General features: G+C 34.9%; 3 protein-coding genes across 6 annotated transcripts; all 3 read left to right on the top strand.

Annotated features, from left to right (window-relative positions):
* The first annotated feature begins 47504 nt into the window (after positions 1 to 47504).
* LOC114317048 (type III polyketide synthase A) lies at positions 47505 to 50687 on the top strand. Its single transcript, XM_028263739.2, has 3 exons — positions 47505 to 47718; positions 48292 to 48528; positions 49945 to 50687. The coding sequence occupies exons 1-3, from the start codon at positions 47505 to 47507 to the stop codon at positions 50685 to 50687; spliced, it is 1194 nt and encodes a 397-aa protein (XP_028119540.2).
* A 4014-nt stretch (positions 50688 to 54701) lies between these two features.
* Positions 54702 to 71149, top strand: LOC114317057 (alpha/beta-Hydrolases superfamily protein). The gene is made up of 9 exons (XM_028263749.2): positions 54702 to 54951; positions 56819 to 56878; positions 60084 to 60216; positions 61496 to 61748; positions 63305 to 63433; positions 63524 to 63573; positions 64632 to 64729; positions 64800 to 65087; positions 70469 to 71149. The coding sequence occupies exons 2-9, from the start codon at positions 56834 to 56836 to the stop codon at positions 70955 to 70957; spliced, it is 1485 nt and encodes a 494-aa protein (XP_028119550.2). The 5' UTR covers positions 54702 to 54951; positions 56819 to 56833; the 3' UTR covers positions 70958 to 71149.
* Positions 71150 to 82537: 11388 nt separating this feature from the next.
* Positions 82538 to 103997, top strand: HUB1 (histone mono-ubiquitination 1). Of its 4 annotated transcripts, XM_082916493.1 has the most exons (21): positions 82707 to 83161; positions 83721 to 83893; positions 84014 to 84232; positions 87656 to 87817; positions 87933 to 88020; positions 89767 to 89994; positions 90104 to 90265; positions 91732 to 91925; positions 92013 to 92096; positions 92216 to 92335; positions 92439 to 92625; positions 92718 to 92878; positions 92950 to 93021; positions 94522 to 94598; positions 97810 to 98004; positions 98413 to 98485; positions 98576 to 98662; positions 100230 to 100367; positions 100447 to 100649; positions 100728 to 100893; positions 102732 to 103301. In XM_082916493.1, the coding sequence occupies exons 3-21, from the start codon at positions 84230 to 84232 to the stop codon at positions 102861 to 102863; spliced, it is 2532 nt and encodes an 843-aa protein (XP_082772619.1). In that variant the 5' UTR covers positions 82707 to 83161; positions 83721 to 83893; positions 84014 to 84229; the 3' UTR covers positions 102864 to 103301. The 4 variants fall into 4 exon arrangements, with proteins under 4 accessions (XP_082772618.1, XP_082772617.1, XP_082772619.1 ...); XM_082916494.1 differs by lacking the exon at positions 83721 to 83893 and having other exon boundaries at positions 82709 to 83161; XM_082916492.1 differs by lacking the exons at positions 83721 to 83893; positions 84014 to 84232; positions 102732 to 103301 and adding an exon at positions 103618 to 103997 and having other exon boundaries at positions 82538 to 83161.
* The last annotated feature ends 40182 nt before the right edge of the window (positions 103998 to 144179 follow it).

Raw genomic sequence — 144179 nt, 5'->3', positions numbered from 1 at the left:
TCGAGCGCGCATTGCATTGGGCCCTCTTCCCGAGGTTGTTTACTGTTTTATTAGATTAATTAATTCGGTAATTAATTAATTGGTCTGTAATATTTAACTAGCTTGTAGGTTAATTAATTTGTCTTTTAGTCCCTCCGAGTGAGGGCAAAGTTGTAATAAGTGTGGATGCGTGTGTGCATGTTTTCCAATCCCCACTTCTTTCTCCCTTTTACTTACCTGCTTTGATGGTTAGTATTAGGACATATTTGATTTAACATGCCTTATGCTATGCATGCGTGCATCATTCATCAATATTGCATGCACCGGGCTCGGCGCATCATACTAACTGCATAAGTATTTCAAATCTAACTTGAATACGTGCATCAAATGGTTGAATTTCACATGCCATCCTAGGATTAGCCGAGCCTATCCTAATTGCATTCTGTATGCGTCGCATTAGGCACTTAACATGACCTAGGATCATGCATATGATTACTAACTAGTTCATTGTTTTGACACGGAGTACTAGGTGAGCATTTATGCTTTAGCATCTCGCATGAGTGTGAATGACAACATGCTTACCATGAGGCTACTTGCTTATATGATATAACTGCTTGAGTGCCTGTGGATGGAGGTTGAATTACCTAAATTGGAATAATGCACTAAAATTGTGAGTTTTAAGCCCACTAGATAGTGGCAAAACCATCTTTTCTAAAGCTCACTTGAGGGTGGCAAAATCTGCATTTTAGCCTACTCGCGAGTAGCAAACCATTTTGAAAACAAACATGCAATGTTTTGTTCCAATTTAGGCGATTTGGTCTATACTTGTTTGCTGTGCTCATAACGTAGTAATTCTAGGCTAATAACCGGAATAGGAACACATAATTCTTTCAAAACAAGATATCACGGTTAGTAGAGGCCGATCTTTGATCGGGCGAGAGAGGGTGCTCATAGCTGACCTTCCCCAATCGTACCCAAGTTCCCGAGCCGAGGCAACTTTGGTGATGACGGACACGTGGCCTTTGGCACCGAGTCAGGGTTTCCTAAATTTCCCAAAATAAAATATTTAGGTGGCGACTTTGTATCTGGCAAAGCAGTCCATGTTTGGCACTTCTTTTCTAAAAATCTGTTTTTCTCAAAATGATTTGCCGGATTTGGACTCTTTGGTTCAGATTAAGAAGCGTGACAATTCGAGAGTCCGAACTGTAGTGAGCCCAATATGAACAGAACGGGACTCATCCTCCCGGGGCGTTCGGGGACGTCTACAGCATGTTTACATCCTTGAGTTTTGATGTTGTTCTTCATGAAAGTGTACATGCATGTTCATATTTTTACAATGGACCATGATTTGACCTTGTTTTGAAAAGAATCAGCTCATTAGAGCATGTATTGAAGTTTTGAATTGATTTAAACTCATGCATGTTTGCATGTTCATCATGTTCATGAAAATTGGTTTGAAATTGAGTGTTTGAAACACTCTTGGGCTTTGATTTTACAATTGAGCTTTGGAATCATGTTAAATTATGAGTTTTGGAATGTTTTCTGGAAAATTGGCCCAAGAGGATCAAAATTTGTGCATTTGAACTTGGTTTTGAGCTTGGAAGTTCAAATCTGGAAATTCCAGATTTTGAACTCCCGCTCGAGCGGGGAAAGTGGCGCTCAAGCAGGAAATTCGTGCTCCTAGTATTTCGCACTGTTTTGACGTCCGCTCGAGCGGAATAATTGACGCTCGAGCGGGACCTTGTGTATTATGCTCGAGCGGCTATCGAGCGCCCATCGAGCGTGATTTTTACCTATCCAGTACTTTTGCCCTGTTTTGCAGAACGCTCGAGCGGGAAAGTATACGCTCGAGCGGATACCTTTGTCTTCATGTCCGCTCGAGCAGGGAAACCTACGCTCGAGCGGGACCTCTGTTTTTTGAAAAATGTTTTAAAGTGCATCTTTGCATCCTCATTTCATCCTAGGCATTCTTAGGCCTAGTTTAAGGCATCCTAATGAGGATATAGATGTAGAACACACCGAGGCAAATTAGGGATTAAGTTATTATCTTTCCCAACTGTGCAGCTTAGTGTGTGTTCGTTCTGTAAACTGTGTAGGGTTGGCGACTGGAGACGCACTCTAGCTTAACTGTAGCCCAGAACTTTGTGAGTAACAACTGTGTAAAGATATGTTCAAAGATAAATATTTTCTGACTGTTAACTGAACTGTTACTGTCAACTGAATGAATGTATGTCCTACATTCTGAACTGTATTGTGCCATCCTTAGCAACTACTGTTTACTATTACTGCTACTGTTACAGAGATCTCTGTCGGTTCCCATGTGGAACCACTACTGTTTACTGTTGTGATGGCCATCATTGATTGCTCGGTCTTTTAAGACCTACTGTTTACTGTACTGCTATGCTAATGGATGTACCACATATGACTGTTACGACTGAACGATTGAAATACTGATTTAATGAACTGTTTTCATTACTGTAAGAACATTCATTCTTAACCTCTTTACGCATTATGTTATTCACTGGGTTTTAGCTCACTGTTTATATATATATGTAGGTGTACAGGCACCAGACCGGAGCTAGAAGCGTAGGTTAGACTCCCTTTTTGTCAAGCCAACCACTGTGCCTCACTGCGAGGTTCCGAGCCTGTCATGCTATGGCTTAGGGGTGTTTTAATTTCCCCCGTCTGTGTCTATATATGTTTTGTAATAACTGTATAGACTGATAGCACTATACTGTACTATCTAACAGGGATTAGGTCCCTGTTCTGATCGACTGTAAATGTTGTACATATTGTTCTGTATTGTTCATGTATATACGTATGAAAAATCTTTTTGCATACAGAGTCACATCTCATTGGATATTGTTTATTTACTGTTTTGGCTTCCGCTATGCCCCTGTACTCTGTATTATTGTCTGATTGTTAAGCAGGCCTTTGGTATTTCGGATTACTGGCCAGTTACGGTGCTAAACCCATAGGGGCGGGTTTGGGTCGTGACACTTACTTCTCTAGGGATGTTGAGTGTGAAATTGGGAAACCAAGCATGCCTTGCATGCAACATAGCAGCCTAGGAAAAAAGAAGTGGCAGTCAGCCACTTTTCTTGCAATTTGACACCATTTTTTTTTTTTTTTGAATTGAATTGAAATTGATGACAATACAATATTAGTATATGTATATATATATATATATATATAAATTTTTGTTTATTTATTTATTTACGTATTTAATATTATTATTTTCAACTGGATGGTTTTCTTCCTACTAAATTCTAACTAGCTTATTTACTATTAATTTGATCCATTTAGTTTTCACAACTGTATTTTGATACAAAAATAAATAATGCTATTTAAAGGAATTTTATATTAGTATTAATCATGATACTATTAACATAATAATTTAATAGTCACTATTAATTGACTTAATATTGTAATATTATTATATGTAACTAAAAGACTTGAGATTGAACCAATTAATATCGATGGGTTAATTTTCTTGTCCACAATTTATTAATGCAAAAATTTATACAGAACGATTATACAGAATAATATATATTAAGAATTAGATTTGGGTAGTCATTAAAGTGACGATGACAACGACAACAATAATAATAACATTATGAAAATAAAAATTGCACTAATTAAATAATTAAAAGTTAATTATAGAATTTCGTCACAAAATGTTGTTATGGAATTGGATTATAGATGTTGATTACAAAATTTAAGTAGCTAAATATAATTACCAAAATAATTTAATATGTAAAAATACGAGTTCTCATAGGAAGTATACAATATGACAGGAATAATAAGGCTTCGATAAAGAATAAATCAACAGTGATCCAATAAATTACGACATTATACGAACAATTCGATAATCAAGCAATATTCTAAATTGCACAAACAAATCAACTTAATATATGATGATTTGCCCTGGACCAAATACATGGCCTACTTTATACATGACTAGTGACCGATCTCACCCACTTCACCCAATCACAACCGCTTATCCAAGCATGTTGATGCAAGATATTGGTAAGATTCACTCGATATCTATGTATGGAATATTTTCATGTCATTTACTTAGACAAATCAACATTTCTAACACAGAATAACTTCACATGATTTATTAAATGACCAGAGCAATCAAACATATCAACATAGAATAATTTACAAGTATAATAAACATAGTACAAATTTAAAATAATTAAAATAATACTCTTTGCAAAGAGATTTAGAGGCCTCTTTTGCTGACCACTTTTGCTGACTAAAAAAAAAAAAAAATTGATAGCTAAAAGTTCATACTTTTATCAACTAAAGTAATTTAGTTGCAAAAAATGATTTTTCGTGACTAATTTGGAATATTAGTCACCAAAAATATAGATGGGAGGGTGAAAAATTGGCGGGAGACTAAAATCTTTTAGCGACTAATGCAATTTAGTCACAGATATCAAAACCACATCGTTTTTCTTGTTAAACACACACAGTAACAAATAGCTGATCAACACTATTGTAGGGAAAACAAATTCAAACCCTTATAATATTTCACAAAAATGTGCCTAATTGATCACACCATCTCAATCGGGTGCCACTCACTTCGCCTCTTCACCGTCAACATTGCCGTCCGCCATCCTCGCCTCTCCACCGTCAGCTCTACCGTTCGTCCTCACCTTGCCACCATCCGTCTTTGCTCGCCACCGTCATCTAGGTATAAATTAATCAATGTATTCAAATATATGCAGATAGGGTAAATTAATTATGAACTCAATTTTTGATGTTTTGGGTTTTAACTTAATAAATCAAGTCTGATATAATTATTTTTTACCAATTGACAATATATATACACTTTTGTGACAAATATTTTGAGTCCATAGCTAATATGAGCCCCCATTCCACACTCCTATAGCAAAATCTGGCTTCAAAGTCAAAGACAAATACTTGTTGGTGCTTTTCTTGAGTAGATACTACTGCTCCAGCGCCTCGTTCTCTCCTTCTAAGTCCTTTGATTAAGTTGATGACAAAAAGTACGCCTACAGCCACCAGATTATTTTTTTCTTCATACTGATAATGAATTTGTCTCTTCAACAATCTACTCTTGATGGGTGATTCATATATTGTCGTTGTGTGGGGTCATGTAATTGTTGTGAGGGTGCCATGCTCTATCTACGAGTTTTTCATCGAAACATTCACTAAAAAAAATTAAGATTTTAGATACTAAAATTTAAGGACGATATTATTTTTTTGACATCAAATATTTTTATTATGAAAAGTGTCGTTATTATATTTTTAGCAACGAAAATTAAACATTAGTGATGAATTTTATCCTTTTGGGACCAAATTTTTTGTCTAAAAAATAAACCATTTTGAAACCAAATTATTTTGTCCCTAAAAGTCTATTTATTAGTGGCATTTTTAAATTTTTGTCGCTAAAAGCCTTATTTTTTACTTTTCGGAATGATCTTTTAACAGATCTTCGCGACGATAGAAATTGGTCCCTAAATGCCTGTTGGAACAAAAATTTTACTTTTAGAGATTAAAATATTTACTTTAAAACCCTTATATGTTGTAGTGATTAGTTTAATTTGAGACTTTCATATCTTCCTCAAAAACAAGAGGAGTCCCTCCCTAATGACAGGATGGACAAGGTATCCAAACTTTTTTGGGCGTATGCACGGACAAGGTGGTGGTTGTTTTCAGTTTCTCTATAATGTTTCTAGTGCCTCACTTCAAGTCCTAAAACTTGCCATGCTTCAGATTTTAGGTTTCACAGGCAAGCTCTAATATATTATCAATTGGACTTGTAGTGAGTCACAATGCAATTAGAATTTTAAAATTCATAATAAACTTATAGAGGCATTTCTTTCATTCATAAATTTTTTAAGTTCGTAAACCTTAGAGAGCTATTTACAAAAAAATTGTGTGCTGTTAGCTATCTTGTTAGCATCTTCTTGTTTGAAGCCCGTGTTGTAATGGTTGCCTGTCGTTATTTATTTGTCACCTTTTCGGTTCAGAGGCAGTTATGCATAAAGATCGGTTAAGAGGCATTTGGGAGGTCGGTAAACAAAGATCGGAATTAAGACGTACTCAATTTTCTCCCGGATGGTAACAAGATTTACATTAATAAATATAATTAAGATGTACTCACTTCTTCAAAATATATATTTTTTTTTAAACAGATTTTTTCTTTTTAATATTCTCAATATAGAATATAAACATGGAATTAATTGCAAAATAAAACATGACCAAAATGTCATAGTTATTATGGGCAAGCATATTATATTCTTAATTTCCAAATAAAAATTTAATGTAAAAATCATATCAGTTTATTATAGGTATTTATGGGCCTATGTTCTCTCCATTACTAAATTGTAATACAAAATCTCTATTACATATGCAACGATATAAAATAAAGCGGTTTTTTTTTAAGGTCCCTACTATTAAGATTTTATAGCATAAAGGATATTTAATATTTTAATAATGTCTAAGGTCTCTCAAGTTGATCCAGAGAAAATTCACGTCACAGAGAAAATTGGTCCAGAGAAATTTTGAAAAATTCTCTGACCTTCCCTAAACTTCCCACTGTAAATTTCTCTGCCCTCCCCTTCTCCAAATTTCTCTGCCTTCCATGTACTTCCCACTCTCCCAGAGAAATTTATGTGCCTTTCCACAAAATTACATCTCCAGAGAAATTTTAAATTTCTCTGCCCTCCCTGCCTCTCCTGGACTCAACACTCCAAAGAAATTTGAAAATTTCTCTGACTTCACCAGCCTTCAATTGGTCAAAATGAATCCAAAGAAATTTGAAAACCCAGAGAAAATTGGTCAAAATGAACCCAGAGAAATTTGAATTTTCTCTGGGTTTGAGTGAAGAAGCTATAAAGGTTTGAAATTTAAAATAAAAAAGTGAAACAGTTGTAGGGGAATTTGAAATGTAAAGGTTGTGACAAAGTGTTGTAGGCATTTATGTAATAGAATAGTTAGAACAGATGTAGTATACGTATGTTATGCATTTCATGGTTGTTTCGGTGAGATTGAGATTAGTTAGTAGTAGTGGGTATTTGGTAGCTGATGTGAATGCGATTTGGGTTTTTCACAGATTATAGGCTCCATTGGAATGTAATGGTCCAGTGCTATCGAGGCGTCGACATGATCAAGTCTTCCTTTCTCTCCATAGAAATTTCCCTTCTTTGGCCTTTCCTTCAGAGAAATTTCAAATTTCTCTGGCCTTCTCCAGCCTTCCCTGGACTTTTCACAAAATTACCTCTCTAGAGAAATTTTGAAAATTCTCTGGCCTTCCCTGGACTTCCCACAAACCTCTTGAAATGTATATGTGAAACAACATCAAACAAAACACAAATCAGTTTCCATATCTTAATTGCAACAAATTGAAGTAAATCCTTAATTACAGACCTCTCAATTCCACACACACAGTGATTTCAGAGAACCAATCACACAAAACAAACACAAAATCAAAGGTTGTGAAACATCGATTAAGGAGAAAGGTGAATATGCTCCTCCGATCACCGACCTCAACGCCTTACTCGATGAGTTCTTGTTGGCTATCATGATTTTTCCGATCTCCGCCGCGCTCAGCGCCCCTCTGTCCTGAAACACCTCTTCAACTTGTGGAAACAACTTGTGATCCTTGAGCCCTAGATAGTTATTCGCTAAGCTCTTGAAGGAATAGAAATCACAAAGGGAAAGAAGAAACATGAAATTGAGGAAGATAGAGAGAGGGACCTGATCTTCAACTCTTGCTTTGGACTATTGTGATACCGAAGATCTCTGCTCCACAAAATGGCATTGTTTGGGTGTTGGAGCGTTCTGAATCTTTGCAGCATATCATTAGACCTCTCTAATCGGCCATGAAAGCATCTCTCTCTCTCTCTTCATTCCAAACTCTAGTTTTGATCATTGCTAATCAAATACGGACTTGAACATACAAATCATCATCATCACCGAGTGTTTTCAAGCCTCTTTCTCGTTAATCTGAGAGAAATCTGAAATTTGTAGTGTTACAGATCTTGCATTTCAAAGCTACTCTGTGACGAAGACACTAAATATACTTATAATTCCAGTCTCTATGCATTTGATATAACGGTGAACAGTAAATCACAAAGGTCAGGTTAGTGAATCGGAGAGAGGGAAAAAGAAATTGTTGCATACGAAAGAGGAAGAGGGAGTGAATTTTCTCTGTGATATATGTGTGTAGAGTTAAGGGACCTTAGACATCACAAAATAATATTGTGGATCTCTTCCATCACAAAAAATGAGAGATGGGCCTTAGACTAATTTTTCCTAAAATAAACTTGTATATCTCTATATATTAAGCAAAAGGGAATTTTTAGTAAGAAGAGTTTTGTGAAACTCCAAACCCTCATATTACTATTATAGAATTCTTATTTTTTAAATAATTAAAAAATGTTCTATTGGCTAGCTTATATTAAATCATTTAAAACAAAATCTTATTATGCCTTGATTTACACCTTTCAAAAGGAAAGTTAATTAATCCATTTAAAATTTTTAAATTTGAAGTTTGTAAAGGAAAGTTAACTAATCAGTTTTAAAATTTAAAAAATATATATATTCTAACTTTTATTGAATCATTTAAATAAAATTTATTATGTTTCGATTTACACATTTTGTGATATCTGGGGTCCTAGACTTGTTCGGTATTATGTAGTCAGGTGGTTTGTTTTACTCTCAGCGTTTTGATTTTTGTATTGGGTCGTTGAGATTTCAATTCCGCTCTTACTTAACTTCTCTTAATGTTTCCGGGTTAGAATTTTGAGTTTTGGACATTGGAACTTGTATCAAGGTGTGAAATTGAAGTTTTGGCCTTGGCTGGCAAAATCGCTTGTGCGAATTTGGTAACCGCTTGAGCTAAGTCACTCAGGGATTTTGGGGAATTTTGGGCTGAAAACTGCTCTTGCGGATTTGGTTGAAATTTTGGATTTTTCTCAGCCTCAAACCGCTCGTGAGAGACATGTGAATCCGCTTGTACGGATTTGGATTTCTGCTCGTGTGGAATTTGAACCGCTCATATGGTTTTCGATGCGTTTGTCTCGAATTTTGAGCTCTTTTCCTCAAATCTTATGCCAAAAACGTATTTCACACACTTTTTAATATATATATATATATTCATCTTTTTTCCTCCATCTCTCTACAAACTCATCCAAACACAAACTTCTCTCTACGATTTATCAAAAACTATCAAGATTTTGATGGGGCTTGTTACACCAATTGAAGAGGGCGACGAGGGCTACATTTTTACCGATCGAATCAAGATTTCTTCAACGTTGGATTTTAGGGTTCTTCTCTCCTTCCTTTTCCAATCTTGAGGTAGGGACTTTCTTAGAGTTATATATATATATTTGCAAGTCTATACGTGTTTGGAATCTTTCTCTCATATTTTGAACTATGATTTTGGGTTCATGAGCTCTAGATGATTTTTAAAGTAGATTTTCTCTATATATTTTCCCAAACTTTTGAGAGTATGAGCTATGTTGTTAAGTGTGAGTATTGTCTTGGAAAAATTCTTTCAAAAATAAGGAAAATCTAGTTTTGGTGGAAACCTTAGAAAATTTGGGGATTTTGAAAAAATATTGAGTTATTATGAAATTCATGCTTAATAAATTATTATGGTGAATAATTGAAAGAGGGAATTCTATAATCGTATCTAATGAGAGATTCCATGGAAAAATGAGTAATGTTTGATTTTGAAGCTTGATGAATAACTTATTGTTGGGTTGTCTTAAAAAGACCAAGTTTGAAAATAATGATTAACATGTAAAGAACGCATATAACATGTATTGTTATTGTCACGCCCCCAAAATAATTACAAGCACCCAACTCCAAACACTAATACAAGGTGATATAAATAAAATGTGAAACTTTCATTAATCAAAGTTGATATACAAAATGTGACACATGTGATATACATTCATAAATCATTCATCATGAATGTACAGCATGTGTTACAAGACAGAATAAAGAATTAAAGCTAAATAGATATTCATATGCCCTAAAGGCTTACATCTTTTCAAAACCGTGCTTAGTTATAACAAAATGAGTCATAAGCTTAGCACAGATAAAGCCCTAGGCTTGTAAAAAGTAAATATAAAATAAACAAAAGTGAGCCTTCAGCTCTACAATCCTCCCAAGCTAAGTCCTTGCCGGAGGCATATCACCAGCACCTGAAAATGGTTTTTTCCAAGTAGGGTGAGTCAAAACCCAGTAGAAACAATCTAACACAATATATGAATCTTAACAAAAATATAAGTGTAATGTGCATATACAATGCCTGTGATAAAATCATTCATATTCTACAAGACCGCAATATGCCAAGTTTTATATCTCAATCCATTTTATCTCAATTCGTTTCAAGTCAATTCATTTCATTTCAACTTGTGAGTCAAATTCATTGTTATCCAGACAACCCAACTGAGGTTACAACTCAGTAATTCTCTAATCATTTCAACCATCAACCATTACACAAACACTTCAATTTGCCAATTTACGAAAATTTCGTCCGCGAAAATCGGCACATATGTATACAGCACAGTTTTTGGGACTTTTACACTGAACACACAGGCCAACTTAATTCAATGAATTCCATCCACTTTCTTCTCCTAAACATGAAATGCATCTAATTTCTCTTCCCAAACATCATACATATACAATGTATCAAAACACAGTCATATTCAATGACAATCGATAAAAGATCAATTTCAATTCACCTAATCTTTATGCAATTTCTATAACAATTATAGTTATCCTCCACAGATAGCCCAAAATAAATATTTCTAAACAGATACACAATCTCAAAGACAGATAATTTATCCAAATTTTTCCATAGGTGAGAGATTATACATATCAAACTCTACAATTTATATAAACATCTATCCAAATTCACATTCCCAATACCAATTTCATTATCTATACAAAATAATCATTTGAATCATTTTAAGGAAAAACTCTACTTTCTTCCAAATCTAAACCATATGTCAAAATCAACATATTTAACACAACACATCCTCATATCTACACCCATAACCATTTTTAATACTTTCATTTTGAAAGCCCCTCTTTAGATTTGAAACCAAAACCTTAAATCTGTCTAAAATCCTCCAAATTCCAATATTGTTTACATAATCAACAAATAACTAAGCTAAAAATCATAGGAGAGTGTAGAAAGTCCCTACCTCAAAGCTATAAGTTGACCAAAGCAAAGAGGAAACTTCAAAGATGCTCAAACATAACTCTATTCGGATGAAAACAAAGCCCTTGAGGTGCTCTACTTTTTTAACAAAGGCACAAAGGTAGAGAACCCAAAAGATCTAGGTAAAAATGTAGAGAGAATATGAGTTTTAGAGAGAGAAAGTCAAGATCTAGAGTTTTGAAATGTTTTAGAGAGAGAAAGAGATGAAAGAGTGATGAAAAATGTGGCTGCTATGAACTGATATACGCACAGTCTGTTCAAGCACAAGAAGTGACACTCGAGCGTTAGACATAAAAAGTTGTTCCACTCGAGTGCAAGAAGTGATGCTTGAGCGCAGAATACACACATCCAGTAGTTTTGCAGAAAACAGACCAACGCTCGAACGTAAGAATCGCCGCTCGAGCGCGGAAAGAACCGCTCGAGTGTAGAATACACACTCTCAGTAGTTTTGCAGACCTATAAAAATACTGAGAGTTCACAAAGCCTGCTTGGGCGCAAGAAGTGCCGCTCGGGCGAAGGAGCAGAATTCTGAGCAACAAAAGTTTAGAAACTAAGCAATTAACCTATTCCAAACGCAACCACAACAATCCAAAATCCAAATTTAAGTAGATACAAGGGAAGCAAGATGTGAACAACAATATAAAACCATAAAACCCAAGTCCGGGATATAGCAAGGGTCGGGTCAAAACCGAAATCACTATAGTTGTTTATCTCTCGGATGATATATATTGTGAAATTACATTGAGAAGAGATGTGGAAATTTTGGTCACAATGAAAGATTGTGTGGTGAAATTAAAAATGGAACTATTATAATTGTAACGCCGTCAAAATAAACCCAAAAACAGACATCCATGATACGAGAAAGAGATATCACATTTTATAAATCAAAGTATTCTTATAGAATGTATCACATGTTGACAACAAAGGTAAATGCCCTACAGGCTTACAACTTTCCAAGTCAACACTTGGTTACAAAAAGGAGAGTACTAACTCTACACAAAATAAGCCCTTGGCTTGATATACATGTAATACAAAAAGTAATCAAAAAGGTCTCTCAGCCACTAAGCCTCTCAAGCTACGTCCTTGGAGGTAGCATGTCACCTGCACTTGAAAATGATGTCCCAAATAGGGTGAGCCAACGCCCAGTAGAGATATGCTAAACATTACATGAGCAATAACTAAAACATTAGCACTTGATAAATGTTTAACTCATATAAACCAACATACAGTACAATCCAGTTCCATAATTCTTTACTTAACAAAATCTCAACTTGTAAACACGGCTCAGAACCTGACCAAACAGCTTAAATGAGACTACATCTCATGCCAACAATACTTCAAACTGCCATTTTACGGAAATTGCGTCCGCAGGATTCGGTACCCATGCATAATTATTTTCTTGTGGCCATTTTACGGAAATTTCATCCGCGGGACTCGGCACCCATGTATAGATATTTTCGAATTGCCATCTTACAGAAATTTTATCCGCGGGATTCGGCACCCATGTATAATTATTTTCGAATTGTCATTTTACGGAAATTTCATCCGCGGGATTCGGCACCCATGTATTCAAATACTCATCATATACGATGACCAATCAATACACATATTCGTTGTATTATTCCAACCGTCATACTTAATGACATACTCAAATTGATTAGTTTTAATTCACCTAATCATCATGCAGTGTCTACAACAATCAAGACTATCCTCCACTGATAGCCCAAAGCAGTTATTTCTAAACAGATAATAAATGCATCAACAGATAAATTATCAATAATTCTCAAAGGTGAGTGATTATTAAATCCAACTCCACTATTCTACTACATTATGAGCCAATTTCATTATTCCCAACTCAATTTCATATTTCTAGAACATTCCCAAATTAATTATATAAATTAATTTATAACAAAATTAGGGCTTTCCTCCCTCTTTACTCAATATTAACCCAAGGTCCAAATATTAACAACTAACATCAGTAATCTTATTTTAAACCCAAAATACACATTTGTGGGTTAAAATAACAAAAAACCCTCTTTCTCAATATTCCAAATCTTAAACCCTAACATCCAAATCGAACCATTTATACAAAATGCTCAAAATCTATGTCAAAACTCATAAAGATAAGTAGTTATCCCTACCTCAAATTCGGAGCTCAAAGGAGGAGGTGAAGAATTTTGAAGTTGCTTCAAATCCCAAGATTTTCAGATCAAGATATAGCTCTCACTAAGCTCAACACTTTTTACAAAGGCCCAAAGGTAGGAGATCACTCAAACTAGATCAAACCCTAGAGAGAAGTTGAAGTTTTAGAGAGAGGTGCTCTCCAATGGAGGTTTTGAAAAGTTAGAGAGAGAGAAGAGGTTGAAAAGTGATCCAAAAAGTGATTTCACAGATTGATATAAAAATAGGTCCGCTCGAGCGTGGAATTCCCCGCTCAAGTGTCAGACACAGACTTACGCTCGAGCATCAAAACCCCCACTCGAGCGTCGATTGCACATTTCCAGAAGTTTTGCAGACCATGGTCCCCGCTCGAGCGGAGGAACAAAATCAAAAGGTCCCGCTCAAGCGTCGATTGATCTGCAGAGCAAAATGCTGAGAGATAAAAAAACCACGCTCGAGCGTCAAAACGCCCGCTCGAGCGGAGAAGCAAAAACGAAGTGCCCGCTCGAGTGTCAAAAGCCCCGCTCGAGCGTGAAGGCCAAAATCTGGGCATCAACTCTTGGTTTCTAAACACAACCAACCTGTTTCAAACCTGCCCAACATAACCCAAGACTCAAATACAAAGAGTAAAGGATATAAATGAGAATAAGGCAACAACACATCCACGAAACCGCATCCGGAATACAATACACAAAGAAAGAGAAAACCGGGATAGTTATAATAATGCATTGTTACATGTTGCGTTGCATTTCCATTTTATTTTTCATTATCTTTGATTTCGAATTTGCAATTGAAAATTATTGCTTAAGAAAGAAATTGTTTTTGTGAAACAAGATTATCTTAAATTGTTTTTGCAGTAAATACGTTGGTAAGTCTGGATATGGGGTGTAGTTTGATATTTGTTAAGTTGGCCTAAGTGTCTATTGTGAAAGACCAAAAACGCGCGCGGATGAGGTACCGCGTGCCCTCCAGTTAGAAATCGGTAAAGTGTTGATTGGTAGTGTTTGATATTCCCACTTGAAAACACCTACCTAGGGATTACCGAGTCGTATTTACCACCCCTTGAATTATATTGAAGTTATTGAATGGTTGTGTTTTTAAATTTGCATTGTGCACAAGATTTTCAAAAGATAAAGAAATATATTTTGAGCATGACATGACGTATGTATTTATCTCAGAAGACTACATAAGATGCATATACTTTATTAAGATCTTTCTACTAGGCTTTGTGCTCATCCTAGTGGATTTTGTGCAAGAAAAGATGTGATGATTCCGCCAAGTTAAAGGCGTGGAGTATATTTTGAGGGCGCATGGCCCTTTTCTTTTGTTGTTATTGTTGGAAAAAAATGGTTTAATATAGGCATATTTTTTAGCTCAATTTGAGTGGGTCCCAAATGTCTTTGGGGTGAGTCCGAAGAGGTGACGTGTTCCTTGCCGCGTGACAAGTCACACGGTGAAGACGGAACGTCAAAACCATTTTTGAGTGAATGGGAAGTTAACGTCGTTTTCGGATCTAACATTAATTTTTTAGATAAAATTCATTTGAATTTTTTCAATAAAAATTATTGTGGGAATTTAATTTAATTCTAAATTCAAATTTTGGATTCTTAAGTGGTTTCCTAAAGTTTGTAATTATGAGAATTTAATTTAATTCTAAATTCAAATTTTTAGTTCCTAAGTGGTTTCCTAAATATTGTACCTCTTCATTTATTTATTTATTTAACTATTTCAATAGTTTAATATTTATATATATATATATTTAATTAGTTTAATATATATATATATATATATTTGAAATAGTGTAAATAATATTTTTCCTACAGATTTGGAACATCTAACGGAACACTTCAAATATTTGAATTTGAGATCAAACTGTCAACTATTATTTGAATTGAAAATATTGCACCTTTTCACTTCTTTAAATTGATACCCGTTCGGAACTTTTGCTGCCTATATATACCATCTATTCTAGCAGGTTTGAATAAAATTTTTACATCTGAAAATCTGTCTAAATTTGATCTCTTTGTTGTCCAGATTTTTCCTTCTTTTGCATTATTCTTCATTCTAGTTTTAGAATAAATATTCAGAGAGTTAGATCACAGGTTTGGTTCGCCGAACAATTTGTTTTGGAGTGCTACTACAAATTGATTAAAGATCATTGTATCCTGAGAGATAGACGCCACTCAACCGTAAGCACCATAGCGGGGCGAATCTGTCTTAAGGACAGAGTGTCACACACTCGACTTGGTCTTTTAATTTTTGTTTGGTTCAACAAAATATTTTCTGTAAGTTTTATTTTATTTTGTTTGAATTTATTTCAGTTTATTTTATTTACGCAGAAGATTGATCCAACAATCTTAAGACAGATTCGAATTATTCTGTTTACAGAATATTTCATTTGTTTTCCTTTTCCATTCTTCGCAAATAATTTCGGAAGAAAATTATTTTCTGTGGATTTACAAAATAATATTCTGGTTGGAAAAACAAATAGTGATTATATGCTATTTGATAGATAGTAGTAATATACTATCTCTTTTCTTTGACAACAACTAGTAGTACGATACTGGTGTCATTAACAATTCAGAATATATTTTTGTAGAATTTTTTCAGAAATTAATTTTGGGTTTTAGAAATTATTTTATGAGTTTTCATTAATTAAAATTCTGTTTCAGTATTTTAATTATTGAAGTGTTACTGAAATTAATTTTCTTGTGTGGAATTAATTTGGTTAAATAAAATTTTATTTTATTTTCAAATTAATTGAAAAATAAAAGTTATAGTTTTTATTTCTTTTATTTTACAGAATTTAATTTCTTGTGTGGAATTAATTTGGTTAAATAAAATTCTATTTTATTTCCAAATTAATTGAAAAATAAAAGTTATAGTTTTTATTTCTTTTATTTTACAGAATTTAATTTTCTGTGTGGAATTAATTTGTTTAAATAAAATTTTATTTTATTTTCAAATTAATTGGAAAATAAAAGTTACATTCTTGTTTCTTTTATTTTTACAGAATTTAATTCTGTGAATTTGGTTTAATTTTCTAATTGATGGCTATTGAAACAAATGCCCAAACAAGTACTACTGTGGTGGCTGCAATGACGCCAACCCCCTCTCCTGTTGTAACAGTATCGGTAAATCACGGTGAAAAACCAGAGAAGTTCTTAGGAACTGACTTTAAAAGATGGCAACAGAAAATGTTGTTTTATCTTACAACTCTGAACCTGGCTCGTTTTCTCCGTGAAGATGCTCCTATCCTGAAAGAGGATGAAACCGACCGGCAAGTGGTTGCTGTGGTTGATGCTTGGAAACATGCCGATTTCCTTTGCCGGAATTATGTCTTGAACGGACTTGACAACACATTATACAACGTCTACAGTCCAATCAAGACAGCAAAGGAACTTTGGGAATCGTTGGAGAAAAAGTACAAAACGGAAGATGCCGGCTCAAAGAAATTTGTGATTGGCAGATTCTTGGATTTTGTAATGGTTGATTCAAAAACTGTGATCAGCCAAGCTCAAAATTTCCAACTCATCCTGCATGACATTCACGCAGAAGGTATGTCTCTCAGTGAATCCTTTCAAGTTGCAGCCTTAATTGAAAAATTACCAAAAGGTTGGAAGGAATTCAAGAACTACCTCAAACACAAGCGCAAAGAAATTTCTATGGACGAGTTAATTGTGCGTTTGAGGATTGAGGAGGACAACCGCAATTCTGAAAAGCGGGCTGGTAAGCTTCCTATGGAGTCTAAGGCAAATGTGGTGGAACATGCTTCAAAAACCAAGAAACGAAAGTCTTCTGGAGAAAGTTCATCACAAGACTCTAAAGGGAAGGAAAATAAAAAGTACAAGTTTAATGGCAAATGTTACATCTGTGACAAAGAGGGACATCGGGCCAAAGATTGCCGTAGCAAAGGCAAAAGCAAAAGAAGAACAAGCAAGAAGCCTGCTTAAGCCCATATGACCGAAGTGGACAATATTTCCAATGGTGTCGATGACATCAATCTTTCTGCAGTTGTTTCCGAGGCAAATCTTGTCGGAAATCCTAAAGAATGGTGGGTGGACACTGGTGCTACTCGCCATATCTGTGCCGACAAAAAGATGTTCACATTTTATTCTACAGTGGATAATGGTAAACAACTCTTTATGGGAACTCCTCAACTTCCAAAGTTGAAGGACAAGGAAAGATTGTACTCAAGATGACATCTGGAAAGGAACTCACTCTCAACAATGTGCTGCATGTACCGGACATTCGCAAGAATCTTGTTTCCGGATCTTTGTTGAGTAAGAATGGGTTTAGGCTAGTATTTGAGAGTGATAAATTTGTACTTACTAAGAATGAGATGTATGTAGGAAAAGGTTACATGTCTGATGGCCTTTTCAAGTTAAATGTAATGACCGTTGTACCCTCAGTTATTAATAATACTACATCTTCTTCTTACTTGCTTGAGTCTTCAAATTTATGGCATGGTAGATTAGGACATGTTAATTATGGATCTTTGCGTAGATTAATTAATATGGAATGTTTACCTAAATTTAACATTGATTCAAATCATAAATGTGAAATTTGCGTTGAGGCAAAATTATCTAAAACTCCTTTTCATTCAATTGAAAGAAGTACGGAAGCACTTGAATTAATTCATAGTGACATTTGTGATTTTAAATCAATTCAAACTAGAGGTGGGAAAAAATATTTTATCACTTTTATAGATGACTATACTAGATATAGTTATGTCTATTTAATTCGAATCAAGGATGAAGCTTTGGAAACTTTCATTCAATATAAGAATGAAGTTGAAAATCAACTTGGTAAGAAAATCAAGAAACTTAGAAGTGATAGAGGTGGTGAATATGAATCACCTTTTGGTGAGTTTTGTAAAGAACATGGAATAATTCATCAAACCACCGCTCCTTACTCACCTCAGCAAAATGAAATTGCTGAAAGGAAAAATAGGACTTTAAAAGAAATGATGAATGTCATGTTAATTAGTTCTGGATTACCTCAGAACTTGTGGGGGGAAGCAATACTTTCTGCTAATTATATTTTAAATAAAGTACCCCGAAAGAAAATAAATCAAACACCTTATGAATTGTGGCATGGAAGAGTACCATCCTACAAATACTTAAAAGTGTGGGGGTGTTTGGCTAAAGTGGCTATTCCTAGTCCTAAAAAGACTAAGATAGGTCCTAAGACCATTGATTGCATTTTCATTGGTTATGCCAAGAATAGTAGTGCATATCGATTTTTGATTCATAAATCAGAACATTCCGAAATGCATGTAAATACTATTATTGAGTCTCGGAATACATCATTCTTTGAACATGTATTTCCAAATAAAACTGGACAAGAGACTAGTAATAATAAGAGATCTTTTGATACTATTACTAGTAATGATCAAGAACATAATCAAGAGCAAGAGTTAGACCAAAATGAGGAAGAAGAACCTATGCGTAGTAAACGTGCTAGAACCTCAAAATCTTTTGGTCCAGATTTTCTAACATTTTTGTTAGAAAATGAGCCTTTAACTTTTAAAGAGGCTATGTCCAATCCTGAAGCTCCTTTATGGAAAGAAGCTGTCAACAGTGAAGTTGAATCCATCTTGCAAAATCACACTTGGGAATTAGTGGACTTGCCACCAGGTTGTAAACCTCTTGGATACAAGTGGATTTTCAAAAGAAAATTGAAAGCGGATGGATCAATAGATAAATACAAGGCAAGACTTGTAGTCAAAGGTTTTAGACAGAAAGAAGGTCTAGATTACTTTGACACATACTCACCGGTTACTAGAATCACATCCATTAGAATGCTAATTGCCATTGCATCTCTATACAATCTAGAAATTCATCAAATGAATGTTAAAACCGCTTTCTTAAATGGTGAGTTAAATGAAGAAATTTACATGGAACAACCAGAAGGGTTTTCTGTTCCAGGGAAAGAAAAGAAAGTGTGTAAATTGGTTAAATCATTATATGGTTTAAAACAAGCGCCAAAGCAATGGCATGAGAAATTTAACAAGGCAATGATGTCAAATGGATTTAAAATTAATGAGTGTGACAAATGTGTTTATATTAAAAACACAGATAAAGATTATGTCATTGTATGTCTTTATGTAGATGATATGCTCATCATAGGTAGTAATAATGATATGATTAAAACTACCAAGAAAATGTTGAATAAACATTTTGACATGAAGGACATGGGCATTGCTGATGTAATTCTTGGTATGAAAATTACCAAAACATCAGAAGGATATGCTTTGTCACAATCTCATTACATTGAGAAAATACTTGATAAATTCAGCAAAGATGATGATCATCTAGCTAGAACACCTGTAGATGTTAATTTGTATCTTTTTAAAAATGTACAGGAAAGTATTTCTCAATTAGAGTATGCCCAAATTATTGGAAGCTTAATGTACTTGATGAACTGCACTCGCCCAGATATAGCTTATGCAGTAAGTAAATTAAGTAGATATACGAGTAATCCGGGAGTAGAACACTGGAAAGCAATTATAAGGGTTCTAAGATATCTCCGATTTACTCGTAACATTGGGCTTAACTATACAAGATATCCAGCAGTACTTGAAGGATACTGTGATGCAAATTGGATATCGGATACTAAAGACTCGAAGTCCACCAGTGGGTATGTCTTTACTCTTGGTGGGGCGGCTGTATCTTGGAAATCTTCCAAACAGACTTGTATTGCTAGGTCTACTATGGAATCTGAATTCATAGCTTTAGACAAAGCTGGGGAAGAGGCAGAATGGCTTCGCCACTTCCTTGAAGATATTCCAATTTGGCCAAAACCGGTGCCTGCTATATGCATACATTGCGATAGTCAATCAGCAATACATAGAGCACAGAGTCATACGTATAACGGTAAGTCTCGACACATTCGTCGTCGACATAATACTGTAAGACAACTACTCTCTAATGGAATTATTTCCATAGAATATGTTAAGTCTAAAGACAACATAGCGGATCCACTAACCAAAGGGTTAGCAAGAGAGTTAGTTGAAAATTCATCGAGGGGAATGAGACTTAAGCCTATTAAATAAGAGTTACCACAACGGCAACCCAACCTAGTTGACTGGAGATCCCAAGATCTAGGTTCAAAGGGACAACCGAGTTGTGATTGACTCAGAATGATCACTGTGGAGTCCAACTCCTACCCATTTCTATGATGAAATAAGTGATGTCTGCGGCGATTTAGGTTAAGTAATACTTTTAATGATTCTTATATCTAGGTAAACCTAGTGAAGTATGGCAGGATACTTTTCATAAGAATCGCCTATGTGAGTGTGAACTAGGCCGGTTCTATAAGATTTGTGAAGGGCTATAAGTCTTTAGAGCACTCATGAAAGACCAGGTTGTTCAGGGCCAAAATGAACACAATAGTGAGAACTAAACTGTGTCTGGGAATATACTGTGTGAGTTCTATTGTCTAGGTTTACACAAACGGCTGAACAGTTGAAGACATCATGTTCACTGGTTAGCTAGTAAATCCGATAGTGTCTCACAAGGGAAGGTTCAAAGCCAAAAGCTACCTATCCTTTGCAGAATATTTCCAATTTCTGTACTCTCTGATTAGATCATGTTGTTGCATTTTCTCTCCGTCTAATTCCATTCATGTGGGGGATTGTTGGAAAAAAATGGTTTAATATAGGCATATTTTTTAGCTCAATTTGAGTGGGTCCCAAATGTCTTTGGGGTGAGTCCGAAGAGGTGACGTGTTCCTTGCCGCGTGGCAAGTCACACGGTGAAGACGGAACGTCAAAACCATTTTTGAGTGAATGGGAAGTTAACGTCGTTTTCGGATCTAACATTAATTTTTTAGATAAAATTCATTTGAATTTTTTCAATAAAAATTATTGTGGGAATTTAATTTAATTCTAAATTCAAATTTTGGATTCTTAAGTGGTTTCCTAAAGTTTGTAATTATGAGAATTTAATTTAATTCTAAATTCAAATTTTAGATTCTTAAGTGGTTTCCTAAAGTTTGTAATTATGAGAATTTAATTTAATTCTAAATTCAAATTTTTAGTTCCTAAGTGGTTTCCTAAATATTGTACCTCTTCATTTATTTATTTATTTAACTATTTCAATAGTTTAATATTTATATATATATTTAATTAGTTTAATATATATATATATATATTTGAAATAGTGTAAATAATATTTTTCCTACAGATTTGGAACATCTAACGGAACACTTCAAATATTTGAATTTGAGATCAAACTGTCAACTATTATTTGAATTGAAAATATTGCACCTTTTCACTTCTTTAAGTTGATACCCGTTCGGAACTTTTGCTGCCTATATATACCATCTATTCTAGCAGGTTTGAATAAAATTTTTACATCTGAAAATCTGTCTAAATTTGATCTCTTTGTTGTCCAGATTTTTCCTTCTTTTGCATTATTCTTCATTCTAGTTTTAGAATAAATATTCAGAGAGTTAGATCACAGGTTTGGTTCGCCGAACAATTTGTTTTGGAGTGCTACTACAAATTGATTAAAGATCATTGTATCCTGGGAGATAGACGCCACTCAACCGTAAGCACCATAGCGGGGCGAATCTGTCTTAAGGACAGAGTGTCACACACTCGACTTGGTCTTTTAATTTTTGTTTGGTTCAACAAAATATTTTCTGTAAGTTTTATTTTATTTTGTTTGAATTTATTTCAGCTTATTTTATTTACACAGAAGATTGATCCAACAGTTATTCTTTACATGTATGGGTTTCGATAACTATTTTGTGTAATCGGACGTAAGTCTTGGAACTTGTAACCCATTAGGACATTAAATTATATTCGACTTGCTATGCCACATGCTATATATTCATATTTTAGGAAATGTTGAATGTATAATTGCACGTGAAATACTTTTATCAATCTCTAGAGTATAACGAATACAAATGTTAGAAATTTGATGATGATGTTAATGGTGAACCATTATATCTAGTGTGCATTTTTGAAATGGAAGTTATTAAGATGGGAATAAGATCATGTTGTTAGGGTATGTTTGGGTTTTATTCTGTTAATTATTTTGGGGGTTACACATTTCAAAAGGAAAGTTAATTAATCCATTTATAAATTTAAATTTAGAAATTTGAAAGGAAAAATTAATTAATCAGTTTTAAAATTTTAAAAAAAATCTTATAGCTTTTATTGAATCATTTAAAAAAGAGTCTTATTATATCTTAATTTACACATTTGAAAAAGCAAATTAATTAATCCATTTAAAAATTTAAATTTAGAAATTTGAAAAGGATAAGTTTTAAAATTTAAATTTTTGTACCACTAATATATATGAATCAATTCACATCTTTCATAGTTTATTTCTCCTCATGTTTAATTTTTTAAATATTTAAAAAAATTATTGGGTAGCTTTTATTCCCTTATAATGTGATTGATGATCCATTTTCAGAACTTGTTTGTCCCAACAAATATTATATAGGTTTTTTTTAGATAGTGGATATCAATATAACAAAGGATCCAAAACTCCTTTCAAACATTGGTAATATATTTGGTTCACGGTTTTTGGTAGAAATTTTGAAAGAAAAAATGGAAAGGTGTATGAAATTAGATAAAATGTAATTATATTTCATTCACATTTTACTTATCTTTTTCCTTTCTCATTCTAAATTTCTATCCAAATCCATGAAATTAGGTAAAAGGTGTATGTAATTATATTTCTATCTAAATTTCTCATTCACAAAACATAAAGTTGGGGTACATATTTTCCATACCAAAAATTTTGAATTAATATTAGTTTTTAAAATTGTAAAATACAAACTCTTATCACACATGTCTCTCTATATAATAATGATTGAAATTTATTTTTGTTGCTATCTCAAAAACTAGTTATAGACAAAATGTGTAAGTCTTAAAGTTTTAAAGTAAAAATTTTATGTTAGAATTTGTTCAAATATAATTCTCTTCATATTTATAATTTTTTTATTAATTAATAAAAAGTACCGTAAACATTAAGATTATTATTATTATTATTTTATGATATTGAGTTATTAAAATATGATGTATTATAGCTTAAATCAGGAATTATTGAAGAAAAAAAATCGACTCAAACTAGATTTTCTAGGCTAAGTTTTAATATTTAATCTAATATTGAAACCCCCAAATTAGCTTGTACAGGTCACGAATTGATAAAGACAATTTTTAATAATTAGGTGAAGGTTATATTAGCAAAAATATTGAGTCGAGTAGCTTCTAGGTCACTTCTAATGTTTAATCCAACACCACAAGCCAATCATAATCCATTTTCATATAAGAGTTGTGACATACGACAATTTACAATTTTAAGTAGACAAGTTTTTAGACTTTACAAAATAAGAAGAAAAAAAATAGTATATAAACAAATGTAATTTACTACTATCATATGGTAAATTAAAATTATGAAATTTACAAAATGAAATGTATTTATATTTTATCGTAAATATAACTTTTGTAATTTATTCTTTAATTTTTACCAATTAAATTATGACATGTAACCTTTAATTAAAAACTTAGAACACATAATTAATGACATCATAATAAAGATCTTTTCTTATGTGTAACTTTGATAAAAATGAATAAAATTTAATTGATTATAAATTATTTTTACTACATTTATTATTATTTTAATTTAAAAACTAATTTTTGATTATTTATTTAAACCTGTGCATAGCACGGGTAATATACTAGTATCTATATAATAGCAAAGAGATATTTCATTGATAAAGGTTGTGAAACCTCCAAAGTTTCATCCGAAAATTTCAACTTTTAGTAATTAAACAAAAATATTAAAAAAAAATTATTGGTTGTTGCCCTATCCTAAAAAATTCCATAACCAATTAATCTATCAAACCAAAAGATTTTGAAAGAAAGAATGAAAATGTGTGTAAAATTAAATAAGGATAAATTACACTAATACCCTCTGAAGTTTCTATTTAATACAAATTCCCTCCTCACATTTGAAAAATGACACTTACCCCCTGTCATATTAAAATGACATATTTGCCCCTTAGCATTTATACATATAAAATTAGGGGTGGGCGCGAGTCGGTTGCGGCCACAAAACCTCCAATCCGCCACCCGTTCGCTAGATTGGCGGATTTGAGAAAATCAATCTGCATCCGTCCGCCAATCTGGCAGATGTGGATTGAGCGGATTGGCGGTTTCGCAGATGAATGCGAATCGGTTTGGTGGTTTAAAATTTTATAAATTTTCAACATAATTCAACTTGTGCACTTCCTCAAAAAAAGAAGAAAAAAGTATTACAATCAATGACTTAAAAAAATATTACAATCACTGCATGCCTCATCCAAAGCAAGAAAGTTTGAAACTTTAGAATATCACAATCACTGCATGCCTTATCCACATACTACAATCATAACATGCATCATCCACATAAAGTATTACAATTTGTGGTTCTTAAAATATAAAAACAATTCAAACCACTAAAATCATGAACAGAGCAGTAGTAGAGATTGTATGTCTTTCTATTGTTACATCTATATCTGTTTTTGAAAACAAAAACCAGCCAACATATAGCATATTTTCTATTTATTATTTTTAGAGATAGATTTAAAACCAAAAAATATAGATAAATAATACGTTTATTTTTTTCAATTTAAAAAAGATATTCAAGTTGAAACTTTTTTTCAACAAAATATTTAAACTCTTTTTTAATTGAAAACACAAACAGAATATTTAAACAAAATGAAAACACAAAGTCTTATAAATTACTAGGGGTGCTCGCGGTTTGGTGGTTCAGTTGTGGCCAAAAGAATCTCAAATCCGTCATCCGTCTACCAGATTGGCGGATTGGAGAAAATCAATCCACAACTGTCCACTCGTTATCACGCATCCGTCCTAAATGTGGCGGATCGGTTCAGTTCGGTCGGTTTTGGCAGATTGGTATATCCGTTGCTCACTCTTATATAAAATAATAAAAAATACAGATATTTTGTTCATGTCATTTGAAGGGAAATAACAATCATCTTCTTTGGTTTAACTCGCACAAAAAAATTATATTTTTATATTTTTTTGTATTTTTTTATTTTTACTAAATTATTTTAATATTTTAAGCAATTTTTTATTTTTATTTTTTAGATACAGTTGATATACTATTTTGTGATTTTCTTTTATAAAATTCACCTAATACAAAAAATTATAAAAATATAAAAATTCAATACATTATCTTATTTTGTTATATTCAATTGATTTTTTTTTTAAAAAAAATTGTATAAATTTTATACTTTTTTAATATATCTAGATTAAATTGATCTAATCTAGATATAATGATGGACATTAAAAAGAAAAATTATATTCATATATAAAAATTTATACAAAAAATATCTAAAAATGTTGTGATAATGATATTGTTCTAAAGATAAATAATGTCTATAGGTGTTTTGTTTTAAAGTGAAAGGTTACCATTAAGCTATATCATTGTGTTTGAAAATTTTATATAAAATTTATGTTTTTGTATCATCACTCAATAAGAATATGTTCAGGTAGAATTTAATGATGAAAGGTTGTAGAATGTAGTTGTAACAGCCCAAAAATATATACATCAAATAAACCCAATTTAACTCATAGCATGATCTAATTCTCAATTATTCCATCATTAACATGAGAGAGAATAAAAAATATTACATTAATTAATGTAAGGACCAAAAACCCCTTTCTTTTCTATTCATGACTTTCTAGTGCGATTTATAAAACAAATCGCATGCATTCATACATTCACTATTTCTGAAATATGAATCTATGGCATGTAATGATAGAAATTTAAAGCAAGCTAAGTACCAAATAATGTTGTATTGGCTACAAGTTCCATGGTCTTGCCTAGTTACACAAAAGTGGTGTTCACACCCAAACATGAATATCCCTTAGCTAACAAAAAGAAAACAAATAAAAACCAAGCTTCGTGCTCCAAAAGTTCCTCCTTGCCTTCACTTTCAACAGAGGCACATCGCAATCACCTAAAAATGGTTTCCACTAAGGGATAAGCATAAAGCCCAGAAGAAATAATCTAAATAAAGAGCATGTAGTTTAACAATATCATGAGGTGCAATGCATATGAGATGCCAATGTTAAAAATATAGGTTTTCTCATTTTGAAGTTCACATGCCATGCTCTTGTTCAAAAACATAACCAATTTAATCATCCATTTGATAGAACAAGGAGCAGTAAATATGACACTAGTAATCCCTAGGCTGGTATTTGCAAGTAGGCATAACTAGCACTACCAATCTCTACTTCACCGGCTCCTAACCGGAAGGCACGTAATACCTACTATGCACGTGTTTTCGGTCTTTCACCCTAGACAGTCAGGCCAACTTAAACAATACTAATCTACACGTATTTACCCCATAATCCAACACATTTCAAATATTCTCAATGAATCAATTTGAAAATCAATTTCTCAAATTCAATGCGAGGATTAAATCATGAGATTATGCAATGTCCAATGCCATGCATTAATTTGCAAATATTTCAATTTATCTAATTCACATGCAATTTTTACAACAATCAATATAACCCTACGCCGGTTGCCAAAACAATTATCTCTATACAAAATATAAATTTTAAGAAACAATTATAACTCTTAATCCCATATTTTCAATAATTTCAACATAGGAGTAACAATCACATGTTCAATCTCCTCGTTCCCAACTCAATCAAAATCATAATGTTCTTCCAAAAATTTCATCAATTTTCCCTTTTTATTCAAACTCTAGAATTTACCAAGAATTTTCATAATGCCATAAACAACATATGTTTCTTTCAACTTTTCTCAATACCTCAACATGATAAACATTTTCATCTTTCTCAAAGTTCAATATTTTCAAATTAAACAATTTTCAAAAGAAACCTCAATGGTTTTCAATATTCCCAACAACATTCTCATCAATCTCATCACTTAAAGCATCCACTTTCAAATTCTCATTTGTTCAAATAAACATGTGTTTTTAACTCTTGCAAGCTTTTCACAAACTTATCCCAAAAATCTAAATCTTAACATTTTAAATTTCTAGGGTTTTATTAAAATTTGGAGATTTCTCATATAACAAAAAAATGCATTCCTCAACATCCATGAATCATACAAAAATCACACTCAACTAACAAGAGATTTTCAAGAAATATTGAAAACTCCCCCCTTTTTATACATTTAGGGCTAGTTTGGCATGTACTAAATAAGCCAAAAAGTCAAAAAGTCACTATCTTATTTCAGTCACATCATCTTATTTAAATTACATCACCTCTCTAACACATCACATCAAACCCAACCCAAACCCACCAATAAGTCAAAAAGTGCACTTTTTTAGGATATCCCAAACCAACCCTTAATATACCATTAATTAAACCCTAATCTTTTCAAATATCACATTATCAAATAGCACATAATAAAGCTAAAACACATACATAATGTTTAGAAAATTCCTACCTCAATAGCTAGTAGGAAGAAGAAGCAAAAATTCCAAATTTTGACGTCGTCGAATTTCAATCTCCATCGAACAAAACGTTGCTCTTGCCAAGGTCTTCACTTTGGCCTCTAGAACTAGGGTCTAAAATCTAATAGATTTTGGCAGATCAAAAAGATCGTGTGATAAACCTATAAGAAATTTGGGAAGAGGGAGAAAGAAAAAGAGAGAGAGAGAAAGAGAAAGAGAGAGAGAGAAGCTCTCTCTTCTCCAAAATAGAGAGAAAGGAAATCAAAGTAAAGGAAAAAAAAAAAAAGGAGGAGGTGGAGGAGCCCCCATGTGATGCCTCTCTTGATAAATATATTTTTATTTCTTATTTTATTTCAAACATCTATCTATACATATACATATATATATATATATATATATATCAATTAAAAGTATGTTTCAATATTATTATAATATTAGTAACATAAATGATAAAAATAATATAATTTTTTCTCACCACAAAATATATTTTGTTTGATTGTGCACACCATAAACATTTGTAACTCTCTCATAGTAGTAAAATAAATAATAACGATAATAATAATAATAACAACAATAGTAATAAGTGGTACAAACGAGTCATGATTCAATCAATTAGATCCAAAATGAATTAAATTTAATAATCTAGAATAAATCTCCAACTGAGATTAATGTATAAAATAATCTAAATAGACACACGGTGCCCCCACCACACACATAATTAAATGTGAACTAAAATGATTAAGTATGAGTTAATCAAATAAGTTCCAAAAATTAAATTTATATCTCATTTAATACTCAAGACCCAAGAACAATTAAAACTCAAAAAAAAATTGCCAAACAGGCCTTACGAAGTTGAAATCAACCAGTAATATAATTTTTTTTTCACCAATTTAAATAAAATAATCCACGATACCACAACTATAATAATAAGAAGGGCAAAAATTCAATTTGATTCAACTCGTTACAATATGTAGTTATGATGATAGCAAAAGGAAATAGTAAAAAAAATGGAAAGATGGTCATTTAAAAAAATTTAGAGCATAACATCAATGTAATAGTTGATTTTGGGTGACTTCTTGTGACGCCCTAAAATTTAAGGACATCATAATAAGATTTAGAACTTAAAATCAATATCGCCACCAATATTACTAACATCCATTAATTAACAACCCAGATATTTAAAGTTCTTAAATTGCAACTTAGTCTTAGTACATAAAAAAATAACACAAATATAAAAAGAAAACTAGAGGAAAGCTAGAAAATTTAGAAAATAGTTCATGGAATTTAGGCACTCTTCAAACTAACCAAGGCTGAATGTCGCCTTGCAAGGCTATGGTGTTCCCTTCGGTTTCTTCGGTACTTGCCATAAAATGCCAGGGCAATGGGAATACCAATGAACGACAAGCTCAATAAGATACTACAACCCAAATATGCCCACCCCTATAATAATACTCACAATTAATGAATAATGTGTAGTAACAGAATAACAAGTAGCATTTAATAAACATAATAGGAATGTTATCAGTTGAAATAATAACAATAGATAAATAAATAAATAAAATGGCAAATGGAAGCAGTATTTCATCATAAGAAAAATCCCCACCTTTCTTTTTAAATTCTTATAGATTTAATTTATCAGATAAGTTTAAGTAACTTCCCATGGAGCACTATTTCCACTCAACCGCTAAGCAATGGCCACGGGCAATTCTAACTCCCCCTTAGTCAAATATTCAAATGTTACTTGCTGTAACTACCAATGATGCCCACGCACCAGGGTTACGTACCCGAGTTGTGACATCACGGTCTGCCCCAAGGGAACGGTCTATGTTGTGATACCCGCACCACCAATCTTATATCGCCTACACCGATAAGAGCCAAAATACCTTCCCGTGCCATGTTAGGATTCGTAACTTACTTGCATAAGATTCTAAACTGGTCTCACCCCATCCCTTTTAAATTTTAATGTATCATCGGTTCAATTTTGTGTTTCTTTACTTCGTCGAATTCACATTTTGATGCATGTGTGAATTTTAGTTTGAAAACCACAGTGACATAATGTTCGTATAGCACAACACAATCATGTATGGCAACCAAAATAAATATGATAGAATGTCTTAAGAATCATCACAAAATTGCTTAAGAATTCACACACTTCTTCTTTCAGCACTGTATGGTCAAACAAAAAAAATATGAAACCCATACCAAACGAAGTTCAACAATTACAGTATTTTAACTGGTGCTAGTTCATCGAGTAAGGAAAATATTTTGAGAAGAATACCAGGGCTAAAAACGATTTTAAAATGGAGAAATAAAATTTGGAGAAAACTTTTTTTTTTTTTTTTTTTTTTTTTGGACAGTGAGTTACATTAACTTCCAGCACAAGTGATTTATGTTTGAAAAATAAAAATGGGCCTCAAACGGTGTCAAAAAGAGGTATGGTCAGAACGGTTTGTTAGATATTTGAGTTTAGAACATATTTCCAGAGAGTTTGAAGACTGAAACCCAAAGGAAGATGGTCAAATAATTTTTCTAAGAAAACTGGACAGATTCTGTCGCATTTTGGAAAATTTGACATTTCTCTCTCAATGCTTAAAAAAAAATTATGAAACTAGCGGCATTGGAAAGGTTAACTTAAAAATATAATTTTTCCAATTTGAATCACTTGAAAACTCATTTTGTAGAATAAACGGTGACCTGGTAAAGTCAGCATTGTTGCTGCCTCTAGACAGCAATGAAGTTAAAAATATGTTTTGACCACGAAACGTTGTCAAATAATTTTTGTTTTGATATTCTAGCACCATGAAAACATGTTAAACTTACTCCTGTAGTTTCAGCTTTTATGAAAGTGTTCTCATGAGTTTGTTTGGGTTTATTCAAAATGGATTAAAAATCTGTTTTGCTGAAAGTTCATTATTTTGTGAAAAACACATTTTGTATTCACCATGAATCATACGTAAGACTATAAAAATTACTTCTTGCTACTATTCCCCTGTGAAACTCTAATCCTTCATATTTACTTTCGTTAGTGGTAATAGAGAATAGATGAAAATAATATTTATGAAGAGTAAATACAAATTCATAAGCATGGAAGATTTATCCAAACAATTGAGAATATATGAAGACATAAGAAGAAAAATCAGTAACTAAACCATCTAATCCATGCTTGCAAGAAGGATAAAAATCATATAATCATAAGACTATCATTCTATCAAAATGTAAACATGTATTGAGCTATTGTGTATTAACAAGGCACACTCTTGCATGTTTTTAATATATAGATTCAGTTGAGAAAAATATCTAAGGGAGGATAGAGGTTGAGTATTCCTACCTCAAAAGCTTTTACAAACAATTCTCAAAACTTGTTTTGAATTGGTAACCACAAAGGACCCTCTCTTCTTCCTCTCTTTTTCTTTTCTTTTCTACTCTTCCTCTCTTTTTCTTTCCTCAGCCGTGGTGATAAAAAAGGATGAATAGTGCACTATATATAGCAGCTTGGAGGCAATCTTTATTTTTATTTTATTTTATTTTATTTTTTTCTCTTGGCTTGGGAACTATCATCTACAAGAATAGGCTTAGAGTATGCTTGCATGCCATGGCATGCCTTAACAGCAGCTTTATAGGGAAGAAGGGCAGCCGAAATGTTCTCCCCAAAACAACAAATCTGACTTTTTTTTTTTTTTTTTTCTCTATCCTCTAACCAACTTGGTTATTATTTATTTAACTTACTTAGTGTCCACAACTAGGGCTACAAATGAACCAAGTTGTTCATGAACAAGCTCGGTTCGGCTCGTTAAGGGCTCGGCTGGTTTAGTAAACGCGTTGAGCTCGAGCTCGAATATTAGGCTCGTTTAGTAAACAAGCCGAGCTCGAGCTCACACGAGCTTGGCTCGTTTATCTATATTTAAATTATATAATAAATATATTATTTATGTATTAAATAATATAAATAGTATATAAATATATATATATATATAAATAATTGTATAAACTCATTATTTATATCTTACTTAATATAAATAATATTAAAAAGAAATTATCGAGCCGAGCCGAGCCGAGCTCGAGCCTAGTTTCTTATCGAGCCGGGCTCGAGCTCAATAGCTCGGCAAAGCTCGGCTCGGTTCGTTTGCAGCCCTATCCACAACTGTGTTTAGATATAAAAATTTAATCACAGAAAGATAAATAATTTTATTTAAAGGAATTTAATATTGGTATTAATCATGATGTTATTAACATAATAATTTAATAATCACTATGAATTGACTTAACATTATGATTAACAAACTAATTAGTTGTTCAAAAATTCCGGTTCTTACACTTCTCGAGCAGAGATTTGTAAATCCCAATATCTCGCAGGTTTGCAGGCGAGACCGCTCGAGCGAAAGAAAGGTCGCTCAAACGTAAGATGCAAGCTCCCAGTATTTTCACTATAGCTCTGCAAAACTTTTGAGACCTTGCGTTTACCGCTCGAGTAGTGGAAAGCTCGCTCGAGCAGTCCCTTTGGTGCTGTTTGGTAACACTTACGTTTTCAGTTTTCTGTTTACATTTACAAAAATTTTAAAAACTCAAATAAAAACTTGTTTGGTAAAATTTTTGATTTATAAATCAATGGTCTCAGTTTATAAATTTGGCCAAAAAATGAAAACACAAAAAATGTGTTTCCGTTTTGAGTTTTGAGGTTTTTTTTTTTTACCACCCAACACTAGCCACCACTCGCTACCATTTTCCACCACCGTCTTCCGCCACCACCACCCACCCCCCCACCACCACCACCACCACCACCACCACCACCACCTGCCACCACCCATCTGCCACCACCACCAGCCACCTGCCACCCACTCGCCACCACCACCACCACCCACCCTCTGCGACTACCATCCACCACCCGCTACCTATTTGCACCACCACTTACCTGCCACCATTAGCCACCCATCATCACCAGCCACCTGTCACCCACCCACCTGCTACCACTACCACCACCACCATCACCCACCCACTTGCCATCCACTTGCAACCACCCACCTGTCACCACCCACCACCACCACCACCACCACCCACTCGCTACCACCTACTAGCCGCCACCGTCACCCACCCATCCACCCACCACCACCACTACCCGCCACCTACCCGCCACCACCGGCCATCCGCCACCCACCACCCGCCGACACTACTACCACCACCCACTCGCTACCACCTACCACCCGCCACCGTCACCCATCCACCGACCATCACTACCCACCACCCACCTGTCACTACCCACCACCACCCGCACATCCGCCACCCACTTGCCACCACCACCCGCCACCACCACCACTCACTCGCTACCACCCATCACCCGCCACCGTCACCCACCCACTCACTACCACCACTCGCCACCTACCCGCCACCACCACCCACCCACTACCACCTGCCATCCGCTACCCACCTGCCACCACCACCCGTCACCACCCCCACCACCACCACCCACTCGCTACCATCTACTACCCGCCACCTACCCACCACCCGCTACCACCACCCACCACCCGCTACCGTCACCCATCCACCCACCCACCACCACCCACCACCACCAGTTACCCACCACCCATCGTCACCACTTTCTACCACCGTCTTCTGCCGCCACTTGCCATTTCTCACTCTTTTTTGTATTTTTAAATTTTTTTAAACATTTTGTTAATTACCAAACGCGTTTGTAGTTTATGTTTTTCTAAAAATAAATAAAAAATAAACAAAAACCAATTTATAAAATTTTTGTAAATATAAACTGAAAACGTAAACGTTACCAAACACATCAACCCTTTGTATTTCAGCACTTCGCTCAAGTGGTCTGGTCGAGGCAGCACACTTAAAGGTTGAACAAACACTCGTTTTTCTCACTTTTTCCAACACTTTTCTCTCTCTAGTGCCTTACTCTGAAACCCTAGCCCCGAAACTTTGATTTCCCTTGATTTTTACTAAGATCCACTTTAGATCTTCGAAAGGGATTGAAGAACAAGCCTAGATAAAAAAGCATTACCGATTGTTTTCTCATTTCTTGAAGCTTGAAGTTGGGTTTTCATCATTTACCTTTAATCTTGATATAGGGGTACTTTTAACTTGGTATATTTATGGTTTGAGGTATATATGTGATATTTTCTTAGTTATAATAATGTATGAGATGATTTTTGTAATATAATGTGGGTTTTGTTGAATAAAAAGGGTTTCCCCCATGTTTTGAAATTTTTTATTTATAACCTTCTTGATTATTGTTAGAAATCTTGAATATTGACTTTTTATATGCTAATGGGAGAAAAGCCCCAAATTTTTAGAGGAAATATCATTTTTCCCCCTAAACTATCATGCATTTTTTAATTTGACCCTCATACTTCGATTTATTTCAATTTAGTACCTGAACTTTCAACAAATTGATCAATTTAACCCTTGCAATCACATTCTGTCTACAATTAGACAGAATGTGCTGACTTGGCACCAAAGTTCATTTAGAGTCATTTTACCCCCCAAACTATACCTTAAAAATCAATTTGCCCCCCAAATATAAAAAAAAAAATTAAATTTAAATATTTAATAAATATTTTTTTTATCTCAATAATGAAAAAATTAAATTTTAAATAATATATACTTTGCAAAAAATAATATAAAAAAATATAAAAGTCCTCATTTAGAATTATCTTAAGACTATGAAGCATGGATACTTCGACAAACATGTCGTACCAGTACCAGTTACTTACTAAATTTTGAAAAAAAAAATTCCCACTCAATTTTGAAATTACTATTAGTTGATCAATTCTATTGAAATTAATTTGGGTAATAAACTAGTTACAATTGTGCGCGCACACACACATTGAGTAGCTAAGAAATTTTCGACTCAATAAGTTTCTCTAGGATCAACTCGAAATAATTTGAGACCTATGAAGCATAAGTATGGGTATTAGTATTGGTATTGGTACGATATGAGTACATTGACATGGTAAAATCTTTAAAAAGCAAGGTATGAGTACGGGTATGGTTTAATACGTTTGTAAAAAAATATTTATTTTTAATTTGAAATAATACAAAAATTAATTAAATGGTTTAATTTGTTAAATCCAACATACAATTGACATTTAATGCCAAAAGCATAGGTATAAGATAAAATTAAATATTATTATTAAATAACTTATAAATCATAACTTAATTTTAAAACCATACTAAGTATAAAACTAAAAATCAAAAAAAAAAGTTTAGTAAAAAGAATTTTATCTTTATAGTAGAAGAAAAATATTATTTTCGACTGAGGTATGACATGGCTTGGATATATATTAGATATGTCCAGGTAGGCCAAAAATTAAGAAACAAAAATTTGAATACATATTTTGTGTACCCGGTATGTATGCAGAAAAATCATACATCGATAAGTACCCGGTACGGGTACGACATGTTTATCGAATTATCCATACTTCATAGTCTCAAAATAATCCAAAATGAGAATTTTTATATTTTTTATTATTTTTTTGCAAAGTATATATTGTTTAAAATCTAATTTTTTTCATTATTAAGGTAAAAAATTATTTATTAAATATTTAAATTTAAATTTTTTATATTTTGGGGGGAAAATTAATTTTTAAGGTATAGTTTAGGAGGTAAAATGAAATTCCAAATGAACTTTGGTGCCACCTCAGCACATTTCGTCCAATTGTAGACGAAATGTGATGGCAAGGGTTCAATTGATCAATTTATTGAAAGTTCAGGCACTAAATTGAAATAAATCAAAGTATGGGGGTCAAATTGAAAAATGCGTGATAATTTAGGGGGAAAATGATATTTTCTCAAATTTTTATCACACCCTAATTTTCCAATTATATTGATAAAGGGGGCTTTTGTTCAATTGACTCTTAAATAGTGAAATTGAGTGTGTTGAGTGTACTTTTGCATTGAGATGTGGACTTTTGATAACTTGTGGACATAAATTCTTGAGTTGTGGAGGTGGTGAACTTGTTAAATTGAAGAATTTATTATGTGATAAATATTATTACTATTAATGTTGTTGTGGATTGAACAAACCTTAGGGAAAATTTATTTGAAGCCACATGCATCATGTGATTTAACCACCTTGTTGGTGTTGGATGATGTCAAAGGGGGTAAACAGCTTACGAGTCCGGGTAATTGAGTTGGGTTTGGGAATTGAGTTATGTGTTGTATTTGGTACCCATGCTAGGAGTCAAGGTGTCTAATTGCCTCGTCTACGAATCTTGCCGACCGAATGTGGGAAAGGTTTTTAGGTGTCCACGAGCCTACCATTTATAGAGTCGGTGAATATGGAAAAACGTGATTTTTTGGTATCCATAAGCCTGCCGTTTTTAGAGTCGGCAAAAGTGAAAATGGAAAGGTTTTGGGTGCCCATTGCCTGGTCGTTGTTAGAACGGGCAAATGTGTTAATATTTTCTGTATATAAAACTATATATGTATGTATGACTTTGCGACTTTGCTTGGGATGTCATAGCGTATTTACCACCCCATGTTGTGAACGAGACATTGAATGGCAATCATGCATTAACATTTAGATTTTAATGGAGAAAATATGAATCTTAGTCTTGCAAGTGCATGCATGACCATATATATTTCAATTATTTATGTAACTTGTTAAATGTATTTCTTACTGAGCATTATGTCATGGACTGGGCGCTTGTCATCCTCCCGAGAAGCCAGCTCCACGAGTGGTATGCCCAAGGACCAACCCAGGAGATGCGATAGGGATCTACCCTGTATGTCTTGCAGCTTACAAGCTAATGCTCTTGCAAGGTGCTTGGTGTAGAACTCACACCCCAAATGAGTTAGTACCTAACATGTTACCAACGCCAATCCCTGACACCCTCGTTAGGGGGACATTACCTTGCTTGCCCCCATGTTTGTCCGTTTCCCTACCCATGGGAAACCCACCTCACGTACACCACCCTTGGTGCAGACCCCACAATAGAGATGTTTGGTGTAAGTCCCACGTGCTGTTTCCATCACAGTGACCCTAACCTGGCTCAAATACCAATTGTCACGAACTAGGCGCTTGTCATCCTCCCAAGAAACCGGCTCCACGAGTCGTACTACATACCCCCGTGAATTATGCCCAAAGACCAACCTAGGCGATGCGATAAGGAGCTACCATGTTTGCCTTGCTACTCACAAGCTAATGCGCTTGCAAGGTGCTTGATGTAGAACTCACACCCCAAATGAGTTAGTACATGACAATTAACTCACCCCCAAACCAACCATCTTTCAGGAAACGATGTGGATGCGTTACCTAAGTGATTGGCCTGAAGAAGAATCTTGGATGCAAGGATGAAAGATCTCTCTTTTGTTGTTCCATGTTAAGCTTCAGGCTATTTTTGGTTGGAAGCTTAGATTTCATTTTTTGTGTAATCAAGGACACTCCTTGAAAGATGTTTACCATTTGGCTCCACCTTGACATTATCTCTTATCTTCTAAACTAACATGTCTTGTGATCAATGTAAAAAGATACATGATGTAATTATTGGAATATTTCAATTGAGAAGAGATAGTTATGATATTTTGCTAATGTTATTATATACTTTTCTCTCTCTCCTTCTCGTCTGTGCATTGTACCCAAGTGAGCATGTATGACAAGGTAACTTTAATGCCAGGGTGTCACAATCAACAATCTAGGGGGTAATTTGTAATGAGATTACAAACTTTTGTGAGAGGAATGTAATTTTTCAAATGTGAAAGAGGAAATTTGTATTAAACAGAAACCTCAAGGGGCGTCCGCGTAATTTACCTATTAAATAAAATGTAATTATACTTCATTTACATTTCACCTATTTTTTTCCCTTTCTCTTTCCAAATTTTTACTTAAATCCATAAATCAAGCATAATATAAAGTTGGGTATGTATTTTTCGTACTGAAATTTTTGAATTAATATTACTTTTTATGATAAATTACACTTACCTCCCCTGAGATTTCAGACAATTACAGGGACATCCTCTGTGATTTCAATAATTACGCTTACATTCCCTACTTTCAAAATTATTATCAAGATTTCCCCCTTCCATCATCTATCTATTAACATGTTTAACCGAATGAGATGATGTCAACAACTTTTGCTGTTAAAAAGTCAAAATTGCCCTTAATCTTTTATTTCTTGCAATACAAAGATGCAAACATAAATTGCACTGACCTCCCTTGAGGTTTTACATAATTGCAAAGGCATCCCTTATTTATTATTCTTATGGGCGCAACTACATGGACCTTAGCCTACATTATCTTCTTCTTCTTCTCACTAAATTGATACTCTCTCTACTGTGAGTATATTATTTTTTATCTATTTTCTTCTTTTTCTTTCTTCTTTTTTTTCCATCTTCTTTCTTCAATTTTTTTTCTTCTCATTCCTCTCGTTTTTCTTATTCTTCTCCACTTACTCTCTCTAAACCATCTATCCATTTCTCTTTAATTAATTTCCATTGTCTCTTTTTGTATTCTATTCTTTTTATTTCTTTCATTCTTCTCTCTATTTCTTCACTTCTTTCTTTTATTCATGGTTGCTGCTACAACCAACAGTAGTGTCATATACTTTTTATTTGCTCTACCCTTCTCTCCTTAATTTTCTTTGTCATTTTTTTCTCTGTCATTGTTAAGTAGCATGTTATTTCAAAATCCTATATTATTTTCAAATTTTAATTTTTATATTTGAGTCCTTAAATTTTCAATTGATATGTAATATAAAAAAAAATGCCACTTAATATTCTCTAAAGTTATTAACAAAGTTTAAAAATAAAAGAAAAAATATAATCTTGTTACAACAAATGAAAATTAGTTGATACGGAATGAAAGATCATTTTTTTTTCCAGAATATTAACTATTAAAACAATTTGTCGTTTATTACATCTAAATTTAAAATTATACTTTACTTGAACCAATTTTTAATTCTTTAAAATTTTTATTGTAATATTTCACGTTTGTTTCTTTCATTTAACCACACATTAGAATAATACATTAAGAGCCAACAGATTGATCACCATCAAAACTTATACTAAATTAAATAGAATCATTTGTTTGAAAATTACAAAACAAAATACAAAAGAAGTCGATTTTTTTGAAAAAGACCACCAATTTATATTTGATATGCATAGAAATAATTAGTAATAAAAAATTTATGTCAAAAAATACCTATTTTGAATTTGAATAAAAATTTGAAAAGATGCATATTTTTAATAAAAATATATTAAAAACACATATGGGTAGTTGATTTTTTTTTAAATGAAAATACCTATTTTGAGAAATTAGAGTTTGAATAAAAATTTAGAAATACATATAGGTATTTAATTTTTTTTTTTTGGGGGGGGGGGGGGGTATGAAAAATACCTATTTGGATAAAATAGAGTTTTTATAAAATTTTGAAAATACCTATTTTTAATTAAAAAGATTATCTTAAAAATACATATAGCTATTTTGAATTTTCTTTATGAAAATTACTTATTTTGAGAAATAATTAGTACTAAAAAATTTTGAATTAAGCAGAGGCAGAAATATACAGTACAAGAATTTTCACTTTTTGTGACTAAATTTTTAGTTGCCAAAAGTCACTATTTAGTGGTTGAAGGCTTTTAGCGACAAAAATATTTGGTCGCAGAATTAGTCAGGGAAGAATTGTCAGGAAAGATCATTGGCGACTAAAATTTTAGTCGCCAAATGTACTACATCACCGACCAAGTTTTTAGTCGCCAAAAGGTTTGAAATAAAATTAAATATCATATTTTTGGCCACATTATTTTTAATGACTAATCATTTAGTCGCAGAAAAGAGTTTTAGCTACTAAATATATTAGTGGCCTAAAGTAAATAACAATGTTTTGGTTACTAAGATTTTAGTCGTTTAAAGTCAAATTTTATATAAAAAAGATGAGAGGAGTAAATTATACTTACATCTCCTGAGGTTTCTAACAGTTACAAGGACCGCCCTTGTGGTTTAGTGCTCAGACCAAAGGGTAATATGGTCCTTTTGCACACTCAAGTAAAGTCCTTTGTGCTAACTTCCGGATTGAGGAAATCTTGATAATAATTTCAAAAGTAAGGGAAGTTAGTATAATTATTGAAACTACAGGAGTGGTCCTTAAAATTGTTAGAAGCCTTAGGGGAGGTAAGTGTAATTTACCCTACCTTTCAAAATTGTGTACTACAAATTCTTATCACACATATGTCTCCATATAATAACGATTGAAATTTGTTTAGTTGCATTAGTGATAGAGTTAAAGAAAATGTGTAGTTCTTAAAGTTTTAAAGTAAAAATTTTATGTTAGAATTTGCTCAAATGTAATTCTCTAAATATTTATAAATATGTTTTATTGATTGATAAAATCATCGTAAATATTCCGATTATTTTTTTTAATGATATTGAGTTATTAAAATATGATGCATTATAGGCTTAAATCAAGGATTGTTAGAAAGAAGAAAAAAAAAATCGACTTAAATTAGGTTTTTTTTAGGCTCATTTTTAATATTTAATCCAATATTGGAATTCTCAAACTGGCTCATATCGGTCACAAACCGATAAAGACAGTTTTTAATGATGAAGACAATTTTTAATGATTAAGTGAATGTCACATTTGTATAAATATTGAGTCGACTAACTTCTAGGTTACTTCTAATGTTTAGTCCAACATCACAAGTCTAATCCTAATTCATTTTCACGCAAGAGTTATGGCATATGACAATTTTCAATTCTGAATGAACAAATTTTTAGATTTTACAAACTAAGAAAAAATTAGTATATTAACAAATGTAATTTACTACTATCATATGGTTAATTATAACTACAAAACTTATAAAATGAAATGTATTTATATTTTATTGTAAATATAATTTTTTTAATTTATTTTTGAATTTTTATCAATTAAATTATGACATGCAGTTCATACACTTAAAAAATAATAAATATGTAATATATGCTCACTCCACACTTTTTTTTTACAAATATACCCTAACTAGTAAAAAGTGTACACACTATTCAAAACATACCCAAATCTATGTACACAAGCCTAAACTTAAATCTCCATTGAAGAAAGTTGAACAACTATTTTCAATAGATAAGACTCAAACAACAGAAAACCTAATAATAAAAAGAAAATAAATAAAATAAATTAGGTTGACAATACTCAAAACAATAATAACAGATGAGTTCTGAAATTTAGAATAAAAATTATAGAAAGAGTTCGGAAGTAGTGTATCAGAAATAAAAAATCGTTTGGAACTTGATAGTCAAAAAAAATATTTTCCTCAAAAAAAAAAAAATACATTTTTCGTAACTTGGTTGCTGAAAAAGAAATTCTTCAAAACTTGATTTCTGAAAAAGAAAATTTAGTTTTGAACTTGGTTGCCGAATAGTAATTTTTTACTTTTACCCAATGGTACTAAAAAAAAAAGGTTTGATTTTAATATTCAATCTCACGTTTTCGTTGATATTTTTGTCATAAATGATGACATCCTTCTCAAAATCGAAGCTTTCATCATACAAATCTTCCATAAATAATGATGGTGAGATTTGAATGAGGAGTAAGAACCCATTCTAAAGTAACGTGAGCGTTTGATAATAGATTGGAAAAGATGAGCACTTTCGGAAGGTGACAACGTAAATTAAGGCCTTGTTTGTGTTGGAACAATTTTTTGTGTAAATAAAATAAATTGAAACTAATTCAAATAAAATAAATAAATAACATACCGAATTTATTTATCGAACCGAATTTAAAAATAAAAGACTAAGTCGAGTGTGTGACACTCTGTCCTTAAGACAGATTCGCCCCACTACGGTGCTTACGGTTGAGTGGCATCTATCTCCTAGGATACAATGACCTTCGGCGAACCAAACCAGTGTTCTATACTCTCTTTAATTTATTTTAAATCTAATATGAAGAATATATGCTCTAGAAGTGAATTGGACAGCAAAAGGTATTTTTTGTAGACTGATTTTTTCGGACTATCTGGACTGCTGAAAATTGATTTTAGGAAAAAGATTGAGGCCTCGAATGTGGCTCGAACCGCTCTTCTCTTCTTCTTTTTTTTTTTTTCAAACTGTGTTGATTTTGTTGTTGTTGTTGTTTTTTTTATTTATTTATTTATTTGTTGGGTTGTGTTAGTTTGGTTGTTTTTATTTATTTATTGGGCTGCTGTAATTTTATTTATTTATTTATTTATTTTTAAAGGATGGTTATGTGTAGGGGTGGGTTTAGAGTTTAGGATTTAAGGTTTAGGTTTTTATTTCTTCTGGGTCTTTCTTATTTGAAGTAAAAATATAGTAAGGACTCGTACAAAATTATATGAAATTAACAAATTTTAACTAGCAATCTAACTGATCAGTCAATTTTATCACCCAATCAATCTAACCCAATTGTTTTTTTTTTTTTTCTATTTGTTGGGCTATGTTGGTTTTGTTTTATTTTATTTTATTTGTTGGACTGTGTTGATTTATTTACTTTTTTATTAGGGTTTAGGTTTTAAGATACACATAAAAACCTTTCCAAAAAAAAAAAAAAAACCAAAAAAAAAACCAAACCAACATAAAAATAAAATAAAAAAACAGACAAAACAACTTTTCGAGGCAAATACGCACCTTCAATTTCGAGGCCTTTAGCACGGTTCTTGATTTTATAGGCAAACATTTGACCCGAACAGGTATCAAATAGAAGTAGAAAGGTGCACAATAACTTGAACAGGTGCAACCACTACTGACCGTTGCTAAGACCAAATTTTCAAATCATTTGAAAAAAGAATCCGTTGGTTGTAACAGTTTCAAAACTGTTGGAATGCTACATTTAAACTATTTGAATAGTTAAACAATAAAGCCAAAGTGGAAAGTTGTAAAACTGTTTGGAATAAATGTATTAAACTATTTGAATAGTTTAATCTATTTTAGAAAATCACTTTAGGAAACCAAAAAAATAAAATTATATTTAAATTAAATTTCCACAATAATTTTTATTGAAAAAATTTAAATGAATTTTATCTAAAAAATTAATGTTAAATCTGAAAACGACGTCAACTTTTCATTCACTCATAAATGGTTTTGACGTTCCGTCTTCACCGTGTGACTTGCCACGCGACAATGAACACATCACCTCTTCGGACCCACCCCAAAAGACGTTTGGGGCCCACTTAATTTTGGCCTTAAAGTTGGCCTAAAATAAGCCATATAAAACACCATTTTTTCCAACAGTATGTCATCTTTTAAAAAAGTCAAAAAGTTAAAAAGTCACTATCCTATTTAAATCACATCATCTTATTTAAGTCACATTACTTCTCTATCACATCACTTCAAACCCAACCCATACCTAACGCATATTTTATAAAAAGTCAAAAAGTGTACTTATTTAGAACACCCCAAACAACTCCTTAAAGTGAAAATAGATTGAAAAGATGAGAACCTTTGGAAGATGACAATAGGTCGAATGAGGAAAAAATATATTTTTAAAGGTAATAATATAAGTAGGGTTTAGAGTTTTTCTCATAATGGATGTGTATCAAGATTTTTTTTTTTCTATAGAAGATGTGTATTGAGAAAACATGAATTTCAAGTTGAATGTGTATGTTAATGTTTATATTAGTAATTTTGTTTAAGGGAAAAATTATTAAAAAAAAATATTTTTTATTAAGTGTATGCATGGAATGGAAATGGCAGGGCCGGCTCAAGGAGCCTGCAAATGATGCAGCCGCTGTAGGCCTTAGTATAACAAAAGAAAAATGCTTGGGAGCACTAATTAGTGCTCCCACTAATTAGGTGGCAGTGGGTCCCGCCATTATTGATGTGATGTTTTGGTCTTGGAGTTGTGTTTTTTTTTTTTTTTTTACTTTTTTAATGCATTAGTGCTATTAGTGGTGATGTTTTTAGTGGGATGAATCATTGTTGATAACAAAAAGCCTCAATTTGGAGTTGAAATCTTATAAGTAAAATAAAATAAATAAATAAACAAAGACGGTAGCTTTTTCAAACTAAAATAAGATTATTAAATTTTCTATCAACTTTATACATGGGCTCTATACTTATGTGAGACTACATTCATATGTATAATTGGTAAAACAAAAAAAAATTAGTGATTAGTATCCCTATCATTTGTGTACCATGAAAAGTCTATTCCTTGCTCTCTGAGACTCATAAATTAAGAATATAAAATTTAATCAAATATTCTTCTGAATAATTTTTCATTCAGTAGATATTAATAACACTAAATTTAATAATACAACGCATGAACACAACATGATAATATAAAATAATAAATGAATTGGATTCGAGCATCTCCAATCATTCACCCAACGCTGCATAAAATTTAAATTTAATAAAAAAATTGTTCAAAAAGAGGTCCAATTCTTTTATCAAACTTGTATTCTTTCATAAGTGTAATTCATATGTTATTGACCCCAAGACAAAAAAGGAACAAAACAAAATAAACAACCAGATTTTAATTTTTTTGCTTTAGGCCACACGTGGTTGAGCTGACCAGGAGAAATGATGTGTAAAATAAGAAAGTCTCTACAATTTCACTTGTTTTATTTTATTTTTTTGGTATTTGTATATGCATTTTGATGTATACTAACTCCCATTTGTTTGAAGTTATACAGAGGGATTGGAATTGATAGTGAGGTGGGACTCACTATATGTCATGAGAGATGGGGAGGGGACTCCTAATCCCTTAGTATTAAGATAGACCTTGGAAGGGGGATTGGGATGGAGGGGGTGGAGGTGGAGGTGATATTAAAATTTTAGTCCGCCAGACTATTTATTTATTTATTTATTATTTTTTACATGTTGGCTTTTTTTTTTTTGAACATTAATGTTTAATTTTTTATATTTTTGTTAAGTAAAAATCATTGTTTTATTTTTTTTTGAAATTTTTTTATTTTTTACATGTTAGGCATTTTATTTTTTTTGAATATTAATGTTTAATGTTTTTGTATTTTTGTATTTTTTTATTATTTTATATAAAAATAATTTAACAATCCCTACACCAACAACTATCATCAAAACAAACACAATTTTACTTAATCCCTTCACTATCAATTCCTTCCATTCTACTAAAAACAAACAGGGCCTAAAAGTAAAAAATAAAACTTACATATGTTGAGTTGATTATACTAAGTTTCTCTTCAAACGTTAAGTTTAAGGGCTCACTACTGCAAAATGGGGCTTTAGACACGGGATTTTTTGTGACGGTTCAAAAATCGTCTCAAAAAATAGGCATTTGTGATGGTAAAAAAACCATGGCAAAATCTTTATTTTTTTTGGCGACGACAAGTGATTGTCACCAAAAAAGGCACCGAATAAATACTAAATATTAGAGACGGATAACCCAAAATCGTTGCAAAAGTTTTATTTTTTTGCATTTTTGTTAATTTGTGAAGGCCTTTCAAACCATCACAAAAACTTAGGGATTGTTTGGGATGACCTAAACAAGTACACTTTTTGTCTTTTTACAAAAAGATGTGCAGAAAAGTAGAGATGTAATGTGATGATAAAAAGATAAAAAATGCATACTTATTTTGAGTAGCCAAACTTGGCCTTAATCCCTTAATTTTCCACTTTTGCGCCCTCTCTCTCTCTCTCTCTCTCTCTCTCTCTCTCTCTCTCTCGTGTCCGTCCCCAATATTTCAATCTTTTTTCTCGTGCCCACTCTAATTTCACTCTGTCTCTCTCATGCCCAACCCTCACTCTCTTTAATTATTAAAATATGTAGAAACTAATGGGGATGTGAAGAAATATTTAGGATTGGTTTGGCATAAACTAAATAATACAAAAAGTCAAAAAGTCACTATTCTATTTAAGTCACATTATCTTATTTAAATTACATCACCTCTCTAACACATCACATCAAACCCAACCCAAACTCAACCCATTTTTTTTTTTTATTAGCAAAGAAAGTTTTATTGATGAAAAAACATACAAAGTATGGGAACAAACAACAATAAAGAGGATGGTGCAAAAGGCATCACAGTGAAACACGAAGATCCCAACTAGGATGGCACCTCAATGCACACCAAATCATCTACCAGCACCACCTCAATGCACACAATATATATGCTAAGTTCAAGTCACACGGAGCACTATACATGGAGCAAGGAGGGTGGATTCCAGTCGTGAAGCAGAGAAGAGGGAAAGGAACATGGAGCAAGGAGCCAAGGATTGAATTGTTTTCAGTGTTTGTGGATAATTTGCCTTCCAGTATGGACCCAAAAACATTGTTCAAATTGTTTACAAAGTTTGGAACAGTGAAAGATGTATTTATCCCACAGAAGAGGAGAAAGTTCACAAATACCAAGTTTGGCTTTGTCAGGTTCGACTGCTCAGTTGCAGCAAGGGTTGCAGTTTCTAAAGCTAATGGTCTATGGGTAGAGGACAGGGAGATTCAAGTCAAAATGGCAGAGAACGATAGATTTAAGGAAGGAGCACAGAATAGAAACCAGACTAAAGGGAGCAAAGGCATCAATGAAGCAGGTGGAAGAAAAGGACACTATCAGCATGGTTTACAGAGGTCATATGCTGAAATACTAAAAACAAACGCTAGAGGATCTGCGGGGAAAGTTGAAAGTACTATCATGGTGGATGAAGCCGGTCATGGTTGGCTACATGAGAGTGTGATCTTGAGATTCAAAGACGAGTACTCTGTACATGGCATTGAGAAGATCTTTAAGGAGAAAGGAATTGAGGATGTAATGGTCAGGCGTGGAGGAGGCAGAGACGTGGTGGTCAAATTTAAATCCAAAGAAGCTAAGGATGCAAAACTATCACTAGTCAAAGAATGGTGTAGGGATTGGTGTGAGTTTGTTAAAGAGTGGGAACCAGGAGCTTGTGCAGAACAAGAGAGGTGCCCGTGGCTCAGATGCCATGGGGTTCCTCTAAGTATGTGGAATAGAAACACTTTTAGTAAGATTGGCAACATTTGGGGAAGTGTTATTCGATTGGAAGGAGACTACTTCCATTATCAAATATGCTAACTGGTTGCTCTTCACACACCATAACAGGATATAGCCTTCCTTTACATTCCAGATTAATAGTTTTATTGATGAAGTCCATACACTGAGTTGCAATTCTGACTCTTCCATAATTGAAGGACTTGGGTTGGCAAACTCAACTCAAGCTCAACCCATATAAGTCAATAAGTCAAAAAGTATATTTTTTTAGAACATCCCAAACCAACCCTTAAATCTTCTTATAAATTTTTAATTTTTTTAGAGACTTTCTAACTTTTTTATTATTTTAGCGTATGCCAAATGACTCCAAAACGAGATAAACTATTTAGGGAAAATTACCATTCACTATTCAGTGGTAATTTTTAAAAATTATTACATATTAATAAAAAATTATGATTTTAATGTATAATATTTATTATTTTTTTGTCATTACTTTTTCTCACAACCACTGCTATGTTATTTACCAACTATTTAGAGGAGCTTTATGTCTCACAACAAGAAACTATGTCAAAGAAATGGAAAGAGTGTTGTGATCACACTTCCAACACCAAGAACCCAAAAACAAAACAAGAAGTAATAAACTAAGCCTTTTCCCACAACTCATGCTAACCATCCTTGGCACCAAATTGTCTCCAACAAGAAGTTTCTTCTCCCATTTATACTCATCAAGCTTCATCATCATCACACAGCACTACATCATCATCAAGTTTGTTTTCACCATTATTTCAAGGCTTCATTTTCTTAATTAAGCCAAGCCATGTCTAAAACTAATGGTACTAATGGTGCTTCCAAGCTGGAGTGTCCTTCTCCGGCAAGGTGTAAGCGTGTTCCAACGCCGGGGAAGGCAACTATTCTTGCAATGGGGAAAGCATTCCCTAGCCAACTCATTCCTCAGGATTGTTTAGTAGAAGGATACATTCGTGACACAAAATGTGAAGACTTGTCCATTAAGGAGAAGTTGGAACGCCTGTGTAAGTCAAAATTAATCCTCCTTCTATCAATGCTCCTTCCCCAAAGCTATATTTGCATCATGAATTTGAATAGAAATTTAGAAATATTTTTCCTTTATTCTTTTAAATCCATACTCAAATCCATTATTCAAATATGAGAGTTTTAGAGATAAAAATTTAGAGACAAAATTAGGTTTTAGGGATGAAATATTTTGGTTGCTAAAAGTGTTATTGTTGTATTTTTAATTACGAAATTGAATATTTAGTAATGAATTACTATTCTTTTGGGACTATAATTTTTATCTTAGAAAATAAATATTTTTGACACTAAATTATTTTGTTCCTAAAAAATAGCAACATTTTCAAAATTTTGTCGTTAAAAGTTGTTTTTTATTTTTCAAAACGATCTATTGGCGACAACCCTCGGGATGACATAAATTGGTCCCAAAATGTTCTTTGCAACAAAATTTTTATTTTGTGAAGACAAGAGAAATTGGTCCCTAAAGCATATTTTATGGTGTGATGTGTGTTAGAAGTCATTTTTGGTTGAACCTACTTGTAGGCTCTTCATATCTTTCTCTATTTTTTTGCTAGGTAAAACAACTACTGTGAAGACTAGATACACAGTGATGTCCAAGGAGATCTTAAACAAATACCCAGAACTGGCAACAGAAGGCTCACCAACCATCCAACAAAGGCTTGAAATAGCCAACCCTGCTGTCCTAGAAATGGCCATGGAAGCAAGCCTTGCATGTATCAAAGAGTGGGGAAGACCAGCACAAGATATCACCCACATTGTTTATGTTTCTTCGAGCGAAATCCGATTACCAGGTAGGCCTGTCAACGAATTGGATTCTGATCAAATTCGGTAGAATCTTTGGTAGAATACAATCTAATCTGATTAGACATTGTAACATATCATTCTTAAATTTATTTATTTTTTTAATCAGCAAAAAGGAAACTTTATTGATGAAGAAGGTAAAATACAAGTAAAACTTACAACAATAAAAGAAAGTGCAACGAGCATCATAACTAAAGTGAACAATCCCAACACACCATTCTTAAATGCCAAACACAACTATAATAAAACAAAGGCTAATGATATACAAACAAAAAAATTTATTCAGAATTCACATATAATCTGATATGGCTTTTATGATCATTTCATTTTAAATTGAAAATTTGCTATTTATATAGAATTTTTATATAGAATTTGCTTTTAGACTGTTATGATAATAATATTTTGTAATTAAATGTCATTTAAGGTCTCATTTGTCAACTATACATTTTAGTCAAAAGATTATTATAAGTTGTCACGTCACTCTCTCTATTTTTTTGCATATCTTTTCATAAAAAGTCAAAAAATTATTAAAATAGTATATTCTCAAACGAGGTCTAAATAGATATTTTATTTTAAAATGATAAGTCCCATTGCACCCATATATATATAAATTTTATGTGCATATTACTATATGAAACTAAAAATCTATCATTGTGACTTATAATTTGAAAAATGTAATTTTGCTTGTTAATCAAAAAATAATTACACATAATCTCATTTCATACCTAAATACAAGTCGATAGACTTATATTAATAAATACATATGTAATTCACTTAGTTGTGTCTAGAAATGAAATAATAGATGAACAAAAAGAGACAAAAAAATAAAATTAATTTTTTCAAAAAAAAATAAAGCAACTCAACTCTAACCATTGGAAATTGATAGACATTTCGCATTTGTACTCGCATTAAAAACACAAAAATAATAAAATAAAATCATGGCACAAGGTATTATCCATGTGTTTCAACTAGATTCATTGAAAAAAAATATTTCTAATTAGCTTCCTCAAACACAACACTCTGTTTGGTTTTTTTGAATTTTCAATTCGATTGTTTTATTTTTAGTGAACTTACTTTTTAGATCTACTTAATTTAAATAAATTTAAAAAGTATAAAATTTATTTAAAAAAATTAAATTTTCACTAAGTACAAAAAAAAATAATATTTTTTTATAGTTATTAAATTATTGAAAAAAAAAGTTATAAATAATTTAATTTTTAAATATATTTAAATTAAGTGGATCTATAAAATTAAAAAAAAAATTAATCATATATTAAAAAAATTCACTAAAAACCAAAAAAAAAAAAATAATGCAAATTGCAAATTCAAAAAACAATTTTTAAGACTCAATACCAAACATTTTGCAACTGTCATCTTACAATATTCCTGTGCATGAACCCTTCCAGGTGGTGACCTCTACCTTGCCACCCAACTCGGCCTGAGAACCGACGTAGGCCGCGTAATGCTCTACTTCTTAGGCTGTTACGGCGGCGTCACTGGCCTTCGTGTCGCTAAAGACATCGCCGAAAACAACCCAGGAAGCAGAGTCCTCATAACAACCTCGGAAACCACAATCCTCGGATTCCGACCCCCCAACAAGGCCCGCCCCTATGATCTGGTCGGCGCCGCCCTTTTTGGCGACGGAGCCGCCGCTGCAATCGTCGGCGCCGACCCATTCCTCGGCACAGAATCCCCCTTCATGGAGCTAAACTACGCAGTTCAGCAGTTCTTGCCGGGGACCCACAACGTGATCGACGGTCGACTTTCGGAGGAGGGCATAAACTTCAAGCTAGGGAGAGAACTTCCTCAGAAGATTGAAGACAACATTGAAGAGTTCTGCAAAAAGATCGTAGTGGAAAAAGGTGGTTTGGGTTTGAGTGATTTTAATGAGTTGTTTTGGGCTGTTCACCCGGGTGGACCGGCTATACTGAACCGGTTAGAGAGTACTTTGAAGTTGAGGAGTGAGAAGCTAGAGTGTAGTAGGAGGGCATTGATGGATTTTGGGAATGTTAGTAGTAATACTATATTTTATGTTATGGAGTATGTAAGAGAGGAGTTGAGGAAAAAAGAGGGTGGAGAAGAGTGGGGACTTGCTTTGGCTTTTGGACCAGGGATTACTTTTGAAGGGATGCTCATTCGTAGCCTTTGATGAGTGGGTGAGTTGGGAGACTTATGTTTGTTTGATTTATAAGTCTTTATTAGTTTTCATGGACTTTCTTTTGTTTTTAGGAATTTGCATTTCAAGTTTGTGATGAATTGGATTCAAAGATTTTATGATATGGAAAAATGCAAAATGAGAAATGAAATTTATTAAGAATCTTTATATAAAATGATGTGCTGAATACTAGTGTTTTACTTTGATCATTTATTATATTATGAATCTAAAATATATATATATATATATATGAATCTAAAAAAGATAGTAGTGTATTATATATTTTGTGATTTAAAAATATGTATTATAATTTTATTTTTGAATTATAAATTATCATAAATTTATTATAAAATTATATAACATTTATCATAAAAATATGTAATATGTATAAAAAAAAAATTTAACAAAGAACATATAGTATTCACCCAAAGGAATTCCAATGAAAATATGTAATATGTATAAAAAAAATTTAACGAAGAACATATAGTATACACCCAAAGGGATTCCAATGAAAATCTCCATTCATATGGGGAGTTTGGAAAGGAGCTTTTTTGGCTTTTTTGGTTAAAATAGTATTAAAATACAAAATAGATTAAAATAGCTAATAAGATAAAATGTCACATCAAATCTATAATCACTTCACTTTTTTTCCCACAAATATCATATCAATTACAAAAAAAATCTAACTATATTTCTAAATATAAAAATTTTAACCCTCTAAAATAATCAAAAACTAAAATAGACTGCTAAACACCCACTAGTATCATGTGATGACTAAAACATTACTGTTGCAAAAGAAGCCAAAACATGCGGCAGAAAAAAAAAATTCAAGATAGAAATTAATTTGAAAAAAATAAATATTAAAAAAATATTTTTTATTTTTAATAATTATTTTTGACTTCTCAAAAGATAAAATAATATAAAAATGATAAGTATTTTTTATTTTCTTACTTCTTTTACTAAAGTAACTTCTAATTTTTTCTGAAACAAGTTCATCAAAACCAAAGCATCCCCCAATGATGTGGCTAAGCATTTCATGAAGATACACCTACAATCTTCTTTCTCACAAATTTTATTTTTTTCATCAATATGGGGTGATATTGAAGGAACTCAATTAGGACATGTAGCAAGATTATGAAAAAAACCAAAAAGAGTGATACAGTAACTTGTACTGATATTTTTTCTTTAAAAAAATAAAGTTAAAAATAAAAAAAGAAAAATTGAGCAAGTTATTACCAAAATAATGACGTTATCCAACCCAAGAAGATGGCCTAGTGGAGGCCTGGAATTTGGTGGAGGCTTTTCCTAAATCAAGTCAAATTAGTAATTTAATTCTTAAATTAAGTTTAGTTTGGACGGAATTTTCAAACTAAGTTAAAATGCTATTACAAATCACGCTTTCAATATTTCTAGGATCCTCCCGTGAAAAATTTGTGAAATAGTAAAAACGTGGTTACAAACTACGCTTTTAATTAAGAAAGTGTGATTACAAACTACACTTTTAAGTAAAATTTATTTTTTTTCAAAAAACGTGATTTCAAAGAACGTTTTACTGTTGAAATGCAAAAACATGTTTTTCATACAAACCAAACCAACTCACACTCTGACCCACACACACCTTCAACACAACACTCACGCACAACACACAATATAATTGAAACAAATATAATTTTTATATATAATAATAATTAAATATATATAATAATAATTTATAATAATAAATAATAATCAATTATATAATTTTTGTAAATATAAATCATTTTTAAGTTATGGATGGTTTGATTTATAATACGTATGTAAGGGCAAAAAATTTTATAATCAAAAATAATTTTTGCAATTTTTATAATAAAAAATAATTTATAAATTATCAAAAATAATTTATAATACGTATGTATTATCTAAATCTTTATATTTTTTATTTAAAAATTTTTACAGTAAACCCACCTTCACATTTTATAATACGTATGTATTATTCAAAAATAATTTATAAAAATTTATAATTAATACATATGTAAATAATTTAATACGTATCTTCACATTTACATTTACAGTAAACGCATCTTCACATTTACATATGTATGGTTAGTGTAAAGATTTTGATAAATGACTTAAATTATAAATCAAACCATTTCTAATCTAAAAATTTTTACCCTTACATACGTATGATTTAAATAATTTATAAAAATTATTACCATACGTATGTAAAAATTGATTATAAAAATTGCAAAAATTATTTATAAATAATTTATAAAAATTGATTATAATCTTTATAAATAATTTATAAAGATTTAAATAATTTATAAAAATCTTTTGATAAATAATTTTTATAATCAAGTCATATCAACCATGCGTATTTAATTTTTATAATCAAAAATAATTTATAATTTATAATAGCAAATTTTTATCCTTACATACGTATGGTTTAAGGGTAAAATTTTTAAGTTATGAATGGTTTGATTTATCATTTAAGTCATTTATCAAAATATTTACCCTTATACCATACATATGTAAGTCATTTATCAAAAGATTTTTAGGTTATGTATGGTTTGATTTTTAGAATTTTTTTTTAAAAAATTAAAAATTAATTTGGTTAAGAAATAAAAAATAAAAATAATTATCATTTAAGGGTAAAAAATAATTATCATTTTAATTTTTGGACACGTTATATACATACGTATAGTTATTTCAATTTAATTTGTAAAAAATTATTTCTAACCACTCGAAAGATAAAAATTATATAAAAATGATTTATATTTACAAAAATTATAAAAATTATATAGTTGATTATTATTTGCTATTATAAATTATTATTATATATATTTAATTATTATATATAAAAATTATATTGTTTCAATTATATTATGTGATGTGCGTGAGTATTGTGTGTTGGAGGGGTGTGTGTTTGGGTGTCAGAGTGTGGGTTGATTTGGTTTGTATGGAAAATGTGTTTTGAAAACACGTTTTTGCATTTCAATAGTAAAAGCGTGATTTGAAATCAAGTTTTTTGAAGAAAAAAAAAATTTACTTAACATCGTGATTTGTAACCACGCTTTCTTAATTAAAAGCGCGGTTTGTAACCATACTTTTACTATTTCACAAATTTTTTGCGAGAGAGGCCTGATAATAGTGAAAACGTGATTTGTAATAACGCTTTAGCCTAGTTTGGGATTTCCGTCCAAACTAAACCTAGTTTGAGAAATAAATTGCTAATTTGGCTTAATTTGGAAAAAGCCCCAATTTGGTGCTATCAATTTTTTAGGACCAAGTCCATTTAGGGGTATTTTGAGAAGTAAAAAAAAGTCAATTTTTAACTTTTTATACATTTTAGATCACATCACTTCTTATATTTTTTACTTACAAAAAAAAAATTAAGGCTCTGTTTGGTTGTGAATTGAAAATGTAATTCTACAGGTGTGTTTCAGTATGATGTTTGGTTGCGTGTTTGGAATCAATTTTCAAAATCTCTACCGAGAGCTCTGTGCATCAGCAGCCTTTTTTGTGATTTTTTTGCCTCAGGGAAGACCGCCCGGATGTCCATGGGGTCTTCCGCCCGGACGTCCCTAGGGACATCCGCCCGGATGTCCTTTGCTGTACAGATTTTTTTTTTTTTTTTTTTTTTTTTTTTGCAATTCATTTATATAATCGGGAAAAATATTTTCTGAAAATTTTTAAATTTTTTATGTGCTTTAAAATAATTTTGAATTGTATGTTTAGTTATGAGTTGTAAATTTTTGTATCACATATCAAATGTCACATCAACAATTCCCCACTCAAATCAAACCTCTTTTCCAAAACTATTTTCAAAACTCTTTACCAAACAAATTTTGTACACTCAAATCATAATTCTACAATACATAAACTCAAAATACAACTCATACTCTCTAATCGCATTTACAAAACACAACCAAACGCAGGCTAAAAAATTAACTTTTTACTGACTTTATAAAATGCCAATTATTCTATCCAAATTTTATCTGATTTATGTAGAGAAACGCTTTACGTACACCTGAATTAGTCATTAGTCAGTGTACGTAAGGGACCGGGCGTGTCCGATAAAATTAAAAAACCAAAAACAAAAACAAAAACAAAAACAAAAACGACGTCGTCCAGCAATACTCAGTCGATCGCTTGGCGGTTAAGTCTACCGGAAAATGGTCCTCTCAAAAGAGCCTAGACAAATAATTACTTGCGATTTAAAGCGTTATCAAACTTTCTCTCTCATTTTTTTCTCGGGAAAATCTCTGGTATTTCCATTCAGGTTAGTGGTTTAATCCCTGTATTTAGTCATTCTGTGATTTTTCCCTTCGTACTATCTGCTGAATTTGTCAATTTCATGTCTATAAATTAGGGCTTTTTTTTTTTTTTTTGTCTTTCTCTTCTTCTTCTTCTTCTTCTTCTTCAATATGATCTCGATTTTGGCGGCTGAGATTGTTGAATTGCATGTATTACGATGTGTTTAGATCTTTTTGAAATAAACAATGTCGATTTTCATTCGTGTTTTATTAAACAATGTGAATGATTAACGTGTATTTGGCCAGTCCTGTGTTGGTGGGTTGGGTTTCTTTGCCTGCCTAGGTGTCCTTTGTAGTTGGGAAGTAAGAACATGGTTTGGTACTTTAAATGCATGAAAATGAATTTGTTCACACACTTTGGGAGAGTGTAATCAAAGCACAGAATCTGATTGGTCTGAAACTGTGGGCACTACATCTAAAAAGTTTGTGCTTTAAAATAGGGTTTGTAATAAGTTTTGAATTGCTCAAATAAGATTAATAACATACTATTTAAAATTTATTATTCTATAATTTTGATAATGTGTAAATTTATTGAGATATATTGAATCAATAATGCTATAATCATATTATGTGTCATATTTTGGGAGTTGGGGTTTTGTTATGCCTTTGAGGCACATTAGGGGGTGCTATCCACTTCATTGAGGTTCACACCACACACATTTTTATGATCTCATGAATTGTTCATATCGTTTCGTTGAATAGATAATTCAAGTGGATTGTATATCAATAATCACAAGATCAAATTATATTTTTCTTTAATAAAAATTAAAGGGAAATGTGATTTTAAATTATAAGTCATCTATTTGTCTACTAATATTCAATCGAGTTGATTTTTTACCTAAATGATTTGTAACACGAAAATTTATAGTAGCCCAGATAAAAAAATTAAAAGCCAAATTTAGAGTGAATGTTTTTATTGGCCCACTTAAAAATTTACACTCAAGATTACATTATGGGGGAGGCTGTTGTAAGCCAACTAGTCTTGTTTTTTACTTACCTTCTATCTATGTAGGACTGGTATGTTTATGTAGGGGATCAATTCTTTTGCAGGGCCAGACACATGCAAAGAACACATCATATAGATACATGCCTATGGAGTTCTAAATCTTTTGCAGGGGCCATCAAGGATGTATTATTTTGGGGCTGTGATTTTGAACTATGTGGAAATTTTGTCTGAATGGCCTATTTCTTCTAAATATGGGCAGCCTGACTGTCTCTCTCCATTTTTGGGCACAGTCTCTGTTCCTTGACCATGTAGAATGTTCAACCTAGTTTTTGGCCAAACCTCTCTACCATTATGATGTCCAATTTTTCCAATCCCCACTTCAACTAGGAAATCCTTAAAAAATTTATCTTCGGGTATTGTTATTTATAGGCACTTTAAATACCCAATTTAATTTGGTTTTATACACTCAGAATACAACAAACTTGATGGGTAGAGTCAAATGGACAATTCAAATTGGGCAGATAAGGTTCTTAGATGATATTGAATGCTACATCCTTTGTATTGTGCATTTTACATCTTATGTTGCAAATTTCAGGTCAATTTTATTGTTTATGAAAGCACAATAACTGAAAATTGACCTTTTAATGTATAAGTCTTACACTAGTTGTAGTATGGCCTTTATGTGCATATTGTATTCTGCCTTGTTAAATAATATGGTTATGAAAATGTTAATTCTGCTTTCATTGGTTTCCTTATCTTAACTTCTGATTCTTAGATTCACGTCATTCTTACTTTATTTATCTTCTCCATCTATTTAACTTTTTATCTAGTACTTGTCATTTGTGTTAGAAAATCTTACATATTCTATTTTTACCTGTGTTTGATAGCAATTTGCTCCAATTATGGATGCTGGAGACAAGAAGGATGAAGAATCAAGCCCATTGTTGGTAAAGTTTTCTTAAAATACTGATTAAAAAATATATGCTTATGAAAAGAAAGGTATATTTCTTATTACAATTTGATTAGGACTTAGGAGACAAGTACATGTTAATAGGTGTTGCATGTGCAAACATGATGAAGAAGCAGCCATTTACTTATCCATTGAGAGGTGGCGCATGAGCTGTGGTCTTTGAATCTTTCCATGTTTGGATTGCTTGGGTTTTCCCCGAGGGTGAAGGAGCTCTTATGCCAATGGAGAAGGGCTTCTGTGGGGAGGAGGATGGAAATTATATGATTGGTTTGGGATAAGAAGAATAGAAGAACTTTCATTGAAGAAAAAAGTGCCTCTTTTGAAAATCAAGTGTTTTATTTATTTGTTTTTTGTTTTGCATAGTTGGTTTTCGGGGATGATCATTCTATCCTTGAACCAATTTTTGGATCTTGTAGAGACCTTGAAATAGGTTTTCGATGTATAGTTGATACAGTTCTTCTTTTGCATACTGGTTGGGCACCCCATTGGATCTTTTTTTTTTAATAAGATTTACTCATACTTGGAAAAAAAAATGACATGGTATATGGCACAGTGCATGGAACAACTTAAAATGTGCAGATAACTATTCAATCCTCTTGCGTCTTACTGCTATGCTTCTGGCACATCACAGATGCATCAAGATTGACTGACTTTCTGGACCTCTGTGCTTGGAACTTGTTAGAAATATTGATAGAGAGAGAAAGAGAATAAATTGTATTATTGATGGATATCTTGATGTATTACAAGATTGATATCTGATTGATTGATATTGTGTTATGTATTACAACTCCTATATATAGAAGAGAAGGTGGTAGTAGGTGTAGTGTAGTGGAGGTGGTAGGTGAAGTGGGTGCTAGTGGAGATGGTAGGTGGAGGAGCAAATTGGTAAATTCTAACAGCCCCCCGCAAACTCAAGGAGGATAGAAACTAACCAACTTGAGTTTGGAGAGAGGAACAAAACAAGAAAATACATAAAAATAAAAAAGGATAGGAGACACTGTATGGTCGTGTCAAACCGTTGGTGAAGACACTGTATGGGGTGTCATAACGTTGTAGAGGACACTGTATGGTGGTGTCAGACCGATGTAGAAGACAGTTTATGGGGTCATGTCGGACCGTTGTAGAAGACAGTTTATGGGGTCATGTCGGACCGTTGTAGAAGACAGTTTATGGGGTCATGTCGGACCGTTGTAGAAGACAGTTTATGGGGTCATGTCGGACCGTTGTAGAAGACAATGTTGTGACAGTTTACGGAGTCTTGCTGGACCCTTGTAGAAACTAACCAGAATCAATGTCGGGACAGTTTACAGAGTCTTGTCGGACCCTTGTAGAAACTAACCGGAATCTATGTCGGGACAGTTTGCAGAGTCTTGTCGGACCCATAAAGGAGCTAACCGGAATCAATGTCGGGACAGTTTACAGAGTCTTGTCGGACCCTTGAAAAAGTTGCACCCTCAAAAGGTGTGCCCAAATTTGTCAAAAGGCGTGCCATCAAAAGGCGTGCCCAATTCATCAAAAGGTGTGCCGGACATGATGGCGAGGCACGTGAGTGCCTTGGTTGGCGTGCCCGTTTGTCGTCTGGCGGCAAGTGGCGCGCGATACGCGTGGCTGCCTCGGCTATTTAACCAAGACGAAGGCTGAGGCTGAGGCATACCATTCTGAAACCTCTGAAACCAACCCTTCTCTGAAAAACTCTGCGTTGTGCTGAGAGAGAGAGTCTGTAACACTCTGTTGCGAGAGATAGTCTGTAATACTCGGTTGTTGAGAGAGAGAGTCTGTAACACTCTATTGCGAGAGATAGTCTGTATAACACTCTGTAAAGACGTTGTATCCAAACCTTCTCTGAAACATCTGAACAATGGCCTCTTCTTCCCGTTCAGCTACCCAGAATACGGCATCCTCATCCCGAGGTCTACTCACTCTCTTTCCCGACCTATCAATATTTCTAACATGGTATCAGAGCAAGGTTAACAACCTACTCATTTTGCTTCACCGGCGGGCGGCAGCCTCTCCTTGGCCGCCCGCCGGACCTCTACCTATTCCATCTCTAAACAGTATTTTCGCTACATATAGATTTCCATCTCTAAACAGTACACTTGCTGCACATGCTCCTCCATTTACTCCCACTCCTCTTAAGCACTCCCCGTTATTCTGGGATATAAACTAGTCTGGAGGCCTTGAATTTTGGGGGAATTCACATATTGAAGAGGAATGCTAAATAAAGGATTGGAAATAGGATTAGAACCGAAAGACCCAATACTCCTGAAAGAGATTAATATTTGCCATCCAAGTTATGGAAGGTGATATACAAGAATCATTTGATGCATAGGCAAGAGTTGGACAAAAATGAGTAGTTCAGGCTTATATAATCAATGGGAGTCCTGAATAATTTGAAGTTCCCCCGAGTCCAGACGAAAGCATTGGAACCGATAGCAAATCTATAATTTTTCTTCCTTATCTTTCTTTCTTTCTTTTTTTTTTTTTTTTTTTTTGGTTTGATAACCCAAGGCACAACCCCTTTCTAATTATATTAGACACCTATGGGATCCCCACCTAGTTAGATTAGATACCAAAACCTGGGGTACTGAGATGCACCACTCCTCAGCACCGGGCAAAAAGCAAGAGTATTGGCTTCCCCACCTGGTTAGATTAGATACCGAAACCTGGGGTACTGAGATGCACCACTCCTCAGCACCGGGCAAAAAGCAAGAGTATTGGCTTCACCAAGAGTTGAACTAGAGACTTGGAGGTTACAGCCCCCAAGTCTTACCAACTCAACTACACCCTTGGGTGCAACCAATAGCAAATTTTGATGACAATATCTGTACAGACAATGTGTCTTTCTGAAAACTTGATCATTTGGGTATTTTTTGAAACTGGCACGTGAACTTATCTTTTGCAGAAATATAACCTGAAATGCATTTGTTATAACTAGCCTCAAGATAAAGTTATTACCAATTGGCAATTGCAATTGACTGAGGATCTTAAAAGTCCCCATGTCTTACAGTTGCATATAGTTCTGACTTTTCATGAATTCTTGCACTAAGTCTTCGGAACATTTAATTTCTTTTCCGTGAATATAATGCATTTTGTTGGTTTAGGGATACTGTTTTTACCCTGTAAAAATTCTGTTAAGTTCTGTAAGCATTCCAACGTTGTTTTAACAGTGGCTCTTTTGTCAGGCAAACAATGAAAGCTTGAGAAATGGGCGGGTTATGCCACAGCTATTTACCTCGGTACCAGCTCTGAATGAAGCTGCTTCTTATCTTGTAGAGACAACTTCTTATATAACCGGCTGTTTCCCTGATTTTTCTGGTGATCCTCTCTATCCCTCTTCCCCCCTCCCCCCCCCCGCCCCCCCCCCCCCCCCCAAGTGTGTTTTTTTGGGTCTTATTGAGATCCATAAAGGATGATTAATTTCCTGGAAAATGTTCTGAGCTTTGCATGCAGAGTGGAATTTTTCAATTCTAGCATGGCACGTCTTAAAATATTTTGCTTTTTGGGTAAACTATGTGTAGTTACTGTCAAGAGATTTATGCTAAAAAAAAAAATTGGAAATGAATAATGTTCTTTATTTGCATTTTTGCTTTTATTTACTTGGAGATTTGTTCTATCTGTTAAAAAAATGGGGAAACTGAACATAAACCACGGGTAATTTCTGCTTAGGAAGTTCAGTGGTTTAGTGTTTCTTGCTGACCTAAAGAGTCACACTAGAAATGTTATCTGTTTTTTGGATAGAAAAACTCCAGTCTTCATTTAAGTGAGTGTCTGTCAAGCATTTGCTTCTTCAAGATTTTATTTTCCTATAATCATTCGCCCAGAGTTCACATTTTTTCACAGTTTTTGAGTTTCAAAGCACAGACTACAATGGTTCCAATTTGACCAATCAATTATTACTGATCTTTCTATGTTCAAGCTTTCCGAGGTGACTATGTACCTTGCTCACTAAGAAAATTTGAATATGTAACCAGGCTAGTTAAATTTTTTTGGTTGGAAGTCAATATTGCAACATATTAGCTTTTTTTATCTCATTTTTTCTGTTTGTTTACCTGTTTCGTAACGTTTATGTTTGCATTTTCCCATTTGTAACAAAAATTTTGAAAATGGGAAAAAAAAAAATTTGGTGTCTATTCTCATTTCCAAAAAAAAAAAAAAAAAAGGAAACAATTTTCTAAATTCTACACACAAAAAAAAAAAAGAAAAAAAGTTTTTTCTGTTGTTGTGTAAACAAATTTTCATTCCCTCATCCACCCTGGCCCCCGCTGGGAACCCCTCTGACAGCCTCCAGAGAGTCCCCACCCTGTCCAGCCGCTGGCCATCACCTCCTGTCAGCGACCCCCCTCCAGCCACCCCCCTCACTTGTTTTCAAAACTATTTTTTGAATTTGTGTACCAAACATGTTTTTTATTATTTTTTTTTTTAGGAAAAATAGACATAATCATGTTTTTAAAAAAATAAAAAACAATTCACTGTAAATGTTACCAAACACCTCCTAGTTTTGTTTTGGTTTTGTGTGTTTTTGTTTCTTCTATTTACCTTTTTTCCCTGCATTGTTTGGATATTGATCACCTTATTTTTACCGTGGTGGCAACAGAGACTTCAGCTCGGGAATCATGTGGACAGGAGATGGTTACAATTGCATCTCAAGAAACCAGAGGATCTCTGGCTAGTAGTCACATGCCTTCAAGTAGAAGCCTTTCTGCAATTTCTGGATCATCTAATGCAACTGATGCTCCACATATACCTGACGGAACTTCAAGGAGGTCGGAAGGAGATTCATCTCAAAATGCTAATGTGGTCGTCCAATCAACTCAGACCAGCCAAAATGGCATTTCCATTTTCCAGGGGTACTGATTCTTTATATGATATGGATATCCTACGTGACTAGTAAGATGAAATATTAGCCTGATGATGTAAATGCCAAAGCTAAAAGGGCCCAGTGAGCTTTATACCAAGATGTTCAATTAAGAGAAATCACTGGAATCCTTTTTTAGATATGTGTTTCACTATTACTAATGACTAAACTATACATGTCCACACTAACTACAATGTATTATTGTGTAAGCATTTATGATACACTTCGAGAAGGCCATTTGGTGGTGCATTGGCTTTTAATGAAGTGCTTTTGAGCTTTGTAGAGAAGAGTCTACCGTAAAGAGATTTGGTAATAGTTGTTACAGCACTTGATAAGAGCTTTTCACATCTTCTTCTATCAAAGCACCTTACACTTGAAAGTGCTTTTTGGAAACAGACTTAGAAACATCGAAGTGCTTTTAAGGATGTGGCCAAACATATCCCAAAGCACTTCTAAATTAAATACATTGTAGCACCAAACAAGTCCAAATAAGGCTAAATAACATATTAACACGATAACATCCATTCAGTCTTAGCTTTTGCTATTGCTTCACTAAAGGTAGATGTGTATTGTTTTCTCCTCTCCATCTTTTTCGTCTATTTAGGTCCTGTTTACGATACACTGAGCTCACTTTCTTTTTTCTTTTCTTTCTTGGAGACGTTAATGGATTTTCTTAGGCCTTCATGTTTGCGCCATTCACCTTATGCATTACAAGTCGTCATTGCTAAAGCTGAACAACCCTTGAGCCCCTGATTTAAAGTGTCACCTTAAGCAAATATAGGGTATTCTGAATGTCACTTCTTATGCTGTGCATGATTGAGAGAGGCTAAGCAAGTAGAGTTGTTTGACATTTAATTTATGGTGGTTCGATTTATTGGTGAGGGGGATGACACTAGGTCCTTTATAGTACAAAAGTGAAATCAGGTTGCTTGTGGGTTCAGCTGTCAATTGGTTCCGAGGGAAGGGATTCAGAAGCTACAGTCTTTTCATAGGCAGAGTTCTTTGAATTTACAATTGTATATCCATTATTTAATGCATTAGCTAGATAATGAGACATAATGTGATTAATATCAACATCTTGAAGGCTCATCCATGTTCTGTTTTTGTTGAAGGCTATTTCTCAGATGATTTATCTCAAGGTTTTCGACGATTCATTATGCATTGTTTTGTAACATATTTTTTAAAATGCAGGTTTTGAGCTAAGTTGTGGGAAAACCTTTTCATGTTTATGTGAATTCGTTTTTGGGAAAATCTGATCAGTACTGGAATTTGACTCTCCTTTCTCAGAGCTGAACCATACAGTTAACTTATACTTCTAGGATTAATGAATGCTATTGGCAAAAGATGGAGGATAATTGAAAGTATTTTTGAAAATTTTAAAAATGTGAGCCTAAGTTGCTAATAAAGTAGATTCACTTCAAGTTCTGTGAGAATATATGATGAGTTTGTCTCCAATGCTTTTTAGGACGCAATGTGATGATCTCATTCTATCAGATAATAACCTTTGCTCTCTGTTTATCAATTAACCTCGGTGATGTTTAATTTCAGCCTGATTGAACGGGTACGGAAGACAGTTCAGGGGTCAACTGACGACATAGGATGGCTGCAACGTGCTCCAGAAATGCCTCCAGTTGAAGACGGAACTGAAAGGTTTATGGAAATTATGGATGATATCAGGTGCAATGAGTTGTTTGCCATTTCTATAGGCCTACATTTTCCTAGCTTGATTATACAGTTATTGATTGAGTTGCTTCTCCCTGTTATCAGGCATGGCCTACACAAGTTGCCAAATTCTATGGTTTACTTGTTGGTACCAGGTAGCAAATATTTTCCTTCCCTAAATAGTATCAAATTTTTTTTTCTTTCTCTTCCTTCTGTCATATGGGGAACACTCAGATGTATGTGGAAGATCATCCCTGATGTGTTCCTGTAGTGGGGTGTTTGAAGCCAAGTGATTTTTATGTGTTGGTATGCTTCTAATATTTGGGTTGGGGTGTTTCTTTCTTCTTGCTTTTTTGGTACATCAGAGGCTTTAGTCTCGGGGAAGGGGAGTCTTGCCTATGGCAAGACTTGTACCCTTAATCTCCGAGTGAGGTACAGGGATTTTGGCCAACAGGGCCAGACCAAGTTGGTTGGATTGGGGTGTTTCAAGCCAAATGACTTATTTGGGTTGGACTGCTTCTAATCTAGTATCTTTTTTGTTATTTTGGTATTCTTCCAATCCGACTTCAGAAAAATGATAGATTGCAAGTTTGGATTATCAGTAGATCATCTTTTTCATGAGATGGTATGCATTAGGCTGGTAAACATGTTGACTCCAACACCGCTAAGAGTCACATGTCATGATAATTAGATTATTCGACCAATAACCTTGATGATCTAACTTTTCCCAGGAGAACTAAATTGTGGGAGGCTGGGAGCAGCTTTTCATATTTTAGTTTCTGTATCAATTTCCTGCCTGGATTAAATCAATATTTTGATATTTTATGGAGCAGTTTTGAATTTTCCAGTAAGGTATGTGGATCTTTTGGGAAATGGCAAAATTAATCAAAACATCTATTGGAAATACGGTTTTTACATACTGGACCTTTGCACTATTGTTTTGTTCTTTCACATTAATAATAAAATTCCAAGAAGGAAGTTCTTCAACTGTCTTGATCAGAATTGAATTCTTTTATATGGTTCAGACTTGATACAACTTGTATTGAATTGTTGTAAGATTTCTGAAGAATCTGTATATTCAATTGTGTTTATAATACAAGAGTACATCGCTTTATATAACAATCTAACCTAGGACTGAAAAGGAAACACGAATATTGAACCTAATATTCTCACATTTATATCCTCAGTAGTTTGTGTTCATCTTAATCTACAGGTCTTTTTAGCAACCATGGGCCACTTTATTTTGTCAATACAAAAGCATATTTCTCAAAGATGGGTCTGGCCTGTCATATCGCCAAGATTCACAGTGAGGTATCTTTGATTATTCCAACTTGTGTAACCAATTGCTCATTATGTTCCATACTAAGTATAAGCTATTCAGGCTTCTGTTGAGAAAAATGCCAGAGAGATAAAAGATTACATTGAAGAGATCTATTGGGGTTCTGGGAAACGAGTCTTGCTTCTTGGACATAGCAAAGGGGGAGTAGATGCTGCAGCTGCTTTATCCATGCATTGGCCTGATTTGAAAGAGAAGGTTGCTGGATTAGCATTGGCACAGAGTCCATATGGCGGTAGCCCAATAGCTTCAGATATATTGAGAGAAGGACAGCTTGGGGATTACGTTAATGTACGGAAACTCATGGAGATTCTGATCTGTAAAGTAATTAAGGTATATATCCCTTGGTTTGACTTTGTGCTCTATTTTCTTCTTACTAAATTGATTTTGGATATTAATTTTCTAGTTGTGATTTTAGTATTTTTTACCCCCATTCTAATATTATATCTTGTATTTTATCTATACTCTGTATTGTCTCTAGAAATCATTGTGGACATGAGTTCTCATTAGCATCATTCTCTGCAATCCTTGCAGTGTCTGAACAAACACAAACACACAGAGCACCATAAACCTTTTTTAAAGAGTGTGTTGTATTTCTAGTGTGAGTAAAATGATATTGGGTATTTTAGGAAACCACTATGTGATTTGCCAACATGTATTTTTTTTTTCGATACATGAGAAAGAAAAGAGGAGGTAAGGGCTAAGCCCTCTCCCCTCGCTACACCTACAATATCAGCAACCAAAAGGCCGCGTATCTCTGCCGGAGGATCATTCACCACGAGCAGTTCTTCCGGTTTCTCTGCACCCAGTTTTGCCATTGCATCTGCACATACATTTCCTTCATACACAAGGATTTGAAAAGCGGTCGGTGGCGGTGGCGCAGTTGTGGTTGCGGGGTGTAAAGGCCGTAGTGTAACGGTTGCGGTAACCGGAACCGTGAATTTTTTTATTTTTCGCACAATTTGAAAAAAACTTATCGATACGCATATTTTTTTTCCATGATCATATTTATTGGGTTAAAAATAAATATTGATCAATTTTTGTAAATTTTTAAGTATGATCCAATATATTTGATATTTTTAAATCACTATAAATTGAGTTTTTTACATTTTATTTTAATAATTAATGACTTTATATTATACAAAAAATCAATCACTAACTATTATATATAAGATAAACAATGACAAAAGTAAGGGAATAAATAAGTGCCTAAATATATATATATATATATATACATATTTTCACCAAGCCAAATAAATAATGACCACAATTATTATTATTATTATTTTCAAACTATATATAGATAGACACATACAAACAAAATGGTTGAGTGATAGCAGCTGAATAGAATAACATAGGTCTTACAGCTTCAACAAATCAATAACATATTCTTCATCTTCCCTCTTCTCTCTCTCTATCTCTTGCTCTTCCATTTTCTCTCTATCTCTCTTCCCCCATTTTCAGCTTTTTTTTGTGTGTTTTTTTGAAAGAAACAGTTTGGAACCGTTACGTAACAGTGCGTAACAGGCCATTACGGCTGTTACGGCGCTATTACGACCGCCATGGCAGCCGCTACGGCCGACACACCTATGAATCTCAACCACACTGCAAAAGCGGCCATAACGGGTGACGGTAACTGCCAAAACCGTTACGTAACGGCATTACGTAACGGTTGCGGCCTCTTTTTAAAACCTTGTTCATACATGACATGTCGAACCTCACAATTGTATCCTCTTATGATGATCCTAGAGTCCTCCACCAGTCCCCGAAAAGGAAACTTATCACTCGGACCCTCCACCAAAAGTTGGACTACTTGCTCTGCATCCATCTCGGCGATTACTTTAGTGAAGCCTCGTTGAAAGAGAATAGTGAGACCATTGTAAACAGCTCACAATTCAGCTTCCAGACTCGTGCAAGTCTCCAATCTTCCATAGTAGCCACTGATCCATGCTCCTCTTTTGTCTCGGAATAGCCCTCCAAATCCACCTTCTCCTGATTGTGCCCTTGTACATCCATCTGAGTTGAGTTTTATGGAACCTGCATGATGGGGAAACCATTGAATCAGTACAAATGGAGGTTTGGGGGTGGTAATGGATCTACTAATTGCTTGGTGGACTTCCAAAGAAAATTCAAGAATGAACTTGACACTCTCAAAAGTGTTACAAACTTTGTTTCGAAAATCCTTTTGTTTCTATTATTCCATGTACTCCAAAGAGTAGTAGCAAACACAGTGCGCCAAGAGATGTTATCATTAAAATGGTTTTTGTTCTTAGCTTTAGATTTTATCCAGTCCACCAGAGGCACATTTAGCGTATCCAAATACCACCGTCTACTAAATATAGAAGACCACAGATTTTCAGCATTAGGACAAAAACGAAGCACATGATCCACATCTTCCAACTCCCCACAACACAAGCAGTTAGGATCACTGGTTAGGCCTCTGCGCACATGCATGGGATTAGTCAAGAGTTTGCCATGTAACACCACCTAAAGTTTTTGAGGGAGTTTAAGTTTCCACGTCCTTCTCCATTCTCTCTCTTGGTAGTTTTGAGGACAATTAAGTCATAGGCTGCAGCAGATGAAAAGCCACCATCCTGAGAGCCTTTCCAACACGGAATTGCCAATGAGTATTATTTCTACACAACACGCATTGACATTGATATGATATCTAGACAGTGGTGAGTGGAAGTGTTGTAGAACACATGCATGCTCTTATTGTTTTCTTTCTTGATTATTCATTTGTTCATTTGTTATTATTATTGGATTTTGAGCGGCGAGGGGTTTATATGTCTCCCAATACTAAGTTTCACACCCCAATTTTTAAAACATTTATTAATTCATAAAGCATTTGTTTGATAACTACCACATGTAAATTGGAAAGGTTTCGGAAAAGTCAAGCAATACACCATTTCAAAAACAGTTTGCTGAAGAATGAAAGGAAATAAGAAGTTCCTGAAGTTGATAATTGCAAAATACGTAAAATCCTTTCAGATGGGAAATGAGTCGAGCATTTTTATAAATAAAATATAATTCGTTTAGAACATTCCAGCAGGATGAGTACCAATAGCCTTATGGCCTCAATGCGATAACACCTTATCCCATCGTGCAAGCATTCATCACATCCAAGCATTCACCGTAAATAGGAATAAGTTCATACATAAGTGGCATATTACATTTTCCAAATAAACCTAATAAAAGATATTACAAGTCTCATCAAATATTCGATGGTAAATATAAAAAGGTGAGCCCAAAACAACTGGCTCAATAGGCAATATCTAAAATTCACATATACATCAAAGTGACGTGTGCGAGTGAGCATTGGTTACATAAAGACTATACCAATAATTCCATAGTATACTAGCATGAGAATAAAACTTACCATCAAAACTCAAATAGTATTCTAGAGTAAGTGGCCTCTCTGAGTAAAACCTACCGTCAAAACTCAAATAGGGACAAAACTAATCCCACAACCTACCGTCAACATGATGCAATAAAACTTAAAATGACATCAACTAGCAATAATACAGCTAACAACTTAAATAAAATAATCCGAGTTGTTACAGATTTGCTCATACAGAAACTATATGCATTTCTGCAATGGGTTGTTTACTTGTTTAACTTCACAAGCATGTGCAAGTCTCGCTTAGAGGACTGGTGATTGTAGTGAGGAAGATGGATGAAAATTTAAATTGCCTTCAGACATATCTAAAGAAACTTTATGGCTTATTAGTGAAAGGGCAGATTCCTTGGTCAGGCACACAACTATGAACAAATGCATTCACCCTATACAAGTTTATACTTCTAACATGCATAGCTATAATGAGGTGAAGATGTTGGAATGGATGTACGGTGAAGGAGAAAATAAAAATTTAGAAATGAATGCATTTATGGTTGGTAGATATAGCACACATTGGATAGGCTGAAGTGGTTTATCTGCAAAGGCAATCAACATTTTTGTCAGTGGATGGCAACTGGCATAGCTGGTAGTCTCTTGGTGTGGTATTCACTACGATTGAATCCCTACTTCATCCAGGTTGAGGCGTTAGGGTTAGGGTTAGGATTAGGGTTACATGAACTCTTCTATTTCTCCCGTAGTATTCGTGTTCACCAGATATGTCAAGGATAAAGGTGTGAGATATGTTTCTGACACCCATACCCAAATTAGACTCTTAAAGTTTTTAATTTTATATGAAGTTTGAAGAAGAATAAGCTCTCATTTGCTAATAAAGTAAATTTTATGGCCTCTCACATGAAAGATAGAATTTCCATATTTTCCCTTACTTCTATTTATTGCAAGTACACATTCATTATAATTTACATCACCTTATCTGATTATACATGTGCAATTTATATGTGTCCAAGACATATCCCTGTATCCATACATAACTTTTGGATACATATCCCAATATCCTAAGATTTAGGTTTAGGAAGGTCCGACGTCAGGACACACTTGGACCTGATACTTGTACTTGAATCCATGTAACATAGACCATGAGAACAAACGGGATGCTGAAAGGATGCAAGTCAAGGAGAGCAAAGACATGATGTATTATGGTTAAACAAATAATATGATCTTGGAAGAAGTTGTTCTTTGATGTTTGGAAGTCTTCCCCTATGGTAGTTAGGAATTTATGGAATATTGATGGACTCTAAAATAAAACAGTTTCTTTTTTCTCCAAGCCATTGGGAACAGTTTATGACATCAAAGTGTAGTTTGATGCTTTTGTAAGACCTTAGAGAGTTGTTCTATGTGGGATCCCATGATGGTTTGATCAAAAGTGCTTTAGCAATGTCATTGGGTGGGCGAAGAGGCAAACTCTTGCCCTTGCTCATTGCCAATTTTTTAGGGAGATCTTGGATAAATTTATTTCCCTCACCAGATCAAACAATGTGATAGTTTGGCCAAGAGAGGGGCACCAACTCCTAAATAAGATAGAGGTCATCTTTGCCCTCCTTGAGGATTGTCGTGTTTCATTGGTTGTTGGGAGCTATATTATTGTATCTCTTTTGTGTAGTTCTTTTCTCTCTGAGAAATGATCTTTTATCCTTTAGCCCTATGTTTTCTTCTTCTATTCTAATAAAATTCTGCCTTCTAATTGGGGTATATAAATTATTAAAAAAGAAAATAAAAAATAACGAAAGGGATGGTGAAACATGATTTTGTGTAGCCAATACCAAATGGCTAGGTTGTGGTTGTGTTGAATTTTGAGTTTACATGCCATTCTCAATGATTCTGTGTTGTGTTATTCATAGGATCATTTTTTTGCATTTAGGGTATTAAAAGGTTTTTATCTTTTATGGTGGACCCTAAGAAATGAAGCAGGGGGTTCTCTTTCTTTGTTGTCAGTTGAGGACAGTAAATTACAGAAATTGTGCTTCAGATCACGGGGAAAGCCATACGAAACTATTTAATGACCAAGGATGTCATATGCATAGGAATTAAGTGGAGTTTAGCAATTGGTTTTTCAGTTGCATTTTTGCTTTTTTGCTTTTTTAGAATCTAAAAAAGATGATGCGTTTGATAATTAACTTTAAAAAATAAAATAAAAAATTAGTGGAAAAGTTTTACCTTCTTAGCTTTGTTAGCTCATGCCAAACGTGTGGTTGTAGTAGTCATACTCATATGAGCAATTTATTGCTCATTCTATTCTTTCATGTGAATCATCCATTTGACATGAACCAAAAAGATTCTAATTTCAGTATCTGTTTTGAAGGGTGACATGCAAGCTCTAGAAGACCTAACTTACGAGAAGAGGAAAGAATTCTTGAGGAAATACTATTTGCCTAGAGACCTTCCAGTCGTTTCATTCCACACGGAGGCCAGCATTTCTCCTGCAGTTCTGGCCACACTATCTCGAGTAGCGCACGCAGAGCTACCCATGGTCGCCCCACTATCCGCGAGCCAACCCACCAAACTCCCGGTGATAGTACCCCTAGGCGCTGCAATGGCTGCATGCGCTCAACTGCTTCAAGTCAGGTATGGAGAAAAGAGTGATGGACTTGTGACTTGTCGTGATGCTGAGGTCCCTGGCTCAGTGGTGGTTCGGCCAAAGCGAAAACTAGACCATGCTTGGATGGTTTATTCTTCGTTGAACGAAGATCCTTCTGAAGCTGATGCCTCTCAAGTGTGTGAAGCTCTCTTGGCATTGCTCGTCGAAGTTGGGCAGAAGAAAAAGCATGAGCTAACCAGGAAAGATGAATAAATGAGGACCCAATTCATTTTCATTTCATAATCATGTTGTTTTTATGTCATGTTTTAGCTTTTTTGCTGGATCAATATGTTTATTCTTTTGAAATTTGTTGTGTACCAACAATTTTGAATGTTAGGTATACCTTGTGTATATGTTTTAGGCTTTGGATCCATATGATATAGCTTCCTTTTTACATTTTACTAAGGCTGAGTTTGGTTTAGATATTTGGTGAGGAATTTAGAAAGAAAAATAAAAAGAACACGTGAAATATAGTTATATTTCAATTACATCTCTCTCAAAATGTTGATAATGCATTAATTGTGTGTGAAGGTTGTATGAATTAATCATGTACAAAACATTTGGGAGAGGTTATGAGACAAGTGCAGCTGTGCAGGTCCAGTCATTTTGGTAGTGAAATTGTGGTTAGCTTGAGATGTTATAATTACTACTGATACCAAAACAAATGTTTTAATTATTGACGAGTGACAGAATTATTAGGCCTGTTTGCTTGTTGAACTAGGTTTGATGGAATTATTAGTTGTTTTGGGAAGATAGAAAAAAGCAACTTATTTGCTTTTTTTTCTTGCTTTTTCTTGCTTTTTAGTTGACTTGGACCCCCTTTTTTTTCTACCCCTTGACCCCCTCTTTACCTGATTCGCTACTTTTTCTTTCTTTTTTGTTTTTTATTCCTGCTCCTCCAATCACCACCCGCCACGTGTCTGTGGGGGGGATGACGGGGGTGGTGATTGGACCCACCATGTGTCTGTGGGGGTGGTGGGGGTGGTGATTGAAGAGGGTCTCAATCATTGTTGTTTTTACTATTTTGCTTTTTGTAAATTATTATAATATAGTGTTATATCATTTGTGAATATTGTGAAATTTCCATATTACACTCATGTACATGTTTGAAATTACCATTTTACCCTCCTTGTTTAGTGGCAATTTTTGTTGATTTTCGTAGGGGTATTTTGGTAAATTTGTGTCCTGGCTTATTTTGTCTTCCAAACGAAAAAAATGCACCAAATAAGCAGCTTTTTGCTTATTTGGAAAAGTAAAAAAACTGTTCGGATTATTAGGACGGTGATATTAGGTTGAAGATGTAAGATAAATTGTGCTTATGTATGCACTAATGTGATGGTATTGGTTTGTTAGGATTAAATTTATAAAATTTTGTTAAAGTTCTCATTATTAAAAAAAAATTAAATTTGTGAAATTTTATTTATTTATTTATTTTGGTGTAAAATGAGGGGCAATAAGGTCTTTCACTTCCAATCTCATGGAATTAAATTAACAAATCTAAATTTCCTATAGAATTGCTAGTCCCATTAGAGGGTTTATATCTCTTGTGACTTTTAATCCCATGCTGTTTTTTTAAACAGTATTTGTGGTTTCCATTTTACTAGTAAACCCAACACATCCTTCATCTCTAAAAACAAACAAAATCTTAAAAAAAATTTCTTTAATAAATGTTAAGGTTCTAAATAGATTACCACAAGTTTGGCTAAGGACAAAATCTAAAACATTGCAATTTTAGCCCTTATTCACAATAGTGATGGGTTCTAACCTATTACTTGGTGTGTCCATTATTGCGAGTATGTGGGCCCTATATTTCATTGGGAAATAATTTTTTATAGAATTTAGATGTCCCTATCATTTTTGATGCACGTGAGTAAAGATATTCAAGTGAAAGGAAATTAATTTAGTACCTAAATTTTTATATGTCAATATTTTTACTATATACATCTAAAATTTTAAGTATTGATACACAAAATAAAGATATTGACGCACTAAGGTCTCGTTTGTCAACTATACATTTTAGTCAAAAAGTTGAAAAGTCATTATAAGTTATCATATCACTCTCTTTATTTTTCTGTATATTTTTTTATAAAAAACTAAAAAATTACTAAAATAATATATTCCCAAACGAGACCCAAATTACTTTCTTTTTTACATGGGAGTGTGTTTTGTCTCTACTATTGTTGATAAAAGGGTTTTGATGATAGGTTCCTCAATCTCTACTTTTATTTGAATAAATGGCAAGTTAAAAAATAAAAATTCACTGAGGACAAAGATTAAAGTATGAAAAAAATATTTTCAAGTGAAATTTCACTAACCTTTTTTCCCCCCAAATCACACACCACCACCATCGCTAGCTACTGTCTACGACTATTATTTTTTAATTATTGACTGTTGATGGAACATTTCTAACAAGAATTTCTAGTGATCGTTTTTTTATGACACTCTACATCATTTTCCAACATCCCCTGCCTCCTCGCAACCTATTTTGGCTACCACCTCTAGAGGCTCTCCCCATCATTTTCAAAAATAAAATAAAATGAAAAATAACAAACACAATCAAATAATTATCATTTGTGCCTCTCAATTTGGTATTTTTAATCCTCTAGATTGAAATTATTGTTTATCAATTTTGTATGTTATAGTCTACAAACAAAAAGGTATCAAAAATTAATATTTGTTAATGTGCCTATTTGGCAGAAATTATTTACAGCTTATTTCAGCTTTCAGCTTAATTTAAGCTATTTTGATGTGTTTGGTTTAGCTTATAGCTTATAGCTTATAGCTTTGTGGAAGTCAGAAATCAACTTATTCTTTGAGTGGGGTAGGAGATGCTTTAAGAATAAGCTGGAAATCAGCTTAAGCTGAAAGTTATAAGCTATAAGCTGTTTAGGCATAAGCTATAAGCACTTTCCCACAGCTCTACCAAACAGGGCTAATGTAAATGCATGAATTATTAAGATACATCGGTAGTAAAATTTGTCATTTAATAAGGTTTTTTAAGTTCCAACTCTAATGAATTGTCATCTCATACTTATCTTAATAATGTTTAGTTGGTTTTAAACAAGGGTTAGTGCATATATTCTAACAATAGTAGGGTTTCATAAGAAGTCCAACATCTCATTAGTTGAGAAAAGGATAAAAAAAGTCATAAAAATTAATGAAATTTCACTCTTTTTTGAAATACTAATAGGGTGCATATGCGTGATTTTCATCTAACATAATATAATGTAATGTAATTAGTTTTTAAAAATTCTTATTACTTATAGTTGTCCTTATAGTATAGAAAAACAAACTTTAAAATAGAATGAGTATACTAAAACGATGCACCCCTTTGTAGGTATATTATATAAATAATTTAGCAAAATCGTGAACAAAATATAACTTATATAGACTTTTAAAATATAATAAATAAGTTTTTAAATACATAATATTACCAAAAGGAAAAAGAATAAAAGACGAATAAAGAGTAGTAAACATCCTACATAATGAGAAAGATAACATTATTCGTAAGAATCATTCATGTTCATGCAGAAAATGTGTGAAATTTATTTTATAAGAAAGTGAATTTTACCTTAATGTTTCGATCCATATGGAAATTGCATAAGTAATTTCTTAATATTTATAAACCCATTGTTATAAATATATTCAATTTTACTGTCAATTTACATTCTCAAAATCTTTTATACAAATCATAAGTAATTATATGTTAAAATTTATCAAAGAATTAATGTAATGAGCTTACTTTTGCACTATTAAGTTGTGGTCATAATGTTTTGCCATCATTTGATTTATCGCTTTTATTATTGTGAGTAATATGTGTATTCGAATAGAAAATAGAAAATAATAATTTTTGTATGCAACCATATCGAATCACGGAGAGAGAATGAAAAGAATTTGTCTTGAAGGCAGAGTCTATTTATGTATTAAACTCTGCATACTTTTTTTTTTTTTTTTGGATAAATAAAAGTATGTCGATTGTAAATTGTAATCGGTGCACTTGTTTGAGTCTAAATTTAACCCTTTTTAGATTATCTTATTTTATATTATATATATATATATAAATATAAATAGTGGCCATATTTTTTTGAGCCAATTTGATAAGAGATATAAATAGAGACGAATTCGATTGAAAATAATGTATTAACTAAACTTTAAAAAAAAAATAGAAATTAAAATAATAATAAATGAATAAAAGAAAAAGATGCGGTCAATCTTTTTGATAACTATAATAAATTTAAATTTTGAATTTGAATTTGAATATGATTATAGAATAAATTATATATTTATAAATGATTAAATTGGAGAGTTTAATTTCTCATTCACTTTTTGAATAAATTAATGTTTTCTAGGAAGGTAGTTACCGTAGCATGGTTTCAAGTGAACTTTAAACCCATCTCAAATCCAATTTTTGGAAAGCATTTGAGAAACTGTCAGACTAGTCACACTGAGGAGGTATTGCTTGTCAGTGGCGATGTGGTACTTGCCGTAACAGCTTTTTGAATTGGATGACAATGTCGATGCTATCACCTTTGAACCTCGCGGCAGCCCTTCACCGTTGATAAATCACTTTCCTCTCCTGCACAACTTCCTCTCCGCTCATTCACAACCGTGTTGTCTCCACCTATCACAACCTATCAAGACATCTCACCTTCACTTGAGCTATGAACTTCAACCATTGTCAGAGGCAACTAGTTGATGCAATTTCCTTTAGCAATTTCTTATCAAGTATTAACCAAACCCTCACCAACTAATTTGCAACCTATGCTCTGATGCAACCATTCATACCTTCAATTATTTTCTCTTTTTATATTTAGCAAATGTGTGTGTGTGTGTGTGTGTGTTTTTTTATTTTTATTTTATTTTATGTGGTGAAATGGGTGAGGAATGGGTGTATGGCAACTTGGCAAGAAATGATATTACGCTAGCCATGTGTGAAGGAGGAAAAAGGCAATGGCGGGAAAGGACGTCGTCAAACATGATGCTTACGAGAGACAAAACCATTACTTTTTTTCTTCAATGCAATCTGAACCGTTAAATAAACAAAATGATAAAGTGCATCATCTCATTTACAAGACTGGGATAGTCCAATTTTTTAGTAAACTACAGATAAGCCACTCTCTTGCTATAGTAGTAGATAGATGGAAGCAACGATTTGTACATACCTTTTCATTCAATTGTGGCAATGCTTCATGCTTGTCGTTTCATTCAAATGCAATTATAAAAAAGTATTTTCAAAGTTGAAAAGTAGTAGAATCATTCATATTATGATATAAAGTGTAGAAGAAAAGTAGTAGAATTAGTAAAGAAATAATTATATTATGATGTTTGAAGATTTCATACTTGCCATTTCATTCAAATCCAATTATAAAAAAGGTATTTTCGGAATAAAAGAAAAGTGAAAAAGTAATAGAATTATTAAAAAAATAATCATATTATGATGTTTAAAGGTCTAAAAAAAAGGTAGAAAAGTATTACAATTATTAAAAAAATAATCATACTATGATGTTTGATGTTTGAAGGTGTTTTAATTCCGAAAGGTGCTTGATTGTTCGGTAGATGTAAGCTGTTGTGTGTTGTTTAATAACTTTGAGAGGATATTTTCGGAATAAAAAAATCAAAAAACATATATGCTCTTCAGACTTTTAAAATAATAATTGATAATTAATTATTAGGACTGTCATACTTATGACCTCCTAGTGACCTAAGCAATTTTTGGCCCCTATACTTCTTTCGCGATAATTTTCACATTAGATGGATTAATTTTAAAGTAATAGTTGAGGCTCCTAAATTTATAACACAAACGTGATAAGAGATTGGATCTTAATTTGTTGATTCCTAAACGATAAACTATTACAACCATGCTGTAGACCCCCAGTGAGGTGGCGAGCCCCCACTGGCTGAAACTCAAAAAAAATAAAAATAAATAAAACAATTTTTTTTTTGTTCAATCACGGCGCGCCACCTCACTGGGGGTCCGAAGCATTTTTCAAACTATTAACATACAATAGTCCATGTTATTAAAAGCGAATATAAAGAGGGGGTGAGGCTTGTTGATTGGCTTCAACGTAGCTTAGGACCAAACCAACCCAGCCTCAACTCATCCAGGAAAGGGCTTGAGTTGAGGCGTTTGAAGTAGGAATGAACAAAAAAATTGAAAAAATTGTAAATTTGTCTGATCTGGGCCATATCGCACTGTTTGATTTGATTTTCTCAGTGCATGGTTCAATTCTCAATGTATATAATAGATGAGTTGTACTTAACGATTTGGTCCATTATTTTATAGTTATAGTTTCGATTCAAAATTGAACCGAACTGTTTAGATATATACATATATAATTTATTATTTACAGTTGATACTCAAATATATTATATATTCCTAAGTTATTAATCCTTTGCTTACAAGTGTTATTGGATAAAAATAGAATTAGTTCTATCATTTAAATTATTTTGTTTGTAAAATGATAATATATTGCTTAATCATTGAACAAGTAGTGATTATATTGTGAATGATAACAAAATTCATGAAAATCGTAATTTTAAACCAAACCCCATTTTCATGGTTGGTTTTGATTTGATTCCAAATTTTTTATGATTTAGATTGATTCTAAATTTTATAAAACCGTATGTAGTAATTTGATTTTGATTTATTTTAAAATTAAACCATACTCACATGCAGTTTGAAGTCGCAACCAAACTTGCATTTTATTTTGATAATTGAAAAAAATAAAATAAAATCCAATGGTTAAAAAAAACTTCCGAGCTAGTTTTTTTTACATCCTTAGGTCTCGTTTGGGAACAGGTTAATTTAGTAATTTTTTGGTTATTTGACTAAAATATGAGCTAAAAAAAACTAGTATGTTTGGAATGACTTTTTGACTTTTTACGAAAAAGATGTGCAAAAAGTAGAGAGAAAATAAAATTTTTAACTTTTTGGTATGAATTGTTGATTTTTTGACTAATTTAAATTTTTTTTGACTTTTTAATTAAAATAGAGGATTCCCAAACGAGGCCTTAAATAAAAGATATTAAACTTTTTTTTTGTTTTGGGTCTGGTAGAGATTTAATGCACTGATCAAAAAGACAAAAGAAATAATAAATATATGACACCTTTCCCTATTTAAGAAAAGAGGTCATTGATTTCAATTTAAAAAGGAGATATTTATCAATAAATTTTATCTCACAAATAAATATTTTAATTAATTCTTAGTTTTTTTTAATGATCTGTTAAGTCCTATTAGTGGAGAGTTTATTTTTGTATGGTCTTATTTTTTATTTTAGTAGTGTTTTGGCAGACATCTATACCCTTTTATTCATGTGATTGATATGTTGTGATACTCTAATATGACAAGTATGAATGTGATACTCTGACGATGTGACAGTCCAAAAAAATTAAAAATTCCTTAGTCTATTTTTTTTAAATGTGATAACGTGGCGGATATGATGTGACACTCCAAAACTTTTATTCAAAAAAAAAATAATAATAACTTCTTAGTGCACTTCTTCCAAATGTGACAACATGGCGGGTATGATGTGACATTTAAAAAAAATAATTATTATACTTTTCTCAAACGTGACAACATGATGGGTATGATATGACACTCTAAAAAAAATAAAAACTTTTTAGTACACTTTTTGCAAAAGTGACAAACGTGGTGAGTATGATGTGTCACTTCAAAAAAAATAAAAATTCATTAGCGTACTTTTCTCAAACGTGACAACGTGTGGCGGATATGATATGATGCTCAAAAAAAAATTAAAAACTCTTTAGTGTACTTTTTACAAACGTGAAAACGTGGCGAATATGATGTAACACTCTAAAAAAATAAAAATTCCTTAGTGTACTTTTTCTAAATGTGACAACGTGATGCGTTTGATGTGACATTTTAAAAAAATAAAAATTTCTTAGTGCACTTTTTTTAAACGTGACAGCGTGATGGATATAATGTGACACCTTAAAAAAAATATCAAAAAACTTCTTAGTGTACTTTTCCCAAACGTGACATGTGACACTCCAATGTGACAGGTATGATGTGATATTCTAAAAAAAATTAAAACTTTTTACTAGTGTATTTTTATCAAATGTATCACTCTAACGTGACGGATATGATGTGACACTAGAAATTCTTTAGTGTATTTTTTTTAATTGTGACACTCCAATGTGATAGGCAAGTGAGTCATTACATATCCAAAATGGCTAGGGTCCGTTTGGGAAGAGCTTTTTAGGCTTTTTTGGCTATTTTAGCCATAAAAGATAAAATAGGCTATTTACCCACAAAAAACAAAACATCACATCCAAACCATAATCATTACACTCTTCTTTCACAAAAAAAGTCAAAAAAGCCAAAAAGTCATTCCCAAACCAAGCTTTTTAGCCCAGGCTAAAATAGTCAAAAAAGTAAAAAAGTCAAAAAGCCAACCCACTTCCCAAACGGAGGCTAAATGAATCACAAGAAAAAATATGAGACTATATGAATTATAAGCATAAAATATGAGACTTATTGGTCAATCTTCCTTTAAAAATCATTACTTTCAAAATATTTATTAAAAAAAATTAATATTAAAGAATATGTCAAAAAGGTAATGTTAGACATACTAAATTTTCTACTAAATAAATGAACAAATATTTTACATAGGTGTGAAGTCCGTAATTTTGTAAACCACACACTTACATAAGACATTAGTCATTTATTTAATAGAAAATAACTTATAGCATTTTAATAGGTGATATTTGTCTATGTCATTTGGTGGTGGTTTCAATGAGGTCTTGACCCGGCCCTCGAAAACATGCATGTAGTGGGCCCGAAATGCATATGCATAATAATATTTTAAGGAGTGCTTTGAAAAGTTGGTAAAAAGTTAGTTTTTGATTTTTTATCAAATTTTTTAACTTTTTGAAAAGTACTTTGGAAAGTTGGTAAAAAAATTTTTGTTTTTAGTTTAATATTTATTTATGGTGTCAAATCAAATTAAAATGACCAAAATACCTTTACCTAACATAAAAAATTTATTTTTCTGTCATAGACCCTAATTTGTAATTTCTCACTTACATTTTTGGCTTTTTCCAAACTAATTTTATTACGTTTTTGGCCACTTACATTTTTAAAAAATGATTAAAAGCGTGACTTTTGATGAAAGTTGCCAAAACGGCACTAGCTAATTCAACCACCGGGGGCAACGCAATGCACATACCAACAACCAATATGAAAAACCATTTCATAAGCATAAATTTAATTTATAAGAATTCAATTAGAATGATGTATAAGTGATAATGTTAAAATTATGATTAATTATAGTAAATTTTTATGAATATTACTTTACCTTCTAATTTATAAACTCGTATATGTTTACTCCTTAATTATAAAAATTGTACACTCTTTCTCTCAAAATATTAGTCATTTATTCTATTTTTTATTATCCCAAAATATTAGTTAATTTTTAAAAATTAAGGACTAAAATAACATGAATTTTTTTTATTTTGTCATTCTTTTAAATTTATTAACATTAATATACATAAAAAGTATAATTATAACAATTGATATTCCTAACAAAAATTGTACTATTTTAATTTTAAATCAAAAGATAGTTTTGAAAAGTAAATATTTTTGAAATATAATAATTGTACTACTTAAAAAAGTTAGATTCTCCCAAAGAGACTAATATTTTGACACGGAAGGTAATAAATATTTGAGGTGGTTTAGAAGAGATTTGCAAGAGGTGAAAGTAATATATTTTTATAATTAAAAAGCCAAAATATATGAGTTTTGTCTTGATATAAATAATCTTAAAAATTATGTGTTATAATAATAATAGATGTTTTATTTGAAAATAAAATAAATGATAAATGATCATATATTGTTGTACATAATTTCTATTTGTAAATTACCTCCCAAATAAAATATTGAGATTTCTTGAGGTGAACACTTTCTCCATCACACTTTTTATATTTCCAAATTATCCATATCAATGACCTTTATATAACTATATTTCTTCAGTTTTCCTTTGTCTCCATTTAAAACAGGTTGATTTTCAAAGCATACCTGTCAGTATTCATCGTGTCTAGTATGTAGAAAAGTTAAAATAAAAATGCTCTGATATGAATACACTATTTTGATTGTTTATTGACAATGATAGTGAAACTAATTGTGAGTAAATGGTAATGAGGCCAAATTTGGGAATACCCCAAAAAGTCAAAAAGTTAAAAAGTTACTCAAAAAGTTAAAAAGTTATCACTATTCACCAAAAGTCAACAATTACGGCTGCACAACTCCCAATTCTAATTTTCTCCTACAAATCAATTTTTACAATTTTTTATTACACATTTTTCCATAAAAAGTCAAAAAGTTAACCCAAACATTCATATTTTCAACCTCAACTTTTTAGTCTGAAAAGACAAAAAGTGCACTTATTTAGTCTTCCCAAACTTGGTTATGCCTCTGTTTGGGAAGTGGGTTGGTTTTTTGGCTTTTTGGCTATTTTAGTCTGGGCTTAAAAGCTTGGTTTGGGAAGGACTTTTTGACTTTTTGACTTTTTTGAGTTTTTTTGTGAGAGAAGAATGTAATGATTATGGGTTGGATGTGATGTTTTGTTTGTTATGGCTAAAATAGCTTATTTTATTTTTTGTGGCTAAAATAGCCAAAAAAATCCAAACCATGGCTTCCCAAACGAAGCCTATATATCTAATCTCACATCCCGTTTGAAAATTGAACATTTTAGTTAACAAAATTATTTAAAAAATTGAACATTTTAGTTAAAAAAATTATTAAGAAAGTTTAAAAGTTCAAACATTATACAAAATACTAAAGATTTATCATAATTTTTTATTTTATTTTATACTTTTTACATGTTTTCTTCAAAAAATCAAAAAATCATTAAAAAAAGTCACTTCTCAAGCAATTCGTAGGTAGTGTTTAGTTTACTGAAATAAAATAGAATGAAATTATCATTTTGTCAACATGTTCATTCTCATGTTTGATTGACTAAAACATAATGACAAAATATATTACAAATTAAGGCCTTATTTAGGGTACTCTAAAAAAAGTAAAAAAGTCACTACCCTATTTAAGTCACATCACGTCTCTACCACATCACTTCAAACCCAATCTATATCCAACCCATATTTCACAAAAAGTCAAAAATTACACTTATTTAAATTATCTCAAACCACTCCTAAATCATCATTTCCTATTCTAAAGGAATGGTTATTCCATATACTCTATTTGGTTCATTGGAATTAGAGGAAATGGAATGAAATTATGATTCATTTCTTTAAAATAGCAAAAGGTGATTCTATTTGTAATACATTTGTTATTATTTTTTTTTCATCTAACCAAGTGAATAAATATTTTGATAGAGTGATTATGCTATTTCACTTCATTCTAATGAACTAAAAGCTATCTGAGAGTTTAAGAAATAATCATTCTATTTCATTCCTACTCATTTATACTGTGTAGAATTTGAAAATAGAAAGAACATGATGTGCAAAAAATATATAAAATGTAATTATCTTTTATTTATATTTTACTTATTTTTTTTAAAATTTCTTTCTAAATTCATGAACAAAATAAATCAAAGAGAGTATATAGTCAAAAATAGGGAATAAATCGTTTTTTCCTATCCCCATTCCAATCCGATTCCAACAGCGTAATTTGCAAATAGGCTATTTTAATAATTTTTTAATTTAAAAAAAAAATTGTTATAATTTAATAATTTTTTAATTTAAAAAAGAAAATTGTAATAATTTATAATAATTTTGTAATTTTTTTTAATTAAAATTCTAAATTGCCAAAGAGGCCTGAGTCACCGCTCTACCCGTCCACGGCGTAACATGAGCCTTCGATGTCCTCGATCAGCCAGTGCACGGTGATTGCACATATATATTATGCCGAAACTACCCTCACAATATTTCTAAAATTCCCATCTTCTCTCTCCCCTCTAAAACAAGAGAGATATCAGATTACTTCGTGTGAGCTACAGAGACAGGCGACGGAGGGAGAGAGAGAGAGAGAGAGGAGGAGAGAGAGAGAGAGAGAGCGAGTACACAGAGAGAGAGAGAGAGAGAGAGAGAGAGAGAGGCAGACCATAATTCATGCAAATTATACTCTGATTCTTTCAATCTCTGAAAAATTTGAGTTTCGAACTAGACGTTAGTTCGATTTCCTTGAATTAGGGTTTTCAGAATTATATATATACACACATATATATATTTATATCTGTAGTGTATTATCTAGGTTTTTGTTTGATTGAGACCAATTGTTGTGTGCTTGAATGTTAGTGGAGATACAGGACTAGGGTTTGGTAGGTTTGCTAATGGGTAGCACAGGTGAACCAGACCGGAAACGGCGTCACTTTAGCTCCATCTCACCCACCGCTGCTAGTGCCAAGAAACAGTCCTTCTTGCCTTTGTCTGAAGATAAAAAGGTAAGATCTTTATGTTTTCTCTCTAATTTTTCAACTATTTTTTTCTTCAATTTTCTTGTTTCAATGTTGTGGTGCATGAGTTTATGAATTTGCTGATCTGGGTTGCTCAAATTCTTACATCAATGTTAAATTTGTTACTTTTTCTATGCTTAAGTTTCATTTTTCATGGTTCTTGATTTGTAAGTTATGCCTTGATAATGTGCATGTCTTATGGTGGAATCACTTTCGTTTTTGTCACAAGTTTTGGCAGGGTTGGTAGTTATGATGATTCCTTTCTTTGCATGTTGAGATATAATAGTCATTCTAAATTGCTTGCTTGATTTTTGTGCAGCTCAAGTTTAATATTTAGTTACATGTGTATGTATACATAGGAACCTGATCAAAATGCCTAGGTCTAATGGAACGCGTGTGAATGCGTGAGATCAAGTTTTATGCATGTTTTGCATTCCGGAATAGTCCGACCTGTGTCCCATGCTACAGTTTGGGTCCACAGGACCTTAATTGATCACCACATTTTCATAGTTTTTGTCCTTAACGACTCTCACTCTTGTCTTCGTAGCTTTCACTCTGGCAGAATGTTTGTCTTTTGATGGCTCACACTCTGCCCAAGTTGCCCCTTTCGTGACTCAAACTCAGACGTGGAGCCTTCTATGCCACCAAATGTTAGGAACCCTACCAATATGCCAAGAGACGCAGATTGGAATATTCCAATTCAGGTTTCACAGAGCATAGGTTGGGTCCACAAGAACTGTAATAGACTATATATCTATATATATTTACACAGTTTTTAGTTGCATTTTGTGATCGGCACCTGAATGCATTTGGTTCTTTCCTTAATGAACACTATGGCAGATTATATTTTAACATTTCTCTCCTGAAGTCGAAGATAAGGAAAAGAAAATTGAAGCTGTGGAGGCTTGCTGGCATTGATGGTGGATTGCTAGGGTTGGTAGCAATTTGATAATATTCATAGAAGCTTGCCAAAATGTCTGGCATACATGGACGCTCATTAGTTATAAGGGATGCTCTTGGCATGAATGGCTGCTTTGAAAGATCCAGTGCTTATGAATGGCAAGTTATCATTAAATGAGTGGTATTTGTTACGAAATGGCTATCCAATTCAATAAAAAAGATCAGTATCTTACTGTAAATTGATTGGTAGTGTATGAGAAGATCACTTGTTGCTTTTTCTGAGCTTTGATTAGTATGATGAGGTGCCATTGATTTTTCATTGGACAGTGGCAAGCTTTCTTTAAGGCTAGCAAGGTTCTATGATTGGTCATACTAATTGAATAATGATTAATAGACGACATTGAGGTCAAATCGATGGCTTTGAGGTTCCATACACGACTGCAACCACCAAAATTTGTCTTGTTTTAATTATTTTGTGACTTTGGTTAAGTTTTAAAGGTGAACAATAAAGGAAATACTATTTGTAGCTTTGTTTTTCTCTGTCTTCATAATTTTTTATTTTTTTTATCCTTCTAAATTCAAACTATTTTTTGTGTGAAATTTTTTCATTTTTTATTAATTATATCAGAATAATAATTTTTATGAGATTTGTTTAATAGATCCCTAATGTTCATATTTTGGTGTCCTTTAGAACCCCTTGTATTCCTTACTCAATTGAATCAATTGTGTTTTAGTTTATTGGATCTTTGCTTGCTTATCAAAACAAAATTGAATTCTGAATTAATGTACTGGTTCATGTTTCCAGTGTTTTTTGTCTGTGCTTCCCACTACTTTCTCCCATGTGTTCTCCACTTTGGTAGTCATTGGTTTGATTAAGATCGTGAAATGTTAGTGTGCCTGGTGTGTGCTTCAAGTCATTTGCCTTGTTGCAAGGTTTGAGGCATGCTCCACTTCGGTGACCAAAAATGAATTGGTCAAGGTTTTGTATAAATATGTATTTTGATGCATTTTTATTTAGAGACTAATTTCTTAAGCCAAGCTTAATTCTGTAATCTTTAATGTTTAGTTGTTTTGGACCCAACAAGTATCTATTTGATATTAGTCGGTACAAATAAAAGTGTTTGGGGTCACAAACTCCATGTTGGGTCATAACTTATTCCTTGTTGAGCAATCCTAATGTTTTACTTGTTCTTATTTTATTAAATGAATCCTTTTCTAGAGGTAATAAATCATGTTCCGAATGTCTCTTATTTCTTATCAATTTGTGTACGTGCCATGGTTTAAAATTTATTATGACTGTTTCTTTAAGGAGCAAGGGCACATATATTTGACATGAGCCACACGACACAAACACGGAAATTTTTAAAAAAATGTAGGACATTACACGTGGGGTACATATGCAAAATATATATAGTTTTATACATTTATTAGATGACATATATAAGAATAAACAATTGAATATTTAATTCAAAGATAGTAATTTATAAAGTAATGGAGAAGATTAAGTATAAAATTATGTTTTTCTTAAATCATTGGATTTTAAGCTATTTTATTCAAACTTGTAATGTGCTTCATGCGCTGTATGTAAGCAATAAACATGTGGTGTTCCCCAAGTATTTGATCTGTGTCTGAGTCTAGAATTTTAAAAAAATAAAATAGTTGGACATGTTTAGACTTGTGTTCGATAGAAACCCTAATCTTCCATTTAAACATCAAGGGTATATTAGGAAGATTGAAATATGTTAGGTTTTGTTTTAGGAATTAATTAAGCATATTGAGGTGCATAGGTGGCCCCTTCTTGAACCACATCAGCCTATGTATTTATTCTCATAACCAGCCCCTCCCCTGACCATTTATACCCTTCTTATTAGGGGCCAGGCCCCAGATTTTTGAATTAAATTTCCATCCCAGGTGCTATTAGGTTTATTAGGGCATCTATTAGGATGCGATTCTTCAAAGGCCAAACTAAGCCGTTCCTCCTGTCGCTTCTGGACCTCCTTTGGGTTTTCAGTCTTGTAATCCCTTGAAATCATCTTCCCAAGCTTAGATCTAGGCTTTAAACGTCAAATATCCAAAGTTGGTGATCATGTGATTGAAAATTTGTTGGATATTTTATTATTAAGGTATTTGTTTTTTTAGTTTTTAAATACTCAATTTAGGTTAGATTTATCATTTTTAATCTAAAATAGTTGTTTTATGTTGGATCTTTGATGATTTGTGGGTGAATCCACAATATCTTCCATATCCTGGATTTTCCTATAAATTTTTATTTTTTCCAGTTTAGTATTCAAAATCTAGACTTTTGATCTTGATGAAAGTAAAAATCTATGAATCTTATAATTTTTTCATTTTTGGAGTTTATCTTTGGTTTATTTGTTGTCTATTTTTTATTAGGTATAATAATAACTTGACAATGATTTGTTTTTGTTTGATTATTGACTAATTACTTGCAATTTATAATCTGTTAGTAATTATACCTCTGAAAGTATAATGCAGTAATATCTGTATTGCACTACTTCGACCATGCAATTTTAGTAACATTGTGATATGGATAAAGCTTGAGTGTGCTTTATGAGATACGTTGTGTTAATCTGATACGGTCCTCAAATATTGAAAGGTAACGTGAATTATTTAAAAAGTGGGTGATATTCCTTCTTGGCAGTGACTTGATACCCAAAATAAATTGTATCATCTGTTTAGAAGTTACACAAAATTCATTAGAAATTACTAAAACCTAAAATTTATAGGTTCTAGAGTAAATCATGCATAGCCCGCTAAGTTATAATACACGTGGAAGGGGGGATGTTGACATGGTAGAGCCATGAGCAATAAGGCATAACCCAAGCACCACCTCCTAAAGGGTTTGACTTTTTAGCCACAACTCTCACAAATCTGGCATCTCGGTTGGTGCTGTCACATTTGTTACACCATGTATCCATGTCACAGTGACTACCATGATTTAAAACCTTATTGTATCTATGCTTGTTGTACTTCTTTTGCTAGTTTTATGTGGAAGAGTGCTAGAGTTTATCTATATAAGATCATATCTTAATTTGAAGTCTTTGTTAAATTTGTCATTGTTGTTTGTCCTCCTATCTTTAGTTTTTTTTGGATGAGCTATTGATTATCTGTGTTTACAGTTATCTAGGGCTGTTGTTTAACAACCTTCCACCTCCATGGCTTGCCCATAAAAAAACTAATTTTGAGAGCATTGTTCTGTTTTTAAGTTGGAATTTGAACTTGAGTAACTAAAAATTGATGTTATCTTTGTTTTGGGAAAACAAACCAATATGTTACACATTATATATACTAACTAATTGGAGGTGATGGTATGCTGTTTACCTGGAGATATGCAGCAGTTAAAATTGTTACTAAGCTGGAAGCTTGAGTACTTATAAATAACTCTTTATTGAACACTTATAGTTGGCTTGTTTTGTGGCAGTCACTTATGACTGGATTATAATTATTGTTTTAGTTTATCCTCATAGTTTTCTCACTAGATTTAATATGTTTGTTGCGATTTAAGTTTCATTATTTTTTATTTTTATGTATTTATTTATTTTTGGTGTGGGTTTACTGTAGCTTGACAATGCAGTGCTTGAGTATCAAAATCAAAAGCTTGTTCAGAAGTTAGAGGCTCAGAAAGTTGAACACATTGCTCTTGAGAAAAAACATAGTCAACTGAAGGAGAAACAACAGCCGTATGATGAGACCTTAGTGGTGGTCAACAAGGCTTGGGAACAGGTAGCATACCTTTGCATGTCACTTCCCCCGATTTTTCCTTGTTTGTGAATTTAGTTGTATTTACTCAATATTGAATATTGCTTGATGGCAATGTGGCTCCAATTTTTTCTTCTAGCTGGTTGATGGTTTGGAATCTTGCTCTATCTGCACGAAAGACTTGTTGAGCAGTGGACGAGATGCTAAAACACAATTGATCACAGAGGGTGAGGATAGTCACACACTAGTAATTTACTTCCTTTTCCTTAATCAAAATATGTTTTTCCCCCCCTTTTTTCTTCTTAAGTTTTATATTATGTATGGTGCAATATTAATTAAATTGTGCGCCTTTGTTCATCGTGCTATTGCCTTACCTTACATTTTTCTCTCCTCCCACTTGATTATTTACCTTATGTTTTTTTTCTCCTCCCACTTTATTATTTTTGTAATAAGATCCATGTTTCTTCTTTCCTGTCAATTTTGCATAAATTTGATGTTAGTAGATTTCCTATAATGAGGGTTGTGGATAGAATGTGTGCAAAATTTGAAAGTATAAATTTAATCTCTTGGCCCTTTTGTAAAAGAAGTTGCAAGGGCATTATAAGAAGAATATATGGAATACCAACTCAGGTCCTTTTTGTGAAAAAAGTGGCAAGGGCATTATAGGAAGTATATAGAGAGCACCAACTCAGGAATTGCTGCTTATTGCTGTAGCATTTTGGGTTGGCTGGAAACTTTTTGTTTTCTTAAGTGATACTTGTCTTGACACTTAAACAAAAAATTTTGAGGAGTGCAACTATTTTGTGTGGCATGACTAGTAGGATTTTTTTGTCATATTAGTTTACATTTTGCGTGTGATTATTTTTAATTTGTTTTAGAAGGTTTTAATGTGTTTATTAGGTTTTGTTAATGCTATATTTAATAAGCCTCTTATGAACAAATTGATGCATATTGAGATGGACAAATATTCAATGAATACTTGAAAGAGACAACTCTCCCACTCCCTTGCCCCTTTCTCCTTCAATTTTTTTTCCCCGGCCCTCTGTAGTGTCTTCAGTTTCCTTTTGAGACTTCTTCCTTATCTTTCCCTTTAGTTCTTTATGTTTTGTCTTGTTTTCCAATATTCTGTTGGCTCTATCTTTCATCCAATTTTGTAACTCTTCTTCTTTTTGTCTTCCACATCCTCTTTTGATTGTCATATTTCTCCATTTGGATTTTTATCCCTATTAAAGGGACGCATGAGTTATTAAACTTGGCAAAATACTAGAAATTGGATTTTTTTTAAAGATATAAAAGTGTGAACACAGTAATAAAAATAGGAGATAGGGTTGCTAAACTTAAAGCATATGATAAACTAGGGTGAGGGATAGGAAATCTAGAGAAATTAATCTTAATAACTTCATAAAAAACGAGAGTTAAGTATTGTTGGTGCAAAATGAGGAAATCAAAGAGAGGTGAAGAAATTATTTTAAGAAAATATTGAATGAAAATCACACAGGGAACGTGGTATTAGCCTATTAGAAGAAATTGGTAATAATTGGGAGATGAGAAACTTGGTTTTGCTATATATTGGGGTGTTTGAAGTGAAAATTGGACCCCTTGATGTATCTATAGATTTTCCTGCCATTTAAGCAAATTGGACCCCTTGATGTAAAACAATTTGGGATGGAGAAGGTATAGTTTCATTTTGAGCCTCCACCTCCACATTTTGAAATTATTTTGGTTTATTCTAGTGCATATGTATCTGCTTTGTGTGTCTTTTCTGCGTGAAATAATCACTGAGGCACTAACGGTTTTGATTTCTAATTTCTTCTTGAGAGACTTTTTGACCTGGCTTGCTGCTTGTGCTGAACTGGATGCAAATTGTTCTTCAATCATCCTACATAATTGTTAGTTCTATGTTAACAAGGAAATGCCAGTCACTTCCAAATGTACTTGCTGGTTAAGGGTTTTTCTTTCTCTTTGTTTTTTAGATGGGCCTTTGTCTACCCCAGAGAATGCCTTTTTAGGCAGACTGTTAGAAACAGGTGCAACTGAAAGTAGCTCTGTAATTAATTCCCTCAACCAGAATGAAGAAGATACACAAATAGCTGTTAAAAAGTCCAAGAACATATTATCCAATATAGTGGCAGCCATTAATGAGCTGTGGTACTTGAAGGATGGATTGCAAGCTACAGTTTTGAAGGCACTTCCAGAAGATGGTAAGTCTAATGGGGTCGATGATACTACTTCTAATATCTACTTCCTGCCTATTTACTTTTGAGTTTTTCCCTCAAAATTTTTTTTTTTGTATACTTGTCTTTCCTCTAGGTTCATGCAGAAAAAAGGCTTCCACCGATTTACAGACAGAAGTCCGGAATCTGAGAGTGGCACTGGGGGATCTTTATTTGAATCACAAATCATTAGCAAGGGAACTGCAGTGCCATCGAGATACTGATGCGAAGAATAAAGCTGAGCTTAAACGTTTGAGGGGTAACTTACTACACCTTAGCAAGATTATTGTTTATTTACTGTAAATGTCATCCAAACATTCAATTCTATTTTGATACCATCCGAGTGTTCTTCACAGTAAAATTCATCACTCTTACATGTATCTGATTTAGTCAGTCAGTCAGCAAAAAAGTTGCTTGTTCAACCATAGAAGGTGAAATTAAGCATTTGGTCAGATTGTGAAAAGAAAAGAGTCTTTCCATTGTTGATTGGCAATTGCTGAGTCCCATGCAGGGGCATCGACTATTTTTTTAGGGTTCTTAAGGCATGGTATTTTATAAAAGTTTTTAGGTGTGATCCAAGTGTGCTTATTCGTAATCTATGAAGCACGAACACTTGAACTTAGTTGTTGTAGTTGTGTGTGACAATAACATGCCTTTGACCCAGGCGTGTCTCAGCTTTATATTATTTTTTCTCTGCCCACACACTTTGGGATCAAGTCGCAGACACCTCGTCTCTAGACATTCTCAAGATACGGTTATCTAGCCAAGAGCTGTAAAGAGTCTCATAAATTTATAATCACCGTTATGTAAACATGTTGTTTGTGTTAATAATGATCATGTAATATTCAATTTCTTACTATTTAAACGATACTAATAGTAATAAGTAGCATTCTTCTCCAGTCTCCCTCCCTTAATTTTAGAATTAGAGTTTGATTGTTGAAGTTGTTGAATTGCAATTCTAAATTAATGTTTGTTTGTTGAAATTGCTAATTTTTTTTTTTTTTTTTCACTTGTAATGGTTATAGAAGTGCACACCCATGGTTTCTGATGTTGATGAAGGCAAACAAATCTAATGTAATGGTTTTATAATTGATAAATAGTATTCTATATTGAATAAAGTTTAAATTATAGATTGAGTAGTTTTTTCATGTGGAATTAGTATTAGTTTTTCATTATTTTTAGTTGTTTGTGGATGTAATATTCATATACGTAGCAAATAAGAAAATATAAAGTATTTTTTTCCCCGTATCTCTGTTATGTCTGTATCCAGAGTTCTTGAAAATCGCTGTATCCCATGTCCGTAGCCATACTTCTTAGCTTGTAATTGCACCAATTGTTCCTCAGAGGCATGTGGTGGGCATGCTATATAGCTTTGGTCACTTTTATATGTTAGCCTTTAATTATTATCTTACAGATTGCCTTGATGTTCAACAATGGTCGCCATATATGTTTCCTAAATAATTGACATATTTGCTTAGCTTTTTTTATTTTCTATGTGATAGCTGAAAGTGATTTTGTTACGTTATGGACTGCATTTGTAATAGCTTAAGGCATAGTTGTTTATTCTTATATCTCTCTGATTTCATGTGTCATTTGATAGTTTATATTTGAGTCATTCACCTCTTAAATTGTGTTATTGTACTCATCTTTTTTTTAATGAACTATTTCCCCAAAAGGTCAGTAGATGGTCTGCAGGTCTGACTATTGCCTTGTTGTTTCTTGAAGTGGAACTGGAGAGTACTGTTGTAGAATTAGAAGAAAGTAATTGTAAATTGGCGACTCTAAAAACAGAGAGAGATGCAGCAAAGAGGGCATTTTTCCCTGCCCTAAATTTGGTGAATAAACCTGTTGCTGTTGATAAAACCAAAGATAAACAAAAAGATTTGCAAAATATGGAGTCTGCTCTCAAGGAGTTATTGGTAATAAGCTAGCATCCTTTTTTCCTACTTGTTTGCTTTTGGTGTTGAAACTGGTAACTATATCAATTGATTTGAGGTCCTTCACAGGACCAAGCCTCTTGTCGGCTACTTGAGCTCAAGCGTTTCCATGAAGAAAGGATAGGAATATTGAAGCAGTTATCTGATATGCAGGTTAACTTAAATATTGCTTGTCTTTTTCTTTTTTCAGTAGAAGTTCAAATGTTGCAATATTTGAATATTCCTATTGCTAATTTTCTCTCATGCTTTGAACGGTGATTTTCGCTCAACAGGATACTTTGAAGAATGTGAAGGGTATTTCCTTGTCCCAAGCCTATGTCTTGGTAAGAGAGCAGCTTGCAAAGTCGAAAGCAGATTTAGTCCAGTACCAAGCACTATTCGAGAAACTACAGGTTGTAACTGGTCGGTAGTTTCATTTATGCCTCTGTATTTCATTTTTATGAAAGTATTATGTTCAAATGCTGACTGTTCTTTTTATTATCATTAAAACTGTAGGCTGAGAAGGATAACCTTGGCTGGCGAGAAAAAGAAATGAACATGAAAAATGATTTAGTTGATGTTTTCAATCGAAATGCAGCAGTTGCTGAGTGTAGAACAACTGAGCTGCAAATAGAGATACAGAAACAAATTAATGAAAAAAATCTGATTGAAACCAGGCTGGAAGAAGCATCAAGGGAACCTGGTATTAGCAATCCTGATGATTTCCTTTTGATCTTCATTTTATACATGCTCTCTTTGTTTTGATATTTTATTGCACTGTTGTGATTATTTCAGGTAGGAAAGAAATCATTGCAGAGTTTAAAGCATTGGTTTCTTCATTTCCTGAGGACATGGGCAGTATGCAGAGTCAGCTGCGTAAATACAAAGAGGCTGCTTCAGACGTTCATTCTCTGCGAGCTAATGTTCAATCTCTTTCTACTATTCTTGATAGGAAGGTGGGTATCTTTGATATAATTATCATATTCTTGGACACAGATGAGGAGTTAGACCTTGTTTTGTCTAACAGGCTAAAGAGTTGAAAAAGTTGTCTCTTAGATCAACTGACCAAGCTGCTGAAATGCAGAAGTTGCAATCTGTGGTACGTGTTTTTTTCTTTTTAAATTATTTGTAATTTTTGTTTATTTTTTAAAGCTAAAATGCCAACTATCACAGGGATAAGATGTTCTGAGCTATCTGAAGTTGTCTGACTTAGTTTTGACTTCCTATTATTACGAATTACATAAAGAAAACTATTTTGTTTATTTTGTCTTCCTTGCATGTGGCAGAAGTTTATTTTGTTCCTAGACTTCTCTGTTTGGACCTCTTATCCAAATAATTAGTTTTGTTTGCACATTCATCTAGTTGTACACTAACTGCATCAAATTCTGTGTTTTAGTTATTTTTTGTTCACAATTTGTAGCGAATTCAACAACCATAGGGATATCATGGTTGGAGCTTTACGAGTTCATGCATAATTTTGCCTTTCTATAGCTCTGTGCCAAGAATTCTATAATTTGAGCATCTTTTTCTCATGATATGTCATGTTTACATCCATTTAATTGTTACACTTCCGTATGTAATAGTATAAATTCTAAACCGCTTGTTGCTTGGGAACCACTTTATCTAATTAACATAATGCATAATGAGATAATAAAAAGAGGATTCCAAGTGGGAGGAAATTTAAATCTCAATCCAACATTATAAATTATTGATTATGTTAGTTTGTCTGTGCACATGCGGTGACTAGTTGTTTCATTGGGATTTTTGACAATGAAGTGTTGGCCTCTCATTTCACTGTTACGACAATTCCTTGAGAGAGGGTGTGAAGCGAAGTCCTACATTGCCTGAGTACTAAAGTAATGTTAAGCATATAAGTGTGAGGGCACCCTCACCTCAATAGCCAACTTTTGGGGTTGAGTTCTACCCAAGACCTTGTAATAGAATGCATTATCACTCGAAACCTTTAATTGAATCAAAATTGAAAAAATCCACTAAAGACAAAAAAATCCAATTTTATTGGAAAGGCAAGGAAAATTGTTTTTTAGTGGATTAATTCAATTTTGATCCGTTAAAAAAAAATTAAAAAAAAATTAGGGGCTTTCACTCTAGAAGCTCCTAAAAAGTAAATGTTTTTGACAAAAATTGAAAATTGAAAATAAGTTCTGAAAAAGGTCAAAAGGGAAAGGAAAAAAAAAACTCATATAAAAGCTGGCTTAGAAGTTGTTGTTATACAAATTCAAATCCCATTTGAAAATTAAAGGCAATAAACGATACTTAAAACCTCCAAATTTGTATGGCATAATGTTATTTTCTACTATTAATGTTTTTAAATATTTTATAGTTTGGTATCTGTGTAATTTTTGAATTATTTGAAGTCAAAACTTGAGGAAGGTATGCAATACATCCAAATAGTTTTTCTTAGCATGTATCTTTGTGGTTCTTGAGTATGTTGTTGTTTTGTTTGTGCTTTTCTTGTTTTTGAATAAATTTTTTTGTTATTAAAGGAGGCGAAAAAGAATAATTTCATTACAAAAACAAATTCTTGTTTTTTTGAAAAATATAATTTCCAAGCTATGTAACTTTGCATTTCTTCATGCAGTTACGTGATTTGAAGGAGAGTGATATGGAATTGAAGCTCATTTTGGAAATGTATAGGCGTGAATCCATTGATTCAAGGTTAGTGTATCTATGCAAGATACTAAATGTTACATTCGTTTTAATTGGCTTTGATATATTAAACCCCCCCCCCCCCCCCCCCCCCCCAATTACTTTGGCTTGAAGTAATCTAGTCAATGTTATTAGTGAAAAATGATAATTTCCTTCTTTTCAAAGTGTACCAAACATTTTGTATTTCTTCGCCTTTTGATTTAGCGCGTTATAGCAATTATATGGTGTAAAGGTGTATCTTCAAGAAAGATGCTTGTAGCTTTTACTTTTTTTCCCCCTTCCCTATGAAAATAGTTTTGCTTTTTATTTAGGAAAAAATCCATTTTATGCCTTATGGTATTGCCTGGAGCACTTCACACTTGTTGCTTTTAAAAATAGCCTAAAAGAACTCAAATGGTTTTAGACTATAGTGCAATGCTAACACCGTGGCAGTTTTAAAAAGATATACATATATATATCCCTAATTTTTATTTTATAACTATATCCAAGAGGCATCCTGAGGTTGGATTGGGTTCCTATTGCAAATTGAGGTTGATGATACATGATAAATTGTAGAAAACCTCTTCACGATGTCATTTTACCTTGGCACAACTCAAATTTAATATGAGCTTCTTGATGTGTACTTGTTTGCTATTGAGAGAAGGGGTGGCAACATGGATAAGGAGGTGAGAGGCAGTGTTGGGTGTGGGTGAGTGGAGAGGGAGTGGCAGGGGTGGTGGTGGTGGTGAGCTAAGAGGGGTGGAGGGGGGGAGGAGGGAGGGAGTGGGTGGTTGGTGGTGCAAGGAGGTGGTTAGGGGTTAGGGTAAGGGTTAGGTTCTTGGAAAGAAGATGGTTAGGATTAGGGTTTTTGGGAAGAAGAGCAAATGTGTCCTTTGACATTATAATTTGATTTTGGTTCAAAATTTTCCATTTCAACTCTCAAATTTGGTGCGTGTGGCACAAATTCCATTAATTTGGGCGGAATTAATTACGGCGAGGGGGTAAAATGCGAATGATCAAAACCATATAAAGGGGTCTTTGAATGTGAAGGGGCTGAAGTTCTTAGGGTAAAATGGAATTTACCCATTTATTTATTTATTGATAACTTTATATACTCTTTCTATTCTCTTTCTATTGAAAGAGTTTTTTTGAAGGCTGAATTACGAAGTTTTTGGTTGAGATAAATATGTTCCACTAAAAGGTGAAAGGGAGTGGTTGTCGTCCTTGGGAGAAGGAAGCTACACTATGTGAAGGCAAGAGGAGCAACATGGTTGACATTCACTTGTAAATGCATATTATTTGGTGGTGGGTGAAGAGCTTTTGATGGTCGAGGAACATTGTTGAGATTCACATGTAAACGCGTATTATGTGGTGGTCAGTGAAGAGCTTTTGGTGGTTGATTTCTTGTTGGGAATGACTGATGGGGCTATTTTTCTATTTATTTATTTGTTTATTTTTTCAGTTTAGAAAAAGGGTGCCCATGGATGAGTTTGCTGCCAAATCTATGTTACCTAAAACATGGATCGTTCCGGTACACGGAACAGGAACCGGAACATGGTACGCCACGTGCTAAAATGTGGTACGATAAGAGTAGATTTATATATATTACACTTAAGAATTTAAGGTACTTCTAGAGTACTTTCTTTAACGATTAAGTATCCCATAAAATTTTTTCTTCTTTTTTTATGTAACAAATCATTTCTATGAAAATTATGACCCATTTTTTTATTTTTTGTCTTGTTAAAACTTAACTCACCTTAGATTTTAGTTCATATATTTAATTATTTTTTTTCTCCTAAGATAACATTTAAGGAAATATATGGAAAAAAATTTGGGAATCACTGCAGATCACTAAATTCACTGTTTTGGAACGAAAGTGTACCATGTTTTGAAATGTGCGTACCAATACCTAATTCGCTAAGGTATTAGCGTTTTCTGGTAACATAGTGCCAAACCCAGAATTGAACTAAGGTTGGCCAAAAATTTTGAGTAATAACTTGACAAACCAGAATAACAAACCAGAATTTTAAACCTAACTGAACTAAAATTGGGTTGGTTCGGTTTGGCTTTCTAATAATATGAATATTTTAGAGATATCAATTTGCATTGCATCTGCTCATGCAAATTTCGTTTGATAAAACTCTTGTTATTCTGTTAAAATCAAGATTTAGTTTAAAGGATAAGGAGTTATACGAAAATTAAGAGTTTGCTTAAAAGACCTTGAATTATACCAGCAATGCTCAGTAAGGAGTTCAAGTTGAGTAGTCCCTAAAGCCACTATAAAGAACAATACATGTTGAAGAAAACAATAAAATGGTTTGCTTTAAAACAATGAATAGGGATGAGATGTTTTTCCCTCTAAAGAGCAACAAGCAGATAGTCCCTTGGAGGTCATGGCATTTAATTTTGCGTGTTGGGTTCTTACATTTCACTCTAGATTTGAACTTTGTCTGATCCAATGTGGGTCTGTGTATATATTTCTACCTTGTTTTCTTGTACACAATTCATGTGCCCCATTTTTGTTACTGCAAGTAGGTATTTGCTCTGGGAAAATTTCATGTTTTTCAGCTTGTTACCAAAACCACCATACCTTCTCCATTTTTCCATAACCGCATGAGAAATTATCTTCTTTTTAAGATTTTTTTTCGCACTACAAGGTTTATCCAGTCAAAAGGATATTGAAAGACTTACCCACATGCCCAAAGTTCTCACCTGCATATTTTCTGAACAGTTGCTAGAGCAAACGCAGATTTCTTGCCATTGTACTTTACTGTCACTTGTTCAAGGTTTATTTTGACGTGTGCTTTTTTGTGCTTCGACAATGTCGTGGAATCACTGATAAAATGCATTGATTTGAGCCAATAAATCATGACACAATCTTTAAGATGCTTTCCACCTTTTATTGAATCAATAAATCATGAAAAATCTTTCTGCGACAACCAAATAGGCATGTTCTTATATCAGCGGGAGCTAAAATTGAAACAAATAATGGCGACTTTTATAAAGAATGGGGCATTTATACAGTTATTTACACTAACTTTAGCAGGGAGATATTTGTAAGCAACCTATGATACCACGTGCATATTTCAGGCTTCGTTTTTTCAATATCAATTTGGTGACAAAGCTTATTGCGCTTACTGGATGTGGTTTTTTGTAGTCAATTCATGCCCTTAGATTGATAATGCCAAGATCTTGTGGATGGTATTTGGTTGCAAATAATATAATTATTACATGACTGCAGGGATGTTTTAGAAGCTAGAGATTCTGAATACAAGGCATGGGCTCAAGTTCAGAGCTTGAAGTCCTCTCTTGATGAGCACAATCTGGAATCGCGAGTTAAAACAGCAATTGAAGCTGAGGCCACCTCTCAGCAAAGGCTAGCCATGGCAGAAGCTGAGATTGCTGACTTGAGACAGAAGTTGGAAGCTTCTAAAAGGTTTATTTCATATTTGAACGATGTGCTTGAAATGTCATTATGATTGTCGTCTAAAAAGGCTATCGCTATGTGGACTCTTCCACTCTTGAGCTAGTTATCAGTTCAAGTGTCTGTCAAATAGGTACTATGTCTGCTAAGTTTTATCTGAAACTTTATCCTATGGATCTTGAGCTGAGTCATAATTGATTTGTTCAGTTATTTTATGCTGCAGTTTTATATGTTGATCCATTTCACATGTATTGGTTTTTTGGTGCTAACTGAAGTTTATATGATTTCTGAGTATTGGCATTATTTAGTTAATATTATCCTGGATGTTACCCATTCTTACAATCCTTTTTCCCCTCTTTTCTCTCCAGTGTATATAAATTTATAAGAAACCCTGATACTTATTGATCTATGCTATTTCAGGGAAAAGTCCAGGCTTTCAGATGTCCTGAAATCCAAACATGAGGAAAATGAAACCTACCTATCTGAAATAGAGGTTAGGTTCCTGTCCCATTATATGGATATGATAATTTGTCTGCAATGTATTTGTGAAGTAGTCCTGATGTTATTGGTATTGTTTCTCCAGACTATTGGTCAGGCATATGATGATATGCAAACTCAAAACCAACACCTCCTGCAGCAAATCACAGAGAGAGATGATTATAACATCAAGGTGAAGTTTATACAACCACTCCTTAAGGTCCCTGTGTGCACTTCCTTTCTTACAGCATACATCTGGGGCCTCCTTGTTTTTGTATGTAATGATTTGTTTGTTAATATAGAAATTGGAGTATTAATTGATTAATTGATTGCAAGTTTCAAATTTTATTTTCAAGTTTTTTTTCTTCTTCTTTTCCCTCCCCTTTCCTTGTGTATTGATATATACATATATAATATTTGAATTTGTATGTTTTGAGTTCTAAAATTTGGGTTAATAATATAGATCGTATTTTCTATTTATCATGCATTTTGTATACATCATATTATATTGTTTTATACTAATACTGCAATCTTTAGTATAAAAGTTCAGGTAAGACTTGGACTTTTAACAGTAAAACATCTTTTAACTAATACTGCAATCATATTATATTATATTGTTTTATACTAATACTGCAATCTTTTGACTGCTGATGTGTTCTGACCTGGACTTGTTAAAAGATGTTTTACTGTACGTGTCATTCGTGCTGGCAGCTTCCTTTCTATTTTGAAAGATCAAAGATAATGGTACTAGCCTAATTAAATTAGTTAATAAAGTTCTATAAAGCTTTATTGGATCTTGACAATTCTATTTTTGAAGAAGTTTCCACAGCCATCTGTGTTTTCTTTTTTTGTTTCAAAAATAAAATTAAAAAGAAAAATCTGCACATGAGAAAGGAAGCCCATTGGCACAGTTTGAAGAATAGTCTATGGCTGAAGGAGAAGCGAAACATTATTGAGCTGGTACTTTCTTGAAGACAGCTTGGTTGTATGGGACTATTTGACATTTTTATACAGGAATACAGGAATTATTATAGAGCTATTTGATTGGGTTTATCTATCTGTATATGTGCCCTATTGGAAATTATCAGGAACATGTTTGTCATCTTTTCACATTGGAATTGTCAAGGCAATATTATGCTTCAAATTTTCTTTCTGAGGCGTAAAAGAAAGCAGTATAAATGCTTTGCCTTTTCTGTTTTTAGCAAATTTCTGAGATGAAAGACATCCTGTTGTCTTGCATTCTTTAGTTAAAGGATATCATTGAAATAAGGTTAAAAAATTTCAGCAAAACTTGGAAGTTCCAAGCTTCCATTTTGTCTACCTTATACCACTGCCAGTGTAGGCCAAGTGGTACCTGGTTTGGCCACTTAACCTTGATTTCTGGGGAAAGAGAGGAAAAAATTGTCGATGTTTGTCAGTTCATACACTGAGGTTTTTAGTACGTGGGTCATGTTTCTAGTTAAAAATTATGAAATAACAGTGTAATTTTTAAATTGTGTGCTCACCAAACCAAATGAAACTGTTGCCTTTAAATTTTTTCTTCACAAAATTAATATAAACTATTATTACATATAGCACCTTTCATCTGTTTACAGTGGAATATAGTTTTACATTCTAAATTACTGCAACACTGCTATCACAACTGTGTTTGCCTTTCAAGAGTTCCCTGTGTCCTGTGTTTCACTTTCATTCTATATGATGGTTTGTGCGTTTATGATTATTATTAAGATGATTGTGTTGGCTGTTCTATTTTGTTTCAGCTTGTTCTAGAGGGTGTGCAGGCAAAACAATATCGAAATGCTCTATTCATGGAGAAACAAACCATGGAGAAGGCAATTCATCAAGCCGAGGCATCTGTTGATTTTTACAGCATGAAAGCTGCAAGAATTGAAGATCAGGTGTCTTGAAATTCCATTTAATGTCAAATAATCCTCAGCCTTGGATATAAATATTGAATCTGTGATGTTGGCTTTGCAGTTCAAAATGTGTTCAGAACAAGTTCAGACACTTGCGGAAGATAGGTTTCAGAGCTTATCGATATTAGAAAATACCCAAAAGAAGTTGTTGGATGTGAGGAAGTCATCTCAGCAACTGAGGGACTTATTGGATAGATCACAGTCCAAGGCTGACAAAGGTCGAGTGTCTCTTGCTGAGCTTCAGATATATCTGGAGAAAGAGAGGTAATAACTTTGTACTTGTCTTGTTCTTCTAGTTTTCGCTTTGTAATGATTGCGAACCTACATTTTTGTTTTAAGTAGGTTTGGAAAGAAAAGATTAGAAGAGGAATTAGAAGTTGTGAGGAGAAAGGCTTCACGTCTTAAATCACACATAGAGGGGTCATCAGTGGTTGACAAGCTTCAGCAGGAGCTCAGAGAGTACAAGGAAATTCTCAAGTGCAGTGTTTGCCTTGACAGGTCAAAAGAGGTAAATATTCCATTTTTTTTCTTTCATCTAGTGTTCTATGAATGATTTGCAAATATTTGACGTGTAGCATATGGTGGTCGTTGCACCATTATCAGTTTGGGAGTTGGTTTATGCACAAGGGAAGCACAAATTTATCTAGTATGCATGTGGGAAAGAACATGAGGCAGACAAAGTTACACAGATGTTTGAAGCCTGAATAGAACCCTAAAAAGGCTGTGTCAAAAGAGAATGCAGAAAAATTTAAATTGTGAGGGAGTTTTATTCTGACATTTGAATTGTACTTTTTCCAGAAGAATATAATTGCTTATTACTTGTCACCTCAAAATTTCAGAATAGTTTTCCAGTAACCAACTCTCCAGTTTCCTCTTGACCTGTTTCTACACGACCTACTTCCAAATGACCATTTATAAGCAACAGAAGTGGCACCACAGTTTTGCAACATTGATAAACCCATCAAAATTTATACTGCTGCTCCCACTTTACTTTCTCCGACTCTCAGCATTAGATCTTCTGCACAAACAGAACTGAATAAGCTGAAATCATGTTAACCTACTCCTTCCCCCAAAAATAGTCTTCCTTGCATGTTTCTAGGGTGATTTGGGCTGGATATGAAGTTTTGTAACTTGAAGATTTTGCTGTAGAGTTATAGAATCCATTCAAACGATGCCACATTTGACATTTGTATCTAAGGAAGGTAGGAATCATTTATCTTGGCTCAAGCATGCAAGTAAATTAGAGCCATCATCCACACTGCAACATCTGTAACTTGACTTTTACTGGATGGCAAACTATCCATGTGCATGATTATAATGCACATGAAACTGCTGTGGGGACACTAGATGTGGGTTTTAACTTTTGCAATCTTTCATTATATATATATATATATTTAATCTTGTTTGAGAAGTAACTTTTCTTCTGTCTTTCATTTGCGAACAAAAGACAGAAGAAAAATAATTGTAACCCATGTAAGCATTTTAAATTATGGCTCGCACTCTTGTTCTTCAGCAAACCCTCTTTCTGGTGCTTATGTGGTCATCTTCTTCTTCTTCTTCTTCGTCTTCTTTCTTTCCCCAATTATTTTTGGTGCAAATAAGAGCTTCATTAACAATGTTGTCTCAGACTTGAGACTGTTGTTGACCAATACTCAACGCGTAATCAACCCCTTTTATTGTCATGTGAAACGTTGTTGAGAGAGACAACAAAATTATAGGGGAGACATATTCAAGGGAATGGAAGAAAGTTTTTACCAAAAAAGGAAAAGAAAGCAGAAATACTTGTCCAGGTGACCATTGCATTTATGTTGCTTAGGTTCGCTCCTTTTCCTTTTATCCCTGAGACTAAATAGTCCATGGATTTTAGGCATCTCTATTGGTGGAGCATCAGGTGCAGGTATGTATCTAAGTATCAGATTCATGTAAATTTTATGTTGACACTAGGACAATGCTAGATTTCATGTTTCTTTGTTACTTCTTTTATCATTTTAATGTAACAAGGTGTTTACAAACTAACATAGAGCATTTTATGGATAAAATTGGAGTCTTATGCATAGTTATATACTAAACTCAACTATTTAGGCATACTTAAAGGGTGCATGTGCAAATAAGCATGCCCAACACATCTGTGCCTGTTCTCAAGTGTCAAATGCCCGGGGTACTTCACAAATTTAGAAGAGTCCATATAACATTGTCTCAAACAACAAATTGCTTTAAATATGTAATATGCTTATTGCCCTTGGCGCAAATAAAGGATTTTTTTAAATGCGTTGTCCATGTATTTTCGTCTGTAATTAATTTTTATTTAGTATGTTTCGACATTGTTATAAATGTTTGACTCTTCAGGTTGTCATCACAAAATGCTACCACCTATTTTGCAATCCGTGCATTCAAAGGATTATAGAATCACGCCATCGCAAGTGCCCAGTTTGTGCTGCAAGTTTCGGTGCAAATGATGTCAAACCTGTTTACATCTGACTGGAAACTTGAGAAACTGCCTATTGATGAGACTTACTCCCCCAGAGGTGCCCATGATGCAGGACTCGGGGTGTCAATGCCCACAGGTTCACATGTATTGTTAAATTAGAGGTTGAGATGAAGAAACATTGACATGAAACAGTGGAAGTTTCTGTTGCTTTCCCATTCAACCTTGTGCAAATTGGGCTGGATTTGCGGGTCCTAGTTTTAGGTTATTGATTTCACATAGTTTGTCAAGTTTAGTGTAATTATGTAGTTTGAAATTTTCATTTACTGTTGAGCAACTGGATTATTTCCATTTATTATTTGCAGTTTTTTTTTCTAAATTAGTCCAGTGCTAGTCCATGGAAGTAGGGTCATCATGTGATGAATAAAAAAATTAAAAGGTGTCACTGTGCATTCAACTGAAACTTGCTTCTGAATGAATGATTTTTGTCAGTGAAGGTTTGAATTGTCTCAAATTTGGAACGTAGGTTGAATTTTTGGATCACCATGCTTTTTGGTACATAGATTCTGGAACATATTATTGTATTGTTTTGGTTGCTTTATGATAGTATCTTGTAAAATGATTATGCAGGTCTAACTAATAATCCATTTGTATATATGCCTTTTAAATTCATTTGGTGTTGATTGGGACAATTCCTTGTCTCGTGGACAATTTTGGTGACATGCCTATTGTTCTCACTTATGTTTTATCATAATTTTTTGAGTACTAATTTTGCTTTTATGGCTCATAATTTTGAGGGAAGAGCAGGGAAACAGTCGAAGCCTACATGATTAGCATTCTAGTATCTGGGTGCAGTATGTTTTATTGTTACACCACGTTCGCCTGATTTCCTTTTGTATTATTTGTGCTGATCAATGTACCGAAGAGGAAAGGGGTAGCTGATTTTGATTTTTCACTGTGAGATTGTTGAAGGATGCAGAGACTGGATTCTCAACCATATGGAATAATTTGGAGTCTGGCACAGCTCGGGAGAATTTCAATGTGGATATTGATGATTGTGGATATTTTTGAGATTGTATTCATCAAACTTCATGTTTTATTTTTATTTTTTATTTTTGCATTGTACATGTGTATATATATATATTTCGGTTCATGTGTATTTATTGGATTATTGTTGCTTTACTTCAGGAGGTATTCATCTTGTAGTATTTTTCCTTGGAAAACACTTTTTGAGCTTTTATGGTAAGTAGGGTGTTCGCGGTTCGGATTTGGACAGTTTGCGGATCCGTTTGGACCCGTCCGCATCTATGCGGTTTGGAAAAAAGACAACCTGCAACCGCCTCCAGTGCGGTTTGCGGTTTGTGCGGATAGGGTTTGCGGATGTGCGGGCGGTTTGCGAATTGAATTTTTTTTCTTCAAAAATTTATGTTTGAGCTTTATTTTTTTTTCATTTTGTAAATATTTATTTTGGATTCTTTTATTCCCGTTTTTTAAAATGCTCTAATATTAATAATTAATGAATTAAAACTTATAAAATTAAAAATACAACAAATTCAATTCGTGACACAAACAAATCATTCAAATCTTAAATCAAATCATAAATTAACCAAAGCATATATTTTAAAATCTTAAATTATAACTCCATATTCATTAAGGAATTTAAAATTTCAAATCACACTTCATCCGGGACAAGTTCAGTTATGTAACAATAATAATATGATTAGTATTTATTCAGTTTCAATTAATATAATACTATTACCAAAGGCAATGCTAGAGAAATTCAAAAAATAAAAGGTATTTTGTTTTGGACAAAAATGTTTAGATGAGATATATAAATGAAATCAATAGTTAAGATAAAACAATAATAATAATAAATAAATAAATAAAGTGCGGGCAGTTTCTTACGGGTGCGGGTTAAACTCGTAACCTGCAAAGATGTCATATTTCAAGTCGCATCCGTCCACATTATATTTGCGAAACCGCCTATTTGTATGCGGATTGGGCGGGTTGGGCGATTTTTGTGAATCGAATAAACCATTGCCCACCCCTAATGGTAAGTGATGAACATGCTGAGTTGGTTTGGTTGTGGTTTGGTGCAAGTCTCCTCTATGTTAGAGCATCCACATCTCTCTTGCCAAAACAGATTTGGTGCTATTTTGACGAGCAACGCTACAAAAAAAGAGATGCATCAAGCTCGCTAGACCGCCCTTGTATTATAGAATTGCTACAGCTACATCAGATGAGTCACTATTCACACTATTCACAGGCTATTTGAATTTTATTATTTAAAATATACAAGAATTGAAAACCCTTGCTCATTTCTTGTGTCATCGCAAACAAGTTTTGAAGCTCATCTGTGTATCCAGAAGCTCATCTGGAAACAGACCATCACCATTGCAACACATCAGTGCTCATCTACCTTCATTCTCATCACCATGGCCGGTCGTCCATTTAGATGTCCTTCCGAATGTCCCGTGAGTACTTTGTACTTGAAGGAGGAAATTGTCCAAAATTGGCCAGACCGGTCGTCCCGTCGATTGACCACCCATGTGTGTTTTCGGCTGTGCTTTGCTGTTGTTGTTTTGCTGCTGTTGTTTTGCTTGTTGTCTGCTGCTGTTTTGGACAAATCTGACATCTATTTAAATTGAAAAAGATAAAAGAATAAAAAATAATATTTTAATGAAATATAATTTTAGAATAGAGAGTTTGATGGAGCGTGTACATAAAAAAGAAATTAGAATAAAAAATAATATTTTATTGAAAAAGAATTTTAGAATAAAGAGTTTGATGGAGTGTGTACATAAAAAAGAAATTAGCCAAAATATAAAAGTGGATTTTGGATTATAATTTGACTCAAAATTTGCTGGGACTGATGCGGATGCTCTTAGTGGTTTAAATTTGATCTGCATGGATTTCATTGAGGAACTATTAGCTTGCTTTTAATTATTTTAGGTGTTAGTTTTAAGGTTTCTGTTTATGAAAAATACCAAACAAGTTATTATTATTATTTTTCATTGTTAAAAAAAAATTCTTTTCTGATGTACACAAGTTTGGAGAACAAATAGAAATAAAAATGGAGATGATAATTCTTAGTTCCATTCTATTCTATTTCATTCTCATTCAATGATAGTTCTATATTTTCAAGTTTAATTATACATTAAATAATGGCTTGAAGTGATTTTTAGGTAGAAACAAACGAAAATGCTAGACACTCCAAATGTTTTATCAACATTTCTAATAATATCTTACATGGGTGTGGGACCTATACTATGTGGTTCTTATGTGGGTTCAACATCTATGTGAAATATTTGGTGTGTGAGTGATTTTTCCGATCACACTGCCCAACTCAGTATTCAGCTGGAGAGAACTAGCAAAATAGATGACACCTAACTGACCTTCAACAGAAAGAAAAGATTCCGGTGGTGGTTCGTCCACCCGGGGGCACTCCGACGATCAAGTCGGTATATCTCTCAAAGATAATCAATAGTGCTAAACTCACTGTTCAGAATATAAATTGCGTACCTTAGACCCATGGGGGTGCTTCTCTTTTATAATTAACTCAATCTTTGTCCCACTTGAAGCCTAGCTTCAATGGACTCTTGCTCAGTGCTTATCCTGGACTCTCTAATAGATAAAGATAAACTCTCTAAGAGCTTTATCCTTATCCATGCTAAAGTCCTTCATCGTTCTAGGACTCTTGTCCCTTATCCGCTTATCTCAGATTCCGATATCTTCGGAGATAACCTCGGCCTTGCCGAGATAACCTCGGCGTCATGACCTGGACACGTGGCACCTCGGTTGACACGTCGGCATCACCTTGGCCACGTGTTGGTACTCAGAAAATATATCTCCACAACTGCCCCCTAGGTTCTATTACCTCGAAATTCTTAGGTGATGGAACCTATATCGGTACTTCCTGCCAGTACATCGGCTTAAGCCAAGTTCATCACTATAGGCTGACATATCTTCTTAAAGATCAAGAATTCCAAGAGCTCTTCTCACGCATATGAGCTGTCGTGCACAACAACTCATTCATTTATAGCCACATACTATCCTCTTACTGGATCGTGTTTGTGACGCGCTTCTAAATCGTCTCGCGCATGCGTGCGCCGTCTGAAGCTCACGTTGTTTTAGGCGCATTAAGTTCGTTTGCCGCCGTTTCAAGTTTTAACAAAAACTTTTTTCCCTCTTTTCGTCGTTTCACTTTTTTGTTCAATCCTTTAGTTTTTTCTCTCTCTAGCTTTTTTCCTCAAATCTGCCATTGCTCAAGCTTTTTGAGTTCTGCAACTTGCTTCGTTTACCACCTCCGGCGTGATTTCCACCGATCTTCCGACTTTGCAACCGTCGTCAGACTTCGGCAAATCCCATTCCGCCTTCCCTCTTTCTGATAAGCCACTGTTCCTCCTGATTTTTTATTTCTTGTTGCTTTTCAAGAACTTCTGCTTCATCATTAGTTGCCATTGCTATTTTACTCAAGCAATTGATTTATGAATCATGTATCTGAGTGTGTTTATTTCACGATTTTGCTTTTGCTCACGTCTTGAATGCACACACTGTTCATAACTTTTCTGTACTTTTGCCACTGTTCTTGATAGTCTATCTTTGTTCTTGATTCTGAAGCACATTCTTGCTTTTCTGTTTTCTAGATTTTTGCGCCTTCAATCTTCGTTTCCATAGATCTAGGTTTGAGATTTGCTTGTAGAACCCACGATTATTAGCAAAAACTGAAACTATTTCCGCAAATCCTTACCCAGCACATACTTTAGGTTTTTTGCCGAGGTCCCAATAACCCTTTTAAAACACCTTTATTCTGAAATCCAGTTCCTCCTAGCTAGGCCGATATCATGGGTATGTAGAAGCATAGGGTAGACACCCCGACAAAATTAGAATACTTTAGGCGAGAGTTTTCCATCCCTGCCGACGTCCATCTGAGGTTGGCTGGGGATGATGACTCTATTATGCCCACCATTGATTCTATGCCCTTCCCTGTAGTGGCCTTTATCGAGTGCGGACTTCGGTTCCCACTAAACACCCTTTTTCGTGAAATATTTCACTATTATAAGTTGAACCCTATGCAACTTGCCATCAATTCCTATCGAGTTATTAACGGTATAATTGCTTTAGCAAAACAAGAGAATGCTAGGATCACTTTAGCCGACATCCAATATTGCTACACCATGTGTGGTCTCAAAAAAGATACGGGCTATATTTACTACCTTAAGCCGAGGTCCACAGAATACAAAATCGTAGCCAACCTCCCAGACTCCAACAAGGGAGCTGGAGATGATTACTTCATTACCTCGGGGAATTGGGAATTTGCTCCAGACGAGGACCTCCATCTCTACCCTCTTCCTCGATCAGTTTTTGTAGAGGGCAATGGTAAGAGCCGTGTGTCCATATTACTTGTTTGTTTCAAAGTCTGTGATACTCTATTTGTTTCTAATGTCCGTTTTGTTTGCAGCTCTTCCTCAGCCACCAAAAGGTTTCCGTCAGTCTTTCTTTCCCAGCAAAGACTTGAAGAAACTTCTGAATTTGCCAGTCCACAAGCGGAAGGCCCCTCTGCTTCTCAACTCCATCCCCACTTATAAGTCGGCTCTTCTCGACGTCCCAAAAAAGAAGAAGAAAAGCCTTTCTCCACCTTCTGCTACAACTTCACAAGTCGCGTCCACATCTCGGACAGACCAAGGATCAACCTCTGATCCAGCTGAGCAACCGTTAACCTCGGCTCCATACCTGATCCCGATATCCCAACGACAACGCCGGCGACGAACCATTTTTTTTGCTGAGATGGGCCGTCAAAAAGCTGTTGCAAAAGATCTCCTGGCCAGCATCCCATCAACCGTTGACGCTCCACCAGCGCAAACCCAGCCTCTACCAAAACAAAAAAGAATTAAAAAGGCTCAACCAAAGGCCAAGGTGACTCAGGTTGACACTGAGGACACTTTACCGATCTCCAAACTGGCTGAAAGTGACAAGTCCCAGCCTACCACGGAAAAGAGGCGTGTCAAGGCCCAACCATCCGATTCTCCGAAATCAAAGAGGCCGATGTCATCCGCGGCAACTACCTCGGGGTCTCGAAAACATGATGCCCCTGGGCCCTCAAAATTACTCTGGAAGATAAGCCAGTTATGGCTAATGATAGTGCTGATGACATTAACGTCGGCATAGCCCTCAGTACCGCTCTGCTCCTCCCCGGCGATCTCGACCGAAACGCCGAGTTGAGCGAGTATGAAAACTACGCTCTGATGCTTCAACGCTCCGTTCAAGTAAGTGTCTTTGTCTGGCAACTTTTTCTTTCTTTCTGTGCATTCCATACTTGTAATTTTTTCTAACAACTTATGTTCTGTTTATTTTCAGGCCATCCAGCATTCCTATTCGTTCTCAGTACAATCTTTCGAGAATTGGGAGAGGCTGGCCGAGATGAAGAGGGAGGTCTCCAGTCTTCAAAAGGCCAACAAAAGTTTACAATCAAAAATGAAAAAACTAGAAGACCAGGCCGAGGCTGCCATCAAGGCCCAAAATGATGTCGAAGAAAAGGCAAAATCTGTTGAGGCCATCAAGAAGGTGCTTGAGGCCGAAAAGAAGGATGCCGAGGAAAAGATGGCCCAGGCCCAAAAGAAACTGCAAAACGCTTTGGCCACCAAAGATGCTGAGCTAAAGGAGGCCGACCAGAAGGGCTACAACGAAGGGGTGGCCAATGTCACGGCGGACTATGAGAAGTAAGTGAAGCAGGCATGCAACATGGGTTTCACCCTTGGTTGGATGTCTCTTCTAAAATAGCTTGAAGTCCCTGCCGACTCGCCCCTTCGGAATGCCGACGCCATTCCTCTTCCATTCCCTCAAACTCTAACTTAATCTGATGACGACTCTGAATCTGAGGAGGAGGTTTTGTTGAGGAAGTCGAAAGATACTGCTGGGGCCAAGTCCCCTTCTCTGAATGATCAAGTCCTGGACTTGACCCAAGATAATGAGGGTGAGGAGGTGCCCAAGGAAGCTACCCCTGAGCAGGCATCATTGGACGTGCCTCTCGCCGATAAGAGCCTTGATCAGACCCTTCAAGAGATTGATGTTGAGCTTGCGGCCGAGAAGGTAGCCGAGATGTCCTCCCAACAGTTTTCCGAGATCCAGACTCAACATGCCAATGATGCTTAGGAATCTTAGTTTTGATGTCTTTTTCCTTTCCTTTCTTGTACTTTGTTTCTCCTTTCAAAGTAATGTAAATGCTTTAAGTTGCCGATGTGCTTTTTTATGAATACAACTTCCTTCTTTCTTGAATGTTTGCATTGTTTGTCTTCCATTTATAGCTCTTGTATGACTTTCATACTTAGAATAATTTTTTGTCTTCAAAAATGCTCTTTAGTCTTGTGCAACCTTCTCGGGGTGAAACACCTCGGTAATACAAACTGATGATTTATCTCGGCAAGTACCCAAGTATCTTTCTAAACATAACCTTGGTTTCATAAAAATTTCAACAAGTGTTTTACCTTAGTCTAACTTCAACTTGTAAACTTTTCATAAGTTTCAACAAGTGTTAAACATCATCTCGGTTTAACTTCAACTTGTAAACTTTTTAAGTTTCAACAAGTGTTAAACATCATTTCGGTTTAACTTCAACTTGTAAACTTGTTATAAGTTTCAACAAGTGTTAAACATTATTTCGGTTTAACTTCAACTTGTAAACTTGTTATAAGTTTCAACAAGTGTTAAACATCATTTCGGTTTAACTTCAACTTGTAAACTTTTCTCAAGTTTCAACAAGTGTTAAACATCATTTCTTCTCTCTGCCTCCTAATGTGAACCTAAGTTCCACTTGGGGTCTCATTATGCACGTATTCCGGAATAACATTATGTATCTTCATCAGTCACAAATATAGAAGAATTCTGCTAAAATTTTATTCATGACGTCGGTAAATAACAAGGAAAATCTAATGGTAGAAAAACTTCAGATTACAAGTATTCCAGGGTCTTGGCAACTCTTTGCCCTCACTATCTTCAAGTCGATATGCCCCGTTGCTCAATATCGAAGTGATTCTGTAGGGTCCTTCCTAGTTTGGGCCAAGCTTGCCCTCCCTAGGATCCTTCTTGTTGCCGACGACTTTTCTCAAGACTAGGCCGCCGACTTGGAACTCCCTTGGGTTGGCTCTTTTATTATAAGCTCTGGCAAGCTGCTGCTAGTAGGCTGCGAGCTGAATTGCAGCTTTCTCTCTTCTTTCTTCTAGTAGATCCAGATCTCGAGCTAAGAGTATATCATTAGTCTCACTCTCTACTCCCTGGGTTATGATCCCAGGATGCCGACTTCAAGCGGAATAATAGCTTCTGTGCCATAAGTCATGGCAAAGGGGGATTCCCCTGTTGATCTTCTTGGCGTAGTTCGATATGCCCAGAGCACACTTGGTAGTTCATCCACCCACTTTCCTTTTGCTGCATGCAGTCTCTTCTTTATCCCATCCAGGATAACTTTGTTGGATGTTTCTGCTTGACCATTGCTTTGAGGAAAGCTTGGGGTTGAAAAGTAGTTCTTGATCTTGAGCTTTGCACAGAAGTTCTTGATAACTAATCTGGTGATGATGTTCTTCCATAAGAAGTTCTTCACGTCTACATCTTGGATCTTGGCTAAGGGCTTAGCTTCTATCCACTTGGTGAAGTAATCTGTTGCTACCAGCAGGTACTTTCTTTGTCCAGTTGCTTGGGGCAGTTGCCTAACGAGATCTATGCCCCATTGGGCAAACGACCAATGACTGGATACTGGGTTAAGGTCTGCTGCTGGCTGGTGTATCAGTGGTGCAAACCTTTGGCATTTTTCACACTTCTTGACATAGGCCTCTGCGTCTTTTTGCATGTAGGGCCACCAATACCCCTGGGTAATAGCCCTATGGGCCAGTGATCTGTCCCCGGTGTGGCTTCCACAGATTCCTTCATGTATTTCATATAAAAAATCTTCAACTTATGATGGGTGTACACACCTTAAAAGGGGTCCAGTGAAAGATCTTCTGTAGAGATGTCCTTCTGCTATTAGACTGGATCTTGCCGATTTCAATCTGATCTTGTGTGCCTCCTTGTGGTCATCTGGCAGCTTCCCTTCTTTCAGGAATGCAATAATTGCATCCATCTAGCTTGGTTCCATGTCCACACACATTGCTTCACGCTCTGTGGTCAGTGGTTCGATGCTCGGGCCCGACAAGTATTCGACCATTATTGTCCTTACTTTTCCAGGTTGTATTGCACTGGCCAGATTGGCTAGTGCATCAGCGTGACTATTATCATCTCGGCTGACCTGATGTAGTTGGCAATTCTGAAACAAAGCTACTAACCTGTTAACTTCCTTTACGTAGGCTGACATCCTTTCATCTTGGGCTGCAAATTCGCCCATTGTCTGGTTGACTATGAGTTGGGAGTCATAGAAGACTATCACTTCATCTGCTTCTGCTGCTACCGCCAGCTTTAGTCCTGCAATCAATGTTTCATATTCTGCTTCATTGTTTGAGGCCGTGAACCCCAATCGAATGGACTGTTCCAATACTTCTCCATCTGGAGATACCAGTACTACTCCTGCCCCTGCTCCTTGTCGGTTTGAGCTCCCATCGACAAATAGTCGAAAGGAGTCACCGATGTAGATGGTGCAGGGTCTGAGTTTTTCTTTTTTCCGTTGTTCTGTTGCATTTGGTTGGGCTTCTCCCTGCTTGCTTGGACATTATTCATCTCGGCTCAACGGAGCCTGATGTATGATGGATTCTGGTGTGAACTCGGCCACGAAGTCGGCCAAAACTTGGCCTTTGATTACTGTTCTGGGTCTGTACTCCAAGTCATACTGGCCCAAAGCGACTGCCCATCTGGCTATTCTCCCTGTCAAGTGTCCTTGTTGCAGTAAGGATTTCAAGGGGTGCTTAGTTAGCACCACAATTTTATGGGCCTGGAAGTAATGGTTCAGCTTCTTTGAAGCCATTACTAAAGCCAGTGCCAATTTCTCTAAGGGTAGATACATTGTTTCTACATCGAACAGGGTTTTACTTACATAGTAAATAGCCATTTGCTCCCATTTTTCTTCTCGGATTACCACTGCACTTACTGCGTGTTCTGAGACTGCTAAGTACAAAAACAACTCCTCCCCAGGTTCTGGATTTGAAAGAACTGGAGCTGTGGTCAAATACTTCTTCAGGTCGGCCAGGGCGGCCTCGCATTCTTCTGTCCATAAAAAATCTGTGGCTTTCTTCACTAAGTTGAAGAAAGGTTTGCACTTGTCTGAGCTTCTGCTTATAAACCTATTTAGGGCTGCGGCCTTTCCAATTAACATTTGTACCTGTTTTGTCGACGTCGGACTCGTCAATTCCAGGATGGCCTTAATCTGATCTGGGCTGGCCTCAATGTCCCTTCTAGTCACCAGGTATCCTAAAAACTTACCAGATCCACCTCCAAATGCACACTTCGCTGCATTGAGTCGGAACCGATATGTTTTAAGGATGTCAAAGACTGCTTTCAAGTTGGCCAGATGACCTTTAGGTTCCTTGGTCTTCACGACCATGTCATTGATGTAAACTTCCACCGTTCTGCCAATCAGGTGTTTGAACATCTTGGTTACCAGTCTTTGGTAAGTTGCTCCTGCGTTTTTCAACCCAAAAAGCATCACTCTGTAGCAGTATAGACCTTTTGGGGTGATAAATACAGTCTTCTCCTCATCTGGGGGATACATGGCTATCTGATGGTATCCCCTGTAGGCATCCAGGAAGCTCATCCTTCCATGCCCCGAAGTGGTGTCTACCAGCTGGTCAATCTTGGGTAGAGGAAAACTGTCTTTGGGACATGCTTTGTTCAAGTTGATAAAGTCCACGCAGACCCTCCATTTACCATTCTTCTTCTTCACTACTACTGTGTTTGATAGCCATGTCGGGTAATCTACCTCTCGAATGGCCCTGGCCTTGAGAAGTCTGTCTACTTCCTTCTCCACTGCTTCGACGTGTATCAACGTCGGTCTTCTTGCTCGTTGTATTACTGGTTTTGCCGACCTATCAACATTCAGTTTATGGCAAGTGACCTCGGGGTCAATGCCAGGCATCTCGTAAGGCGTCCAAGCAAACACCTCAATATTTGTTCTCAAGAAAGCTTCCATCTCTCTTTCTTCCTCTTCGACTAGGCCCGAGTCGAGAAGAAAGAAGCGTTCTTCATCCCCCTTTTGGACGAGGATTTTCTTCAGTGTTTCTTTACTCTTTTCGGCCGGCTCCTTGCCGACATCCTCTAGAACCTCTACGTCCTCGTCTTCAATCTCTGCCTTCTCTGGTTTTTGAATGTTGCAGGTGGATTTCATTGCTGCCATGGAGCAATTCTTTGCCTGCAGTTGATCTCCTCTGACCTCCTCAATCCCATACTCCGTTGGAAATCGCAATAGTTGATGCAAAGTTGAGGGAACAGCCCTCATTGCATGCAACCATGGCCTTCCCACAATGATGTTGTAAGGGGAGGGTGTGTCAATTACGGTGAACTCTGTTGTTATCTTCTTGGTGCCTGCCTGCACCTCCAAGCTGGTTGTTCCCAGTGGCCATGTCGGCGTTCCATTGAACCCAACCATTGGGCTATTGGACTGTTCCATGTCGTCTGGGTGAAGGCCAAGCTCCTTGTAACATCGGACGTACATGATGTCACAAGAGCTGCCTTGGTCAATCAGGATGCGCTTTACTTGGCATTCCCCAACCTGGAGGGATACTACCAAGGCATCATTATGCAGATGCTGCACTATCTCAAGGTCAGCTTCAGAAAAGGACACTACTGGTCCTTGGTACTCCTCTGCCCGATGTCTCTTCTCCCCGACTTGGTAGACATGCTGCAGATGTTTTACCTTCTGGGTCTCCCCTCGAATCTTATTTTCGTTGACCTTCAAGTGAATTACATTAATTACCCGAGATCCTCTTGCTTGTGGTTGCTGTGCTGGGGGAGGTGGAGCTGTTGTCGCCTAAGGCAATCTTACATGTTCTTCCCTTGTTCTAGCCTCATCGACAAGGTCTCTCAGATGGCCTTGCCTCACCAGGTCTTCCAAGTGTGTTTTCAGGGCTCTGTAGCCTTGAGTCATATGCCCGTTTTCATTGTGGTAAGCACAATGCCTGCCAAGGTTTCTTCCCATGAATTCTCCTGGTGCCTTTGCTGGTGTTCTGAAATAGGGTTGATTTCGAATTTGATCCAGGACTTTGTGAATTGGGATTCGGAACACAGTTGTCACTGTCTGTGTTGCCCTCAGTTCTATCTTCTATTTGCTGGATCTGTTGTTACCTCGGCCTCGCTTCGGCAAGCCGTTTTCCTTTTCTTGCTTTTCCTCCTTGGTCCCCGATGTATCTTCTTCAGCTCTGGCGTACTTCTCGATTCTCGCTATAAGCTCTTCCATGCTTTTTGGCAATGTCTTTGCCAAAGATTTTTGTAGTAGACAGTTGTCTTTTAGGCTGTTCTTGAAAGATACGACCGCCACCTCTTGATTACACTCTAGTATTCGGTTGAACACCTCATAGTACCTTTTTGCATAGGCCCCAAGGCCTTCATCCTTACTGATCTTCAGAGCCATTAGTGCGTCCACCCTTAATGGCTGCAGTTTGTTTGTCACGAACCTGGCCACAAACATCTTGGCCAGGCCTTCCCAAGTCTTCACGCTTCCCTTTGGTAATTTGTGGAACCAATCTGATGTAATCTCCCCAAAAGATGAGGGGAACACTTTGCAGAGCAATGGCTCGTTCCCACTGTACAATGCCATTTAATTTAGGTATAATCCAACGTGAAGTTGGGGTCCGACTTATCATCGTATATTTGGAACATTAGCATACTGAATCTCTTCGGAGCCTCAAATTTGTCTAGCTCCACCGAGAATGGTGTTCTCAGCTTTTCAGGGGAAGTTACCTCGGCATAGGCATTCTGCTGCTTCCTCTTGAGGTAATCTCTTAAGTCTTCTTTGCTCCGTCCAGGAGCTCGGCTATCTCCTGACTTTAGTCTTTTCGGCATACAACTCTCAACTTCATGGTGTGTCCTTTTTGATTTTTCTCCGTGAGTTGTGTCGAAGCAGAGCGCATGCCCTTGAATATGCCGATGTTCTTTGGGGTTTGCCTCCTTGGCGCAATGCATCCTCCGCGACTCTCCTCATCCGACCTCCCTTGTAGGCCGGTGAGAGTGTTTTTCGCTCTTGGTGTGCTGGGGAATTTCTGGGATTGGTTTCTGCCCTCCCTTCTGTGTATTGGCCGCTGGAATCGGTGTGCCCTACAGTGGGAACGGTGGCTGCATGACATTGTTTTGCATCATAAAATTGACGACCGATTGCAGGTCTGCCAATTTGTTCGCCATCTCTCTTACCTCTTCGTCCCTCCGCAGGCATCTATCCTTCCATTCCTAGAGGTCATCCTCATTGTAGTACCCACTTCGATCTGGCTTCTTTGGTACATCGTTATCTTGGCCGACGTCTTTCTTGCTGTGATTCTGGTCACGAGTTTCTGTGTTGCGGTTGTCTCCTTCGATGTCAAGGTCGATAGGCCTGCCACTCCCAGCAGGAGTGTCGTCTCCAATCTTTTCCTTGTGTCCGTCGTTGGCCATCTATTCTCATTTCTTTCCCACAGACGGCACGAAATTGTGTGAGTGATTTTTCCGATCACACTGCCCAACTCAGTATTCAGCTGGAGAGAACTGGCAGAATAGATAACACCTAGCTGACCTGCAACAAAAAGAGAAGATTCCGACGGTGGTTCGTCCACCCGGGGGCACTCCGATGATCAAGTCAGTATATCTCTCAAAGATAATCAATAGTGCTAAACTCACTGTTCAGAATATAAATTGCGTACCCATGGGAGTGCCTCTCTTTTATAATTAACTCAATCCTTGTCCCACTTGAAGCCTAGTTTCAATGGACTCTTGCTCAGTGCTTATCCTGGACTCTCCAATAGATAAAGATAAACTCCCTAAGAGCTTTATCTTTATCCATGCTAAAGTCCTTCATCGTTCTAGGACACTTGTCCCTTATCCGCTTATCTCGGATTTCAATATCTTCGGAGATAACCTTGGCCTTGCCGAGATAACCTCGGCGTCATGACCTGGACACGTGGCACCTCTGTTGACACGTCGGCATCACCTTGGCCACGTGTTGGTACTCAGAAAATATATCCTCACATTTGGTAAAAATATTGGTAAAATATTTAGGATTTCTAGTATTACTTAGGCCTCGTTTGGGAACAGGCTAATTTAGTAACTTTTTGACTATTTGACTAAAATATGAGCTAAAAAAAACTAGTATGTTTGGGATGACTTTTTGACTTTTTACGAAAAGATGTGCAAAAAGTAGAGAGAAAATAGAATCTTTGACTTTTTAGTATGGGTTGTTGACTTTTTGATTTTTTTAGTGACTTTTTGACTTTTTGACTAAACGAGTCGCTTCCCAAACGAGACCTTAGAAACAAAATGCTTGTAAGGTTTTGTCTTGATTAATAGGTAAGATCCTTAGCTCCAAGTTAACTTGCGAGGAAAACAGAGATACAAATTTTTTTTTTTTTGGAATAATTTTTCCTAATTTTTGGGGATTTTTTTTCGGATGACTTTTTGGTATTATGTGCATCATACTTTGCTTATCCCATTTTACCCATATTCTCATGTCCCCCAACCAGAGGCGGATAGTGATTTCACACACAAAACAACCAAAAAAACAAAAAAAAAAAAACTAGTGATTTCAAGCCAAGCAAAATCAATCATACATACTGTACATTGCAAATATCAATTCTAACTTTGGAGGTGAACAGTTATTAAATTTTCTTTTTAATGAACGTGTAAAATGTAATATCAATTTCTATTAAAACAAATGTGAATGTTTTTTAAGCAGTTTTTTTTTTTTTTTTTTCTTCTTATCGGCCAAAAAAAAAAAAGGATGCTGTGTGGAGGCATTATAACATCTGTGGGCCTCCTAGTTCCGAAATAATTGGTTGTCGGTCAAATTTAACCTAACTCATAGTAACCGACCCACCACCTGTTGGAGAAAAATGGTTGAATAAGAAATTGCCTCATAAATGTGTATATAACTCACATATTTAAGGCTCATCAGTTTTACAAAATTGATTGGGCAGTTTTGCTAGCATTAGTTGCCAACCTTGATGGCTAGAGGCCCCTCCCCTCTCCCCTCTTCCCCATGGTGTATAAAAGGAGGCCCTATTCCTTGAAAATATATATAGAATTTTTCCTTGACATCCATACACTGTCAGTCTTCTTCTCCTATAATTTTCTTCCTGAGAGAGAGTACTGCCGTTGTCCGTTCACTAAGCTAATCAGAAGGTGCTTCTGTTGTAGCTGGTAAAAACCATCGTATCTTGGGAAGTAGACACCGGCGTACCTCCAGCACCCAACGGTAAGGCGGCGAATCTATTTTAAGGAGACTGTGGTATCACACAGGCTTCGGTTTGCTTCCTTTAACCATTTTATATTTTATCTGTATTTTATTCAGCATGTTATTTTCCTAGGATTGAAGGTTTGTTTTGTTCATCTCATAATTTTGCGATATGCAATGTGAAATTATGTAATGTGAGTAGTTTTTCCCAACAAGCTTAAAATAGATTCGACGTTTATCATAGTATTAGATTAATAGATTCATAGGTGTGTGTAATAATTTTGCATGTAATTGGCCACTGGTAGTACTAGCGAGTTAATTGGTTTATTAGATGCATATACACAGGGTTAAGCTTTTGATTTTGCCATCTTGTGTATGCTACTGTTTGGTCTTCCCATGGCATGGAATAGGCCACTGTTATCAATAGGGAAGAAGAGTTCCATTGGTACAACGTTAATTCACTGTATTTTTTAATTAATTTATTAATTTATGGTGTACCGGTTCATGCCTTGTATTTCTAGATTTACATGCTTCTAGTTCACATGTATTTCTAGATTTAATTTTTAGTGTAATTTACATTTCTAGCATATTTATTAGGTAGTAAATTTTCATGTAACTTGTACCTATTAATCTTTAATTTAGGTGTGGAGTTGTAAAGTTTATAACTTGCCTATATTTAAATTCATGTTAATTTCTCTAGAATTATTTGCATGTTAATCATGTCATTTACAATTCTTGCCTAGTAATGTGATTTAAGTATTTAGGAGTTATAAAATGTTTGTAACTTGTCTCAATTAATTACATGTTTAGTGTACCATAAGTTCATATGTAACCTTTACCAATTTAAAATATGGTTTAATTATATTTAATTTAGGTCTGTAACTTATATAGTTAATTACACGTTTATTATGTAATTAATTTTTTATAGTTTTTTTTAGTTTAAATTCTAGATGTGTAACTTAAGGGTTGGTTTTAATCTTTACTTACAGTTATGTTTTAGTTTGTTTGCCAGTACCCTCCCCTTCAATCACTACTTTGCCAAAAACAAAGAAAAGCTGAGGGAGGTTTTGTTGTATTTTGCTGCTAACTCTTTATTGCAGGAATACCTATGGAAATGGGAAAAAGGATTAATTTGGACTAAATATTTGAAGCAATTGTTTGCTTGAGTGTTCATTTGTGGTTATTCACCAATATGTAAAGCACGTTTTATTTGCTTGTAATTATTGTAGCAATTTTGTTGTAATTGCTTGTACAGTTTGGAACTTGATGTGTTTAACCTAGTTCATCCCTTGGAAAATTTAATTCTTAAAGTTGTTTCCCATGGATTAGGAGTCAACATGCTCTTGAAAGTTTTGTCTAAGGTTAACTGGGTTTTAAGTGGGACCGGTGTGACCCCTCCAGTCTTCCTGGAAACTTTTCTGACCATGTTCGATTCTAGGTTGCGTGGTGAGACTAGTTTTGAATTAAATTTTCAATTGTGGGATTTTCTAGTATTAAGTTTGATTTCTGGAAATACAGAATAGTGAAAATTCGGCTGTAATTTTCCAGAAATGGCAACTGTCTCTGATGCTGCTGCTGCTACTGCTACTGCTAATGTTGGTGGGGATCCGAACCCCGGGGCGACTGGCTTGCCAACCCCTGCTGTGACCTCTGTGGTCAATCCTCCTGTTGTTACTCCGGCTGTTCCGGGAGGACCGCTCAATCATCACGAGCGCCCGGAGAAGTTCACGAGAGTGAATTTCAAGAGATGGCAGCAGAAGATGCTGTTTTATTTGACTACTCTAAGCCTTGCGAGGTTTCTGAGTGAAGATGTACCAGCCATAGAGGAGAATGAGCAAGATAAACAAAAGCTCATGGCTCTGGATGCTTGGAAACAAGCAGACTTCTTATGTCGGAATTACATTCTGAACGGCTTGGCGGATCCGCTTTTCAACGTGTTCTATGCCAAGAAATCGGCTAAGGAGTTGTGGGATGCCTTGGACAAAAAGTACAAGACCGAGGATGCTAGGGTAAAGAAATTTATCGTCGGCCGATTCCTGGACTTCAAGATGGTGGACTCTAAAACTGTCCTGAGTCAAGTCTAAAAGTTCCAAGTGATTCTGCACGAGATACATGCAGAAGGGATGGTCCTAAGTGAGTCATTCCAAGCAGCTGCTTTGATTGAGAAGCTGCCTAACGGCTGGAAAGACTTTAAGAACTACTTGAAGCACAAACAAAAGGAGATGACAGCCGAAGAGCTCGTTGTCAGGCTCCGGATTAAAGAGGGCAACAGGAAGAAAGGAGGGAGTACCTCCACTGTCAAAGCCAACATGGTTGAGCATGGCAAAAGCTCAAAGTTGGGCACTAGAGGAGGAATCTCCAAAAGGCCAGCCTACAAGCCAAAGGAGCCTACTTTTAAGTTCGATGGCAAATGCTTCAACTGTGGAAGTAACGGGCATCGGGCAGTTGATTGTCTGAAGAAGAAGCCCTACAGGAAAAACCCTCCCCAACACAAAAACCGGGCACATATGGCTGAAATGGAGGAATTGTCACACAATGTGGACGACATGCATCTGTCAGCCGTTGTGTCAGAAGTGAACATGGTGGGGTCAAACCTGAGGGAGTGGTGGGTGGACACTGGGGCCACTCGCCATATTTGTGCAGAGAAGAGAATGTTCACAACTTTCGAACCGGTTTCAAACGGGGAGAAGTTGTTTATAGGAAACTCTGCAACCTCAGCTGTTGAGGGTAAAGGCAAGGTGATCCTGAAGATGACTTCAGGAAAAGAACTGACTTTGAACGATGTCCTTTTTGTGCTGGACATTCGTAAGAACCTTGTCTCGGGGTCTCTCCTAAGCAAGCATGGCTTCCGCATGGTGTTCGAATAAGACAAGGTCGTATTGACCAAGGGCGGGGTCTATGTGGGGAAGGGATATATGTCAGGTGATATGTTTAAATTGAATGTAATGACACTTATCCCTAAGATTAATGAGAAAGCTTCTTCTTCTGCTTATATGCTTGAGTCCCCTAATTTATGGCATGGTAGATTGGGTCATGTAAATTTTGACTCTTTACGTAGATTAATCAAGTTAGATCACATACCATCTTTCAAGATTAATCCACAGCACAAGTGTGAAACTTTTGTAGAAGCAAAATTGATAAGATCTTCTTTTCAATCTATTGAAAGAAGTACCCAGCCTTTGGGTTTAGCGCATAGTGATGTGTGTGACTTGAAAGTTGTACAATCACGTGGTGGCAACAAGTACTTCATCATTTTTGTTGATGATTGCACTAAATACTGTTATGTGTATTTGCTTAAAAGCAAAGCCGAGGCTATTGATAAATTTATTCTTTTTAAGAATGAAGTTGAGAATCAATTAAGTCGGAAAATTAAGGCATTGAGAAGTGATCGTGGTGGTGAGTATGAATCCCCGTTTGCCGAGACTTGTGCTCAATTTGGGATTATTCCCTAAACCACAACGCCTTATTCGCCTCAGTCAAATGGTGTTGCTGAGCAGAAGAACATGACGCTAAAAGAGATGATGAATGCAATGTTGATAAGTTCTGGGTTGCCATAGAACTTATGGGGGGAAGCAATTCTCTCCGCGAATTATATTCTTAATAGAATACCACGGAAGAAAGTGGACAAGACTCCATATGAGTTGTGGAAAGGTCACAAGCCTTCATATAAATACTTACGAATGTGGGGGTGTCTTGCAAAAGTGGCAGTACCTACACCCAAGCGGGTTAGGATAGGTCCGAAAACCGTGGACTGTATTTTCATTGGTTATGCACAAAATAGTAGTGCATATGGATTTCTTGTGCACAAGTCTGATATTTCTGATATACACAAGAATACTATCATGGAATCTAGAAGTGTATCTTTCTTTGAAGATGTATTTCCGTGTCGTCCCCAAGACAGGGTTCCGAGGTCCATGAAAGAAATAGATGATCACGAAGACGATCACATAGATGATCACATGGATGATCAAACAGCTGATCAAATAACTGATCAAGTAGATGATCAAGCTGATGAAGTAGATGAGCCAAGAATGAGTAAAAGGGCTAGAACCATAGAGTCTTTTGGTCCAGACTTCTTGACTTTTATGTTAGAGGGAGAACCTCGAACGTTCCATGAAGCTGTGACTTCACCTGAAAGTCCTTTATGGAAAGAACCAATTAAGAGTGAGATTGACTCCATCTTACAGAACCATACTTGGGAGTTGGTTGATCTGCCCCCAGGCAGTAAGGCCTTGGGGAGTAAGTGGATCTTTCGAAGAAAGATGAAAGCGGATGGGTCAATTGACAAATATAAAGCTCGGTTAGTTATCAAAGGATACAGACAACGAGAAGGCCTGGATTACTTTGATACGTATTCACCTGTGACAAGGTTACATCCATTCGCATGATGATTGCAATAGCAACTTTACGTGGTTTAGAAATACATCAGATGGATGTAAAGACAGGCTTTTTAAATGGAGATTTAGATGAAGAAATTTACATGGAGCAACCCGAGGGGTTTTCAGCTCCAGGAAAAAGTAAGAAAGTCTGTAAGCTTGTCAAGTCATTGTATGGTTTGAAGCAAGCTCCCAAACAATGGCATGAGAAGTTTGACAATGCTATGTTGTCAAATGGGTTTCGAATCAATGAGTATGATAAGTGCGTATATGTTAAAGACACTGACAAAGGTTATGTCATTTTGTGTCTATACGTTGATGACATACTCATTGTTGGTAACAATGATGAAATGATTAAAGCTACCAAAAGATTGTTAAACTCTAAGTTTGACATGAAGGATATGGGCCTTGCAGATGTCATTCTGGGTGTTAAGATCACCAGAACATCTGGTGGTATTGTACTTTCTCAAGCTCGTTATGTTAATAAGATACTTGAGAAATTTGGAAAGTCAGATACAAGTATGTTTAGGACACTGGTAAACTTAAGTCTATATTTGACCAAGAATAATGGTAAGAGTGTCTCTCAACTAGAATATTCTCGGGTCATTGGGAGTTTGATATATCTGATGAGTTGTATAAGGCCGGATATCGCCTACGCTGTTAGTAGGCTGAGTAGATACACGAGTAATCCTAATGCTACTCATTAGAAGGGTATTATGCGGGTGTTGGGGTATATCCGTTGCATCCTGGATTATGGGCTGCATTATACCAGATACCCAGCGGTACTAGAAGGGTATAGTGGCGCAAATTGGATATCTGATATAAATGATTCCAAATCCACTAGTGGTTATGTGTTTACCTTCGGAGGGGCAGTCTTGTCTTGAAAATCTGCCAAGCAAACGTGTATCTCGAGATCAACGATGGAATATGAGTTTATTGCTTTAGATAAAGCAACTGAAGAAGCTGAATGGCTTCGCTAGTTTGTTGAGGATATTCCACGTTGGCCGAAACCTGTGCCAGCTATCAGTATTCATTGCGATAGCCAACTAGCGATTGGTCGGGCACAGAGTAATATGTATAATGGAAAGTTTAGACATATCCGTCGTAGACATAATTCCATACGACAACTACTCTCAAATGGAGTTGTCTCTCTAGACTATGTCAAGTCTAAGGACAACATTGTGGATCCGCTAACCAAAGGGTTAACTCGAGAGTTAGTAGAAAAGTCGTCAAGAGGAATGGGGTTAAGGCCTTTAGTAAAGGTTACCGGAACGGAAAACCCAACCTAGTTGACTGGAGATCCCAAGATCTAGGTTCAAAGGGACAACCTAACTTCGTGTAACAGGTGAGTCACTGAAGAGGTAAATCCTCTTGCCCATTCCTTTATACAGTGATGCCCTGTGGGGGTGGAAGGTTAAGCTAATGCTTTTAATGACCTTAGTGATGTGGTATAATGAAATACTGTATCTAGGTCACCTATGTGAGTGCGAAGTGGGGCCGCTTCTTTAAGAATTGCCAAGGCCGAATTCTTTAAAAACACTCACAGAACCAGGCTAGTGTTCTAGGGCCATACCGGACACACCAGTGAGAACAAGAACAATGGTTGGACTAACTCTTGTGTGAGGTCTATTGTCTCGGTTTACATAAACGGCAGAACAGTTCAAGACATCACGTTCACTGGTCAGCCAGTAAATCTGATAGGCTTTCACTACGAAAGGTTCAAGGCCAACAGCTACCTTTTCTGATGCAGGGTTAGTCTATGTGCTCTCTCTCTTTCCGAGTCTTTGTTGATAAACGTTGAGCGTTTGCTGTATTCGGTCAATTTTTATTCATGTGGGGGATTGTTGGAGAAAAATGGTTGAATAAGAAATTGCTTCATAAATGTGTATATAACTCACACATTTAAGGCTCATCAGTTTTACAAAATTGATTGGGCAGTTTTGCTAGCATTAGTTGCCAGCCTTGATGGCTAGAGGCTCCTCCCCTCTCCCCTATGGTGTATAAAAGGAGGCCCTATTCTTTGAAAAGATATATAGAATTTTTCCTTGACATCCATACACTGTCAGTCTACTTCTCCTATAATTTTCTTCTTGAGAGAGAGTGCTGCCGTTGTCCGTTCGCTAAGCTAATCAGAAGGTGCTTCTGTTGTAGTTGGTAAAAACCGTCGTATCCTAGGAAGTAGACGCCGGCGTACCTCCAGCACCCAACGGTGAGGCGGCGAATCCATTTTAAGGAGACTGTGGTATCACACAGGTTTCGGTTTGCTTCCTTTAACCATTTTATATTTTATCTGTATTTTATTCAGCATGTTATTTTCCTGGGATTGAAAGTTTGTTTTGTTCATCTCATAATTTTGCGATATACAATGTGAAATTATGTAATGTGAGTAGTTTTTCTTAACAAGACCAATACATTCAATGGATCTCATTACGCACCATAAAAGAGATCACGTTTTAATCGGAGTACAACACAAAATCTCCGCAAAGAGAGTGTGCCCTCCAAGATTCGAACCTGACTCGTCTCTGTGGAAATGCAATGTGTTATTCACGAGGCCACCATCCTTGGTGGTTTCTAGCAGATCTTGTTGTCTTCATAATTGACGAGAAATGAGTACTGTGCAAGATATTTATTTGACTAGAATATGTTCCTTATTTTTATTGTAACATGTAGTGTCAAACCAAACGTTACCAAAGAATAAAAAAGGTTAAATAATCTTAAATTGTTATATGAAAAAAAATTCTTTTAGGGGCGAACGAATATAATTTTAAAATCTTTATAACTAATACTGATATATTTAAGAAGTTATCTCACAAATTTGAAATAGTAGTCGCCTTGCTCTTTTTTTTTTTTTAATCAGCTAAGTAAAAGTTTCATTAAAAACATGAAATTAAAGGTACAGAAAGATGCAATGCATCGGAGAGGTTTAGACAGTACAAAATACTCTTACTACTGCTACTCGCACTCATACGACCAACCTCTCGGCCTCACGAATTGCCCCTACGGACTCCCTTGTTTAGTCCATCCCTGTCATCAGTTATTCTTACAGCACATGTGGGCCGTATCTGTGAACTCCTCACACAGGTTTCATGGGTACAAACACACTACATCACGTTCATATATCTGTTATACAATATACTTTTCCAACCATGAATTATTTACTTGCACAATAATTGGATTTTCTTGTCCAACAATATATCACTAGTACACAAGCACACATCATCTCAAATCAAAGCATTGGATTCTTCTTCTAGTGTTGGAATCTATATCTCCTCAAGATCAATCACAAAATTCTGATAGCTTCAATTATATGGATGTCAACTTGGTTTTTTCTGGTAGTTGTTTTTTATTGGTGGTGGTTGGCTTTTTGCCACACACTTGATTTTCTTATTTCAGAGGGGGGATTTTTTTTAGTCTGTCTTTCTTCTTAATGTTGTAGGTGGAGTTGGTCTATGGGTCTTTTTTTTCCTTTCTTTCTTGATATGGTGATTGTAATGTTTTTTATTTTTATTTTAATCAATAAACTATTATTTTTTTTTGCCAATAAAAAATTCAATTATCTGGAATAGGTTTTGATGCATTTCATTTCTTATACCTGTAATTTCATGTTTTAATGAAATCTCTACTTTACTCATAAAAAAAAATGTTAGGAATATTGGCAATGTAACAAGGTAAATAAATGAAAAAGAGTGCAAATATTTTTGGATAAATTATAAATACAGTTTCTATGTTTTGCTTAAAATACAATTTTTCTTCTATGGTTATGGAAATTACATCCCGCCTCTTGAAATTTCTAATTTCATAACAAATGACTCATTTTATTAATAAATCATTAAGTTAATTAATAGTTTTTAATTCAGAAATTTATCTCAATTAATAATTCAGTTAATTTTATCATTGTATAGGAGAGTAGTTAAGAATTTAATTTTCTTAGTTAATTTTGTTAAATAAAAAATTCTGACAATGGAGTGTCTGTAATTTTTCGAACCATAAGAGACAATATATATTTCAAGCAAACATCAAAAGGTGTATTTGTAATTTATTTGATATTTTTTTAGAAATGGCTTCTCTCCAATCCTTTATTAAACGAGAAAGGTCATTTGCTAGGTTATGGGCCTTTTTTAAGCCTATTTCAGTAATTTGAATCATTCATTTGGTAAGTTATGTCAAACAAATCATTTATGTAATAAATAAGATTGATCAGGTATCGATAACCACATGATAATCAGATCATATTTCTCTTAAAAAACAAACTGTTTATTTTCAAACCATGTTAATAAATTACCACTACCGTGTGTGGACATTATTTATTTTTAATGAGTCAAAATGTAATAATCTTAAATTTATACTATACATTACACTTCCCAAGTAAAATTCTACATGCATGAATTAAATGTAGGAAAAATTTAATTCTCAAAAACATAATAAAAATAAGCTTATTTTTCAACACAAGTACCGAAATTACTTGTAATTGTGCGATGTGATAAGAATTTGAGCTTCGTTGGTGCAATTTGAAGTGTATTGGGTACGAGAAAGTATATTTTAACTAGAGAAGATCTCGTTATTTTCATAATCTAACAAGTAGGGCTAATAGATGTAATTTAAACATTGAGAAACTAAATTGAAACATTTGTATATATTGGAGACCAAATTAACACAATTTAAATATTGAGAAACAAAACGGCCAAATGCTCATATTTGGGGGATTAAAAATATAATTAACCTATAAACTTATAAATAGTTCCTACAATATGATGAAACTTTTACATTAGAACTGTATGTTTAATTCACATTAGAACCGTATTAATGGTGTAATTCACATTCAAGCTGATAATACATGTTCTTAAGCCCATTGTCTGGCAACCAGCATGGGGATGAGTTTACAATTGTACATCTAAACTTTTGGATGATCTGTTTAATAGTTAGTTATTGGGGTTTTAGCAGTTAACAATTTTATAGGTATTTTAAAGAAACAAAAATAGCATGACAAAATTTCAAGTTCTTAGATGTATGCTTGATATAATAGAAGAGTATATAATAATTATTGTCGATATTAATTAAATAAAAATTTGAACCATATGCATATATATACCAACTTGTGTACTAACTACTAAGACTGATCTACTATCTATTTATTCTATTCCAAAAAAAAAAAAAAAAAAATCTACCAGCTATTTATTAATTTTCTAATGTTGAAAATCTTGAAACTTTGAATTATTAACTTAGAAAAACCATTAGCCAAATGAGGTTTCATAATGATTTGATTTGCATACACATGAGGTTCCATAATGATTTGATTTGCATGCACATGAGGTTCCATACTGAATTAATAATACTTCATTAAGTGGTTCTTAGACCCTCATTCATAAATATTAAGTAAAAAATAATCTCCACGTGGATTGTAAAATAAATCAAGTTATTTGAGTTGAACTCGTGTTTAGTTAGGTTAAAAATTTGTTCAAAATTAATTCGTTATGTTGTTGAAAAATAATGATTAATTAGTAACTTTTATGTGAAATTAAAGTGGGTCCACGTAGGTTTAGATTCTTTGTAATAAGATCTTTACTTCACAAAAAGAATGATAAAAAACTATTGAGTTATGCTATGGACCCCAAATAATCTACTAGAAAATTTGATAGATTATTTGGGGTTTCCAAAACGATTAAGATTTAAATGAGAAATTGTCTCATAAAGTTAGCCTCAAGAATGAGGTATTGGGAAATGTATGTAATCACCTATCCCACATTGATTATAGAGAAAAGTATTGATGAGTATTTAAATTTGTAATTTTTGATAAGGGTGTGAGCCCTTTAGAGCATCCAAATTTTCCGAAAAAAGGAAATTATGAATATTTCAAGGATGGGCTTTGGACCAAGATTATGGTCCAAGTTTTGTTATACAAAAAGTGCCACACGTGTGCGTTACCCGCCCACCTAGACTAGACTAGGCCGGGTCTGTGGATCTTAGGTTTGGGACTTGTTGGATTGGATAAGGTTTGGATTAGTGGCCTACTAACCTAATCTTTTTTTGGACTAGGGCAAGTGATGGTGGCCGCAGATTTACACACATGTGCATATAGTGTGTAACCTCTATAGTTATGGTGGATTTATTTAATCAATTTTGCAAAATTGATTTCTACAGTTATGGTGAATTTATTCTATCGATTTTGCAGAATTTATTTTTACATTGGTTGCTAGCCTTCATGGCAAATGATTTCTCTTCTCTCTCCCCTTTATCTATAAATAGAGATCGTCCTCCTTTGGTTTTGGACACATAATTTTTCCTCTCTTGCTATGCTATCAATTTGCTTATATTATTCTTTCAAGTGTGAGAGAGTCCTGTCATCGTCAAGTTCACCAAACTTATTCAGAAGGTACTTCTACTCTAGCTGGTTTTGACCGTCGTATTTTGGGAGACAGATGTTGACATACTTCCAGCATCCATCGGTGATGCGGCAAATCTGTCTTAAGGAAACTGTAGTTATATAGGCTTCGATTTGTTTTTCATTTTTTATTGGGGAAGTTACTCATAAATCCCTAATGTTGATCTTATGTTCCATTTGGTTCTAATTTTTTTCGTGTGATCCATTTGGTCATCGCTATTGTGGAAGAGACACAAGTGTCATTGTGTTAATCACAGACTACTTTATGTAAGGTTTTTATTCGGTATATGCTTAAAACTTGCCATGTTATACGCGTGGTTGGGTGACACACAATACAAAAGGACATAGGCTTTTTTATACTTTTTGCTTTATGGGTTGATGCATTGTACGTAACACACAGACCTGTAACGCCCTCAAAAAAATACATAAAACCCATCACTTTAGACATGCATTGATATAAAAGAAACCAACCATTTCTATTCATCAGAGTAGTTCTTACAACAGTATTACATGTTAACAACAAAAGTAAATGCCCTATGGGCTTACAGCTTTCCAAGTCAACACCTGGTTACGCAAAAGAAGAGTACTAACTCTATACAAAATAAGCCATTGGCTTGATATACATGTAATACAAACAAAATAAACAAAAAGAGTTTTCAACTCTCATCATCATCCAAGCTATGTCCTTGGAGGTGGCATACTACCTGTACCTAAAAATAATGTCCAATATAGGGTGAGCCAACGCCCAGTAGAAATATGCTAAACACAGTATGAGCAATGACTAAGACATTAGCAATTGATAAATGTTCAATTTCCATAAACCAATTCATAACCCATTTTCATTTCATGACCACTGTGTTCATGTTTCATTTCATTTTCCATTTCTTATCAATTTCACAATTCACATCAACGGCTCAGAACCTGGCCAACCACTTATATGAGACAGTGACTCATATTAAACGTTTCCCATTTTACAATAGATAAACATACTAGTTGTATCAACATCTCAACAGATAAGCATACAAGCTGTATCCACATTTCAACAGATATGCATATTAGCTATATCAACACTTCCAAATATAAGCATATAAGATGTATCAACACTTCCATAGATAAACATATAAGATATATCAACACGCTAACTGACAAACATATGAGCTGTATCAGTGGAGTCCATCCCCTATCTCCTCCCAAACAACATCCGGTTTAGAGGTTCATCCCCTATCTTCACCTAAACCGTGGAGTACATCCCCTATCTCCTCCCACACACACAACGTATATATACATAGGTCATATACACAATCAATCAATACATAACGTTAATGTATTCTATCAACCGTCATACTTTATGACATATCCAATTGATTAGTTTTAATTTGCCTAATCATCATGCATTGTCTACAATAATCAAAACTACCCTCCACCGGTAGCCCAAGCAATTATTTCTAAACAGATAATAAAAGCTCCAACAGATAAAATATCAATGTTTTCAAAAGTGAGCGATTAATAAATCCAACTCCACTATTCTACTATATAATGAACCAATTTCATTATTTCCAACTCAATTCCATATAACCACAATTTTCCCAAATTAATCATACCAATTAATTTATACTACCAATTAGGATTTCTACCCCATTTCCCAATATTGACCCAATGGTCTATATATCAACAACCAACAATGATATCATTATTTTGAAACCCACAATACACATTTTAGAATCAAAATAACAAAACCCTCTTTTAACATTTTGAAACCCTAAGTTCCAAAATTACCCAACTTCAACACTTTATCAAAACAACCAAAAATCTATGTCAAAGACCATAAGAGTGAGCAGGAATCCTATCTCAAAAGATGACACCCAACGAAGAAGACGACGAAAACGAAGTTGCTCCAAATTACAAGTTTCCCGGATCAAAATGTAGCCCTCGACGATCAACCCAACTTTTACAAAGGCCAAAGGTGAGGAAACAACTCTTACTAGATCAAAACCTAGAGAGAGGGAAAGGTTCTAGAGAGAGAGAGGCTCTCAAATGGCGTTTTGGGAAAGTAAAAGAGAGAGTGGGAGTGTAGAAAATGACTCAAAAATGCCTAGCTGCCCTCTGTTATACGACATTCTCGCTCGAGCGGAAAACACAACGCTTGAGCGTCACGAACAAAAACTAGGTTCGCTCGAGCGCAAGAAGGCCCGCTCGAGCGCCAAGACACAAGAATAAAGTACATCCGCTCGAGCGCGAAAACCAGTCCGCTCGAGTGTAAATTTTCATCTCCCAGAACTTTTCAGAAAAAGAACTACCCGCTCGAGCTCCAACAAGCCCGTTCGAGCGCGACCCACTTGAGCGCAGTAAACCCGCTCGAGCGTAGAAAACACACCTGCAGAAGTTTTACAGGGACACGAAATATTGGAAGGGTGTAAACCACGCTCGAGTGCAGAATGACTCGCTCGAGCGGACATACAAAAACTGGGCAACACAATGGGAGCCAAAGCTCTACCAACTGGTAACAACCAAGCCCAACACAACCTATAACTCAAACAAATGGAATCAAAGAACGACAACAAGGTAGATACAACTACTAGCTCCACGGAACCAAAGTCCGGAATACAACAGATACAGAAAGGGAAAACCGGGATCGCTATAACCTTCCCCCCTTAAAGAATTTCGTCCCCGAAATTAAATACAGGTTTTTCAAAAATAAGATTTTCTCAATTTCCAACATTATTACAATGCGAAATTTAGCAACTCGACCCATTACCGGTCTCTCCATCTCTATTCAAGAGGTAATTCACCACATATCTCAATATGTATCAACAACATGCTTTTCCCAAAATTCAATAATTTCTACATACATGTTTCACAATTTTTATATCATATTCAACATTCATAATATATCTCCATTTCTACAATACATTGAACATATGCAATGTTATAACAAATTTCCATTAACCAAACATTCACAATGTTTTACTACTTAAGACATATATAATGCTCTTAAAGTTCAACGATATTACAAAATTACCAATGCATGGTTACACATCAACAAACAAGTCCGGATATTTCTTGTGGACTTCCAACTCACGTCCACTCCATGATGTTTCCACAAAACCTTTACCAAAGGAATGGTCTTACCACGTAGGACTTGATCCCGCCTATCCAAGACCCGAACCGGTCTCTCTTCATACGAGGCATCCTCATCTACCTCTAAGTTGGTCTAATCTAACACATGGGACGGATCCAACTCATACTTCCGAAGCATACTCATATGAAACACGTCATGCACTCCGGACAACTGTGGTGGCAAAGCTAAACGATAAGCAACCTCCCCAATCCTCTCAAGGATCTCAAAGGGACCGATAAACCGAGGGGATAACTTCCCACTCTTCCCGAACCTCATCAAATCTCGCCTAGGTGATATTTTCAAGAAGACATGATCACCTACCTCAAACGCCAAAGGCCTCATTCTACGGTTGGCATAACTCTTTTGGCTACTCTGGGCTGTAACAAGCCTTCTACGGATAAGCTCAATTTTCTCCGTCGTCTCCCAAACCAACTCTGGACCCAACAAAGGTGCATCACCCACCTCGGCCCAACACACTGGAGACCTACACGGTCGGCCATACAAGGCCTCAAACGGTGCCACACCGATACTAGACTGAAAACTGTTGTTGTAGGCAAACTCCACCAAGGGCAAGTGCCTCTCCCTCGTCCAACTAAAGTCAAGGACACAACCTCTAAGCATATCCTCAAGGATCTGAATAGTACGCTCGGATTGCCCGTCAGTCTGAGGATGATAAGCCGTACTAAAGGTCAACTTAGTGCCCAAGGCACTTTGCAAACTTTGCCACAACCTAGCAGTAAAACGAGGATCTCTATCTGAGACGATCGTCACTGGTACCCCGTGCAATCTCACTATGTCTCGAATATACAAGTCGGCGAGATGATCCACCGAATCTCTCACGCGCATAGAAATGAAGTGCGCTGACTTAGTCAACCAGTCTACAACCACCCAAATAGCATCATTACCCCGCTGAGTCCTCGGAAGACCTACAACGAAGTCCATGATGACATGCTCCCACTTCCACTCGGCAATAGGCAAGGGTTGCAGCAAACCCGCTGGCCTCTGATGCTCGGCCTTCACTTGCTGACAAGTAAGGCACTTTGATACGAAAACAGCCACATCTCTCTTCATACCCCGCCACCAAAATTGGCGACCCATATCCCGATACATTTTAGTGTAGACACCCCATTTTGACCGGCCCTAAGACTTGGGCGCTTTCTTTTGATTACTCAATGATGAAAACAGGAATATGCTATCTCACAAAATTCTCAGTAAAAAGATGGAATATAAACTTTAATTCTAGTCTTACACCTGTTTTTGCCGAATTATTTTAGACTCCTTCTCCATTTTCTTTCCCTTTATTATGTATTATATATATATATATATTATGTTATATTATTATATAATATTTTATTAAATTTATTCAGTACCCTGGTTTCACCCACGCACCATACTTTTGTATATATATAATATTATATTATATAAGGGTATTATTCCTCATTTGAAAAAAAAAATTCACTACACTCCCATCGTGCGTCTTTTTGTTTTCTGTGCCTTTAGACCCGCTTTGGTCAAATTATGTTGCATATTTGGCCTACTAAAATATATTTTATTAGTCCATGTATTTTAATTTTACGTATTTGTGTGCTTTTATATATTTTTCTGGGTATTTGTACATGTATTTATGCTAATAATCTCTTTTATATATTATTATATTGTAAAGTGCATAGTAATTTTACTGTGCATCTTTTGAAATCAATTCCTTCCACCACCGTTTCTTCTTTTGTCTTTTTCTTACAATTATTTTCTATAAAAGGGGGAAGATCAGAGAAGGAAGGGGAGGATTTTGGCAGGGGAGAGATTAGAAGAGTCAAAAAAAATTGGGAGAGAGAATAAAAAAAAGGGGATTGGTGCGAGGGAATTTTGAGAGAAAAAGAATCAGAAAGAAGGAACCGCTAAAGTTGTAATTCCAAATTTTGACTGAGAATTGAGAACACATTCCACAGACTTGAGGGTAATCAAAAGAAAGTTTGTGAATTAGAAAATTCATCATGTCCCCGAAAGGTGAGTTTTCGTAAACTTTCATTTAATTTCAAAATGTGATATAATTTGTTTAAGTACTTTATTTATTGTTTTTTTTTTTTCATAATTTTTTATCACTTTAAATGGTCGGTTGAACCACCTAATTTTACTACTTTATTTGCTATAATTTACTGTTGTATATAAACTGTTGTAATTTACATAAAATGTTGTAATTTACTATTTATAAATTGTTGTAATTTTATCACTTTAAATGGTCGGTTGAACCACCTAATTTTACTACTTTATTTGCTGTAATTTACTGTTGTATATAAACTGTTGTAATTTACATAAAATGTTGTAGTTTACTATTTATAAATTGTTGTAATTTTATCACTTTAAATGGTTGGTCGAACCACCTAATTTGTTAAAAGATGTGACCCCGCCAAATGAATAGTGATCGGTGGTGAATAGTAACCTCCGGCGGTAAATAGTAACTTCCGGCGGTGAATAGTAACCCCGACGATGAATAATAGCCCCATCGATGAATAGTACCTCCGGCGATGAATAGTAACAGCGGATGAAAAATGCCCGGTAAGATGAATAACGATCAAGAAAGGTGAATAGTAATTGTCATGATGAATAGTAACTTCCGGCAGTGAATAGTATCTCGGGATGAATAGTGCTCCCGCAAAAATAAGTTTCCCCGAACAGAACGGAGCAGTCTTCCTACGTCAAGCAAAATATTTTCCGGCGCACATGAAGTTTCTTTATTTTATTTTATTTTATTTTATTATTATTTTTTTATTTTGAGAGTTTGTGAGGTTTTTATTTTGTTGTAATATTCCTTTCTCTCTCTCTTATCTGGTTTGTAATAATTTATTCAAAGCATTGTAATAATTCCCCGCCCCGCTTCTTTCTATCCCGTTCTTTTACTCGCTTTCTTTATTTGTACATAAACATCATATTTATTTTTCATCATAGTTATGCTTTGCATCCATGTTTCATGCATCTTGATTCGGCTAAGTTTGCATTTGTGGATTTAATCAATTCCTATGTGATTATGTGCGCTACCTCATGTTCTTGAGATGATTCACATATCATATTTTAGAAGCCGAATCTTTAGTTGCATCTCATGAGTGAATTGCATTAGGATTTTGTATATAAGATCATGCATATTTTACTAACTTTGTTTTGCAGCTTGTTCGTGGGACGTCAAACATGTGAGTTTTTATGCTTTAGCATCCCGTGTGTGTGTTTTTTTTTTCTTACTATGTCTAGCATTCTACCATGAGGCTAGTTGCTTATGTGATATAACTCTATGAATGCCAGTGGATGGAGGTTGTGTCGCTTAATTTGGAATGATGTTGATTTTTCATGCTTGTAAACTCAATTTATTTGGGTTGTACATCGTCAAAACTCTTTCAAAATGCATGATATCAAATTGTTCCAAAATGAATGGCATAGTCTATACTTGTATGCTTCACATAGTAAATTTTAGGATTTATTAACTAATCAGAACATGAACATATAAATAAAATAAAATTCATATCATGGTTAGTAAAGGCCGATCTTTGATCGGGTGGGCGGGGGTGCTCATTATTGACCTTCCCCTCTCATACCTAAGGTTCTGAGCCAAGCATCCTTGGTAACGACGAACAATGGCCTTGGCACGAGTCATGGGTTTCCTAATTTTCCCAAAATAAATATTAGGTGGCGACTCTGAGATCTGATGACGCAGTCCATTTTTGACAAAATTGCAATAAAATGGATTTTCAATAAAAGTTGCCAAATCTGGACTCTCATCTATGTTTCACATTGCACTCGTGAGACTAGATCAAAGAGATCTCGGGAGTCCGAACTGTTTAACGCGCGCGGGCACCCCCCGGGCATGTTACACTTAGTGCCTCCCAGATGCACTGCAAGGCGTGAATGATGGAACTCTCGGAGTACTTCCTCTCGGCAAGACTCCGGCACAAACAAACGGTCTCGGTATCTCACACTCTGGTCGGGATACACCGTCAAACCCTTCTCAACCTTCCCACTGGAGATCTTCTCTCGGAGGGATTCTACCTCAAGGCCACCTCTCTGTGCCTCTAACACTCGGGTCACATGTGTAGGCTGCGCAACAACAGAAAACAAGGCCGCAGCCTCAACAGATTTGCCCAGAAGCAAATCAAACTCGCCAAGTGCACCCAACATCTTCCATTCCCGGATGGCTATACAAGTTACATCACTAATGGGTTTCCTACTAAGGGCATCGGCCATAACATTGGCCTTTCTCGGGTGATAGTGCAACTCGAAATCAAGTCCTCAATGAACTCTATCCATCTCCTCTGCCTCAAATTCAAGTCTCTCTGTGTAAACAGATACCTCAAACTCTTGTGGTCCGAGAACACCTCAAACCTCTCACCATAAAGGTAGTGCCTCCAAATCTTCAAGGCGAAGATCACTACTGCTAACTCTAAGTCGTGTGTAGGGTAATTCTTCTCGTGTATTTTCAACTGCCGTGAGCCATACGCTACCACTTTCCCCTCTTGCATCAACACACAACCTAAACCCTCTCGTGAGGCATCACAATAAACCGCATAACCCAACCCTCTCTCCGGAATAATCAAAATCGGAGCGGTGGTCAATCTAACTTTCAACTCCTGGAACGAATTTTCGCAAGTCTCACTCCACACAAACTTGACCCCTTTCCGTGTCAATCTAGTCAACGGCGAAGCTAGCCTGAAGAAATCTTTCACAAACCGACGGTAATACCCAGCTAATCCCAGAAAACTGCGGATCTCAAACACACTCTTAGGCTGTGCCCAATCTTGCACTGCCTCTACCTTGGATGTATCAACAGACACCCCTTCCCCGGATACCACATGGCCTAAGAATTTGACCTCTCCTAGCCAGAACTCACACTTCCCAAACTTGGCATACAGCCTATAGGCTCTAAGCAATTCAAGCACCACTCTCAAGTGTTCCTCGTGCTCCTCCTCGGAAGGTGAATAGATAAGAATGTCGTCCACGAAAACGACCACAAATCGATCTAAGAATTCCCGGAAGATCCGGTTCATCAAGTCCATAAAAACTGCTGGTGCATTGGTAAGCCCGAATGGCATTACCAGAAACTCATAATGGCCATACCGTGTACGGAATGCCGTCTTAGGAATATCCTCCCTCCTGACCCTCAACTGGTGGTAACCCGATCTCAAGTTTATCTTAGAGAAACAACGGGAGCCCTTCAACTAGTCAAACAAATCATCTATACGGGGCATAGGGTACTTATTCTTAATCGTAGCCCGATTCAACTTTCTGTAGTTAATACACAATCTCAAGGCACTATCTTTCTTTTTAACAAAGGGGGCCGGTGCTCCCCACGGCGAAACACTAGGGCAAACAAAACCCTTATCTAGCAATTCCTGGAGCTGAATCTTCAACTCACTCAACTCGGCTGGGGCAAAACGATAAGGTGCCATAGAAATCGGTGCTGTGCTGGACACTAAATCAATAGAGAACTCTATCTCTCGGTGAGGTGGCAAACTAACGAGATCCTCGGGAAAAACATCCGAATACTCACAAACCACCCTCGGCAATACAATCTGGGTCTCATCACACTCACCACTCATAAAGCTAGCAAGTAGACCACTAAGCTTACTCCGCCCTCGCGGATCATACATCGGTGGCAACACACTACCAACCCGATCCCCCAAGAAATGGAAACACTCCCCGCTCAAGGTACATACTGTGACCCTCTGGCGGTAACAATCGATAACAGCCCGGTATGATGATAGCCAGTCCATACCCAAAATAACATCAAAACCCTTCATAGGCATGACAACAAAAGGAAAAGGAAGCCTATGGTCGGCGACCTCTATATCACACCCCCTACATCTGTGTTTCAAAAGCAATTCACCCCCAACAGGTGATATAACACTAATAGGAGATGCTAACAGTGCCAACTCCAACTCCAACACAGATGCGAATGCAGTAGATACAAAAGAATGAGATGCACCCGTATCAATCAATACACTAGCAACCAAGTTGCAAAACAGAAAGGTACCTTTCACTACTGATGGAGCCGGTACTAGGTCCTGCGCGGTAACAGCATACACGCGCCCTGTAGGCCCCTGATCCACCTGCTCACCTCTAGGAGCAAAAGACTGCTGCACTGACTAGGATGACGAGGCTCCCGGATTGGCCCTCGAGGCCTGCACAGGCTGAGCTGGCTGATAACTCTGCGTCTGCCTAGAACCAGACGCTCCTGAAGTGGCACTCAACTGTGGACAATACCTCTTCAGGTGCCCAGGCTGACCACACTGATAGCAAGACAAAGGCTGGCCCCTGCCCTGACTCTGGCCCTGAGGTCTAGCTGAAGAAGAAGCAGCTCGTTGACCCCTTCCCTTCTGCGGGCAAACTGAAGACTTGTGACCCAGCTGGCCACACGCAAAACAAGTCAAGCCTCCCTGACTACCTCTCCCAAAGCCCGCACTCGGCACTGGAAAGGTCGATCTAGCCAAACCACCCTGAGACTGCTGAGGGTTAGAACCCCTCTGTCTCCTGCTGTCACCCTGACCATCTTGGCTCCTCTTGGAGCCTCTCTGCCCTTCATCCTCCTCCCGCATCATAATTTCCATATGAGCTGCAGCATCATCCAAACGTCTGTACTCTCGGATAAAGGACCCTCTAACTCTCAGCTTGAGTCCACGCCTCAACTTCCGCTCAAACTCAAAGTAACGGCATTCCTTGAACGCCACAAGTTCAGGTGCAAACCTAGGCAGACTAGTAAAAGTAGCCTCAAACTCGGCCACTGACAAGCCCTGCTGTTTAAGCTGGCAAAACTGCTCCCTCAGCTTCTCCCTAGCAGCTGAAGATAAAAACTTCTCCTGGAAAGCATTCACAAACGCCTCCCATGCACCACCAACACTGCCCTTCTCGTACTTTCACCATTGACCCGCATCTCCCTTCAGTTGGAAGGATGCTAAGGTCACCTTTAAAGCCCCGTCCTCGATGCCAAGCATCTCGAACGTTTTTTCCATCTGTTCCAACCACTCGTCAGCCTAAAGTGGCTTCTTCGAATCCCCAACAAACTCGTCCGGATTGGACCGGAAGAATTCCCTCCTGCTATCTCTTGGGCCAAGGCACTCAAAGCCTGCTAACCCGTTGGCTCGGCCACATTGGCCTGACCAACTCCCTCCTGCTGTGCCGGAATGTCATCCGGTAAAGGCATCTCCTGCCTACCACGCCTGCCACGCCTACCACGTCCTCGTCCTGACATCCTAATAAAGGTAACCAAGACCATTAGTACATTCACAAATGTACCGAAGTTATAGCACTCACGTCCTAATGCATGGACAACTGTAATTTACTCCACATAAGAATATAATCACATAAGCAATTACGAATTTCATTTCCGGATAATGATAGTCCCGAGACGTTAATAGAGTTTCGGTTAGAAACAGCATTAATCAAGTGCTTTTCCAACAAGACTCCAGAAACCCAAGGATCCAATTAACATCCTAGAAACAACATTCCATACCCACACAGTCACATAAGCATGCTATCAATTAAACACATAGCGTATGACACTACATCTAAGTCTCTATCAAGCGAGACAAACCCATTGTGATACTAATCACTTCCCACGTACCCAAAGTATTCGAACCCGGTACGCTCTGATACCAAGTTGTAACGCCCTAAAAAAAAAACATAAAACCCATCACTTTAGACATGCATTGATATAAAAGAAACCAACCATTTCTATTCATCAGAGTAGTTCTTACAACAGTATTACATGTTAACAACAAAAGTAAATGCCCTATGGGCTTACAACTATCCAAGTCAACACCTGGTTACACAAAAGAAGAGTACTAACTCTATACAAAATAAGCCATTGGCTTGATATACATGTAATACAAACAAAATAAACAAAAAGAGTCTTCAACTCTCATCATCATCTAAGCTAAGTCCTTAGAGGTGGCATACTACCTGTACCTGAAAATAATGTCCAATATAGGGTGAGCCAACGCCCAGTAGAAATATGCTAAACACAGTATGAGCAATGACTAAGACATTAGCAATTGATAAATGTTCAATTTCCATAAACTAATTCATAACCCATTTCCATTTCATGACCACTGTATTCATGTTTCATTTCATTTTCCATTTCTTATCAATTTCACAATTCACATCGACGGCTCAGAACCTGGCCAACCACTTATATGAGACAGTGACTCATATTAAACGTTTCCCATTTTACAATAGATAAACATACTAGTTGTATCAACATCTCAACAGATAAACATACAAGCTGTATCCACATTTCAATAGATATGCATGTTAGCTATATCAACACTTCCAAAGATAAGCATATGAGCTGTATCAACACTTTCATAGATAAGCATATAAGATATATCAACACGATAACTGACAAGCATATGAGCTGTATCAGTGGAGTCCATCCCCTATCTCCTCCCAAACAACATCCGGTTTAGAGGTCCATCCCCTATCTTCCCCTAAACCGTGGAGTACATCCCCTATCTCCTCCCACACACACAACGTATATATACATAGGTCATATACACAATCAATCAATACATAACGTTAATGTATTCTATCAACCGTCATACTTTATGACATATCCAATTGATTAGTTTTAATTTGCCTAATCATCATGCATTGTCTACAACAATCAAAACTACCCTCCACCGGTAGCCAAAGCAATTATTTCTAAACAGATAATAAAAGCTCCAACAGATAAAATATTAATGTTTTCAAAAGTGAGCGATTAATAAATCCAACTCCACTATTCTACTATATAATGAACCAATTTTATTATTTCCAACTCAATTCCATATAACCACAATTTTCCCAAATTAATCATACCAATTAATTTATACTACCAATTAGGGTTTTTACCCCATTTTCCAATATTGACCCAATGGTCTATATATCAATAACCAACAACGATATCATTATTTTGAAACCCACAATACACATTTTAGAATCAAAATAACAAAACCCTCTTTTAACATTTTGAAACCCTAAGTCTTAAAATTACCTAACTTTAACACTTTATCAAAACAACCAAAAATCTATGTCAAAGACCATAAGAGTGAGTAGGAATCCCTACCTCAAAAAATGACACCCAACGAAGAAGATGACGAAAACGAAGTTGCTCCAAATCACAAGTTTCCCGGATCAAAATGTAGCCCTCGACGATCAACCCAACTTTTACAAAGGCCAAAGGTGAGGAAACAACTCTTATTAGATCAAAACCTAAAGAGAGGAAAAGGTTCTAGAGAGAGAGGCTCTCAAATGGCGTTTTGGAAAATTAAAAGAGAGAGTGGGAGTGTAGAAAATGATTCAAAAATGCCCAGCTGCCCTCTGTTATACGACATTCTCGCTCGAGCGGAAAACACAACGCTCGAGCGTCACGAACAAAAACTAGGTCCGCTCGAGCGCAAGAAGGCCCGCTCGAGCGCCAAGACACAAGAATAAAGTACATCCGCTCGAGCGTGAAAACCAGTCTGCTCGAGTGTAGATTTTCATCTCCCAGAACTTTTCAGAAAAAGAACTACCCGCTCGAGCTCCAACAAGCCCGCTTGAGCGTGACCCACTCGAGCGTAGAAAACACACCTGCAGAAGTTTTGCAGGGACACGAAATACTGGAAGGGTGTAAACCACGCTTGAGCGTAGAATAACCCGCTCGAGCAGACCATACAAAAACTGAGCAACACAATGGGAGCCAAAGCTCTACCAACTTGTAACAACCAAGCCCAACACAATCTATAACTCAAACAAATAGAATCAAAGAACGACAACAAGGTAGATACAACTACCAGCTCCACGGAACCAAAGTCCGGAATACAACAGATACCGAAAGGGAAAACCGGGATCGCTATAGACCACTCTCCCCGCTTATTACTTGACCCGTCACGTTAGAGTGTTACATTTGGAAAAAGCACACAATTTTTTTTAAATTTTTTTTAAAAGTGTCACATCATACTCGCTCCGTTGGAGTGTCACATGTCTTGTTTGAGAAAAGTACACTAAGGAGTTTTTTTTTATATTTTTTTTAGAGTATTACATCATACCCGCTACGTTGTCACATTTGAGAAAAGTACACTAATGAGTTTTTTTTTTTTTTTTGAAGTATCATATTATACCTACCACGTTATCACATTAGGGAAAAGTATACTAAAGAGTTTTTATTTTTTTGGAGTGTCACATCATACCCGCCACATTGTTACAATTAGGAAAAGTATATTAAGAAATTTTTCATTTTTTTGGAATGTCACATTAATACCTGTCACATTAAGAAAAAATATACTAAACAGTTTATATTTTTTTTTTTGAAATGTCATATTATATCCGTCATGTTGTCACATTATGAAAAAGTACACTAAATTTTTTTTTATTTTTTTGGAATAAAAGTTTTGGAGTGTTGCATCATACCCACCGCGTTGTCACATTTAAGAAAAGTACACTAAAGAGTTTTTAATTTTTTTTAGAGTGTCACATCGTTGGAATGTCACATTAATACCTGCTGCATTAGAGTATCACATCATACTTATCACATTAATAAAAGGGTATAACTGTCCACCAAAACACTACTAAAATAAAAAATACGATCACATGGAAAGACACTTTCCACTAATAGGACTTAACAGATCAATAGAAAAAACTTGGGACTAATTAAAGTACTTGTTTGTGAGATGAAATTTATTGATAAATATCCTTTTTTTATTTCAGTTTATTATATTATGCTAGAATGTGGTTCTAGTGTGTTTTTGTTCTTCGAATTGTAATCTATAGTTTAAATTAGCTATATTATTTTCTATTTGATAATTCAAATTTATATAATTCTGAATCTGTTTATTTTGATTTAACATGCATTTCAGACAAATGAGTTAAGCTTGGAATACATTTTGAAACTTGTTAAGTTTTTGAACTCGATTTAATATGTTTATTTTGCACCCTATGATTGTATAAAGGATTAAGTTACTGAAATTTGATTGTATTCAATTGTAGTAAAACTTAACTCAAAAGATAATTAAACTAAACTTAAACACATTTTAATTTTTTTTTTCAAATTTTTAATTCAAACTTGAATAACTCATTACTCAACCTACTCAGCCGTTCACATACCCCCCCCCCCCCCCCCAACCTATCACAATTAACTAGTTAATCCTATTGTTTGTGAATTATTTTATACTGTACGTAGAATGACTTCTTAAATTTAAAAATTTTTCCCTATTAGTGCAATATTACGATGCATATAAGAGGACTCCAAACTATTTACTATGATCCCTTAAAATAAATTTATAATATCATCCCTATATATATAGGCTTGTTTGGTTTGTTTTTGAGAGAGTTGTTTTTGAAAAAAAATTTGGGGAGAGAGTTTAAAATTTTTTTTAGTTTGTTTGGCTGTATATTTTGGGAGAATTATTTTTTTAGGAGTTTAGAATGATTTGATATTTTGGGAGAATTTAAGTAGATGTGTGTGAGAGAAAAAGTGATTGAGAATGAGAGAGGAGAGAGAAAAAGTGATTGATTAATGTATAAGAGAAAGAAAATAATTTTGAAATTTTTTTGAAAAAAACTCAAACTAAACAATTTTTTTAATTTTTTTTTCTAAAACTCATCTCCTAAATGCAAACTAAACATATCCAAAGTCTCTCAAGAAGCCAAAGTGAAGTCAAGGAACTTAATAAAAGAGAAAACACAAAAAAGGAAAATATACATGTGTGTTTTGAGCAAAAGCATTTGATGCACTTCTTTCCAAGTTAAAAGCAACACAAGGTTGGATTCTTTGCCCTTTCCCACTTTGCATCTCACGTGGTTTTGGGATTCCCATTTTTAGCTATAGAGCTACACCTTCCCAAAAACTTTGATTTGATCATTTAATTAATAATTAATTACTAGGTACCTCAAACACTAATTAAAAGTTTACTATTTAAGCCTAAAAGTGAACTCCCCTCATCATTAGATGCTCTATGTCTACTGGTCTATTCATCTCATGTTAAATTAATAATTTATTAAGCAAATGATTAATTTTCATGTTCTCACATGTTGTTAAGCTTGTCCCCGACCGATCACATAAAGTGCATCATCAAGATTTCTTTGTTAACATGTTCAGATCAGATTAGTGAGCAAGACAATTAATGATAACGAGTAGGGGTGGGCAACGGTTTATCTGATCTGTAAAAACCGCTT

Source organism: Camellia sinensis, chromosome 2, assembly GCF_055761805.1.
Source record: "Camellia sinensis isolate YWXY chromosome 2, ASM5576180v1, whole genome shotgun sequence".
NCBI classification, from domain to species: domain Eukaryota; kingdom Viridiplantae; phylum Streptophyta; class Magnoliopsida; order Ericales; family Theaceae; genus Camellia; species Camellia sinensis.
The sequence above is the reverse complement of the archived record's forward strand: the minus strand, read 5'-3'. Positions and strand labels throughout refer to the sequence as shown.

Coding starts and splice junctions, on each gene's coding strand:
- LOC114317048 (XM_028263739.2), top strand. CDS start 47,505: ATGTCTAAAACTAATGGTACTAATGGTGCTTCCAAGCTGGAGTGTCCT. Junction 47,719..48,291: donor GGAGAAGTTGGAACGCCTGT/GTAAGTCAAAAT, acceptor TTTTTTTGCTAG/GTAAAACAACTACTGTGAAG. Junction 48,529..49,944: donor GAGCGAAATCCGATTACCAG/GTAGGCCTGTCA, acceptor GAACCCTTCCAG/GTGGTGACCTCTACCTTGCC.
- LOC114317057 (XM_028263749.2), top strand. CDS start 56,834: ATGGATGCTGGAGACAAGAAGGATGAAGAATCAAGCCCATTGTTG. Junction 61,749..63,304: donor GGCATTTCCATTTTCCAGGG/GTACTGATTCTT, acceptor GTTTAATTTCAG/CCTGATTGAACGGGTACGGA. Junction 64,730..64,799: donor TCGCCAAGATTCACAGTGAG/GTATCTTTGATT, acceptor TAAGCTATTCAG/GCTTCTGTTGAGAAAAATGC.
- HUB1 (XM_082916491.1), top strand. CDS start 83,051: ATGGGTAGCACAGGTGAACCAGACCGGAAACGGCGTCACTTTAGCTCC. Junction 92,879..92,949: donor CTACTATTCTTGATAGGAAG/GTGGGTATCTTT, acceptor TTTGTCTAACAG/GCTAAAGAGTTGAAAAAGTT. Junction 100,650..100,727: donor ATATATCTGGAGAAAGAGAG/GTAATAACTTTG, acceptor TGTTTTAAGTAG/GTTTGGAAAGAAAAGATTAG.